The following is a 121896-nucleotide window of genomic DNA, read 5'->3' as shown; positions in this document are numbered from 1 at the left end:
ATCTTACTATGTCTATGCATTTTAAAACCACACAGTATAAACCCTTGAACTTTAAGGGCCTTATTCACCGATGTACTCAAACTGCTATGCATTGTTCTGGCATGGAAATACACTTACGGTTGTGCCTCTTTTGCATGAGCCAGTTTTGCACTTGCGCCTTATTCACCGCCACTTACCCACTGGCACATGCTGTGTGCTCTTTTCTGTTCCCTATAATCCGCCAGGGTCATGCTCCATACACACAACTCATTGTCCTTTCTTGTTCATGGTTTCCACACTCCAAGAATGTAACTAGTGAATTATAAGGTCAGCCATCTGTTACCTGACTCCCTGTGATCTGTAAAAGACATTTTGAAGATGGCCTGCAACAAAACTGCTTAAAGTATTTGAGGTCAGTGGAAAATATGACCCCTAATGCACTTACTCCCACTGACCCAGCTGAGCTGTAGGCTCTACCAGCCATAGGAATGACCTAGGCTCTGAAGCATGTGCTACAGAGTCATGGAATCATAGAACAGTTTGTTTTGGAAAGGACCTTAAAGAGAATCTAGCTCCAACTCCCTTGCCATGGGGGGTTTCTTTACCTAGGCCGAAAAGAAGAAAATAGCTCTCAGTGCTGCCACAGGGATTATTTAAAGGTGGTAAAGAGAGGCCTAAATCCGCCTGTGAAAACTGGTAATGCATCTGTCGCACAAACCCGTTTCTTCAGGGACCAGAGCAACCACCACAACCTGTCTGTCGTAGAGCATTGGCACTGTCGGTCACGGTACAGCCAGGCCCCCTCCCTGCACTTACAGGCCATGGGCCACTGCCCACCACAACCTCACGGGAGTCCTGTAACAGGTTTAGAGATTCCCGCCGGGTATCAGCGAACCAGGGGGCTCTATCCCGCAGTCTCTTCAGGGCACCGGCAGCCTCCCTCCCAGTCCCCTCGGGTTCCCTCCGGCCACCTGTAGCTTCGCGATCGCCAGCAGGCCCCACAACCCCGCCCGGGAATGGCTGCCCCAAGCTCAAAGCGGGGCGGAACGGGCCGGCGGCGCCTCAACGACCGCCCCTTCCCTATCCCTGTGGAGAAAAGAGCGGGGCTGCACCTCACCCACACCGAGCAGCCACGCCCGGCGCCCCTGGTCCCGCGTTTCCCCTTTATTTCACCCGTTTTTCGGGTTAACCCCGGGCGGCCGCGCCGGACTCCGGCGGCTGCGCTCCCCGGAAGCGGTAATGCTCAGCCGGTGATACAGGAAGCGGATGAGCTCGTCCGCCTTCCCCTCCGGAGCGGAGCGGCGCTGCGGGAACGCGGGGAAGGGGGTGGGGGGAGGCGGGGGGGGGGGCACCAGCAGGCCGCGAGGCGGAGTGGCCCGTCCCAGCCCCCCCCCAGCACAGGGGGAGCTGCGGCGGCGTTTCCATGGCGCCGGGCGGGCGTGGGAGCCGGGGCTGAGGACCCCGCCTGCTCATGGACCCCGCCGCGGCGGCGGCCGCCGAGGAGGAGGGCAGGGAGAAGCCGCCGGTGATCTACACCATGGAGAACAAGCCCATCGTTACCTGTGAGTGCGCCCCGCACCACTAGACAGGGGTTAACAGTCACAGCCTTGGGGGTGGAGGCAGCAATGGTTCTCCGGAGCAGTGCGGGGTGGCCCTGGCCGGTGCCCCTCTCTGGGCCCGGGTGGAAGGCGGCCCGGGGCGGTGTCCGGCCACGGGCGGGCCCGCAGGGGCTGTGCAGGTGGCTGGCACGGCGGGGAGGCGGCAGCTGGGCGAGGCTGGGAGCGGCCGTGTTGGAGGGGTGCCGGCACTCGGGGCTGAGGGACACGGAGCCTGCAAGGGACTCTGATGTCCGGTTTTGCCTCTTTACCGATAGTGTACCCCCCACCCCCTTTAATGGCAGTGGAGTGTACCCCCCACCCCCTTTAATGGCAGTGGATAAACTTGGTTTTCTGTCACTGTGTTTCGGGGCTATAGTAGAGAGCAAAACGGAATGACATGCTTACAGGTGCTTAAGGGAAGAGATTCAAATGTGACAATAAATCTTAAACCCCAAACTTCTTGCCAGTGAGCTTTTTGTAGTTTTGATCTGGGTTGGAGAAGTCACGAGGAGTAAGATATCCTCTGTGGTGAGGAGAAATTCCCAATGATGAATTCCTACTGACATTATAATTTAATCTTTACTGTGCTTTAGTTTCATTGCTGAGACGGTTTATTTAACAAACCGGATTGTGTGTTTCCAGTGGTGACTTATTTCTTTTAGGTGTCAGAGGCAGGCAGCTGGGATGTGTGCATGCTGGTCCTGGTGTAAAATATGAGCTCCTTACACGTATGGAGAGTTGATTGCACACAAAGTCCACTTAAGCAGGTGAACTAGCCTGGACATGAGGTAGCATTTCTTTACCAAGAGGCTGTTTAGACACTAGAACAGGATTCCTAGAGAGGTGGTCGATGCACCAAGCTTGTCAGTGTTGAAGAGGGATTTGGAGAATGCCGTTAACACCATACTTTAGCTTTCGGACAGCCCTGAATTGGACAGGCAGTTGGATGAGATGATCGCTGTAGGTTCTTTCCAACTGAAATAGTCTGTTCTATTCTAAGTACATCTATAATGTTCTCAATAAAGAAGTAAGGTGAATGAGATCAGTGTAGAGAATTCTACTTTGTTTTTTAACAAAAAGCATCCCATGACTGCTCATTCTTAGTCAGAAGTATCTCTGTCGATGACATAACAAACTGTATTTGCACTTTATCACTAAAATGCTGGGAATGCTTTATGGGCCTGTGAAATAGAAACTGTTACACAGGTGTGTGTTGTCTTACACTGAAGTCAGCAATTTTTGAGGATTAAGGTCTTAGACTGAGTTGATATTTAGAAAATATATCTAACTAACCTTGTAACTATGTAGTTATGGAACTTGATGTGTTTATGTATTTTCTCCAGGCTATTTTATAAATGTGCTTTTAAAAGTCTTCCTTAGACTTTTTCTTTTTTTTATACAGTTCACAAACTGAAGTCAGTGATATTTGTATTGAATCTTCTGTACTCACCTACTCCAAGACTTTTGAAATCCATTTCACTACAGATTAAAAGTCAGAAAAATATACATATTGGAAACATCTAGAGGATATTGTTGCCTTCCTTGTTGTTATGCTACTGTTCAGGCTGTGGTGGCCTGCTTTTTAGATTTGCTGACTCTATCCTGTGTTCAGAATTGGAGAGTCTCTGTGTGTAGGGTGGTGGTGGTGGTGCGTGTCAGTCCTTACTGTTCTGTATCATTTGAATGAGGAGCGTATGTTTCAGTCTGTTGAAGTACATGCAGTTTTACCTCAGGCTTGCTTTTTTCTTGATAAATGCAGAAAACAACTGTGGTATCTTTATGCAAGGAAATTTTGAAAATTGTGAACATTAAATTTCATCAGATTTCAGTCAAGCCCAATTATCTGATACTGAAAATAATATTTCATACAGTGAGTGTAATTCATGGTTGCAAAATGTTTCGGACTTATCACTGTACAATATGGTAGCAGCATATTTACAAATGAGATATGAGATGAACCTTGTGTACTGGTTGTATGCATTGCACCTGTACTGAAGGAATAATTTCTGGTGCTGTGAACAAGCATAACAGTAGTATATTTACTAGAATGGCTTGATCTGAGATAAACTAATTCAGGAAATAAGGCAAAAGTGCTCAGAGATGACCTCTCTGGTAAATGTAGTAAGGGCAACTTGCTACCATTTTTAAACTGTAACATTTGCTTTAATGGGGAATGCGTTTTGCTTTAGCAGTTTTAGTTTCCTTTTTTTTCTGTTCAGAGAAGTGAAGCACTTAAGAAACCCTAGTATTTCGAACAAATGCATTCAACAAAAATCACTTACTTTAAGGAAAGCTCTTCTAAGTATTACATTGCCAGTGATTTATGAGGAGGTGAAGCTTGGTCTTCCAGGGAAAGAATCGTTGGCTTGGTATTGGTCTGCTGGAATACACATTCAAAGTCATGATATTAGAAGCTGTTCAACAAATACAGTTTATCTTTCGTTTAGTGGTTCTGATTTCAGACAGTTGGAGATGTCTGGGATAACTGCCCCACCTAGCAGGTGCACATGAGGGGAAAACAGATCTGCAAGGGGGTGCCTAGTTTTTGATTATATGAAGGAAGAGTGAAGGTTAAGTGACTCTGTGTCTCGGAACATAAGGATTTCCTTTTTGCCGCAAGATTTAGATTAATTTCTGTCAGGTAAATATTTGTGTTGTGAAATACTCCTGTTAACTCTTAGGGTTTATTCTTAATGAGGGAGAACCCAAGAGAGAGTTTTGTTTGGAATAAAACTTACTTTGAACACTGTGCATACCAGAGATGTTTTGTAAACAAATGACTTGAAATAAACTTGACAGTATTCTGAAAGGAATGCTTTTCTGGTAAAGACAATTATGCTTTCAGATTTGTGAGTTAGTCTGTATTGTAGCAGTAGTTATTTTCTATTTTGGTATAACCCTGAATTCAGCACTCTCTATGTAGGTACAGACTTTGGCCTATGGAATAAAAATGGTAGATACTATGTAGCTTGTATATTTGATGCCAATTGCAAATACAGTTTTTGTCACTACTCTTCTCATGTTGGTACTGCAACTTAATTGTCCTCATGATTTTTATGTAGATGCATTAGCCTTGTATTTATGGTATTTGTATTACTGGCAAAGCCATACAGTTTTAACAGAGTTTAGGTTAATAGTTTTCTGAGCTGAATTCTATCTAACCAAAAACTTCTAGAGACATTTTCTCTAGGCAAACAGACAACTGTATGTTGTAAGTGTGGAAAAAATCATGTATTCACAGAAAGATGGTTTTCCTGTATGTTTTTTCCCTTTTCTCAAGGTGGCAGCATCCCATGTAGTATTAAATAATTTTTGTTAATTAGGACTGACCGCCATGATGATTCCTTTCCAAATTAGTTTGAATGGTGTCTTAGGCAGTTGGTCTTACATAGTCATGAGTAGCAGCAGCATATTCTTGTTAGGGTTAAACCTTTATTTTACATATTTAGTAGTGGAGCAGTAAGTAAAGATGTAAAGTTTTAGAAAAAAGATTTTCATCTGCAGGCTACCAGTGAATTAGCTAAGATTTTTATATAGCAATTAAGCTGTCTTGTGTTTTGAACTTAGACCTCTTTTGAACATGAGTCTGGATTGAGGGGGGGAAGGAGAAACATTTAAAAGAAACAAATACAATACACCCACCAGCATTCCAAAACTTCAGATAGATCCACGTATAATAGGCTAGGGAATGATGAAAAAGGTTCATAGCAGAAATTTTTACCAGTGCAAACAGAAGCGTGATTAGAAAGGTTAGAAGTTACTGGTGTTTGGGGTCACAAACAAAACAAAAACACACCAAAATGTAGTTTTAGCACTGAGCTTTTTTTAAAGGTATTTGGAGCCTTTTATCTCAGTTGACTGGGTTTGTCATTGGTATCAAAGGAAAATATTTCTCTGCTTTAGTCAGCTGGCCTCAGGAGTTTTCTTTTTCACTGCCTGCCTAGTTAGTGAGTTATAATGCAGTGACAAAGCCTGTAAGTTTTCAGGGAGTTTGGAAACTGTTCGAAAAAAAAAAAATCAGTTCTTGGGGATTTTAGCATTTTTTAGGCAGGCATCAAACAACAGCAGCAACAAGAAGTCAGTATTTTATGATTCTTTTGTATCAAACAGCTACTGCAAAGAGTACATGTTTCTCTTGGGAGTCTTTGTAAGGTGGTCATTCTGGTTCTCATATCGTTCCTGAATGAATTATCAAGTGTCCCAGACGGGTAAAGGAGGATGGCTGCATTGACTTGATCTACCAGAATGTCAGGGAGAAAGACAAAGAGGAAGGAAACATAGAATTGTTTGGGTTGGAAGGGATCTTACTAGTTCCAACCCACCTGCCATGGGCAGGGACACCTTCCACTAGACCAGGTTGCTCATAGCCCTGTCCAACCTGGCCTAGAGCACTTGCAGGGATGAAGCAGCCACAGCTTCTCTGGGCAACCTATTCCAGTGTCTCATGACCCTCACAGTGAAGAATTTCTGCCTTAGATCTAATCTAAATCTACCTTCTTTCAGTTTAAAGCCATTATCTCTTGTCCTATCATTACATACCCTTGTAAAAAGTCCCTCTCCAGATATCTTGTAGCCCTGTTTAGGTACTGGAAGGCTGCTATGAGGTCTCCCCAGAGACTTCTCCAGGCTGAACAACCCCAGCTCTTTTAGCCTGTCTTCATAGGTCCATCTGTAAAATCCATGTCTCCACAGTTTAGAGACAAAGATGTTGTGCAGGACAATGTCAAATGCTTTACACAGGTTTGGTTGTGAGGATATCAGTTGCTCTTCCCTTATCCACCAGTGCTGTCATCCTGTTGTAGAAGGCCACCAAATTTGTCAGACACAATTTGCACTTATGAAGCCATGTTGGCTGTCACCAGTCACCTCCTTAGTTTCCATGTGCCTTAGCATAATTTCCAGGAGGATCTGCTCCATGATCTTGCTGGGCACTGAGGTGAGATTGACTGGCCTGTAGTTCCCTGGGTCTTCCTTTTTTCTCTTTTTACAAATGGGGAAGTAGGGGGAAAGGGAAAATGTAGGACCAATAGCATAAATTTTTTAAAATTAGTAGTTTGAACATTTGTGTGGTCTTCTGGAGCCGTACTTTCTAGGATGCACAGTCACCTCTGCATTAATCTACAACTTAAATGAGATATGTTTTGGCATTAGATGCCAGCTTCAGTTCTTGCGTAATGTAGTTTTCAGAATTTCTCCCCAGGTTTAGGTTTAAGCCTATGAGGTGCTCTATAGAAATGCAGCCTGTCCTTGAACAAAAGAGGTGGATAGTTTTTACTTCTTTTACATGGTGGGATTTTACAGCCAGGTTCACAATCAAGACTCATTTGAGTAAGTTTTGTTTCTCTTTCACTTGACCTGGCCATCTTAGTATTTTGGATGTCAATTTGGTAGATATCAAGTCTTTGAAGGTCATAGAATTGTTTTTAACCTGGCCTGTCTGATTTAGGCTTATCATAAAACCCTCTTTAAGGTTCTATTGCATTCCTTGCATTTGATTTCTGAACAGCTACCTGTTTGTCTGAATTTGTTTGCCAAATGTTTCGATAAGTGGCAAAGGACATACCTTCTGAACTTTATAATGTGGAAAGAAAGGAAATGTGCTCTCTCATTTCTTGCTTTTCTCCAGAAGTCTTTCTTTTTAATGTATATAATTTGAACACTACCACTTTCTGTTATTTTCTGGAATAGCAGGGTGCTTGAACATTATCATTTTTTAGTTCCTCTGTATTCTGGAGTAGCCCTTTTTACTTGAAATGTTGAATTCTGAAACCTTTTTTTTGCATACATTGGAGAAGTGGTGAATGCTTCATCCCTGGCAGTGTTCAAGGCCAGGTTGGACAGAGCCCTGAGTGCCATGGTCTAGGGTGAGGCATCCCTGCCCATTAAGTTGGAAGTTAATGATCTTAAGGTCCTTTACAACCCTAACTATTCTATAATTATATGACTTTTAGGTACAGTACAGAAAGTGCACTTTGCTATGCTCCCAAGGTAAAATACAGGGTTCATTCTTTCAGTCAGGCTCCAAGCTTTATGAGTTACCATTCTATTGTGGTGCTCATGTTGCTAAATCGCTAAGCCATGTTTCACTCTCTATGGACAGTAATGAGTTTCAAATCAATAGACTGTTTTCTGTGGCCTAGCTTATAGAGAGCTTGTTATATCAAGTTATAACGTAACTTGATATAAGACAGCATTAACAGTATGGTTAACACTTGCTGCAATATTCGTTTTAGACTTTGTTTATAGTCTTAATAAGATTTGGCATGCTACACTTAGTTCACACCGCAGGATGAAAGTGAAGAGTCAAGAGCAAACTGCTTTCTGGAGACTTAAGGCTAAAGCACTAATAGTAGACTGGGGTTTTGTTTGTATTTTGTTTTTTTAACTATTCTAGAAAATTGTATCATAGAATAGTAGCTATTGTGGTCAGACATCAGAAGAGCTGGTTTTGCTTGTTCTGACAGACTATCAGACTTTTAAGGTTGGTATTTTAATGATGTGGTGGTAGAATTATGCTAGTGGCTAGTAATCAAATAACACATATCGGAAAATTGGGAAAAAGTGAGTGGACTAGAAAAGGGTTTCCAAGATAAACTAAAGCATGCTAAGCTACTGTGGAGGTAATGCCAGGCTGTGTGCCAGGAGATGAGACTGCATGGTGGAAGGGAGACGAAAGGGTGTTAGGTGCTTCTCCAGCCATAGCTCCCTGAAGATCTTTCTGTTCAGGTTGGGCTGTACAATGCCAGATTGTAAACAGAAAACAGGTGGAAAACTGTGAGGAAATAGCAGAATTGTCTATATGCCTCTTAAAGTCTTAAGTGGAAAATGATCCTGGGGAAGGGTGGGGTGGAGGGAGGAGGGGAAAGAGTAGAATCTCCACAGGAGGAAATAAAGGGCTTAGAATTAAATTGCAGTCTTCAATAGAAAGAGAGTACAGCCAGTGAATGATGTGGCAGTAAGGAAGAAGTGCAGGGAAGGGAGCAATAGCTGTAGTATGTCAGGGCAACATGTGGATGAGACATTTAATAAGTGATACCATTAAACTAGTGTGGGCTAGCTCATTCTCCCAGATTTACAGAGTGCACATGACATAACAGATTTTAGAATTATGATCAAATGCAGTGGTAAGTATGTTTTTGACCTTACTCCCTTCTCATTTGGATATGTCTGTTTGCCACATGTCAGATGCCTAGCCTTTGCCAGTACGGTTGACTGGTCCATTTGTGTTCGAGCATGTCTGACAAAGTACCTTACTCCAGAGTTTACTATCTCTTTGCTCAAAGATGCTGGTAACCATCAGAAGCTGGAAGAACTTACTTTTAAGCCTGTGTTTTCCTTGTCCTCTCTGTAGCCAAAGGAAAAGAACAGAATTTAAGAATTAATGTTAATAGGCTACTGATAATACATTTTTCCATATGGCAGACCTTACATTTTGTTCCATTTTGTATACAAGTAGCTACTACAGTGGTGTTGCATTTAATGTAGTTGTTCAAAGCCCAAGTGATGAAAGCTAAACCACAGATGTGTGATTCTGTATGGTGCCAGCTCCAGGAGACCCGCACCATGTTAGCAGACCTGATTTTTCTGAAGGCAGCAAGAACATGGTGGTCAGGGAGCTGCTTCATATTAACAGCAGCCCCATAATGATGGGAAGAGAGGAATCAAACCCAGTAAAGCACAGAACTACGCTAATGCTAATTTTCTCATGGCAGTCCCAGCTACAGAAGGGATGTGAACCACTCTAAATAGTTGTCAGGCTAAATTCTTGAGGGTTTTAATACATGTTGTTTAACCAATGACTCTGGCTAAGGAGTTGCTTGTTTAGTTAGAGTTGGACCAGCTGTTTGAATGATACTCTCTTTGGTATATGGATTATGTATCTGTGTGGAAAATTGTAATATGAAGCTGTAGCAGTCTATGTGGTATGTGCCTTGTCAAAGTGTTGTATTAGATTGTGGGAGCATGAGACTTAAGTCTAGTTCAGCGCTAGACTCCAGTTTCCATATAGCAAAGTTACATCTTTTTATTGAAACAACGAATATTAATAGTATATCTTATTAATCTCTTTTCTATAATTTGCACAGGATGATAGATTCATGTTTCTCGCTTTTAGGTGCTGGAGATCAGAATTTATTTACTTCCTTATATCCTACACTTTCACAGCAGCTTCCTAGAGAACCCATGGAATGGAGGAGGTAAATTTGCATTTTATTCTGTGATGTTATTTCATTGTGTGTTTTTAGACTTGGGTATGTATTCGCTGAGCTCTGAGAAGCTCTTAAAGCAACCGACTAGAGGAAAAGAGAACTTGGGTAAGCAAGGTAAATGTTGTGCACATCAGGATGATCATTTCCACACTTCAGCTATAGGGAACTTCACCTAAAAAAAAAAAGATAGTAATGCTGTGTTTCTCTTTTCGCTTGTGTGTTTTTTGGGTTTGTCTTGGTGTATGCTTTGATGTGCTTTGGCAGCTTTGTTCTGAGAGTGATAAGCTTTCCTCTTAATGATGATATAGGTGGAACTTACCTGAAACTAGATATGCTTTCCTGCAGAAAGTTTGGTATGGCCACTGTTTTCTGATTGGAAAAAAAAAATGGTAGATTTTCTTATTTGGAATTTTCTACTTGTAATGGTCCTGGAGATGCAGGAAGTCTTTTAGTGAAAGCTGAAAAGCTTCTAGCTCTTGTTCTTGCAGAAAGGAGCATCTTTCTCATTGCATGTGATACTAAACTTTAGTTAACTAAAACTAAACTGCAATAAGGGTAGTTTGTGCTAAAGTGTTTCAGTTTATTCCTCATTCTCAAAATACATGTTCATTTTTGTCTTCTGCTATGTACGTGTCATCTGTTAATTTCAGTTTTTAAACTTTGTAGGTCTTATGGCCGTGCTCCGAAGATGATTCATCTAGAATCTAACTTTGTTCAGTTTAAAGAGGAGCTACTACCCAAAGAGGGAAATAAGGCTCTTCTGACTTTTCCCTTTCTTCATATTTATTGGACAGAATGTTGTGTGAGTATTAAGAAAACACCATGAAAAACTGAGTACTCAGATTGAAAAATGAAATGGTTTTGATTTTCTGCTTGTGTTCTCTGGTACTTTTCATTTGATTTTTGTGCTTGTTAGAACAATTAAGTCTGCACTGCATAAACATGAATACCCAATAGTATTGGAACCAAAACTTGGTCAGCTTGAGTACTTTTTGCAGCATTTCTTTGCAATGTTCTTTGACACTAAGAGGATAGGCCTTTGAATAACCTGTTTTCAGTACTTTGTCGTGACAAAACCCAGGATCTAACTGTTACTGCAGAAGCACAGCACGCTTGTTTCTTAATACAAAAATGGCCAGGTTATTTTAGTTATGATTTATTCATGAGTTTTAATTGTAAGATAAGTATTTTTTCTTTACTGCATCTTTGATATGTGTCAGTTACTAGTATATATCAGCAGTCTAAACTGGGCAAGATTTGGAATTTCTTAATCCTGTTTATCTACAGTTCACTGATTTTGCTTGGTCTTTTGTTACAAATTAGTTATCCAGTTGACAGAGAAAGGTGACATCTGATCTGTGACCAATCAAAAGGTATCCAAAAAAAGCCTTAAACGTTGTCTGAATTGATCTGTTAAAAACCAACCCAGAAGCCAGAAAAGTACCAAATGATGCTTTTGGGGTTTTTAAAATTTTATTTTTATGAAAAAGCTTTTAAACAGATTAAGATCTGAGCAGTGTTAGAAGGCACAAATATCACACTTCTGTTACTATGTGAGAATAAAACAGTTCAGTTTCGTAGTTAGAAACATGGTTTTGTTGTAAAGTTCAAGAATGTGTAAAATAATAAATTATTATTGAAAGAATGATAGGAGACCAAATGCTAAGATGTATTTACTGTTAAACAAAATACTAGAAATAAATTAAATTCAAAGACCAAACCCTTACTATACTTTCTTATTTGATTTCTTTCAGTAAGTGAACTTAATCGCTATTAATTCTGTTTGATGTGTCTTTTTGTTTGTGCTCTGTTGGAAAAAAAAAGTCGCCTTTTGAAATTGTTGAGAATATCTGTTTGATTTGATGATTCACTATTTCTCATCCCAGGACACGGAAGTGTACAAAACTACAGTCAAGGATGACATCACCAAGTGGCAGAATGTTCTCAAAGCTCACAACTCGTTGGACTGGCTAATTGTAGTAGTTGAGAGTGATGCCAAGAAAAAGAACAAAACAAATATCCTTCCCCGAACCTCTATAGTAGATAAAATAAGAAACGACTTCTGTAACAAACAAAGTGACAGGTAAGCTTTCTTATACTTGCAAATATTTTAACCTTTTGACTGGTGTGATAATTTAAAAACTTTCTATGTAACAGGTTCCTTATTCGTTTAAGGATTTTTCTTTGATGTCCAGCATTCTAACTGCTGGTACTGTAAGACCTGTACTTTGAAGAAGACTGACACAAATGATAAAGGGAGAAGTTTTATTTTCAGTTCTTCCTGGATTTGCAGTGGCTTTGAAAGTGTTTTAAAAAACTTTCAAGTATCTCTTCATGGCTAAGAGAGGTTTAAGAGGAACAGTGTGGTAGTAATGAGGTTTTAGAACTTGAGGGGATTTTGTTTGCTTAGGTGCTTGCAAAAACATTAGCAGAATAACAGGTAACAGGAGTGAGGTGAGCGGGGAATATGAAGCCAATAAAATAATAAGGAAAAATAATAATGAATATATGAAACTGTTTCTGCTTTTAGTAAGGTCAATATAAGACACAAATGCTAATTTGAAACCAACTTTAATATATGCTCTCTTCCTTATTTTGAAACAGTTCACTGAGTCTATTATATACTACATTTTTTTATTTTAGCCTTAAGAGTTAACTTCAAACAGGATAAACATTTGAAATTGAAAAGAGTAGATGGCAGCACTCATGGTGTGAGCTGATGGTGATTGGCAGGTCAGCATGTTAAAAGATCCTGTGCATTGGCAGCACTTTCTTTGTACTTAGTGTTTGATATATTACAGGATTACTTGGGCAAATGCTTGGAACAACTCTGATTCAGTTTGGTTTTGGTTTCTAACTGATTGATTGTCTTGGTTTAATCATTTTGCCTCAAGATAAGATGACTTTTCTAAACACAAATGGTGTTTTGTTTGGATGAGAGATTTTCCTGCCTTTAGAGGTACTGGTTGCTTTTTGAATGTTACTAAAAAAATTGTGATAGAAAAAATTGAGGAAAGAAGTTGGTCTAAAAAAGGCTGATTTATTTGTGGATTAATGTGACTTGTTTATTTCTTTTCTGAGAAAAGCAGAATATAGCATATAGGATGTGTAAAACCAAATTGACATACTGTAAGAATATATTATGGAGGATTATGTCAGGTGATTTTAGAAAAACTGACGATACGTGATCTAATGGATCTTGATTTGTATCTTGCATAATCCTTGCCAGGAGTAACTATAATTACTGTTCTGCTGGTTTGTATTGCTAAGCACACTTTTTTCTTGGATAGCTACAGCATTACTTATGTTTAAGTAATCAGAATAATGTATCTGTCATTTGCTTAAAAAAACCAAACAAAAAAGTAAAGCTTGATATATTATTTTGTGGAAAACACATAACAAAATCAAAATCCCAACATACTGCCCCCAAAGAAACAAACATAACCCTCAACTTTGGTGTTTTCCTCAGTGTTGAATGAAAACCTAAATTGTGTTCAGTCTCAATCTGTTAAGTATGCACAATATTCAGCTGTGCATTTATATATGAACCTTGTTTTTATCCATCTCCTTTTCAGATGTGTGGTACTTTCTGACCCTTTGAAAGACTCTTCCCGTTCTCAGGAATCTTGGAATGCCTTCCTGACCAAACTCAGGACGTTGCTTCTCATGTCTTTTACCAAAAATTTAGGCAAGTTTGAAGATGACATGAGAACTTTGAGAGAGAAAAGGACTGAGCCAGGGTGGAGCTTCTGCGAGTATTTCATGGTCCAGGTAAGATTCTCTTTTTATTGAGAAGAGTACTTGAGTCCTAATTATAATAAAGGCTTTGTTGTTGTTGTAGTTGGTTTTCTGGTACTTTGAATGTTCTGCTCATTCTTTGCGGGTTGGGGCAGGAAATATGAAGACTTGTGCAAAAGCAGCATTCTTAGATCTTGTTCGCAGCAGGTTTGTGTTACATTGTCATACAGTGCTATTACAAAAGCAGAATCAAAGTTTTATGGACCTCCACTGAAGCAAAAAAAAATTGCATCTAGAAAGGGTTTTAGTAGTTGCTCTTGAATTTTTTATAATTGTCCCAGTACTGTGCCTGCAGTACCTATACTGATACTGCAATTGATGCATTCACAGTGTAAACAGAGGAGGAAAAAATATTATGGGAGATGAGTCTTCAGTTTCTGGGTTTTGGTTGTTTTGTTGGTTTCTTTTGTTTTTTTTTTTTGAAACATCAACTTTTTAATTGATGTATGAACAATATCTTGTAGTGGGTCTGGATTCACATCAGAATTTACTGGCAAAGCTGTATGACTTAATCTTCTTTTGTGGACCTCCCTGTGTTAAGAAGAAATGGTACATCTGCTACAATGGCAGGTTTCCCTACATGTATGAATATTGCAAGGGGAAGAATATTTGGAAAAATAATTCCCAGAGCTCTCTATATGGATGGGGGCAGGCTGTAATACCAGACATGACTAATATCAGTAATGTGATCCTTTTATTGCTTGTGTGTCAAAAGGAAGAACTGGCCTTCGTCTTTGAGATGCTGCAGCAATTTGAAGATGCACTAGTACAGTATGATGAACTGGATGCCTTGTTTTCTCAGTATGTTGTCAACTTTGGGGCTGGTGGTAAGTGTCCTCAAGTGTTAATAAATGTTAAATAAGTGTTAATAAATGTTAAGTGTATTAATTGCTTCAATATGCTTCTGCTAAACAACGCAGTGCTTTGGGTACCTTATGTGTACATGGGAGAAAAAGATGGCACATTGTAGTGAAGATGCGCGAAGCAGTTTGTGCTCTTGTTTTATGCTGTATGCAACCTCAAGTGTACATCAGTTATTCTCTCATTAAGTTTTGTTTTTCATCTGACGCGTAGAAGCAATTTTAAATGAAAAGCTGTGTTTTGCTCTTACTAGGTGATAGTTACAAAGGGAGACCTGAAACTCTGTAATTACTTAAGTATTGATCTGACTGAGATACAGTTATTCTTTTCCCAGCTCACTGTTAAATCACTCAATAAAGAGCTTCCAGAAGAAATGTGCTCAGTTTTGCCTGAAATTACATGAGACATTTGCTATTCACTGCAAAACTAAATAGAAGTATGTGTTTAATCTGCACTACAGAAGGTTTAACTTTTTTCCAAGAAAAAATACTGTGCAAAAAGTATCAAATAACTTTAAATTGTTTTAATGAGCTAAAGCACATGATGTTACGTAACAGCTTTAATCAGGTATGTGTTATGAATCTGGTAAAAATACAGTGCAGGAGTAATTGCAGTGACATGTATTTGTCCTGACTGAACCTGATGCTATACCTGAAAGTGGGGTTTCATCTGTTCATGATGGCTGAGTAAGAAATACTTAAGTAGATAAAGCTTATTTGTTTTAAACTTCAGGTAGGCTTAATTGCTATATCACAAACTGATGCCACTAGGCTAATAACAAATATGCAACGCAACATGCTATGGGATTTCAGCCTGCTGAAGTTCAGTTATCTGTTTAACTGTGGAAGTTTTGCTGGTTTTTGTTTTTTTGTTCTGTTTTTGAAGTTAAGACATTAAGTCATTTATCCATATGATAAACTTTAGAAAGAATAAGCCAGTTTACAGCCTCTGGAGGGCAGGAAGAAGAGGCTTTAGTAGAAAGCAGTGGTTGATTCTTGGACATTAACTTTATTTACTTAGATGGTGCAAACTGGCTGACATTTTTTTGCCAGCCAGTGCGGAGCTGGAATGGTTTAATACTGCGAAAACCGATAGACATGGAGAAGAGAGAACTCATTCAGAATCAAGAAGCCACTCTACTGGACTTGCGTAGTTACCTGTTTTCTCGCCAGTGCACGTTATTAATCTTCCTGCAGAGGCCGTGGGAGGTTTCCCAGCGAGCTTTGGAGCTTCTTCACAACTGTGTGCAAGAACTCAAACTATTAGAAGTGAGTCAGTGTAATATATTTCATTATATGAACGATTTTATTCAATGATGATCTAACAAGATTTTTGAAGTTTAGATATTGGCGACCAGAATATAGTAAACACTGTGAGTTATCAAAATGATGCCTTAATAAAAGATTGTAAGACTGCTACCATTGAATGCTTCATCATGAGGATGTCTTTGGAAACAAATTTGGAAACAGACCTTTGTTTAGTTAAAGTATTCTAGTCTCCACCTGGAAAGTTGATTTCTTAAGCTGGTAGGTAATTTGTCTGCTTTTTCCTGGATTATTACCAGTCTCTTGAACTATAGTTCCCATCATTTAAATCTGAAGCAGTGTTGTACTGAAGAATATAAGGCAGAGTGGTTAGTATGCTGATATACAGGCTAGAAGTCTGTAACAAAAAGCAGTTCTGAATTATAAACAGTACCCGCAGTAGGGCTTCTTACTGCCATATGAATTGGATGCTGCTTTGATCGCCTTTTTTGGTTCTTTGTGATTCTTTTATGTGCCTAGTAATGCTCTTTGGTGTTACGCATGTATCTCTGCCTATCTCATCCAGTGACAGAAGAAAGAGATAGAAACAAGTGATAGCTCTCAAAGGTTTTCATCATGTTGCATGCCTCCATGCTTTGCCCCTCTTCCTTCCATACTTTATTTTCTGCTGGTGTTTTTTAGTCCTCTGAGGAGGCTTTTATCAGGGATGTTGCACACTGATCACCCTCCATGTATGACCACAGATGTCTATGAATTGAAAGACATCTTTAAGAACAGCACAGTGTGCATAAGAATATTTCTGGATTTCACTTTGTGACTCATCCATGTCCTTAATCCTGTGGGTTCTCTGTTAGTTTTATCTCTGCTGTTATAACAGTAGCTCCTAACGTTTGCCTGTCTGGCGCTGTGGTAGTAAGTTCCATCTCTTTATCCATATTTAAAAATGGAGAATCTACTTCAGATGCATTGTTGACACCTTCATGTATTCTAAAACTAACATGTAATTCTCATATATATATATATATTATGGTTTGTGTGTGTGTTTTGTAGCTGTGGGGGTGGGTGTTTTTAGTTTCCAGACTAAATAGATGCAGCCTTCTAAATCTCTGAAGGTGCTTACTGCAGTTCCCCTTTTTGCTCCACCCCAAGTCTGTCCTGTGCCCCCAGTGCTTGGGGCTCTTTCCTGCACTGTTATTTCTGCTGTTTCTGTCTTCATGTGGTGATCCAAACTGAATGCAGGTGTTCAGGCTGTGAGACAGTGACACTTACTTGTGCACAGCATGTAGTTCTCCCTGCTGTGATCCTTTTTCTTAATACAGGCAAATCTCTGGCTTGACACCATTTAGCGGAAATCTAAACTACACTGTTCTCATGACCTTTCTCTTCCTGAAAATTATTTCAGAATCCAGATTTTTATTTTTTGTTTCAAATACATTGGGCTTGTATGTTGAACTTTCACATTAGTCAACTCCCTAGTTCATTATGGGTTTCAAGACTTCCGTAGTCTTTCTAAAAGGAATATTTTTGCTTATGAACGGGATTTTGAGACACCATTATTGTGATTGTATTCCAAATCTTTAGTTATGCTCATCTTTATCTTGATTCGTGATATTTTCTTTATCAAACTCTACTGTCTTTCTTTATCATGTCCTGACTAATAACCCCCTCTTTATAATTTTTTGTGTAGTTGTTTGGTTTTACCTTCATTCTTTAACCTATTGTCCATGACAGATGTCTTATCCTTTCATTAACAAACTTACTCTTGAAACTTAGACTAATTTTTTTTCCCCGTTTTTTTAACCTTCTTAGTGTACTTTAAACTTCAGTCTCAGTTAGATCTGATGTCTTCTTAGGAAAATAGTAGTACATTCACAGAAGTTTTTCCTAACTCTGCTTTCCTTAGGCTTTGTTTCCAAATTTGGGGAATTTTCCCAAGGACTAGTATCTATTAGTCCTCTTTTCATTCTCTTCCATCTTGGTGAATGTATCAAATCTAGTTAATGTAATCACTGGTTAGTTGCTTAGCTGTTCTTGTTTCATGAGCTAATATATATAAAGTATTCAGGAGGTAGTGAGAGTTGGACTGGTGGGGTTTTTTGTGTATTCTTAGAATAAGCTCTTCTAAGAGACTCTGCTATGTTGTATCAATAAAAATATTTTGCTGAAATGTTTTTCTCATCTGACTAATGCTTATTTCCCAGCTAATTCTTTCTGTTCATCTTCAGGTCTCTGTTCCTCCTGGAGCTTTGGACTGTTGGGTATTTTTGAGTTGTTTGGAAGTCTTACAAAGAATAGAAGGCTGCTGTGATAGGGCTCAAATAGATGCAAATGTTTCCCACACAGTTGGCTTATGGAGCTATGCCACTGAGAAGGTAAGCAAATTATGTGTTGTATTTGTGGTATTACAGTTTTGAAGTGGACCGACCATTTGTTTCTGTGGAACAGGTTTTTCACTTTCTATTACAGAATTTGATATGGGGTTCTGTTTCTTGTTCTTCCCATCCTTCTTACGTGTTTCTACGAAAGGTGCGTACCTAAGTTGGAAATGTTCCTCCCATTCATAGTACTTCTTACACAAAGTGTAAAGGACAAAGTTGTAGAATAACAAGTAGCAGTAAGGTGGAACTGAAATTTAGCAGAAAAAAACAAACTTAGCAACTAGTGACGAAATTATGAAGAATTTAACAACAACAACAAAGTTAATGGCCATCCCCATTTTATGTGGTGTAATGTGACAAGCTGAGACCTTTTTTCTTTTGTGGGCTTACGTTGGTGGTTGACTTATTCTAAGAGAATTAACCAAAAGACCAGCACAACTGAACTTCTTTAAGATAGCATCCTGTGCTGACTCTGGGTATCAAGCATACCCACTGCTGTTTAGAAGCGGTTTTACAGTAGTGTGGTATTGTTTTAGCACTGTTAGAATGATAGAATTGTTTAGGTTGGAAAAGTCCTTTAAGATCTTTGAGTCCAGCTGTTCACCCAGCACTGCCAAGTCCACCTCTAAACCGTGTCCCTAAGCGACACATCTGTATGTCTTTTAAATGCTTCTAAGGATGGTGACTCCACCACTTCAATGGGCAGCCTGTTCCAATGCTTGACAACCCTTTTGCTTAATAAATTTTTTCTAATATCCAGTCTAAACCTCCCCTGCACAACTTGGGGCCATTGCCTTTTGTTCTATCACTTGTTGCTTGGGAGAAGAGACCAGCACCCCTGTGCTACAACCACCTTTAGGCAGTTGCAGGGAGTGATAAGGTCTCCCCTGAGCCTCCTTTTCTTCAGACTAAACAGCCCCAGTTCCCTCAGCTGCTTCCCATGAAACTTGTTCTCTAGGCCCTTCACCAGCTTGGTTGCCCTTCCTTGGACATGCTCCAGCACCTCAGTGTCTTTCTTGTTGTGAGGGCCCAAAACTGAACACAGTATTCAGTGTGCAGCTTCATCAGTGCTGAGTCCTGCTGGCCACACTATTTCTGATACAAGCCAGGATGCTGTTGGCCTTCCTGGCCACCTAGGCACAATGCTGGCTCATGTTCAGCTGGCCCAGGTCTGTTTCTGAGCAGCTTTCCAACCATTCTTCCCCCAGCCTGCAGCATTACTTATGGTAATCATCTCTTTTCAACACTTTGGGTAAATTTGCAAGCTTGTCTAATTAGTGTACTGGAGGCTGCCTGCATTTCTTGAGCATATCTTTTCCAAAATATAGACACAGTTATTAGAAATTATCTTTGGTTATAATTGTCAAACATCTCGGGCATTGTCCATGTTTGTATGCAAAACCAGAAGGATTTATTCTGATTGTTATGCATGTAGGGACAAATGTGTATGTACCTGCATTCCAATGTTATTTGAGTCAGTAATTATATGCAATTTTATTCATAATAAAATTGATTTCTACTCTGAGAAACAGTTACTTTTGAAAGGTTCTCTACTTTTTTCCCATGCAACCTTAATACAGATCTTATAAGCAGTAGATTTTGACAGCAGTGGAAATGCATTGTAGGAATGATGCAACAGAATAAAAGGAGTTTTATATTGATTTTTGTAGCCTATTTAAAAGAAGCATCTGTTCTTTCTTACAGTTAAAATCCCTGGGTTACCTGTGTGGACTAGTGTCAGAGAAGGGACCCAATTCAGAAGACCTTAACAGAACTGTCGATCTGTTAGCTGGATTGGGAGCAGAACGCCCTGAAACAGGTATTACCAGGAATGTATTCATTCTTTCTAATAGCTGACATTTGTCTTAAATATCTAGTATGTAAATACATTAATAATAATAATTTCCAAATATCCATATATATTAACATTGATAGAGCTGTTATTTCTTACGAGATCTTTTCATGTGTGTCTAGTACTTTATCAATGCATCTCGTTACTGTTGCAAGTATAGGCTTTTCTATTAAGGCTCCATTTATCAGCATTTAGGTAAATAGCTTTGAACAGTACTGGTTTTGAATAAAGTTTTTCATACTTGCAGACAAGTATTAAAAATAAAATTATTTGAAAAAGAAATGAAGTATCCTTGATCTGATGCAAATAGATAACCTGCAGCTGGAGCTACAAAGTGGTATTATTTGAGTTGAACTGCTATTATTTGTGTGTCTGAACAATCAAATTTATTTACTCCTTGTGGATTTTACCACAAGGATATTTCTGAAGGTATTTCTGAAAGAAGAAGTTTTGAGAAGTTAAATATGCTAGAACAGTTATTGTCTTTGAAGCACTAGCTGATAGGCTGTTTCACTTGTTCTTGCAGGTATGACGATAATTCTTAATTCAATGCTATGGTGCCTGTTGTATTCATTTAAATGAAACTAAATGAGGTTTTTTTTTCCTTCATGTATTCCTGACATGTATTTGGTCTGGCAAAGATTTATAAATTGAGCAAACTACTTCAGAAAAAAACTTGGTCTTGCTAACCATTTTCTTCTGAATTACATTGTTTAAAGTAGTAAAATGTTTTTAAATTACAGTATACTCCTGTCATGCTGATTTATAAATCCAGCAGTGGGGAGTTGTGAGAATATCAGTCTTGGCACAACATGGTATTTAAATACAATTGTGTGTGTTTCTAAGTTGAATAAATGTTAAGAAGTTAGTACAGTTATACTGCTGCTTGCCTTTACCCTGCTACTCTGAACATTGTTCACATGTGCATGCACATACACAGAGTTGTGAAACAGCCTTTCTTGATCTTATTTTGGAGCCTGGGGAAGAAACTCATGATCTGTCTCTAAGTGGTAGTGATGTTTACCACATAAATTAGTCTCAAGTTTTCCCTCTGCTTTCTATTGAAGGAAAAAGCAGGCGGAGGGGGTGTGTGTGTGTGTTATTAAAATAGGAGTGTATTTGTAAGTGACACCTCTTGTTCTGCTTTTTCCTAAAGCCAGTGCATCCCAGAGCCCTTATAAGAAACTTAAAGAGGCCTTATCATCTGTAGAAGCTTTTGAAAAACACTACTTGGTAAGTAGGGCTTGTTTGCTTATATTAGTTTTGTGTGTTTACATTATAGGTTGAAGAGGGACAAAATTTTCAAACCTGAGAAGGTAACACTGAGAACTTAAATCTATATTTCTATGTTTTGATATCAATATTGCTTACATACTGAACACAAGAGGGTTGATTTGTTTTACAGTTGGAACCTTGTATGCTCCCCAAGTTTCAAATATTTGAATAATTTTAATGTTTACAGTTGAAACAAGGGGGCACAAAATCAGAAAATGGAATATAGAAACCTTTAGAATTAGATTTAAGTAATGTTAATTTTGATGGCTTTGTAACAGTAGCAATGGAAAATTACTGAGGTGCATGACACATAGAAAAAAAAATAGAGTACAGCGAGAGAACATACTGAGAATTCTCACAAGATAAATCGTTATAGTTGTGACATAGTTTAAGAAAAACAGTCTAGAAGAACAGGACACAGGGATAAGGAGTATCTGGGAACCGCAGGTGTCCAGGATGGGCTACAGTTAAACCAGCTCATAACTAGGAGGACAGGAGGATTATTATGTCTCTGGTGCTAACAAACCAATTAAACTGGTATGAGCATCTACTGTGCATGCTTCAAAGGCTGCCAGAAGTGATGAAGATTGTTGGAAGAAGTCAACGACCCTCAGAGACCACCACCACAATTCTGTACGCATGCGGGGAACTTTCTGGAAAATGATGTAATCCATACGTAGCCTCATGAATATGTATGTATGCCCAGTGGCTATAGAAGGACGGCTTGTGTGGCAGTGGGGAGACACACGTTAGGAGGAGCTATCCCCTGTGTCTCCCAGTGCTGCAATAAAGAATACCTGCTTGTCAGCTTGAAAACTTTGTTGGCAAGTTTGTTCCTGGAGTTTTCTCCGTATCACAGTTGAGTTGAAGGTTATTATCTGTAAGTATGTACACTTAGTTATTAAAATAGCCAGTGCCATGGCTATTGTATTCTGCCATCTCAGGTGCAGAATTGAGTCTTCCCCAGAAAGATATTGAGGTGTGAGATCAGCTTCCTCTTGAATGATTTAGACTCGCATCATGCAAGAGTGTAACATGGTTTATGTTATACTGTTGATTTATTTTATTTTTATATGTACATATATATATATATACACACACTGTGGGATGTCTCTGGATAACAGGGTTGGAGCTGGCATAGACTGAAACAATGAGAATTCTTACTGTGCTGTAATATGCATGTTTTATTCCCTGACAGCTCCCTTATTGAGTGAGTAGCTATTGTAATGATGATCTGTTGGTTTTGTTTGTTTGTTTGTTTGGTTGGTTTTTTTAATGAAAGATTGTTAAATAAAAAAACCACTGTCACAAGAGTGTGGGGGGTTTTGGGGTATTTTGTTTGGTTGGTTTTTGTTTTCCTTAGATAATCTTCCTCTGAAACTTCTTATATTTGATTACTGCTGTTGGGGAAAAGTTGGAGGAAAGCTGAGCTGTTTTTTTTAATCTGAGAACTAGGTAGTACTTGGAGTTACAAAGTTTTATTGGATGAAAAAGTCTGAAAAGATTTTGTCTGAAGATACCAGGTTTCATTTTAATGCTTCATTTCTTTGTAAGACTGGTTGGATAGCTGGATCAAAGCTAAAATCTTCAGATTTTTTAGGTGCTCTTACATCTTCAGTTCTAACTTGCACCAAAATATCTCTGCTAAATTCTGCAGTATCTGCCTAAATTTAAGAAACTAAGTGGGATCTGCAGACTTTGCCAAAGAAAGAATTTCCATTCCTGTTTGTATTTCTCTGACTGTGCTTTTATGCAACAGAAATTCAGATATCACTATAAATGATTGTTTTCTGTGTAGCTGTCACATTAATATATATGATTTATATATATCCGTATTTTATCCATATATTCGGTGCAGAAGAGCATAGAATTAGTTAAAACTTTCAGATACAGCGAAGATCATTTACTTGCATTTCAATTTTTAATTAGTCTGGAATGTAAAATGCAGCTTTTCAGACACGTTAAAAGCAGGAAGTGATGAGCTTTTATTACCAAAAAAACCCACTTTGTTCTCATTCCGTGGCTACTCTCATGCAACAACTTCAGAATCTTTTGTGAGACTGTCAGGTCTTCTATAAGCATGTTGGCATGCCCCTTAATTTGGGGGGAATATGGCTTTTTGTTTGTAGGTGTAGCTGGTCTCTAAGACCCCTCTGGATCTGTTAAGGAGTGATTGAGTGATCACTTAGTTTATTGTAGGATACTGTTGAGAGTTCTTAAAGAAAGAAGTAATTTTTCTAGGGTCTCCATAAGAAACATCGAAAATGGCCTAAGAAAGGCTTTGGGAGCTCATTTTAGGTCATTTTCCTGCTCCACAGGAATAGATGCTTTCTGACATACTCTGCAAAATATTTAGGCAATTGGAAGTGTTTTGAAGCGTAGTTCTTAGTACACAAAGTGAGGGAGAATGAGCTTCTGTGGAAGATTGCTGACAGTCAGAAGAGGCTGCGGGTTTTTAAGATGTGAAATGGTTTTATGTTGGTGGCCAAAGATTGAGAACTTGAGGAGAAACGTTTGGTGGTGGTATATAGTGTGTGTTGTAACTGCTGATGTTGTGAGAAAGATTTGTTGCTGTTACTACAGGTGTAATAAAGGGCAAAGCAAGGAAGTGTGGCTGCATTGGAAACCATCTTAAAGATGGCTGAGGAACTTCAGTGTGGGATTGCATAGCTTCCCGCGAAATTCATTTAAGGCACTCTTGCGAAAATACTCCGATTGTAACTTAGCGTTTTGTGTTTAATTGTATGTTTACATACTGCAGACTTTCACTAAAGCTGCATGTAATGCCATTAAGTGCATGAAAGAATCCTGTACCATTTTCTGTGTGTAGTTGATTTGGTTTTGAAGTACTAGTTGTGAGTCTCTGGGGCAAGCTCTAATATTGTTTTAAATATGTTACACTATGGTATGTCCTGGAATGATATACTATGCGATCCCGCAATGATAATCTAATGGTATATAGTCACTGAGAAATAGGTGTTTTCAAAAAAAGACAGGAGAATTTAAGTGTAAAAAAGTGCTTGAAACTGCATCTGATCTATTCTTTTGGTGGGTTTGGGTTGCCTTATTTAATTGTTAATAGACTTTTTCTTCTGCCGTTTGTAACGCAGATATGGGATAATGACCAACTGCTGAAAAAGTAAAAATGACCTGTTACAAACTGCTCTGTATTGTGTGCTGGGGCCAGGGGAAATCTGAAAAGTGATTCATTCTGGTCATTTTGTTGTAGTAACTTAGTTACTGGCTATGAGTTTGTGTGAAATACTGTGTAATTACTAAAAATACATAAAACTCATAATAGTTTGTTGTTTTCTTTTAAACAGGATCTGTCCCATGCCACCATTGAAATGTACACAAATATTGGAAGAATTCGCTCAGCTAAGCTTGTGGGAAAGGACTTGGCAGAGTTTTATATGTAAATGAATGTTTAAAATGTCTCAGATGCATTAGCTTTGGAAATTCTGAATATAATCCTTGAGGAAAATATGTTGTATTTAAACCAGGAATTTTAAAAAAAAATTTGAAATGTAGATATACCCAAAGTTTCAGGCTGTGTTTCAGAAAAAAGAAAAATTAAAAAGAAGGCTGGCAATCTCTTCATATCAAACCCTAATTCTTTAATAACCAAACATGAGTACTCATGTTTTAGTACTCTTGCCTTCAACTGTCTTGTGTTCTTTAACTTGGTCATTTCTTCTCCTTGGGGAAAAAAAGGGCAGTGGGGTAGGGGGAGAAAAAGACATATCTTTGCATTTACTGTAGCCTGCTTTGTAACAACTTGTTTCAAAGCTTATCTTAACTACATATGTGTCTATATATACCTAAGAAAAGCCAGAAAACATGGTATTTGGAGAGTAATGTTTCATATGGAAAGCTGTTTCCCCACTGTGAAACTCAACAGTGATTTTATTTCTAACTTCCAGATATAGAATCATAGAATAGTTTGGGTTGGAAAGGACCTTAAGATCATCTAGTTCCAACCCCCCTGCCATGGCCAGGGACACCTCACACTAAACCATGTTTAAGATCTGTCCAATTTAGCCTTGAACACCACCAGGGATGGAGCATTCACAGCTTCCCTGGGCAGCCCATTCCAGTGCCTCACCACCCTTACAGTAAAGAACTTCCTCCTTATATCCAGTCTAAACTTCCCCTGTTTTAAGTTTGAACCTGTTACCCCTTGTCCTGTCACTACAATCTCTAATGAATAGTCCCTCCTGAGCATCCCTATACGCCCCAAATATATTTTTTTGTGTTTATCCCTGCTGTTAAATTCCACTAAAGGAACTTTGTGCATTGCTTTTCTATTTCATTTCATTTTTCTTGGAAGAAATCTGGAGTCTCAAGTGGTTTATTTGGGAAAACATGTTTGGGCATGTTTCTCACCTGTGTTTGCTAAAGCAGTCTTCTAGCCGCAACACAGTCTCCTAAATTAACTTATTCACCTGAGGGATTAATGTTAGGTTTAAAGACTACCATTGAACTACTACTGTATAGAGATAAAATGGTTTACAGCATCTTGTTCTGCATTTATATGCAGTGTTCCTCTCCCATCACCCCTCTTTGAAAATGTGTAGAGTTTTCATGGCTGCAGAGGTTCTTATATCACTCTGTACTCATCTCTTTATTTTTTTTTAAAGGAGGAAGAAAGGTCCACAGAAGGCAGAAGTCTATCTGCAAGGAGCACTGAAAATTTACCTTGCTGAGGGCTGGGCATTGCTCGTCACACATACAAGAAAACAGTTAGCTGAATGTCAGAAACAGCTTGGGCAAATAGAAAAGTATCCTTTAAAAAGGCAGAGGCAAAAAAATCAAGAATGGAGAAAATGATACTTCTGATTTATTTTTCTGACATATCTCTAACTTTTACTTAACAGTTGACATTGTCAGACATCAGCTGAGTTACTTCTTGTTTCCATTGTTGCTGTTCAGTTGGGGAGGGTTGGGTTAGTTATTTTTTCATTTCTATTTTGTCATGGTTTAAGCCCAGCTGGTAACTCAGAACCACACAGCCGCTCGCTCACTCCTCCCCCTTCCTCCCCCTGCTCCCAGAGGGATGGGGAGGAGAATAGAAAGAATGTAACTCCCGTGGGTTGAGATAAAAACAGTCCACTACCTAAGGTATAACACAAAACCAATACTGCTACCACCAATGATAATAAGGGAAATAACAAGAGAAGAGAATACAACCACTCACCACCCACCAACCGATACCCGGCCCAACCCATGCAGTGATCTCGCCCTTCCGGGTAACTGCCCTGAGTTTATATATACTGGGCATGACGTGCTGTGGTATGGAATACCTCTTTGGCTAGTTTGGGTCAAGTGTCCTGTCTCTACTTCCTCCCAGCTTCCCCTCCTCCCTGGCAGAGCATGAGACTCAGAAAGTCTATGGTCAGACTAAACATTACTTAGCAACAACTAAAAACATTGGTGTTACCAGTGCTGTTCCCAGGCTGAAAGTCCAAAACACAGCACTGTACCAGCTACTAAGAAGGAGAAAAATGACTGCTACTGCTGAACCCAGGACATATTTTTTTCATTTTTATTTTTTTAACATCTGGTTCACTTAAAACTTCTTGTGTATGGTTTCTGCTGTTTTAAATATGTGTCGGCTCTAGAGAGTGGTGCAATGTAAATAGTGTGAAGTTTGTCATTAGTTCAGCAGATACCATAGAGGTTTTTTATGATTGTTTGTATTTCATTATTATGGAAGTTTTTGTGTGGTACTGGTTTTTCATTTGGTAAATATGGCAGTATAGTGACTTCTTATAATAAGGAGCTTAATTTCTGGGCTTGCTTTCTGTACTGCTGCTACCTTTATCCTGTATCTGACCTGGCAAAGACTCTTCTGGTATTTGTAATGGTGACTTTTTCTAGAAGTTACACAGAGGCTTGGAAGATGAAAATCTTGTGACTTTGGTTGCTGTTCTAATGTTTTGGGGTTTGGTTTATTTTTTGTTATTTATTTTTTATTTCTGTCTTTGGTCTCTGCTTCAGAAGCGGAGTGGGAGTTGTTTGCTTTTACCTTGAGTAAAAGCTCAGTCTACAGTGTGTGAATGAAATCTCTAAACGCTGCATGAATGCAAAGTAATACTTTGAGAGAATGATTTGGCTCAATCCTAATGTTTGACAGGCTTCAAATTCTTCACTGATACTCTCTGCATTATTTTCATGCACCAACTCTATGAGCTACAGTTGTATTTGTGATGCTGTACTCTTGCTACTTTCAAGATAAGACATGTCGGGAGGGAGCAAAGTCTGCTGACTGGCCTTGGGTGTTTTGTTGTATTCTTTTTGGCATCAGAAACAGCACAATTACATATTATAGCAAAATTGCAGATTTTCATTGTTTTTTGGTGGTTTTGGGGAAGGGTACTGCTTTCGTTGGTGCTAGAGTTATAAATAGAATTCCTGTAGGTTTTCCAAACTGGCATGGTCACAGAGTTTTCTAGCTTTTTGTAAAGTTGTTGGGTTTTGTTGTTGTCAGTTGTTTTTCCATGTCCAAGAAGCTCGTATTTTAGTCTCTAAGTGACAGAAATACTAGAAATCTACTAGAAATCTAGAAATACAGAAATTCTAGAAAATAACTACAAATCTTACTATAGCTGAAAATCACTTTTTAGCTGAAAATCAACTAAGTTTGTAGTATATTTTGGGGTTTGTTGTTCTTTGCTGCTTTTTGTTTCACTAGGTTTTTCTAGAACTAGACTTGGAGACTGTGAATGTCTGCCGCCTTTGAAAATTCTTACATCACTTTTAAACACTCTAAAATTTTTCTGCTTCAGTGCAAATGCTTTTAAAGAATCTGAGCCAGTAGTATTGCATTCGTAGCTAAATACTTAAGCAAGCATTTGTATCCCCAGCACCCAAAAGTATAAAGAATATCTTATGACTTAATGTAAGTGATGCTGTAACAACTAGCAGATTCTCAGCCAAGTAAACTGTAATATAATCAAATACTCAAGTTACTTAGTTCTAAATGTTGGGCAGTGTAATGCGACACCCTAGGTCTTTAACTTGCATGCTGCATTTATCTATTGTCAAATGAATTTTCTATGCTCACAACTCTTTTTAGATGGAGGAAGATTGCACAGATTAATAATATGGATCATATCTTAGTAGGTCTGCAAAAAATAGAGATTCTGCAATATTCTCAGATGGTAATAAATCTTCCGTTGTTTCTTTTCTAATGGAAGAGTATGGCGATGATAAAAGCAGGTCTTGTATTTAAAGATCAGAAAAGCAAGTACTTGAACTGTATTGTTCTCAGTCAAATTTCTGAATATTGTAGGTTTCTACCTCATGTTTCCTTAACTTTGTTAGTTATCTTCAAACAAGCAGTCTTTTAGCTGGTGATAATCACTTAACAGAAAATGAACGCAAAAGCTTTTGCCAAGAAATACTAGATTTTGCCAATCAGCAAGAAGAGAACCAAGGTAAGTCTTGTGCTTAAATACTTAATATGCTCTAATCTGATCTTTCCCTAGAAGTGGATTGGAAAGTTTTTTCCGATTGGTTTAATTACCTTGTGTATAACTTCAGAACCAACATGGTTCTTTTCTTGTTGTCTCCAGAATTTTTAAAAAACTTCTGCAATAATTAAGAACAGTCAAAGATAAGAGAGTAATTAACATTTATATTGAATACTGGAAAGGCTTTGTTTTCCTTCACTTTGTTTTTCTGCTTTGACAGCTCATGATTTATCTTGTGTTAGTTTTATTCCAGTTCCTAACTTCCCTTTGTCTCTGCATTACTGGCACACAGATGGCAGCTCTGTGATGATACTCCTTTGGTTTTGATGTTAGATTCTGTACCCATCCACTTGCAGCTTATTATTTTAACCATTTTACGTCTTCTCTTTATTCTTCCTGCTGCTTCAGTAATACCTTGCTCTCAGATATTAATCATTGTTTAAATCCATATAGAATACTTCCTGTAAATCTGAAGACTTCATTTTTATGCAGAAGTTTTTCCTAATGAATGGATGTAGCATAAGTAATACATTATTTTAGACTTGCCTCTTAATTCAGTTTTGGTACTGCCTCACTGTTGGTTTTTGGAATCTAAAAGGAGAATGAAAACACTTTGTTTGGTAAAGCTTATGCCTCAAGGTACTAGTCCAGTCATTAGTTCCTTACACTTGTACTTGCTCTTGATTTATGTGCTCTGGGAAGTTTGGCACTTTATGCTACTGTGTTCATCTAGGACACTTTATGTAGTAGTGAAACGAGAAACTTCGCCTTAGATGTGCTTAGTTTAGTCATCTTTAATAGCCTGAGTACTAAAATTGCAGTAGATGTAAGAAAACAAATCTCAGCATCTTTAAGCCTCAATTCTACTCAAGATAAAATATGAAAGTATTGATTTATTGTGAAAGGATTCATTGTGAAAAGTTGTTGATCAGTTTATTACTAGGTGTTAAATTTTTAAGAGAAAAGATTTGCTTATCTTCAGCAGCACTGGACAAGAATAAAATCCCTGTTTTTATCTTTCCAGGTCAGAAGGTTGTATTGCCTATGCAGTGCTTTGCGCAGTTGAAAACCCTGCATTTTGACCCTCCAAATGCTGTTGTCCATGTGGGTGGAAAGTTGTTGATTGAGTTGACTTTGCTGAGCCAAATGCCCATCCCTGTCCAAGTGGATCAGATTGCTATCCATGTTCACTTCAACATTGAAAAAAATAGTTACAGAAAAACAGCTGAGTGGCTCACTAAACACAAAACTTCCAATGGTGTTATCAGCTTTCCAAATGAAATTACAGGCATTCCTTTGTCAAGAAACAACTTGCCAGCACTGGAGCTGTACGAAATGTATGAACGGAGTCCCTCAGATAACTCTTTGAACACAGCAGGAATAATCTGCAAAAATGTGCACATGCTACTACGAAGGCAAGAGAGCAGCAGTTCACTGGATATGCCCTCAGGGGTGACTTTAGAAGATGGGGCTCATGTGTTGAAATGCAGCAACTTAATACTGGAACCAGGGGTCAATAAAATCACATTCAATACTCAGGTATGTTTTTATAGTTGAACAAATGTAAGAACAACTAAAGCACTGGCTGAGGAAGAACCTAGTGCTGGCAAGTGGCACCTGTATTGCTTCCTCTTGAAGCTTGAGTGATGCCATTACCCTTTTGGCTTTCATTTTGCTGTTCTAGACTTTAATTTCCCTTGAAAGAGGGCTGTTGTGTTTGTGCCAAAATGTACAGGTGAGTCCTATTTGCAAAGATTTGAGTTGGCCTTCCAAACCTTAAACATTGATTATTGCTGCCAAAAATGAAACTGATAAATTCACATACAAGATAATATAGCACTCATGAAGTCTGCCTTTGCTGTTGAGCTCATTCAGAATAATGTTGAAAATATTGATGGGAGTGCATTTTCTAGCACTTAGCAAGTAATTATGTGGTTAGACTTGTTTGATAGCCTGTTCTTCACTGTGGAGGGTAGTAGAATAATTTTTCACTTGGTGGATGTAGTAAACCTACCTGTAAGAAGTATGACAAAGCTCATCGTTTTAGATGTCAGAATTAAAATTGCCCCCATTATTCATCTTAATCATATAAGGAATGAGAAGACAACATAAGGATTGTGTGCTACAGGAATACTAAATATGCATGAGCAAACACCCATGAAGATAAGTTTCGCCATCTAAATGCCATCCTCAGAAAATGGCGTTAGAGCCATTACAGCCCTGCTTCTGCCATATAGTAGTGTATATGAAATTCTCTCAATTCCTGGCTTACGCATTCACTCTAAGTCAGCTTAATAATTGGAGTAATATTTTTTTCCTTCCATTCTTCCACCACCAAGCAAAGTACTCACAGTAATTGCTGAAATATTTAAGGACTGAAGTGCTTATGACTTCCGTTTATATTGCGTTACCACTAGATGCATAGTAACTAGAAATCAGCAGGCCTTGAGTACCAGACCTGTTGGTTGTGGTGTTGGTTTGTTTTAACTGCTACTCATTCTGTGGTCTTGTACTTTGCTGGTCTGTGGTTTGTTCACTTAGTTTAATGAAATGAGGAAAGGTATTTACCTGATGACAGTCCTAGGAATTGAAATGTCAGACATTTTCAAAAACAAGACTTCGCCATCTGTCTAGCGTTCCAGGAGTAGGAGCTTCTGGCCTCAATTATCATGCTGTTCTGTTCTTTGGGTTTCTTTAAATAGTTTCTATATATGTCCTCACCTCTGTAACCCTTCATAGGGAAGTATTTATCAGAGTTCAATGCTACAGTAATGAACATAAGTATAGGGAAAATTTAAGTGAGAAAATGCTGAGAAATTCAGTGTAACAGCAGAATGATTAATAAGGGATAAGGTAGCATTATGAGGACTGCAACAAATACTTCATAGCTGCTTCATTTTAGGAGCATTATCCACCCTCTCTATTGGAAAGGGTATGGTGACCAGCAGGTGGAAGGAGGTGATCCTGCCCCTCTACTCTGCTCTTCTGAGACCTCACTTGGAGTATTGTGTACAGTTCTGGTGCACTCAACATAAAAAGGACATGGAACTGTTGGAACAAGTCCAGAGAAGGGCCACGAGGATGATCAGGGGACTGGAGCACCTCCCGTATGAAGATAGGCTGAGAAAGTTGGGGCTGTTCAGCCTGGAGAAGAGAAGGCTGCGTGGAGACCTCATAGCAGCCTTCCAGTATCTGAAGGGGGACTACAGGAATGCTGGGGATGGACTATTCATTAGGGACTGTAGTGACAGTTCAAAGGGTAACGGGTTAAAACTTAAACAGGGGAAGTTTAGATGGGATATAAGGAAGAAGTTCTTTACTGTAAGGGTGGTGCACTGGAATGGGTTGCCCAAGGAAGTTGTGAATGCTCCATCCCTGGCATAACATGCTGAAAGCTTCAGTAGATTTGAGTTCCAGTATTTACAGAATCGATTATCACTGTAGTAGTACACTGTGTCACTTCTACTGGGTTGCATAACCAGCCAGAGGAGAGAAACTGCTGACAACTTGTTTTCTAATTTTTCTTACAGTAATGCTTAATTGCACTACTTCTGTAGTGAGAGCAGTGACTGCTTCTAAGATGCAGAGGGAGTTTGGTTCTCTCTGGGGATCTTAGGCTGATTATTTATGCTGATAGCAATCTTCCAATGTACTTTTTAAAGCTTTAATAGAGATCAGAAAGCATTCTCTAAATTCTTCAGACTGATTCCTATCCCATGTTGAGGTTTGAAGTATGTGTATATACAAAAGAGTTGCTTTTCTGTTTATAATGTATTCAAGGGTTCAGATTCAGTATTTAATGTAAAAATGCATAATACTGAATTTCAGTCAGGATTTGCTTTGTAAATAACTGTGAGATTTGAACGCTAAGTTGTTAGAGCTTTTCTCCACAACTTATCTTATTCTTTACATGTAGTTATATCCAGCATCAGTATGATTACACTTGGTAAAATGGCACATGGAAAAATAAAACATTTCCTATTCCCCAGCAGTAGTAGCTAAGAGCAAATAGAATCAAGAATAAATATACTAGCAGATGTTACAGATTTGCTTTTTATGTTATCAAAAACCATCCAGAATCCTGTTATTCAGGGTAAGGTAAGAATTTGAAATTCAATATGTATGTATAACTTCTCTGTAAGCATTCAGTGTGTGGGCTGGGGAGTGTGTGAAATTGTTAGCTTGAATTAAAAGCTGTGCTTCATAGAACATAGGATTTTATGAATGTTAGCCAAATGAGTACTTCTGTGCTTGCTAAATACCATTTCAGTATTTAATAAATATAATAATATTTTAATGTATATGGCATTTGGAGGGGGAGGGAAGCAATCAACAAACAAGATGAAAAGCACCCCAAAATAACAATTTGACAGCATAACTGCTCTAGGAGTTACGCTGGCTATTGGTACTTGTTACTTATTGTTTTTTTTCTTGAATTAGCCAGCACTCTAGAGCTTCTCTTTTGATGGGGTGAAAGGGGATCCTTTGTGAAAATCTTTTCACTTATTCAGAAAAGTAGTCTGTCATTTTAATTTACGAATGCAAAGCATCTGATAAAAATGAGCTGGAAACATGCTGTTGTTTAGTAGAGGGTTTGTTTCAGAGCCTTTTCCTAAATTAAAAAACCTATTCAAATTTTTTTTTTCAAAGGCCAAAGAACCTGGGACGTACACACTCAGGCAACTGTGCATTTCAGTGGGAAAAGTACAGTTTGTCCTTCTTCATATTTACCCAATTGCGCAGTATGATGTATATTCTCAGGAGCCCCAGCTAAAAGTGGAACCTATGACTGGTAGGTACAGTTGCTAAGCTGAAGTTGTTTTGATGATTTCTGTTGTATTCTCATGGGACTAAAGTGTTTTCTGTCTTGAAAATTACTCAGAATTTTTCTGCCTTACTTTTAATTTTGAGTCTTAAATTCTCACTTTTCAAATTATCCATCAAGTATGCCCTGTCAGTGATGGCTAGTTTTCAATAATTCCAGGGGTTGGTGCTGGAACATCTAGTGTCACATTTGAATATGAATTTGAACATGTATTGTCACTTAAATATCAAGTATAGTTTGAGCTGCCATACTGGTTAGAAGTGACTACTTAAATTTGCAAATGACGGAGCTTCTTATTGTTTAATTCTGCAATGCTGCAGTCTCTTTGGTATTTACAGGAAACTGGGATTGTGTATGAGAGGTGACAATACTAATTTATTAAAATTTAATACTGAATACGTGCATTGATTTCACAGAGAGGTGAGCATTACTTAGATTCATAGAATAGTTAGGGTTGGAAAGGACCTTAAGATCATCTAGTTCCAACCCCCGCTGCCATGGGCAGCGACACCTCACACTAAACCATGTCACTCAAGGCTCTGTCCAACCTGGCCTTGAACAGCACCAGGGATGGAGCATTCACAGCTTCCTTCGGCAACCCATTCTAGTGCCTCGCCACCTTCACAGTAAAGAATTTCCTCCTTATATCCAATCTAAACTTCCCCTGTTTAAGTTTTAACCCATTAACCCTTGTCCTATCACTACAGTCCCTCAACAAAAATTCAGATCATTGTGCTTCATGGATAGCATCTGCACAGTAATGACATCAAATTGTTACAGAGTTTATTAAAGTTTATAAGTAGAAGTGAGCAGTGATTTTGTTTTCAGGCTATTAACTGAAGCAGTTGAGTTAATATGCATTTTGTACTATCATTCTAGTTACAGTGGTTGCAGCATGTGGTGAAGGAAGGACAGGCATATTGGGCATTAATCAGATTAGCTACCCCTATGAAGTTGATGGTTGTGATTCAGATATTTGAGAGTCTGTGTACATACCGGCATTCTGTTGATTATATAAATACAGCATGTGGATATGACTGGCATTGTAGGTGCAAAAATATAAAGCTGTCTACAACCTGAAGAGCTTAACAAAAAGAATAGTAAGATTTGGGATTACTGTATTTGACTGGGTTCTGTGTTGCTAAAGCTACACAGGATGTGAGCCAGCTAATCCAAGCCATCCAAGGAACAGGGGGTTTGTTCACTAAATTTGAAACAACTGGTTTCTTCACACCGTTGTATCTGAGCTAGGTTTAATGTGTTGCATAGCACCAAACCCCCACACTTTCAAGTTACCCAAACATATGTGACAAATTGTCTGGGAATATTGCTAACAAGCCTTAGCAGTGCATGGTAACCATCTGCTGGTGAGTACTGGAACCTGTTAACAATATTTTCTTTCTTCTTCAGATAGCCTTTTGGCTGGCATTCCCCAGAAGGTGAAATTCACAGTGACTACTGGTCACTACACCATGAAGAATGGGGACACTTTGCAGCTCAGTAATGCAGATGCCATGCCTATTCTGTACCATCCAGAGAGCAAGGCAGTGATCTATTCCAACACCAGGGGTAAGCAAGAAAGTAAAAATTAATAATCTTTAAATGGCTGAAAATTCAGTAATCTTGAAGTAAACCTGTACTTATATTAAGGTTAAGAACACTGATGCTGTCTTTTGCAATAGTTGTTATTAAGAGCAATTCTGGTGACTTGCAGCTGAATACTTCAGTGCAGGAAAGGTCTTAAACTTTGACCCTCAAAGTAGTAGTGTGAACTTTGCAGCAAACATAACTGGACAGCTTTTACTTTCATTGGGGTAATTTGGTAGGCATGGTGAAACTGCTGCCAAGGTATCTGTCATGATTTCCAAGAGAATCATGGCTATCTTTTATTACTATGTGGGCTCTATCTTAACTAGACCATTTTAATTGTTAAGTAGTTGTAAGTAGGTTTCTTAGGTTGTGCCTTATGTAAATAAATAGAGCATTTCCTTTGGCCAGTGTTTCATTTAAACAGATGACATCCCAGTTCCCTTTTTTCTGAGCCTAAGTACTCTATAGTCTCCTTAGTTGCTCAAACGTGAGCAACTTTTACATAAATGGGAAGAACTGTCTTAAAAGAAATGAAGATTAAAATAGACTATGCAGAGGCACCCCATGTATAATACTTTAAAGATAGATGATTAATGATGTGTATGTGTGTATTTTTGGTCATGCACATGTGTGTTCAATAAGTTGTAAGTTTTTTTTTCATTATTTTTTTAACATTATGAGACTAAGGAGGTGCATGATGAAAAAACTTCAGTAGATGTCATGATGGACTAATGTAGCTCTTCAGCCTGTTTGAAGTTTGTTATCAAATTGTCCTCTTAGTTCCTTCTTGAACAATGGAAGGGTCTTCCATTACATGGAAGGGTCTTCCATTACATGGAATGTGGTGGTAACCTTCCTGTGGCTTACAAGGACAGAGTGCTGCTATTGGGAAGTTGTGAACAGTGGTATTTAAGATGCATATATTATAGCTCATTTGAAGAGATTACTGTGGAGTTATATAACATGGTTTCTTGTTGCTGGTTTTGCAAACATGGAGGTCCTGCTAGGAAATGCTTATGGCACTGCATATTTTTCTATAAATTTTTAGACTAATTTCATTGTGTAGGTACATATTAAAATGAAAATTGGGAAGGGATGAATGGGTTTTAAATCTTACTTTTCCCCATTCTACACAACTATAGAGAAGATCTCAGAATCACCATTAAGGATTCAGTCTTCTGAAAAGATCACAAGCATCAGTTTGCCAGTGGCTCCTGCATACCATGTAATTGAATTTGAGCTAGAAGTCATGTACTTACCATCAGCTACACAACCTGTAGTGGAGAAAGAAAATACTGCCAATAAAGAAGTTCACAGAAAAAGGAAAGAGAAGCAGAAACAGGACAACTGCATGGCTGCTGTTGACCAAAAAGTAAGATGTAATTTAACGGTTTTATTATGAAACGTATTTGATCACAAGGGCATACTCTTCATAAAATGGAAGTGGTGGTGATGGAGCAGGGGAGAGCTTGCACTGAACCAATTTCCCTTACAAGATGTACATGCAGAAACTGTAGCAAATGTTATAAATGTAGAGGAAAATATAAACATAAGCAGAAATATATCCTGTTTACTGCCAGCTGTTCCACTGGCCAACAATCTGAGATTTAATGTTCTAATGCTCAGAGTTTACATAGGATGAAGGACACTCATGTCTTTGTAAAAGGTGCTATAGGTGTTCTTCAAATTCTCCCTTCTAAGTCATGGGGAAGGTTATTTCTTCCACTTGCAAAGAAGCTGTATGCTGTGTTGAGGTGCTTAACACTGTAGTGCTTCAAGCTGTCACATAATTTAGTTGGAGGTAACATTTTCTCTTCATTATAATTATGATGGGTGAATAAAATAAGCAGTATGTAAAGAAGCTCTTCAGCTGGCAACAAAATGATCTTAACAAGGAGTAGCAACTTTCACAGTGTTACTCCTTGTTAAAACTGACCAAGCGTGCTGCCACGTATCCTTGTGTGTGAAGAGTCAGGTAAACAGGAATAGCTATAGATCAACATTGCTAAAATGTGATGTGACAAAAAATGTTTTGGGTTGTTTTTTTTTATTGTTCTGCATATAGAAATACGTTGTTAAATGCATATGCTTTACAGTTGAAAGAATGGCAGCATTTACTTCAGGAGGAATTCTTCAGTTAAGCGTGTTGCTTTAAGTTAAATAAATATTAAATACAATTTTCAAGTATTTGGAGCTTTTATTTAATATATACAAGTATTATCAAGACATTTCAGTAATGGATCTAATAGCAATGTCTTTGATACTGACCTTTTATCAGATCATTGTATTAAAATGCTAAGTGTTTTTAGCATCCTTTTTTCTATTCCTCTTCCTTTATTTCTAGTCTTCAGAACTGGGTATGCCAGTTTCCACGGGAAAAGTTTCATGGAGATTTTAAAATCTGCACAGAGGAAAACAAAACCCTAATATTTTGTGACATTATTTTTTGACATACTGATTTTTATTTTTTTTTCCCCTTCTTACCCTTCTGGATGCATTAGTTGTAGATACTTGCTGAGAAATGTTCTGCTTAGAAATGAGAAGCAAAATCAGTATGCCAAAGACCATTACAAATAAGAACTTTGTTCTCTCTTTCCTTTAGGTAACCATTGATTGTCCTTGGTCGATTTACTCCACTATTATTGCATTAACATTCTGCATACCTTTTAATGCCAAGCATTCCTTATTGTCAGCTGGCAAACGGTAATGTACTCATTAAGTATTTATTTAATTTTTTTTTTACTGGGCTTTTGTTATCTTGTACAGCTTCCCATTGGAAGCTTGTGTTATTTCCGCTAGTGTCCTTTCATAACAGTAAAACCAATTTGTGGTTTCAGCTTTTCCGGAAATAAGACCACAAGATAAATCAAGCTAGCCTCTTTCTGTGTAGTTCTTCATAGAATCATAGAATGGTTTGGGTTGGAAAGGACCTTAAGATTGTCTGGTTCCAACTCCCTTGCCATTGGCAGGAACACCTCGCCCTAGACCATGTCACCCAAGGCCTGTCCAAACTGTCCTTGAACACTGCCAGGGATGTAGGATTCACCACTTCTCTGGGCAGCCTGTGCCAGTGCCTCACCACTCTCACAGTAAAGAACTTCTTCCTTATATGTAACCTGAACTTCCCCTATTTATATCCATTACCCGTTGTCCTATCACTACAGTCCCTAATGAAGAGTCCTGCTCCGGCATCCTTGTGGGCTCCCTTCAGATAGTGGAAGGCTGCTATGAAGTCTCTACACAGCCATTTCCTCTCCAGGCTGAAGAACCCCAACTTTCTTAGCCTGTCTTCATACAGGCGGTGCTCTAGCCCCCTCATCATCCTTGTGGCACTCCTCTGTTCTTTGCTTTACAGCCTTGTTTCTATAGACTCAGAAGCATTGAGGAACAGATTGAAAGAAACAAATAAACCTCCCATTCTGTTCTTCCTTGAGCTGTGTACTTTGAAAACTTTATGAAAAATTTACGGACATGTACTCTTTTAGTATAACTGTCCAACTTTTGTTAAACAAACTGCATCATGTTTTTCAGGAAATACGTGCAAGTCTGTGTACAGAATTTGTCAGACCTCTCTTTCCAGCTTTCAGACAACAGACTGAAAAATTCTGCTGACTGTACAGATTTGCAGCTGATACCTCTGAACCCTGGATCTCAACAGGTAAAAGATTCACTTGGTGGTTTATGAGCTTATTGGCAGAACAGGTAGATGAAAGTTCTTGTTACAACTTACATGCATAGATTTTGTAGTAAGAAAGGCTGGATAGCTGACGTTAGCTCAGACCTTTGTACTCCTCCGATTCTTAAAGATGCTTTAGAAGGCATTTACACCTGTAGATCTTGGATTAAGTTCTAAAAGTTGCAAAGATTATTAGGTAAATTTTCAAACTTGGTCATTTCCCTCATGCAAAGTACTACATACTTGTTTGAACAACAGCTATACAAATGTAATATCACTGTTACCACTGTTAACATTTAATATGTTCATTTTACAGCTACAGTTTGTCATGAGGTTTTAGGAAAAAAAAAATAAGGTAGAGACTGTTTTCCAATTAAATACAGCTGTAAACTAGTTAAGTTGCAAAACAGTCCCCGTGATGTTTCTTTTAGCTTTTCAGTCTGAACATGATATTAAATTGGTTGTTCTTGGTGCCTAGGAAAACTATACATAAACATTATTAATCTTTTATTAAATTGGGCTTTTGAATAAAACATTTTTAACGCATACATGATTTGTGAACTAGTCCCTTTTGAAACATTCATTCTGACAGTGAAATGTATCCCTTTTAATTAGGCATGCCTTGTTAAAAAACAACAAACCATTATTTTGGTTGTATATTTTCCTTAATGATTTATTTAACACTAAACAGGTAATTTGTTTTTGTAAATGATATCAATGGCAGAACAGACAAACTTACGCATGTGCATTTCCACTCCTTTCTCAGAGGAAGGAAGGAGCTAATACTATAAACATTCTCTTTCAGGTCATATACAGTAAGCAATCGATATTCTTTGTATGGGAATTGAGGTGGACAAAAGAGCTTCCTCTCTCCTTGCAGTGCCTGTTTTCAGTCAGCTTTTGTCCAGCTACCTCTGAAGAACAGTCTATTACCCTGAAGCCGTTCACTTATGAATTCCAAGTGGAAAATTTTTTTGTAAGTACTCTCTTCTAAGTATAGCATATGTTAAGTGAATATGGTTTCTTAATATGTGGAAAGGGAAATTCAAGAGATACATTAAAACCACTTCTGTTTACCTAATGACATTGCTACTGACACTGAATCACTGCAAAGCCAATTTGTTGAACAGCAGAACTGAAGCTTGATACGCTATGGTAGAATTATATAGTTGCCACTGGACTGTGGGGAGGAAGCACAAGTACTTGTACAAGTGTACTTAATGTTGTCTCATTTTTTATTGTGTTTTTACCTTCCTGGGCTTGTGCCATGGAGACTGTCCATAGATTACTGAGCTGCTTTTCCCCTACAGGTTTAAGACTGTGCTCTCCAAAGCAAATTGCAATTTCCAAAAAATCTTTGCTATTAAAAGCATTTTAGTTGGTTTTTCAGTGCTTGAGATGAGCTCCCCTAATGAAATATTTAGTGTTCTCTAAGCCATTATCTTAAATGTTTCTTCTTTCCCTTTATGGACAAACTTATTCCTTTCATCAGCTAGGAAGATTATAGACTAGATAGAATCTCTTTAATACAAAATTATATCAACATTATTTAATCTCATCTCTTAATTCAGTCTTGTGCTACCCTTTGTGATGCTTGGGTAGAAAGTAGCAACATGATAAGATTCTCATTTGGTCAAATCCTTTTGTCTGTTTGCCTATTACAAGCTGGCATTGAGCAGTATTTTAGGTTGGTTGTGGTTTTTTTTTTACCTGCTGGCACATAAGTAGCATGTGGTGGCACCTGTATCAGCATCTTTGTGGAGTTTTTAAAGAGAACTAACTGTGCTAAACAGTGTGGGGTTCGTAGAAATTTAATTTTCATAGTAATTAAAAATTAGCTCTTTGATAACGTGGGCACCATTATTCTGGAGACAGTGATGGTAGGAGTGATGAAGCAGTTCTGTATTAATCAGAATTTGAGTATGTGTCTGGGAAGTGAGGAGCCAAGAAACATTTTTAGTACTATGTTGTTTAAATAGTAATATTATTGTCCATTTAGGAGCATTGAAAGGCTGAGTTAAAGCACAGAACTGGAGGGGAAAATTATGTGCTTGCTGCTGGTATCAGAAATAGATTGACTCAAATTCGGCTTGATCATTTTCTCAAACCAACGAAGATAATGAAGTGAGCATTACTTACGACTGAATTTGGCACTAAAAATATTTAATAGGATGTGGATGTTTAAGTTTGTCCTGTATCAATTGTCCAGTTCAGCTTAAACACAAACACCTCTTTTTTCTTGATAACAGCACTGTTTTCTTCCTGACAGACACTGTATCATGTGAAAACTGAAATTTTCCCACCATTGGAGGCAGAGTATTGTAAAACAGGCTCACTCTGCTCTTTAGAGGTGTCAATCACCCGACTTGTTGACCTCTCAGAAATTGACAGAGATGAAGCATTAACGGAATCAGATGGATATTGCACAACAAAACTGATGTATGAGGGTAAGAATATTTTTCTTTAGTATATTGACAAAATTCCCCAGTAGTCTCCTCTTGATAATGATATCTGCCAAGCTTTCTATGGCGTATATTCTTGTATTGTGAATATGGCTGCTCAGCAATATTCATTTTGCTAGACTGAGAATGTTTTATTTTTCATCATTAATCTGTCTTCAAGTCAAATATTCATCCAGTCTGAACTGCTAGAGGCCCAACTATGCTACCTTTTGGGTAGGGCTGTTTTTAATTACCTTGCACAGCTTTGCACACATAAAAGCAGATGAGCTTTTAGATATTACTAAAATACTAATTTTAAAAGTGCTCTAAAACTGTACTGAGTCTTCTTCATTTTTCAGAAAAGATCTCTATAGTGTTTGCTCTTTATTCTTGCAGTTGTTGACAACAGTAGTAACTGGGCAGTCTGTGGAAAAAGTTCTGGTGTGATATCGATGCCTGTAGCAGCTCAAGCAACTCACAAAGTCTACATGGAAGTGATGCCCCTGTTTGCTGGACACCTACCTTTTCCTGATGTCAGATTATTTAAATACCTCCCTCATCATTCTGCTCACTCCACACAACTTGATGCTGGTAAAGCTGTCTTAACTACATGGCTACTTACAGAAATGATTCTGCTTCTCTTATGTTCTGTGTAAAGAGAGAAGCAAGGCTAGGAAGTATGTTGACCAACTGCTCATAGGAGTCTTTGCTGTTTTAACTTATGCACAGTTCTAATTTGAAACTTACAAAATGTTGCTCTAACGGGAACTTTGAATTTGGGTTGCAGCCTTATTCCTCTGTGAGGAGGAATAATAATGTGTTTTCTTATAGTTTCTTAAAATATTACGATGCAGATTAGTTGCCAGTAGATTTATATTCAAGTGAAAAATATTTTATACCCCTCTAATCCTGTGGTTTTGTTGTCTGTAAACTGCACATCTACTGTGTCTTCATTAGTTTTTTAGAATTAGAATTTTTTTCCCAGTTTTTGAAAGGATTAAATGTGCAAGGCCAGGTTGGACAGAGCTTTGAGCAACCTGGTCTAGCAAGAGGGGTCCCTCCTTATGGCAGGGGGGTTGGAACTAGATGATCTTTAAGGTCCCTTCCAACCCAAACCATTCTATGGTTCTGTGAAATAGAAGACCTGTTGAAAAATTGTGGCATATAAACTATATTGGATGAAGAGGTTAAATTGCCACAGCCACCTAGTTTATTTTATCTATACTGCTGAGTAGTCCCAGAGCTGTAGTTGAGAATTCACTCCTACAAACAGCTTAGCATTTGTCAGCAGAGCTCCAGGAACTCTGTGCACCCTTCTAGCCTGTGACAAATGTGAGGTAATGCTACTTACATTCTCCTTAGAAACCAATATAATTCACTCTGTTACCTCCATTGCTGGCCAAAAATGTGCACAGACTATTAACATCAGCAGAAATTGCTAGTAACTGCTAACATGTGGCAAGCTGACTGTGCATGTGAGCTCTGATTAAAGTTGTTTAACCACTCCATGGAATAAAACTGCAGGTTTTTGTTTTAAACAGATAGCTGGATTGAAAATGATAACCTCTCTGTGGACAAGAATGTGGATGATCAAGCTGACAGCAGCAGCATCAGGAGCAGAGGTAGCTTGCATTCTGCAGCTAGTGGGGAACACAAAGGTTTGCCAATGCCCCGTCTGCAATCCTTCTCATCTGGTCAGGTATTCAACTGCAGCATGGGTATGCAAATACTTGTCATTCCCAGCAAGGACGACCATGTTCTGGAAGTCAGTGTCACGTGACAACTCTCTATGAAAACACGGAAAGCAAAACCCATTAGAAACTGGATATGAAAGCACTTTAAAGGATTATGACCCCGATTAGTCTTTGTTGTAACGCTCTTAGCTATAAGGACATCTGTGGCACTCAACATGTACTGGCCATGGAAGCACCAGACAATTGTATCAATTTAAATGTACAGTGAAGCTTGTGTCAGCTAGTTTATATTGCCACTTTAGTAGGTTTTGTGTGAGCTATTGGGTTTTCTCCCTTCAGTCACATCCTGCTTCACAACACAGGGCAACAAAAGCAAAAAATCCAAATACTTGGACCACTTCTTTATTTTTTTGACTGGCAACTGAGAGATTCGTTTCACGCTTCCTACATATTTTAGAATTTAGAGTTGGACGATGTAGTTATCCTAATCTTGGATTTTTATTTTAGTAATTTACAAGCCTTTCCACATGTGCCAGAAACACAACAAAGCGTACAACAGCACATTCCCTGGTGTAGTAATTGTTTTTCTGTTTGTTTTTTGTTTGTTTGTTTTATCACTATTAATTCCTGCCATTGCAATTTTTTATTAAACTTCCATCACTTGCATACTTAGATGCATGGAAGAGCTACTGCTATAAACAATCTTAACTGAACAAAATTCCTTCATTTTTTGAGGCTTTCTCCTTCACAGAGTAGACACTGTGATGTCACATATTATATGATGTTTTTGGGGTGGGTCATCCTCTTGCATAGTTCTTACCAAAGAAAGATACTGATAGAATTTAATAATAAAATATTTGGCTTATTGAGTTCCCGGATTAATTCCTTTTATTACCATTTCTAAGTGGCTTGGTTTGCTGCCTCAATTTTTAAATTGGGGCAAAAATTTCAGTATGATGTGAAACTTGAACAGTCAACCTTTCATCATAAAGGGGTAGTGTAATTATTACTGATTAGAAGCCAGACTTCTGCATTCGTGATGGAAGAAAGAGGTTGGTTTGATATAGGAAAGCTTGCAGATGTAGAATAATTGTGAAGCAAAGTTAAAACATGTAACTTAAAGAATTTCATTATTTATATCTGAAATGTAAATACAAAAAAATGTAAAAATAAAAAAAGGTGTAATTTTTGTGAATGTTGCAAATCCACCTGTGACTGGAAAAATTACAACTCCTGATGTCCTGCTTCTGATATTGAAACTTGTGCATTTAATGTGAGAATGACCTCTTCTACTTGCAGATCTATAATGGTGCGTTGTCAACGGACTCCACAGAGGAAAACTGTCCCATATCAAATACTTGGTAGTAAAACTAAAGTGAGGAACTGCTCATTAGAAAAGTTAATTGTCAGTGGTTTTGGGTTTGGTTTTGTTTTTTTTCCTCTAAACTCAGGTTTTGCTAAATTATAAAGGGAAAGAAAAAACTAAACGATCTTTCCCAAAAGAATAGCAATTAAGTTGAAAAATGAATAGACACCCTGCACTGGTCTAAACTTTTTTTTTAATTATTATTAATTTTTGTTTTTAAAAAAGTATGTCTAAATAGATGTATAAAGTAGACCTACTAGCTAAAACTGTCATGCATCTTCTTTCTGTGAAGGAATGCCCTATCTCTGTGGAAATCATACCATTTTATTCTGGATAAAACCCAAAGCATCATTTAGTGTGAATGACTGCTGGGATTCTTTGACTGGAAAAGGTAACAAGTTAGTGACTTTGACACTGCAGGTATTATAATTAATTCCATTTTCATGGTTTGCTATTAAATCATTTTTCACACTGTTCTGTAATATACTGTTAGATCAAACATATTGTACTAAGATTGTTTAATGAAATTGTAAGCGTTACAGTTCTAAATATACATGTTTTAAAAAGAAATCAACTTCTCTGCTGCTGTGACTTCTGTTGAACTTCTAAGGAGTGATTGCTTCGTCTGTTTTAGCCAAAGCTACTTTAACAGGAGAATGTTTTCTAAGCTTAACTGAGGGGCTGTATTTAGAACAGCACTTTAAAGCATGGACTCCAGCTGTCTGACAGGGGTTGCCACTCTGAGAAGGAGCTGCCCAGCATGCACAGGGCCGCCTTCAGCGCTGCCCCTTTAAGAAATCATGGAATTGATGAGGTTGGAAAAGACTTTTAAGATGCTAATTTCACTACTAACCCAGGTCACTAAGGGCCTCACCTGTATGGCTTCTGAACACTTCAGGGATGGTGATTCCACCACTTCCCTTGGCAGCCTGTGCCAATACCTGATTACCGTCTCAGTGAAGAAATTTTCCCCAATTTAAGCCCCCCCCCCCTTCGGCACAGCTTGAGGCCATTTCCTCTTGTCCTATCACTTGTTACCTGGGAGAAGATACCTACCCCCACCTCACTACAGCCTCCTTTCAGATAGCTGCAGAGTGATAAAGTCCCCCCCCTGAGCCTTCTCTGGAGTAACTAACCCCAGCTCCCTCAGCCGTTGCCTATCACACTTGTGCTCCAGGACCTTCACCTAGAAAGGCCGTCACTTTTACGTTCCGGGCAGCCCCGCTGCCACTGGGGAGCCTCAAACACACACACACACACACACACACGCACACACACGCACGCACAAACGCACAAACCGCCGCTCTCCGTTCGGACTCCCGCTCCGCCTCCCCTGGATTCCTTCCCGGTCGGGAGCCCCGGGCCCAACAGCTGTATCCTGAAAGAAACCGAGAGCGACTGACCTGAAACGCGACCCTGGCGGCGGAGGCCGGGTAATGGCATGGGCTGTGTCGATGCGAAGTGGGGAGACCGAGCGCTACGGAACGGGGCGAACCACGGACCCTTTGTTTCGAGCAACAGTTTCCCTCCCCTCTGCATCGGAAGGCCGGCGGGGAGCCACCGCCTCCTCCCCGTACGCATGCGTGGGACTGCCCGCGCGGCGCTGCCGTATTTCCGTGCTGGCTGTGGCGCCACGAGTTTCTGCCGCGCGGCCGCCGCTGCTATGAAGTTCGCGTACCGGGTGAGTGCTGCCCGCGCGCGACCCTGCCGCCTGCTCGCTGCCTTCTTAACGCCGTTCCCCTCTCCTTCTCCTGTCCCTTCTCCCTTCGCAGTTCTCCGGCCTGCTGGGCACCGTGTACCGCCGCGGGAACCTCAGCTTCACCCGCGATGGCAACTCCCTCATCAGCCCCGTGGGGAACAGGATCTCCGTCTTTGACCTGAAGAAGTAAGCGATGCCCAGTGTCTGTCTCTTCCCTCCATGCCTCCCGGGCTTCTCTCAGGTCGTTGGCCTAGCTCTCCGCCAGTCCCTACCCAGACCGCCCTTGGGCGGCAGGGCACGGCGGCAGGCAAGTCCGTGTTGTCCATGGGAGGTGGGCACAGTGCTCCCTGAGCCGCCTCTGCGGCTGCTGCGGGCTGGGGCTCTCCAGGATGGTTTGCTGCGTAAAGCATCTTGAATTACTGTGGCTTAGCATTGAAAGGTAGAATCCTGCCTAGCAGAGTAACCGTCGAGATGTTTCACGGTGTTGGTTTCTGTAGAGCTCCGTAAGGAGCGTAGGATAAGAAGTATGTAAAAGCGTGTGTTAGAAACAAAAAAGAAGGAAAGATGATTTGTGTTGGATTCGGTTGTATGGTTTCTTTATGTGTTTCTGTGAGGCTACTGCTACAGGTTGCCCAGAGAAGTTGTGGCTGCGCCATCCCTGGAAGTGTTCAAGGCCAGGTTGGATGGGGCCTTGAGCAACCTGGTCTAGTGGAAGGTGTCCCTGCCCATGGCAAGGGGGAGTGGAACTAAGATGACCTTAAAGGTCCCTTCCAACCCAGACCGTTCTATGTTTCCTTGTATATGTCAAGGTCTAGGCTGTCATCTGCCCTTTCCTATAGGCCAGAGTTATGACTGATGCTCATTATGCTGGTATTCTGGTCAGGAGCTCATCTCTTACATAGTTGGTGTTTATGGGATTGTGAAAGCTAAAGAAAATCACGGGGGTTTTACATCTAGGTGTATTCTATGGCTTTAAGGTATCGAACCATATTTCATTGTCACCAAAGATGACTGTTATTTCTATGTCCTCGTACCAAATTTACTGTTTTATCTTTTCTTGCAGCAATAAGTGTGAGACACTCCCATTGGCTACACGGCTTAATATTGTGTGTGTGGGACTCTCTCCAGATGGAAGTCTTGCCATTTTGATTGATGAAGGTACTTTTATAAAGGAGGCATTTATTTTGTAAAAGAATATCATAAAAATACAGCCTTAAGAGGGGAAGGTGAATACCTAGTGTATTGCTAGATATTCAGCCTTATTACAAATCAGAAGTGCTCTGCTTTAAAAATTATGTTAGAATTTCTGCAGAAGATATCTTCATTTAGAGAACTTAAAAATAACTTATTTACAGAATTTAGGTAGTGAATTGTAATTTTGATTATATTTTTCTTGTTAATAATATGAAGCACACTGTCATGAAACATTTCTGAGGAGGTACATCCCCCCAGCTTAAGGAAAGAAACTAAAGCTTGCTAAGGTTATGGTTTCTATGGGAATTTGATTATTTCCACAGTCCTTCTTTTTCTGTGCTTACAGAGGGAGCTGCCTTGCTTGTCAGTTTGATTGGGAAATGTGTGATACATCGCTTTTACTTTCACAAGCCAGTTCACAGTGTGAGCTTTTCCCCTGATGGCAAGTGAGTAAAATTGTGTGTGCTTTAGAACAAAACAACAGAAAGTACCCCATAAACTAGTTGTGATTTTGAAGACATTCTGACCAGTCTGGGATGATCCTTACTGATTAGTGTAGGGGGCATTTTATGTGTAAAGTTGAGAGGGGAAGAAAAGCAAAGCCTTGGAAACAGATACTGTCAGGAAAGTTGCCTCTAACATGTGTTGTTTGTGGTGGGACTCTTTGAAATGTAGAAGGTTTGCTGTGAGTTTTAACTGCTCTTATGTGTGGCATAAAGTGAAAGAGCCCACAGGGAGATAGTGCTGCGGGGTTGCACCATGGCACTTGTGTCAGTGCAGTTTCACTACTGACTTGGGTCAGTGTTTGGGTTAGTCTAAGACAACTGTGCTACTGAAAGAGGCAGTTCTTTGAATCCAGTGCTTCTGTTTATATCCCTTATATTTTAACTGCATGGTCACAGGTCTGAAGTGTGGGTGAAGTGTGAAGTCTGAAGTGTGGTGTTCCAAGTGTCAGAAGGGTGAGAGGAAAAACTGCAAAGCTCCCCTCTTGGTAGCATTTCTCAGTTGGATTGACTTAAAGTGATCCTGAATTAGGTTTTTGAGTTAAAGTTGTAATCACAGTTCTATGTTGGGAAATTATACTGGCAGCAGGACCAGATTAAAAGATATGTGTAACAGGGGTGCAGATGTTTTGTGTTGCTGAAAGTGACTGATATGTGGAGCTGAAGAGAGGTTGAAATAGAATATCCTGGTTTGAATGTTTGAACCTTTTTTTCCTTTGTGAGAACTGGAGAGCAAGTATTTCATTATTCAACTGAAGTGATTTTTACTGAAGGTTTTCTGTCTTACACCATGTAAATTGGGGGGTAATAACAATCTGAAAATTTTTTGTTTTTCATTCAAAATATTTATCATTTCAATAACACAGTAACTATTTTTATCATTGTTTTGTTCCATTGTATTGCAGTCTGTACTGAACAGTTGTTTGCTTTAACAGCTTTGTGTGCAATTTTTCCCCACACATGACAGGAAATTTGTGATTACAAAAGACAATGTTGCTCTTATGTACCATGCTCCTGGGAAGAAAAGAGAATTTAATGCATTTGTTCTGGACAAAACTTACTACGGTCCATATGATGAAACAACTTGTATTGACTGGACTGATGATTCCAAGTGAGTTGTTAAACTGATGCTCTGTCTCCCTGCTCATGTTGTTAATACTTGCATGCATGTTGCAGTCCTTTTTCTTTGCTTAGTATTGTACTAGCTTTAAAAACCCTTTCTGGCTCTTCTGATTCTCATTCTCTGTTGAATTAAGAAAAATGTGTTAGGCAGACTAGAAAGTATAAAATGTGCAAGGATCAGCAATGGATTTTTGCTTGAAAATGCCTAGTTATGTATAAAAGGAACATATCTTAGGAATGTGAGCAGTCCATCTATCTTTGCTAGAGTTGCCAAGCTCAGTTTAAAGCTCTGTTGTGTGTAAAATTACTTATAAATTGGTGACTGGTGTCTTCTTGCTCATGATGTTCTCCACCCCATGAAAAGTTTTGCAAACCAGTATTCTAATTCAGATTGCCTTTTCCTTTATAGATGTTTCGCAGTAGGGAGCAAGGACATGTCTACATGGGTGTTTGGAGCAGAACGATGGGCAAACTTGATCTACTACTCACTTGGAGGGCACAAGGATGTAATAGTGGCCTGCTTTTTTGAAGAGAACAGTCTAGATGTATGTATAATCACACAACATTCTTAAGATTATGCTTCAACTATTTTAATAATAAAATTTGCCTATAGATAAGGATGATGACTGTTTTGATAATATCTCAACATTTAGAAAATCTGTAAGTAATAGGTCTCAACTCCTCAGCTGTGATGGGGACCATGAGTGTTTGAAGAAGTAAAATTTAGGAGGGAGAGTAAACTACTTAAAATAGCTCCCTCCAAAAATAACAGTTTTAATACGAAAAAATAATTGGCTGTAATGGTAACTGGTAATCGGATTGCCATTGGTCTTTTCAAAAATTACCTGAGGGCAGGTAAAGTAAATCGCCACTTCTCAGGGCAAGTGATTTTTTCTGAAAGCACCTTGAGTTCTAGAGGACTAAGTAATGTATTATAATGATAGAGTGCAGATTTGCTAACTCTTCTGCTTGTCTGTATTTGTAACAGGACAGCAGAATACAAAACACAGGTATTGTACAATAATTCTGTTTGTGTTCTAGCTGTACACAATTAGCCAGGATGCAGCTCTCTGTGTGTGGCAGTGTGATACAGAGCTTGATGGCTTGAAGCCCATGCCCCCTAAAAATGCAGCTAGAGAAAAGGATGCAGAAGAAGATGATGAAGAGTTTCTTGAAGAGCCAAAGGGTGAAGAAATTCATGGAAAAGCCAATCCAAGTGAACAAGAGACTAGAGAAAAGGTTAAATATTCACGTGTTGCAAAGTAAGTGATTCAAGTCTAGAGACTTTGAGTTCTTGCAAGAAGAGATTGGTTAACTTCAAGAGGTGACAGCAGTGTTTGATAAAGGTAGTTTATCAGCCTTTTTGGAGATGCTTTCCGGGAGGATCTCCATGTCTGTCAATATCAAAGGAGGTGTGGCTTACAAAGAGAATTGTAAGATAGTCAGAGCATTTACCTTTGATTGAAGAAGGGTAATGTTCATAGGCAGTCTCTTGTCAGTGGAGTTGAAGGAGATAGAGGATGCATGTAGGGGCCATCTGGGAGCACCTGACATCAGGCTTCTGTTCTCAGTCTCTCTGACTGTCAAGGAGATATAAAGTAAGTACCCTACCCCAACCCATGGTGGCATTAGCCTTGGTGAACATCACTTCCAGACTGAAGGAATTCAGAGTATACAGCTGTTGGATAATGTTCAGATACTCTTTATTTGACTATCATGTGGTGCTTGTCTGTTTAATTCCAGTAAGGGATATAGCTACGAACTGAGAAGACCTTCTCTACGCAATAGTATTTATGACTGTTGCTTCAATTCCGTGGCTTCAATTCCATGACTTCAATTCCTCTGTAAGAGGACTTGCATATAGAAGAATAAGTAGTGAATGCATGGAGCTATCCACATTAGGGCATTAGATAATGGGAAAACACAGTGCAGTCCCTTTCACTGTGTGTGATCAGGTGTCCCTTCTTATAATCAGATTACTGTAGCAGCTGTAAACATTGAGGAAAAGAAGAGAATTGGCTTTCCCTAGCTATGTAAAGTACATACATTTAGCAATTTCTGGAACTACTGCTTTTTAGTTTTATTGTAGAATACCTTAATCAGAATTATTTGACCTGTATTGAAATGCATCTGTAATTGCATGTTTTTCTTTCACATTCAGTTTGCTTCTTTTTTGATGCCAGGTATTTTTTCAATAAGGAAGGAGATTTTAATAACCTGACATGTGCAGCCTATCACAAGAAAACACACCTTTTAGTCACTGGTTTTGCCTCTGGAATCTTTCATCTCCATGAGCTTCCAGATTTCAATCTGATCCACTCGTTGAGGTGAGGTTTCAGGTTGTTGGGTTTTGGGTTTGTTTGGTTTTGTGTCGGTGATATGTTTTTAGGGAGGTTTCTTATTTGAGAAATAACCATGTTTAATACTGAAGGGTGAATAATCGGAGCACAAAAATCTTAAAACAAGAGTGTCTGTTTAGTATTGTGATTTCTGGAATGGCAGAATCAGAGTAAGGCATACCTAATAAATACCATACAGCTGCATTCCATAGCTTGTTATGGAAGAGTTTGAGGAACTCCTGCATATTAGTTGTTGGCTATAGGTTTCTTTAATATTGTGAACTTTGTTCTCAGCTTCTTTGTAGAAAATAAAGACAATACTGGAGGAAAGGGGGAAGTTCTGCATATGTAATATCTGTAAATTGTCTCTAAGTTAAAAAAAAATGTTTTCCATTGCTCTGTGATGCTAAAGAATGCATAATGTCCCTGCTTAAAAAATATTTTTTGTCTTTTTCTTGAATGTGGGGAGTTTGTGCTGGCAAGTACATCTTTGTTTGGCGTGTGGATATTCTGTCTTCATTCCGAATAAGGCAGTATTGCCTGTTTGATGTTTTTGAATATAACAAGGCAAGAATTTGTATGAGGTTTTTGATGTTACAGTAATACAGAGTATTACAGTAATACAGTACAGTAGTACAGTAATACAGTTCAGTAATCAAAGAACTTGCTTGAACACAGGTAATAAACCCCACATTTGAAGCTTTATCACACAAGGCATGAAAGCACAAATTTGTTTATTGAGTGATTCTCTCTTCAGTATTTCAGACCAAAGGATAGCTTCTGTTTCTATCAACTGTACTGGTGACTGGATTGCCTTTGGATGTTCAGGTTTGTCAATTTTTTTGGTCTGTATTCATGGAAAAATGAGGAATGTTGTGGGCATGCAAGCCCTAATTCCTCTTACTCATCTTACCCCCAATGTTAGTTTTCTTAATAATTTATAGTCTCATCTCTGTAGTGTCTAGATATAGTAAAGCAAGTATCCCTAATCAGTTTCTCCTCACAGAATTCTTGTGATTCAGGAAAGTGTTGTGTTGTCAAAGGCAAAAAAAAACCAAAACAAAACAAAATGTGTCATGTATGAAAACTCTAGCAGAATCATGATAAAGCCCATAGCCTTTTTAATTTATAATATGCTTTTGTTCTGCACACAGTCTCTCTTCCTTTGCCACTTGTTGCACATGTCATTCTTCAAAGCTTCCTGTATGTTCCAGCATTCCTACCCAGTCCATAATGGTTTGCATGGTAATCAAGATTATACCTGTATGTGCAGCCCTACTTTTCTTTCCATCTAATTTATCATTTAGTTGATGGCATTGCTGTTGTAGAATTGAGAATGTTAATGCAAGTAACAGCTCCTGCTTTTTGAGGAAAGTTGCCTTGAACTTATGAAAGGAAAAGGGCTTTTGTTAGTATTGATAGATGCATAATGCAGCCTGTCTGTATCTAAACATTATGCTTGCATTTGCAGGGTCATTGTATTTGTAATTCTGGTTAATCCTTCTCCTGCATTTACAGGTTTGGGTCAGCTCCTGGTGTGGGAATGGCAAAGCGAGTCCTATGTGCTGAAGCAGCAGGGACATTTCAACAGCATGGTTTCATTAGCATATTCTCCAGATGGACAATACATTGTAACTGGAGGGGAGGATGGGAAAGTAAGTGAGGCAGTAGTAATGAGATACCAACTTGAATCTTAATAACATAGTAAAGACCTTGAATTTCCAATTTATCTGAAGAGCTCCTTTACTGTAAATTAATACGTGGTTTTTCTTAATATAAAGTCAAATTTTTTTCTCCTCAAGTGTTCTGATTTTTCTCTTGAACATATATATATTTTGATTTATTATTACTGGTATCCTCTACAGATTGCATCACTTACGCTATTTAGCTAATGATTTTTTAATCATTATAGATGGCAATCGCCATAAACACAAAAAGATCTAATTCATTAACTGTTAACTTATGTATGCTCATAGTGATTCCATGAGATTTTGGAATGAATGAACTTCACCCAAATTCATGTCCTTTTAATAATTGGTTTTGATGTGAAATCAATTAGAATTATTTATAAAATTGCAATCCCTAAAGAGATTTTTCTGAAATGTACCATTGCAGAAGCTTGGGGTTCTTTAAAGAAAAATTAGCTTCTTATGAATGACTTGTACTGCAATGACAGATACCTTTATTGGTTTTCTAAAGGTGTTTTGTAGTGTAATCCCACAGTCTCTTGGCAGGTAACTGGGACAAAGATAGTATCTTATTTTCTATCAAAACTTGTGAATGTCAGAAAAAGACCTGCCACTTCATGGTTTCTGCCATTTGGATACTAAATTGGCCAAATCCCAGAAGTCTCAAACTGCATGTAGTTAAAAGCGTAACATCTTTCTTCAAGGGAAAAAAAAAAAAGCTAATATCAATTGTAACTTCTGGAATGGCTTTGCAGTTGGTTTTGAATTTGACACTTGATTAGACAGTATGAAGCTTGGGAGCTGAAAGTGCTCAATAAGTGCTACAGCTTTCCAAGAAAACTAACCTTGTTTCAAAATTTTTTTTTGTGTATCTCCACTTAAATTTTTATGTTGTGTGTGTATCTTCAGGGGTTTAATGATAAGATGTGGCCTGTTTGTCTCACTTGTACAGAATTCCTTATCAATAGTTTTGAAAATCCTTTATGCTATTGCAGAGTTCTAAGATTGACTTCTTTATTCTTCTGCTACCTTACCTTTACGTTCTGTCTGAACTGGTTATGGAAATTCTGATAAAGCTTTTCTTTCATGCAGGTGAAAGTGTGGAACACTTCAAGTAGCTTCTGTTTTGTCACGTTCACAGAACATACCAGTGGTGTGACTGCTGTAACTTTTACTTCCAATGGTTATGTCATTTTGAGTGCTTCCCTAGATGGAACAGTGCGTGCTTTTGATCTACACAGGTAATTCTTCATAAAACCTTTTGTGTGTCATGTAGCCTTTAGTTGTTGCTAAGTGGTGTTTAGCCTGACCAAGGACTTTCTGAGTCTCATGCTCTGCCAGGAAGGAGGGGAAGCCAGGAGGAAGCAAAGACACAACACCTGACCCAAACTAGCCAAAGAGATATTCTATACCACAGCACGTCATGCCCAGGATGTGGAACTGGGGGCAGTTACCTGGAAGGGAGATCACTTCTGGGGTTGGGGTGGATATCGGTTGGTGGGTGGTGAGCGGTTGTATTCTCTTCCCTTGTTATTTCCCTTATCATTATTGTTATTAGTGGTAGCAATAGTGGTTTGTGTTATACCTTAGTTACTGGACTGCTCTTATCTCAACCTGTGGGAGTTAAGCTCTTTAGATTCTCCTCCCCATCCTTCTGGGAGTGGGGTGGGGGAAAGGGTGGGAGGGGAAGGGGGAGAGTGAGAGAGAGAGAGACTGTGTGGTCTGATTTACAGCTGGGCTTAAACCATGACAACGCTCTTGCTTCATATTTAGTAATTAGGAATTTTATCATTCCTACTGCTCAAAGAGGGAGAAGACAGCCAGAATAACAGAATGCTTGCTATCATTTTAGTGATGAAGCTGTTTTAATATAACTGTATACAGAACTAGATGTGTAAATGAGCCTGTGCTTCCTAAAGAATGGACGTATGTTGTGTAGTAGAAGAAAGCTCTTCTGTTTGCGTATTTCTGGCTGCTATTTCTGCAAAGTTGTTAATACCTTTTTTGAATCATAGAATTATGCTGAGGCATTGCATCTAATTTTATACAAATAATATTTTTTCCATAGATAGCTTAAAAGACTTTACAAGTAAAAGGAAATACTTTTTCAAGGAAGTTTGTAAATCACATGTTTAAATCTACCTGAAACATTTTCATAATTTTCACATTTACCACAGATACCGCAATTTCCGTACCTTTACATCTCCACGACCAAGTCAGTTCTCTTGTTTAGCCGTGGATTCCAGTGGCGAGATTGTGTCAGCTGGTTCCCAGGATTCCTTTGAAATATTCATCTGGTCAATGCAGAGTGGGAGGCTGCTAGATGTAAGGACCTACAGTGTTGGAGGGCTTGAATTTAACACGTAATATACATTGTGATGATCCTAAGTAACTTTGGGATTCATTGGAGGTTTTTAATACAACATTGTTTTGTTATATTTGAGAACTGGAGCTGCATTATGTTACTGTCGGCAATTTTTGATTGTTGCATGGAGGCTATACTGGATTTTTGTGGGGAAAATGTTTTTAGAATTTTGGAGTAATGAGCTCTTTCTAGCTGATGAAGTAACACCGGTATTGCTGAGCTAACACATGGACATGAGATCCTCCAGTAGCTCTTCAGAGATACTATTTTCTACATGTTTTTGGTTTGTTTTTTTTTGTTTGTTTGTTTGTTTTTTTTTTTCCAAGTAATGAAAAAATTTTAGCTGCTGTCCTAAGACTTTGATACAGATTCATGGACAGTTTTGCTGGAGCAAAACAGGGCACAGTTTCTTGTGTAGAAGATTTTTCTTGTGTAGGGTGAGAAATAACCCACTGTCTTGCTGCTAGTTTGAAAAGCATTGTGTTCAGAGTAGATATAATAAAGCAAGGGCATGGTACTTCTGAGCAAATCAAACTCACTTGCTGTTTTTAATTCTTAAGCATTATTGTACATCTTGTACAAGTAGATGAACTAAGCAATTTAGGTATTTAATTTGGCATAGCTATTGAATACTGATCACTGTAGCACCTCAGCATATACTTGAGTGCATCTCCAGAGCTTTTAGTTTCTTTCCTTGATTTCTTTTGAGAGGAGCAGGAGCTCCATGCTATAAAAATCTGTATTACTCTTATTCACAGTTCTTACTAGCGTTTTTTTTTTAATATTTTCAGATGCAAGACACAATGAATTATCAGAGCAATGACTTGCTTTTTCACAGCTGATCTGACTGTTCTGACGTGGGGGTGGGAGAAGCCCACTGTATTCCTAAGTCTTGGTCTCTAAAGAGCCTATGTGCATGCATAAGAATGGTTGCAGAGGTCTATGCAATGGTTGTACTTCAGTGATTTTAAAAAATCCAAAAACTTGTGAAAATTAAAAGTTGGGAATCACTGGTATGCATCATGACACACGTGCAAAAGCGAACTCAAGCATGTGTGGACAAGTCAGGCATGGTTTCATTGCTATGTTTAGAGTTTACTGAATGGCTACGTTAATTTGTTTCTTTCACCTAATTCCATGTTATCATTTTTCTTTTATTAGGTCTTATCAGGTCATGAGGGCCCCATCAGCAGTTTGTCCTTTAACCCAATGAAGTGTGTTCTAGCTAGTGCCTCTTGGGATAAAACTGTCAAGTTATGGGATATGTTAGAAAGCTGGAGAACTAAGGAGACATTTATATTGAACTCGGATGGTAACCTTTACTTCATCTTTTATCAAATATAAAAATACTATTTAAAATATTTCAAGAATGAACAAGGCAAATACAGACACTTATTCTTGGTAATGAAAACCAAAAGTTGAGATAGTTCTCTGTAGTATTTAGTTAACAGTGCAAGAAATATTTTTGATTTAATACTGGATTTAGCTTTATAACTAGCTAAACATTTGCATGTTGTCCAGAGAAAAAGTAGTCATGCTTGTTACTCTGAATCTTTTTCTAGTAGTTAAGATCCTAGAAAAATATAGTGTATTTTATTTCAAAAATATCTGACAGCATTTTGAACTATTGATTGAATTCTTTGCAGTTCTTGTTGTTGCTTTCCGTCCTGATGGCAAGGAGCTTGCAGTTGCTGCTTTGAATGGACAGATAACATTTTGGGATCATGAAAGTGCAGTGCAAACTGGCTCAATTGAGGGAAGGCATGACCTCCAGATGGGAAGGAAGGAGCTTGACAAAATAACTGCCAAACAATCAGCCAAGGGAAAGTAAGTAAATGAGACTGCAGTGAAAAGAGGTGCCTTTTGAGTTGTTTGAACATTTGAAGTACATCTGCTGTCCAAATATTTTTATTCTGATGTTGGATTTTAAACAACTGCCTGACTTGACATCTGGATGGATCCTTCTTGTCTTCTGCTTTGTCCACCTACTGAGCAGATCTGTCAGTTATAAACGTGGGTTGCCAGCATAATACTGAGCTTCTCATTCCGAGTTGTTCCCTTGCTAAATGTGGTAGGTTTTTAAGTGTGTATCTTGCTATGTAGGCACTAATATGTAATTAGTGTCTAGAAGCTGTTATTTTTTTTTTTAAAAAGTCCTATATGCTGTGGGATTTATTACACATGCTACTATGCATGTGAAGTAATGTTGAAAGGCAAGTTGTGTATTCTCAAAAAGTCTAATATAGAAGTCATGTTTCATTCTTTTTCCCTTGAACCTTTTCTTTTTTTTCTCCCTGTATTGCTCCCACTCAAAACAAAATGGAAACAATGACTTTTTTCCTGTTCTTTTTTTTTTAATGAGCTCTCAACCCTCTCTTTAAAACATATCATTTGTTTTTTCTCTAGCTTTTCTGACTGTTCATAGTATAGGGTGTAGTTGAGAGCTCATTCATTGAGCTGACACTCCGAATCAGAAGTATGGAAGTACTTCAGAAAGCTGTTGAAGTTCTGAATTATTTGCAATTCTTAGTAAAGCACCAAGTACTTGTTTGTGGTAAATGATTTTGTATGTCAAGTACATGTTGTGTGAGTGAAGATCTTCACTTTTCCTATGAAATGGTTATTCTTTTGTGTCTTCCAGCTCAAATGTGGCAGTGAAATTAACTACTTTCTCTTTTTCTACTAGATCTTTTACTACTCTGTGTTACTCAGCAGATGGTCAATCTATTCTGGCAGGTGGATTGTCAAAATTTGTCTGTATATATAATGTCAAGGAGCAGATTCTCATGAAAAAATTTGAAATTTCATGCAACTTTTCTTTAGATGCAATGGAGGTATGTGACCGCAGGAGTCAGGTTTTTTCACTCCCCCACCCCTTTGGTTTTGGTGTTAACATCTCACTGTGTGGGATTCATGAATGTTTTGATAAGCAGAGGTCTATTTTCTTAGTTTTGTGCAGGAGAGTAGTAAGGAAATATTATACAGAAAACAAAATTAATTAAAATTAATTCCTGACATTCAGCTAACTACTAAAGTCTTGTCATATTGCAGTGTTTGTACTGAATGAGCAGAACTCTTAAGCAAGTTAAGTCAGTTGGCACTTAACTTAAAATTGAAGAGAAAATTTAAATTATCAATATTTTGTAACTTTCCCTGGGTGTCAGTTGCTTGTATTAGCAAAGAAATGAAGGATTTTATTTTGGACACAGAACAGCATCACTGAGCTTTACAAACTGGGTTTCTGAATATTGCCAAAAGCAAAATTTAAGTTCCTTTAAAGTGAGTGATGAAAAGCATCAGAAAGAACAAAATTCTGGTAACCCTTTTTGACATCCCCTTGTCTGGAAGAATGAGGGTTATTCCAGTGTTCATGTCAGGCTGTATTTGACTGTGGTTCCAAGTATATATTTTTTTTTTTTAACAAGAGTGGAGCAGCGTTTGTTGCTCTGCTGCCCTCTTTTGTGGTAGTGTATCTCAACATGTGGCTTAAAAGGATATCGGAAATCAGACCGCTAGAAAAGAGTCCTGGAGGGAATGGATGTTTTAAAACGGAGAGCAGGGAGGTCCCTAACACATTTGCATAGCTGTCAGCCTTTCCATTAGCATGATGCAGTTATGGAACCTGAAGGGGAAGAAGAATAGGGCTGCATCTGAGGAAATACTGTATCTCTTAAGTAGAACAACATTATAATAATGTGAAACCACAGTCCAAACTGAGTTGTGCTGTTCTGAGGCCTTACGAGCAAAGCAGCCTGATTCTCATCTGTGGTTGGATGCTGTTGCCTGGTGGTGTGAGATAGGGCAGTTTCTCCATGAATTTGGAAGAAAGTGCAGCAAAATAATTACTAGATGACTCTTAAATGTTAGGAAGAATTTTCAGTTAATATAGGTGTTTGAGAGGAGTTTCAGTGCAGTGGATGTGGAACTTACATATTTTTCTAGGAATACTTAGATCGGAGAAAAATGACTGAATTTGGCAGCATGGCTCTGATTGATGGAGGAGCTGGAGATGAAGATGGTGTTGCCATTCCCCTTCCTGGAGTAAAAAGAGGTATGGTTTTTGGTTTTGCTGTCTTCTTACTAGTTTTTTGTGGATCAAAACCTTTGACATAGGCTTGATACCAGATAAGAATGGTTTAAATTGTTCAGCTCAGTTTTAAAGTTAAAATTACCTGAATGTTCTGTAGCTGCAGGAATCTGTTACACGAGTGTTCAGGTGATGGATGGGTGGTTCCTTTTGCATAGTAACAGCAGCAGGAAACAGGAGGTCCCCTGGGTATGGAACCTGGCAGTGTTGATTTAATTTTCAAAGAGCAGAATTCAGTCCCACCGATTCAGCTATAGGATCTCTTGGATGTGGACTTTCACTTACCTTGTCTTTAACTCTGCCAAGTTTTGGCATGTTCTGCATTATTTATCAGCATAATGATAACAGTTAGAGTTGATAGCTAGACTGGGAACTTCGGTGAATATCTTAAATCACTTTTAAACTTCTCTTTTAGGTGACATGAGTTATCGACATTTTAAACCGGAAATAAGAGTGACTTGCCTACGATTCTCTCCTACAGGTGAGTATTAACAATAAATATAAGCTTATTCTTTTCATTTGATATTAGCAAAAAAAAATAGAGTATTGGATGAGTAATAATGAAGTACAAATGGCTTGGAGATGGTGTCTAGATGTTACACAGTGCTGCTAGGTTTGTAGGCTAGTTTCCCACATAGTGGATAATTGGGAAACGGAAGCCTACATCACTTTCAGCATCATCATCAATGTACATCATTTTTTACAAGTATTGTCATTGCTGACAGGTCCATCAATGATGCATGGCTTTCAGTCTTACCCCCACTTCTTGTAAATAATGAAGAGTCACCTGTTTATCATTACTCTTTTGTTTCTTTCCTAGGAAACTCAGCTTTGTTCTTAAATATTGTTGACTTCTCTTCTAGGACGAAGTTGGGCAGCCACCACCACAGAGGGTCTCCTTGTCTATTCACTGGACTCTGGGCTAATTTTTGATCCTTTTGAGCTAGATATTGATGTCACACCCAGCAATATACGAAAAACACTGCATCAAAAGGAATACACTAAGGCTATTGTCATGGCCTTCAAGCTGAATGAAAAAAAACTAATTCAGGAGGTCATAGAGGCTGTACCTAGTGATGAAGGTGAGTAGATCTTCCGTTAAATTAAAATCTCTGTAAGCAGAGATGTGTAAGCTAAATAAGTTGAGCTGTAAAGGGCAAAGTTTAGCTCTTGGGGAGCTGGAGGGGAGAAGTATAATATTTTATTAAAAAAAAAAAAGGGCAAAAACCAACCAACCAAAAAAACCCCAGAAGAAACACCACAACTTTTTAGTGCAGTGTTTTAATTTAATTTTACCAATTTACAGCATGCTTATGTATTAGCATGTAACTGTGTAAATTTTACCAGTTTGTGTAAATTTACCAATTTTACCAATACTGTGCAAATTTTTACCAATTTGCAGCATGCTCATGTATTAGCATATAACTGTGCTGACAGATAACCAGATACTGGGCTGTAGCTCAAGGATGTAGTCAACAGTTGGAGGGAAGCGATTAGTCTTCTCTGTTGAGCATTTGTGAGGCCACATCAGGAGCCCTGTGCTTTGGACTTGACCGTACAAGAAAGACGTTGATACTCTGGAGCATCTGGTGGGGGGGCTTGGAAAATTATTAGAGGGCCAGAGTGCATGACAGGTGAGGAGAGGCTTAAGAGAGTTGAGTTTGTCCAGTCTTCAAAAGAAAAGGGCAATATTTTTACTGCCTTCAAGTGCCTAACAGGTGTTAGAAGACAGAAACAGAATTGAAGTTCCAGAATCATAGAATCACAGAAGGGTTAGGGTTGGAGAGATCCTTCAGTAGTTACCTAGTCCAACCCCCCTTTACTGACATACTCAGTAAAGTGTAGTTACACTGAAAGAGGAGGAGAGGGTAAAAGTTCTAAAGGAGAGCTGATGCGGGAAGAGTATTCTGTTAAGAGGAAGAACTTGGAGGCGAGGAAGGGCAGGGTGTTACATTCTTGCTTTTAAATACAGTAGTGATTGGAAAGCTCAAAGACAGGTACCTTGAAATGCAATCAAGACGGACTTTTTCTTTCCTTTGTTTTTGTTCGTTTTTGTTTGTTTCTTTGTTGGGGGGGGTGGTGTTTTGTTTGGTTTTTTCCCTTCCTCATGCTTTACTGTGGTCTCTTTCACGTTATTCAACTTTGGCTATGGGCTTTTTTCCTTTTTGCGCAGTTGATGTTGTCTGCTCATCACTCCCAGACCTATACGTGGAGAAGGTATTGGAGTTCCTGGCCTCTGCATTTGAGATATCTTGTCATTTAGAGTTCTATCTTATTTGGGCTCATAAGTTGCTCATGCTGCATGGACAGAAACTGAAAACAAGGTGAGATCTTGTGGAAGTTAAAACACAAGCATTTTAAAATTGGTTTACCTGTCAGCTTAGTATTTGTACTTAATGTTTGCTGACATTCTAGACAATGCATAGACAATAATTAAAACTACTTAATTTTTACAACTTCTTTACTAATGGTAAAAGTTACAGTTTGAACTTGATGATCTTAAAGGTCTTTTCCAACCTGAATGATTCTATGATTCTAACAAGTGTGTATAATAGAATTAGAATGCATAATAGGAATTTTGAGGATAAATTGCAAAAAGTGTTTTGCAGCTATTACAGGTAAAATTTAGCATAACTTGCTTAGCCTAAAAGCACATAAAGATTTCAAGAGTGATGGTAGGATTTTAGAAATTGCATTTTTAAACAATTATGCATATTAATTGTAATGAAAAGATAATGTGCAGGTATGGACTGCATTTTTATAGGCTTATGATTATAGCATGCACTCTTAGCTTGTTAGTACTCTGCTTTTCTACATAGTTTTTTATAATTATATGGGCCTTGTCTGTGAATTACATTCAGCCAACCCAAAATATAGAGTTTATAGACTTTCAGGAACAAAAAGTAGGCAAATTTACAAATTTAAAATAACTGAGAAGTAATACGAGAAGGAGTCTTGCAGGTTAAAAGAAACAGTGCATTGTTTAACGCTTTCCTTGCTTCAACATGGGTATTCATGTTTTAGTTACTTAAATGACTGGAACATCTATTCTCCTTTTGTTACTCTTGAAGTAGAAGAGGACGACAATTTAAAACAAACTGTTCCTTGTTAAGAAAGTATTGTAGTAACTGGAAGGAACTGTTATCACTACATTGAGCAGAAAGAGTTCTTCAAGCTGCAGTTTTACATTACGAAAAAAGTGGTTTCTGGCAATATTTTGTGTTGAGTATAATTATTGAAGGCTGAGTCAAAAGCAAAGAGCTTTTGTTTATTTAGTGTTGTCTTAAAATGTTCATGCTGAAAAGTTAATGTATGCTTGTTAAAGTTTTGTGAGTATAGAAAAGTTCTAGACTTCCATGTGTACATATAAATTGCACTGCAAATTGCATGTTTTCTGCATTGAAGGTCAGTGAAGCTGCTCCCTATGATCCAGTTCCTTCAGAAAAGCATCCAGCATCATTTTGAAGATGTTTCAAAACTGTATGTATTGTTAAATTTAAAAGTTTATATCAAAACCCTGCACAAAACTGTAGAGTAATTGGGGTATATTAGTCTGGTGTTAGAACTTTTGATATAATCTTCTTTTAGAGGTGTTTTTATTTTAAGAGGAAAATGGAATCTTATTTCTAACTTGTTCCTATTTATTTTTACAGGTGTGAATGGAATATCTACAATATTAAATATGCATTGGCCATGTCACAACAGCGGGGTATGAAACGTCTGGCAGAAGAACCATCAGAAGATGAAGAAAACTTGGATTCTGATAGCGATTATCTTATGCAAGAAGTTCATAAAGACAATTCAAGTTCCTAGTTATTCTGTGAGAAGGAGAAGACTCAAGACAATAATTTTATGCAGTGGTATTCACTGAGAATGAGTGGTCCTCATAGTGGCACAATTTAGCTGCTCCAGTGTGGATGGAGTTACATGTGAGTTAGTTGGAGAAATGCAGGATAGACGAAGTGCCATCCATGGCGTATTTGGTGTGCCCTTTGGCCATAACAACTCGACAGCATTGATTTCTTAATTGTTTTTTATATATATATTATTATTCCTGATTTCAATAAGAAAAAATGTTCTTCTATAGGTGAAGTTAGAAGCCTGACTGGAAAAAATGCATTCTTTATTAAAAATGCATTGTATGTAGGTGAAGTATTGTGAGTTTTGTAATGCACTCTTGTCATACTTTGGACTTTTATTTTTTTTAATCCTGTTTTAAAATCATTCTTTACTGGAGGTCTACAGACTGCTCTCAACTTAAATGTTTTACTTGGTTTTAATACCTATGTGTTACTGGAATACTGTTTTCCTAGTTCTGTAACATCCAAATCTGCTGAAGTTTCAACAATGAGGATAAAAGATATATCCATAGCAATGTATATGGGAGAAAATTTACTGGACTGTACAACTTTTGCAGAGGTTTAATTACCATGAGATACTGTAGCAAAAATTTGTTTGGAAAATACAAACTTAATGTAACTTAAACTTTAAGAGAACATGGTACAAATATTTCTTTTTCTGATTAAAGCCCTTGTTTTGTTTTTTAAAGTTTTTTTAATATATTAAAAGCTGAAGCAGTTGATTTCCTGGGGTTTTGTGAATTTGTGTGAAATTGGCAAGTAATGACAGTGAGGTCGTGAATACAAGGAACAATACCCATGCTTGTAATACTTTCAGGCCACATGTTGAAAGGGCTCTGTTTAATGAGGATACTGCAAATACTATTTTTTCTTTTTTTATCTCCAGTGTATTCTGTTCTTCTGGATTTGTTTTCTAGTCACTTTCCTCTCCTGGAATAGAGGAGAGGTATGAATAATAAAAACTGCTGAAGAAAGACATATATAGTCAGTTTCTAGAATTTCAGTATGTAAAACAAAATTACACTTGCTACTTAAATAAAACATAACAAACATAAAAACATGCTTTGGGGTTACAGTCTTCATGCTCAAAACGTTTATCAAGGCTTCTCAAAATATATTTTAGAACGTACAAGAGCCGTGAGAGGGGTAGTGTAGCACCAGTTATATATGACATAAGGGTATGTTCTAGTTGCATTAGTCATTTGGCTTAAGCTGTTACAAGCTTCTAGGTAATCAGAACATTTTATGATGCACATGAAAGTCAGTCCAACTTTCCAGTGTGCCCTACCATCTTCATAGAAAGAGTAATGATATACCAGGGTTTAAGCCTGGTCCAAAGTTTGGCTTGATCCTTGTGCTTGCTGGCGTAATTTCCGAGTCAGACAATGGCTCAGGGGGGCTGGGGTTTGGTTTTGAACCAGTGCTTGATTTGAGCTGATCATACATAGATCATAGAATGCTTTGGGTTGGAAAGGACTTTAAGATCATCTACTTCTAGCCCCCAGCCATGGTCAGGGCCAAGGTGCTCAAGGCTCTGTCCAGCCTGGCCTTGAATACTGCCAGGGATGGAGCTTTTGTACCACTCTCACAGTAAAGAACTTCCTTATATTTCACCTAAATCTCCCCTGTTTAAGTTTTAACCCATTACCCCTTGTCCTATCACTACAGTCCCTAATGAATAGTCCCTCTTCAGCATCCTTGTAGCTCCCTTCAGATACTGGAAGGCTGCTATGAGGTCTCCACGCAGCCTCCTCTTCTCCAGGCTGAACAGCCCCAACTTCCTCAGCCTGTCTTCATACAGGAAGTGCTCCAGTCCCCTGATCATCCTCGTGGCACTCCTCTGGACTTATCCCAACAGTTCCATGTCCTTTTTATGTTGAGGACACCAGAACTGTACACAGTACTCCACGTGGGGTCTCATGGGAGCAGAGTAGAGATGTCTACACGTATTTCAACCGGACTGTCTTATATGTAGGTTTGTTTCCTTAATAAAGGAGAAGAGGGGCAAAAAATTAGAGCAGCTTTCACTTTTCACAAATAAATTTATCAGTGATGAACCTTAGCACTGTTTAGCATTTCATCTTTCTCTCTAGTCTTTAAAAGCAAAACACTATTGCACAAGATCCTAGAAAGAAAGAATCTCTCCCTGTATGTTGGTTTATTTATCCTGTTTCTGTTCGCAGTTGTAGCCTCAGCAGCCCCTTGTTGCCCTTGGCCTGGTGTGCTCCCCTGGGGCAGGCTGCACGCACCTTTTGGCTACCCCCTCTCACTTGCAAAAGGGAGCAGGTGGTGCTAGGCTTGTGTTAAATACACGTGCCAAGGATTTTTTGTGTGTGTGTGCATTTTTAGTTTTTACTCTTTTTGGTTTGTCGCTACGTTATTACTACTAAATGAGGTTAGGGGAAGGACCAGGGGCCTGCAGGCCTCAGCGCGGCGCCCTCCCCGCCTGCAGGGGGCGCGGCCAAGGGCGCAGCGGCCTGCCGTTGCTCCGTGGGCAGGCGCGGCCCTACCCTGGCGGCGTCCCGGTTTCCCGCCCGCCACCCTCATCCTGCCTGCGGCCATGCTGGTCTCTCGCGGGCTGCCTCTGGGCACCGCGCTGCGGTGGGCAGCGCCCGGCCTCCGCGCCTCCTTCCACTCCTCCGCTCCGCGCCTCCGCCCCGCCCGCGTCGCTGTGGTGAGTAGGAGGAGGAGGAGGCCCCGGCGGCCTTGGCCTGGGGGAGGGGGGTGAAGCGGGGCGGCACAGCAGCTCCGAGCAGAAAGGGTTCGTTTTGGTTTTGTTTTCCTGACTGTCACCATGCGCCCTCGGCCCCGTGCCGTCGGGAGGGCCGTTCTGCCGCTGGGCTCGCTGCGGAGGTGGGATTGGTGCGGCTGGGAGGGTATGGCGGGGCGTCGGGCCGAGGAACGACTCGTCTGGTGGCAGCGACTGCTTGGAAAGCCTTGGGAGAAGCTGAAATGCTATCACAGAATGCAAGGTTGGAAAGGGATCTCAAGGATCACCTGATCCAACCTTTCTAGACAAAGCATGACCTAGACTAGATGTCCCAGTGCCCTGTCCAGCCGAATCTTAAAAGTGTCCGGTGTTGGGGAATCCACCACTTCCCTGGGAAAATTATTCCAGTGGCTGATGGCTCTCGTGAAAAATTTTCCTCTGTGCCCAGCTGGAATCTCCCAGGAGTAACCTGTGCCCATTACCCCTCCTGTTTTCCATGTGACTCCTTGTAAAAAGGGAGTAGCCACCCTTTAAGCACTGGAACATGGTGATAAGGTCTCCCCTGAGCCACCTTTTCTCAAGGCTGAGCAAACCCATAGGAGGGGATGGTGCAGCCACAGGCTGCCAAAGGAAAATTTAGGCTATAGGTAACATCCCAAGTGGAAACACAGTTTTTGAGCTCCTTGAAGCTCGAGCTTTTCATAGTCTTGACAGCATAAAATGTAAAGAAATAAGTAGGCATCACCTGCCTGAAGAAGTCTGGGACAGAGTTAGCTCGGGAATGGGCAGAAAGCCAGCCCAGATGTCTGAAAGGTAATTTACTAGGAATGCTGTCATTTTAGCAAATGACAGGATTTTAAAACAAATGTTCCTGTTGACACTAGTGACTTAAATTTCTGACTGTGGTAGAAGACAGATTTGTCACAAGCGGGTATTGAAATAACAGAGGATAGTGGTTTAGTGCTTTGGCTGCAGTGAGTTTCAAAAACATTTAAAAGGTATTGCTTACAGGAGATAACTTTAGAATAATTGCTTGTGTTTATTCAGTCTGAATTAAATGAAAGACAAAAAGTTAGAAAGTAGAAGGTGGCTCTTAAGTATTGGAGCAGTGAAATTGTAATTGGGATTAATGCAGACAGAAGAACATTAATGCATCTTACTCATTTGGCAAAGTGGTAGTAGGTGTCATGCCTGCAAGAGCACTGGGTGCTGTGATCTGAAACCCCTTTCATGTCCAGTGTTTCTAAGTCAGTTTCAGTTGCAAGTTTCTGTGCATGTGTCTGTTATTAAAAAATTTAAAGCTCTTGAAAACTTGAGATAAAACCAGGAGGGAAGAGAGTAAAGTTAATAAATGGACTCTTCTGAACTGGATTTTTTTCCTTTCAAAACAACCAACCAAACAAAAACCCTACAAGTGTTTATACTTTCAGGGACTAGATAATTCTTTGGTGTTTTTTTGTTTTGGTTTTGTTTTGTTCTTATAATTGCCTTTTTCCCATTTTTTTTAATGTTTCTTTTTCTCCTTCCTTCTACTTTGTGATAGACTCTCCACCAACACAAGGATAGCTCAATGCTTTGTGCTTTTTTATTCTCCATTATGTATAAACAATGTTACCATGGTAGTAAGGAAAAGTATGGCTAATATAGAATAATTGATTAAAAGGGATTTAGCTATTGATCTCTGATGTGAATCCTCAGGCAAAATACAGCAGCAGGTGAAATATTCTATGCCAAGTGCACTTTTATTCCATTTCTGTATGAATACCTAGGTGATAACTTATCTCACACAGATAATGGACACTTCATAAATAGATGTGCGACACTCAGAGTAGCCTGCTGTGTGCACAATAAAAACATACCTAAGGATATCATGTCAATTTATTAACTCTGAGGAATAAATGCACAAGCCAGTAAATAAATCTTAGTTATTTCTGAGACTTGTCTGTGATGAGGAGCTATAAATAGGAAATGTCAATTCTTCAGTGTGTCAAACGGTGATGCTGGTGCTAATAGCATCATGTTGACTGGCTTATTTAAGGAGCTCATTGCTAAGTAGTTTTTTGCAGGGGTTGGAGGAGGTTTGTTGTTGGGATTTTTTAGGTTGTGGCTTTTTTTTTGTTTGTTTGTAATCTCACAAAGCTTGTGAAAGATCCTATAGGAAGTTTTGTATCACCTGAATTTCTTGATTTTCTTACTGCAGGTCCTGTCTGGTTGTGGTGTCTACGATGGCACAGAAATTCATGAAGCTTCAGCGTAAGTTACTTTATAAAACTGTAGGGTCCAAAAACGTCTCCTTCGCATTACAGAAGTCTGTTGAATTTAGTTTTGCCCTCTCTGGCAATGAAAATTGCCCTGAAAGATGTATGATGAAGCTTCATGGTTTTCTCACAGCATAATTGGGACCTTAGGCCATCTTCTTGCAGTATTTGGTGATTGTCCAAAAGTGAAGCACAGCATGTGCAGTGCCAGAGGAATGAGTTTGAGAGAGACTGTCTTTCCTTCAGAAACAGAAATTCAAAGTTCCAGAATCTCTCTTAAGAGAGTTAAGTAAAGACTTCATTTCACAATCACTTCGAGTTTCTGTTCCTGCGGCTAAATCTAACACTAGAATTGTTCATGCTTAAATTGTATTATTAACTCTTAGTGTTAATTGCTAAGAGATATTTCACCTAGACCTAGATTAAGTGTACGCATAGGTATGTTAATTGTGGGACTCTTCCATAATACCTGGGGACTTGCAATGAGAAAGGAAGTTTTTATTGTTCTGGTTGCATTTTTATTATTCTGCCTCCATAAGAGCACTGAACAAAGAAACTTGTCTCTAGCTTACCTGACCCTGCCTCCAAACTGACTTTATGTTCTACTTTGCACTTTGGTGTTACATACAAGGATTTTGCTGCTGTGTGCTTAGTGTGCTTTGATAAGACGTGGTTTTCCTCTTCTTTCAAAATCATATTTGTAGTAAGATCAGGGGCCAAGTAAAGCCTTCCCTACTAGGTTTACAGCATGTTTTATCTCTGTTTTTATAGCATACTGGTACACCTTAGTCGTGGGGGAGCTAAGGTTCAGATGTATGCTCCAGATGTTCCTCAGATGCATGTCATTGACCATAGTAAAGGGCAACCTGCTGAAGCTGAGTCAAGGTAAAGTCAGTGTTTAATGTGTTTTCCGTGACTGCTATGCCCAGTGCAGTGACAGCTGCACATTCTTCAGACATAGTAGCCTGTAACTGCGCTTGTAGCACTTTGCTGACAGGCTTTAGTAGCTTCATGCTATCTGGTATTTTGACTGGAGAGAAAATACTAAATGAGCTTTCTGGGCTTGATTATATACAGTCTCCTAATGCCTGTGTTTCCCAGTAGAAGTATTTCAGAAGCATCAGTTAGCTTCAGTTACTGATTACCACTGTTCTTAGTTCCTCCCTTTCTTCTTCCTCTGTCAAAACATTCTTTATGCTCTCTTGTGCACAAATGCTTAATTCATCTCATTGATTTATTTCTTTTTCTTCAAGGAATGTTTTAGTGGAATCTGCAAGGATTGCTCGTGGTAAAATTGCAAGTCTGGCTAAACTTACTACAGCAGACCATGATGCTGTGATATTCCCTGGTGGATTTGGAGCTGCTAAAAACTTGTGCGTGCCAACTAAGCATCAGACTCCTTAACTAACTCTTCAAGATCAAGTATGACTCATACAATAAAACCAGGAAGCAATAAATATCCTTATTTACTACATACAAAACCTCTACATAATAAGGAAAACTCCTTTCAAAGTGTTGGGAGTTGTGTTGTTCACGATTGTTTCCAGTTGTAAATCTTACTGGCATTGTCACTTTTTAAATTTTCCAAACAATGTTGGTGAGAATTGGTGAGAGTGTAGGTAATGCAGAAGAAATCCTTTTCCCTGTACTCTTGTGATGATTCTTTTTTGGGCCTGACTGAGGGAAGTGAAGGGAAAACTTCAGTAGTTTCAGGTGTTCTTATTGCTATTATGCTCTTTCTTCATGTCTGACTACCAAGAAGTCCCCTCTTGCATTACTGATGATAAAGCAACAGCTAGCTCAAAAAGAGAAAAAAAGAAGTGTTAGCTGTGGGGAATACTGATTATCTGGTTATTGACCTGCTGTTTTGTTGGCTTTGAGAAACCTGAATGTTATTCCCCTTTGTATGTATTTTTTTCTGTGAAAACATTATTGTTCAACTTCTCAGTAATCCTAGAAGGCTGATTTGATAATTCTTATTCCTAGATGCTTATATCAAGTAAGGAACTTCCTGACATACCAAAGCCTTAGAAGTGGGTCATTTTGGCTAAAGCATTGATGATCAAGTGCAGGCTTTTTCAGCCACCTTTTAGAAGCTATTAAACTTGTGATGACCCTTGAGAGCCAGTCTAGGGGCAGATGGGCAGACATCACTAGTTGTAGATTTACATTGAGGTACGTATGAAGTTTCTTCTTGTGGCAGATCTACCTTTGCTGTTGATGGGAAAGATTGCAAGGTGAACAGAGAAGTTGAACGTGTCTTGAAAGACTTCCACAAAGCAGGCAAACCTATTGGGTATGTATATTAGTCGGAGGGGCATTTATTTGATAATGTGAGCATGGAGACAACATCTGTTTTGTTGAAATGTGCAGCCGTTACTGTTGGAACTAGAAAAAGCATCTTCCTTTTTGTATCAGATGTAGCTTATTTTTTTTTTAAATGTGTTTTTCAAGATGCATGTGTGAGTAGGTGTTTGTCAAAGAAGCTAGAAAATGCTGAGTGAAAATTGCCTTGTGATGTCATTCAGATTTGTGAGACCATGTCCATTTGAATATATTTACAATTATGACTGAGTTTTGAAAGAGAGTCATTGTAGAATCACTCCTATAATTCCTTTTGTTGCAGTCTTTGCTGCATTTCCCCAGTGTTGGCAGCAAAGGTTCTCTCTGGTGCTGAAGTAACTGTGGGCCATGAAGAAGAGGAAGGTGGCAAATGGCCTTATGCTGGGACTGCAGGAGCTATTAAAGAACTGGGAGGAAAGCATTATGTGAAAGAAGTAACTATATCCTTTCCTGTTAATTGCCATGTTGAGAGACAGTTTAGTAATGTGTCATTACAGTAATGGATGCATGCAGGATCTATGTGTTTCCGCTTAGAGTTTAGTGGGAATATACAGTGTATAGCAGATAGCATGCAATATAGCACGATTAGAAACATTGTCTTCTGTACACAACTGTATTGTTAGGAGTTGTTCTCAGTCATTGCCATAGAACTCCTTGAACATGAAGTAAATGCTGAGTGAATTTGCACATGAAATTGGCATGAGCTACAGCTGATCAGTTCTCTTTGAGATTTTCTTTCTTTTCCTGTAATCTAATGCTATAATCAAACTGTACTCAGAGACATTTTATTACAGTCAGTAAATTTTGTAGGTTTTCTTGTGTTTCTGAGTGTTCTCACAAGTGCTCATGCAGTGTTTGTATTTCTGGCAAAAATAGCTTCTAGTATCTTGGACTACAGGTTGCAGCTGTCTTTACAGCTGGACAGTATGATGTATTTGTACATGATTTTTTTATAGGATAGTGGAGTTGCGAGATTTTTTGTCAGTGATGGTTTATTTTGCAGACAGCTTCTGCAAGTGAGACATAGGCTGTGTTTTCCTTAACCCCCTTTTACGAAGCTCATGTGGATATGAAAAACAAGGTTGTGACTACCCCAGCATTTATGTGTGAAACAGAATTACATCATATCTTTGATGGCATTGGGGCCATGGTCAAGAATGTGCTAAAATTAACTGGCAAATAAAAAGAAAAAATTCAGAAATGTTTAAATTTAGGGTATAGTATCAAATATAATATGGACCAATGGAAACATTTTCACCTGCTTGTCCTTTTCACAGTCCAGTGAATCCTGATACAAAGCTGATTGATTCCCAGCTGCAGGGCTTTCCCTGCCATTCTGTGAGAGGAGCCTACAGAATGGCTTATGAAGTACAAGCAGTCTGGCCTGAGACCTGGAGCATTTTTCGAGTTTTTCCAGCTGAAGAGAGTTGTGCAGATGTATTCTGAAACCAGTCCTCCCAGTGCACCAGTGCCAAATCATCTCTTTGGGGACAAAAAGAGACTAAAGGCCCTTTCAGAAGCCAAGGGCAGATGTGTTATAGGGCTATAGCAAGTACAGTGTCAGTGTATCTGGTGGAAGAAGAATAGGAGTAGAGAGGAATTAGTGCATGGTTCAAGATCTGTGAGCTCAGGGCTGTATCTGTGAGCATAAAGCCTGGATCAGCTGTCAAATGAATAGACATCTCCCACATCTTAATTTAGCATGGTATTAATTAAAAGATTAATGTTTCATTTTTCCATTTCAAATAATCCTGTTTCCACAAAGGAGCCATTCTGAATATCAGTCAGCAGCAGGCTACATCTTAACTGCCACAACACTGGCACTTTGAAAAACTCATCCATTGGCCCATTGTCACTAAAAAAGTCTTGAAAGGAGGGAGAAAATATCCGCTGATGTGACGCACAATTTTTAAGGATAATAACTGTGTAAAAGTAGTTGTATGATTAGTAGTGGATGGAAAAAACAGTCTCAAGTTATCCCCGCTTTCCCTGCCTTAGGGTAATAAAGCTTTCTCCAAAGAAACATTACTGAATGTATGGAATAATGATGTATAAATAAATTAACTTCTGCATTTATTTCATCCTTGTCCCTTCACTTTTGTTTGACAGCAGTCTTTGATAACACTGGTTGATACATTCTAGCAGGTTTTCTGCTTTTTGGGTCTCTTCAGGTCTTTGGGCCACTTTTCCCATACAGAATTCAGCAGTCTGTTTCCCCTTTTCCAAGATACTTGTCACCTTTTGATTCAGCAGGAAGTAACATTTCTCAAATTAAAACAAGGAAGGAAAATGACACCCCTTACCTTGTATTAAAGTTCCTCTTGCATGACAGACATGCCAAAGCGAACCCATATTTTTAAGACAGAATTGTATGCTACATAAATGAGATCTACAAGCCTTAGGTTAGTTTGGGGTATGGTGAATACCGTATGTGGCTGAAGACTTGCTACGGACATGGAACAATGTTTTTTACTGGGGGGAGCGAAGAGGAAGAGTAAGGTTGGAGTATGGCTGGTGGGCATGTTCTGCTTGCTCTGTGTTCTCAGAATCAGCGTTTTTGCTGCTGGAGCCTCTTGGTGTGATTAAAAAAATCTAACAAAAGCATTCTGAATTTGTACTTCAAAGATGACACCATTTTCTTGCAGATTTCACAGAAATTTCTTGTGCAGATTGGCAACTCCAGCGTAGTCACACAGAAATACGCAGAAACCAAGTCATGGTAGCAGGTTCGTAAAGTGGATTTTGGACATATTCTGAAACTTTTGCTTGTGCATCAAATTTTTCATGGAATTTTTATTATCAAGTTGGTAAGAAACAGAATTTAAACATTGCCACTGTAATTCAGTGCAAATCTTTCCTCCATAAGCTTTACTTTTATGTAAGTGAATGTTTTTGATACCGGTTTTATACACAGAGGCTTAGCAGTGTATGGGAGGTCATTGTTCATATAAAATACAATGGCACTTCAAAATGTGTCATTCCAACATCTGCAGGAGTTTTAAAAGAAATTTGGTAACATAAGAAAGCATCACAGAACTGAGATGGTATTGAAATCCCTAGAGTAGGTGGAGAACAGCTCCTCCAGAGTGCCTGAAACACTTTTCAAGGTAGATACAAAAAGAAAGCTATCCCTAAGGTGTTTGTTGTCAGTATCAGAACCTTGGGTGTTTAGTGGGGACAGGACAAACGTGCACTGGGGAAATAAAGTTTATTTTCTGAAATAATCACATTTTAGTGCATCTTTTTACTCTCCTGTTTTTCCATCATTCAGGGATAATGTTTCTTAAGGGAGAAAGAATCATGCACTGGTATTGCTTTTCATTTTGTTTTATTCTCTAATTTCACAATAATGTGCTGAGTACTGACCTTTGATACATGCATTTTATTTTTTTAAGTAACAGAAGATTGTTTAGCTTTGATGGAAGATGTAAGATTGTCATCTTGGCTTCCAGCCACTGTAAATTTGGAGGGAAATTCCATGTACTCTTAGCAATTAATAGAGACATTTGTCTGCCAAGCTGGGTTTTTCCTTTCCTTCCATAGGGCTCTTTGGAGCTGCTGAGGGGTTTGCTAGTTTCAGCCACATGGATAGAAGTTTATGATTAATTTGTTTTGTTAAACACTATTACGGAAATAAGAAGTGAAAGAATGTGTATTCCCCAAGCCTCCACAAGGAGGCATGCAGTATCTTGTTTATGGATCCTGCCAGTTTTTATCTTCAGAAAGCATGTAACAACTTTGTCCTACTAAAAGGGAGTGGTAAGAATTGCCCCTCCTGCTTGTGTTGCTTTTCTAGTGCTGTGATAGGGTTAACTTCTCGGATAAATTGTTACCTGTCAGTTGTGTTTCTGCCTCCCCATTTTGCCCTCTTTAATGCGCACGCACAAAAATCATGTTCCAAAATGTTTCTCTGCCAGTTGTTGCAGTGTTCACAAAGGTGACAGCGGTACTTTTTTCTTCTACAAACAGAAATGAGAGTTAGGATTGAGATGCACTTTTCATTCTCACCCTTCAGTTTGTGGCTACAATAGAGTTTGGGTAAGATGCGAGCATAGGACACTTCCATGAACGATGCTCTGGGCACGTTTTCACTTAACCCAGGCACAGTATTCCAGCTGTTTTCTGTATTCAGGCACAATACTCCAGCTGTTGTTTTCTGTGCAACATTGTGATGTCAACATGTAGATGCGTAGAGGAAATCAAACAAATACTGCTTCTTACTCTTTCAACAAAAAATCACTAGGAAATCCAGTTCCATCACAATGAATGCATTTGTCTCACTGTCTTGTTAAGACTTCTTTAAGACAGTGACTTTTTATTTATCCCCCTGAAAATATACTATCAAATATACTTGCATTAAGCTCTAAAGCCTTCCTGTGATATAATTATCACTGAAAAATGAGGAAAAGTGTAGTATAAAGTAATAAAATTACACAATGTGGTTGGGGAAAGATGTGCAGGTTTTGGGTTTTTTTGTTGTTTTGTTTGTTTTTTTTTTGGGGGGGGGGTGTTTGCTTGTTTGTTTGTTTTAAATAATAATGCTATTACAGCCAAGGTGACCTAAACCCAAGGTTTGCAGGGAGGGACTTTTATCAGGCCAAGAAATACTTCTGTAAGGAAACACACTGTTTCTTGCAGGGTCTATGTGTCTGCAAGATAGCAGTATCTAATGTGTGTGTGAATACATATATATTTTTTTATATTTCAGAGTGGAAGTTTAGATAATCCTCCATCTGCAAATAACTGAGTAGCCTGCATTCCAGGGCTTGAGTCTTTTGTTTGAGCTGGTTTTATTTTTTCTTCCCATGGCTTGAAGTAGCTGAAGGAAGCTTGCCTGTTGTGTGGGTCAACCTTAACCCTCAGAAGAAGACTTAAGGAACTGCTATCTGGCTATCTTTTCCAAGCTGATTTCAGCGTTGGTCAGCATCTCTGCAGAAAGAGATAGAGAGGGAAAGAGAAGGGTCTAAAATTGGACAATCCCAGGAGCTGAAACAGAAATTGCAATGAGGATTGCATTACAAATAGCAACATGATTTTGTGCCACAAAAATAATCACCTTCCATGCTTATTTTCAACATGTTTCAGTAGCCTTTGTTTAACTGCTGAACATCATGCTTTGTGAATGACTTCCCTCGGGCTTAGCTGAAACAGCAGTGAAAATTCTGCATCAAAGGTATTACATTCATTTCTTGCTGATGACCTTTTTGGGCCGTTTTTCCTACGTTATATGGAACTGAAAGGAGCTCAGTGGAAAGCATTAACCAGTTAAAATGGCCTCACTTTAAGCATAGATAAAGTACAGGATAAATTCATTTTTGTCTCAGCAGTGTTACTGTCAAACATGAAAAAAATGAATTTGCTTTCACAGTCATTCTTTTGCAAGAATAATGTACAAGGATCTCTTACTAATTTCTTTAATGTAGCAGATTATCAGCCTATGCACTTGACATATGAAGTACGTAGTTGTGGGCTACCAAGATACTACAAGTGAGAGAAGTGGAGATCTCTCCTTTTTAAATGTGTGAATCGTTACTGCTCTCCTTAGTTTTCAAAATTATCCCTCCCATTCACGATGAAATTCTGGAAAACACAAGAAATATGTGCTGCTCATGTTCTGTGCATGGGGTGAACACAACAGACGTTTGTTTTGTCACCCAGGCAAGGAAGGACAAATCAAGGTCTACTAGTCATTCAAACCTTTCCTTGCTGTCCCCAAGGAAATCAGAATGGCAGTTAACTATAGCTTTGGGGAAATATAAAAACAGAGGTGTTTAAGCATCCCAAGTGCTGCTGCAAATCGGAGTAGTAAAAAAGTAGTGTTGTAAACAGCATTTAGAGGTCATTCAGTTTTCTTCCCCCACCCTTCATTCCTCCTATCTTCATCTGCTCATGTGCTTATTGTGATTCATGCCAGTTTGAACAGGCAAGGAGAATCACTTCTAAGGGTGAAAGAAGCAGATGACTGAGGGAATTGGGCATTCCTCATAACACCAGTCAGCACAGTGCCTGCTCTTAAAACATATTACTGAGCTGTATGTAAACATATGGCTCCCTCTCTGCAGTACTGAGGCTGTGTCCTAGAGCTGCATGCCTGCATGAAGATATTTAATTATTCATTACCTTGCCCAATAAATGCAGCTTTATAGTCACACAGCTTGTACTTGTGAGCGGAGGTGCTCATGTTGTTCATGTGCCTCAACACCTTTTGAAAAGTGGAGGGCTGCTTAAATGGCTGTTAGATTTTAGGACTCATGGGCCTTGAGATGAAGGCAAGCAGTTCAGAGTTTTGGGACTAACAGGCCTGTACAGATACCACCTTTTGGACTTTCTGATTGCATGGGGAGCCTAGCTAACTGTAGGAACAACTGGAATACGAATTAAGAACTCTTACAGACCAAGCGATTGCTCTCCTCAGGGTTTTGTTTGTTTAAGCTTTAATTTTAAATCAACTTTTGTTTTGAAAAATACATGGAATCTGAGACAAACATTTGGAAGGTAGGATGCAAAAAGACAATCACAGTATGTACAATTCATATATTAAAATCTTTATATGAAATGGGACGCCGACTGTTACACTAAGCTTCCGTGTATGCAGAGTAGCCTAAGTGCCAGCTGAGCATCACTGCAGCAGCAGCTCCGGCTGTGCATGGGATTCCATCCCTCTTCCCCACTGTGAGGAAAGAGCACTTTGTTAAGAAAGTCAGAGGTAACCATTTCCTTTACCTCAAAGGATACCACTTAAAGCTCTATTCTGCTCCCTTTCTTACAAAATAATCCTGTCTTTCTGTTGGAAAGAGGGTAGAATTGTTCCAAATCGACTTTATGTGCGTCCTTATGAGTCAGCCACTTCCCCTGGCTTGAGGGCCCAGCCAGAAGGAGCGCCTTGCAGTCACCCCTGTTCACCAGCCTGGGTGAATAGTTCTCTGGATGCTTCTCAGTTCTGCAATAGGGTGGGTGCAGCAACTGTGGCCTGAAACAGAACTTCTGGACTTTCTTGATACTGCTGGTATTCAGGATCCTTTCAATCTTAGGTTTACACAGGACATCTGTGCTACCTGAATCAAACATTTCCAGAAGTAAATCCATTTAATTTGCATAGGTATCAGTTACAATTATTCTGACCAGTTTTCCTTCAAAGGTGCTGCTTTTAAAGATATAACATTATCGCAGTACCAATTTCTTTTGGCACAGTTCTACCTTAAGAATCCATCTTTTGCACAATAATCACATTTACCTTGCTGTGTTTCATGACAGAAAGAGGAAATACTGAATTAAATCTTTTTTGCTTTTGGCTTATTTAGAAGTGGATTTTGTAATAACATATCGCTTCCTCTATGTTGATGTTTTATGAATTTCCATCATCATTCTCAGCCAGCTTCACCCTTCCGCTAAAGAAATACTACATTTCTTGTGGAAGAAAAAGTTGTTACTGATAGCCCATGATGCTTAGGAGTAAAAATAGAAGCTAAAGTTTCACATGCTCAAGTTGCACAAGCTTTGTGTCCTTACATGTCAGAAAACAAGAGCAGCTTCCTACTTCCAGTTTTTATCTGACACAGAGGGTGATTACCTTTCTCCTCCCTACAATTCTCTTGAAGGACAACAGATAAGATCTTAGGCAAAAGATCTCACTAGGGTCAATTATGATGTGACTTTGTAGTTTTATGAGTCTTTTATGCTGTCATTAAAGCAAAACCACAAAATCCATATGTTCATACTGCCAGTACTAAAACCGGGCTCCAAGAAACAAATGAAAACCAGACTTGCCACCTCAAGAGTCTTGCTGCCTTTGATTTTGTGGAACTTCAAAATTCAGGATATAAACACCTAGTGCTAGGTCTGTTTTCAGCTAAGGTGTTTCTTTCACGTGGCTCTGGAACAGTTGTCACACCGTTCTGTCTACACAGCTGTTCTGCCCAATGAGGTCCTCTGGTGAAGAGAACTTCCCAAAGAGAAGGTTGGCTTCCCCAGTTACAAGTGCCAAACTCCCAGTGAGACCAGGAGGTAGAAAGAGAGGGGAAGCATTGCCAGACATGGTGCATCATTGGGGCTTCTGGAGGAAATCTGCCTGCGTCCTGAAAAATTAAAAAAGAGAAAGTCCACATATAACTGGTGATTTGACAAGAAATATATTTGAAGATATAGTTCGCATTAATGCATTGATGGAAGATTGTTGTAAAACCATATGGATTTTGGCTCTTTCAGAATTCTCCTTTTCAAGTCTTCAAATGTATGCCATCCAGAAAAAAGGCGAAGACACTCAGCAACATTGAACACAACTTCCTTTTCTGGATGACCAAGAACACTTGTTTAAAATCCTGACAGAACAACAGCTAAAGAGTATAAAATACATTGTCATTCTACCTACTCAGGGCCTGAGATAGGTGTTGTGATTAAGAGTCTATAAATAATGGTAATAAGTAGTAAAAAGTCTAGGCCACAGATGCTTAGGTGATACCAGCACTGTGTACCACTATTAGTATGTAAGCCACAATGTGGACACAGGGCGCAGACTGGCTTTGGCACAGATGGTACTTGCAACCTGTGCTGAATGTGGTACACAGGTAAAGAAAGATTTTGAACCCCCAACTTAAGCAGTGGAAAAATTTCTCCTCTAAGAGTTTAGGTCCAAGTGCTCTGGGAAGATCAGGCTGCATATTGTTTTCTACACCAATTCTTAGGCTGTTCCTATTGCTGTGGTATCAGCTTTCAGTATGTTCCTGCAGTTAATTTATGGCTAGTAGGGGTGCTTCCTTCCCCTCTTCCTAGAAGGAGTATGCTGTATTAACGTGTAAAGAGCAAGTAAACATTGGGTAGTCTTCAGTAATGCTTTGAAACAAATGTAGGATTACAGCAAGTCTCTTGGCTTCTTGTGACCTTCTCCAGGCTCAGGCCCTTCCATTAAAACAAGTTTTGATTGATCCAGAAAGAGTCTCACAAGAAACTAAGAGTGACAGTAAAATTAAGCTTTTAAAAATAATTAGGAAAAACAATTCAGCAAATAAACATAAATGAAGCAGAAGTGAAACAGATCAAACCTGTTTCTGTTTTATGTAAAAATAATAAATACCTCCTGATCTGGTTACGATGACTGCAAAGTGTAAGAGTTATTTCTGCATACAGTGCCTTTGTTCTCAGCAAGTCATTTAGCTTTTCTAAGTCCCTTCCAAAATAACAACTAATACAAAACAGATTCTCTTCCTTTCTTAAGAAATTGCTGAAAGTAAAAAAAAAAGGGAGCTGTGGCTAATGATTTTCTTTAAAAGAAGTTGTCAACAGGAAACATTTTTTCCTTTTTGCAAAAAGTTGCATTTCAAAAGTTAGGCTTTTATTCTTTCCTCCATCCCCAAGCCCCTCAAAATCCAGCAGTACAGGAAACTTCAGGTGTCTTATGAATGTGGTTCAGTTTGTTCTCCTGTAGCAAAGGTGAAACACTCCCTTATCCCAAACACTTTTTTTTTTTTTTTTTTTTTGTGAAAATACCTTTTCATGATAAGAAATAGTTTCTATTGTGGAAAAGTTGTCAGAAAGTTTTTGGCTGAGTCAAACATATATACAACTATCTCCTTTAAATACAACCTACTTCTCTTCATTTTGAGAAGTTTCCACTGCTACTGCATTAACTATAAATAATTTATTTCTTGTGGAAGGTAACAGCTAGAGATATTCTAGCTCCTGTTCTATTTGCTTTTGTAATGTTGTAATATGGTGCTGTGCCACTGAAGGCACATTATATCAGCTTAAATTTAACTTTGTGGTTTTTAAAGACCTTTAAGCCAGCTAGGGGAGCTACTGCAAGTCTAAAAAGGATATTCCCTGTGATTTTTCAAGTTGTTTATTGCTCATCATGTACAGAGATGTTTTTTTTTTTCTGTGTAATAAAACACTGGAACATTTCTCTTCCTTGGTTTTTATTTGTATTTATTGCCTTTTAATCTGGCTGTAATGTCATATTGTGGCTGAACTTATTACATTAACTGTAATATAATTATTGTTATGGAGTGGATTATCTCTTTCAGCTACATTGAGTAAACACAAATTACAGCTATTGATTTTTATGAGCAAAATTTTGCAGGTTTGATACCAATTTAAAGTTTTGTAGAGCTAACAGGAAAAAATTGCTTACAAGCAAGATTTTTATGGGAGAATTTACTGACAATGGCATGTCAGAGCTGGACAGACCTTCTGCACTGCATTCCCTCAGGAAGTGTTACAAATGACCTAATGTACTTAAATCTCTGTAATGATTAAACTGAGACGGTGTCATTTGCACTATACCTCAGAATTGCCTTTGGTGAGATCTACTTTTATTTTCCCAGAAGAGCTTGTGTGGAGTCATAAATCATTTATTTTTAGAATATTTATTATCTTATTTACCCCAAAGGATACCCCCCCCCCAATCTCTTGATCTAGTAGTTTATTCATACCGAAGTAATTTACAAAGGCCTTAATTCATAGAACTGAATGGCTTCCATGTTGTTTTTTTACTGATTTTTATGATGCCTATAATGGTGAGTAGCTTTATAGACTGGTGACTGATGGCGCTTCAGTATTCTTCTTTCTGCAGTCTAGGTCTGTCTTAGTAGTGGAAATTCTTTTGCCTGAGACAGCTGTATTTTGCTAGGCTTAGTAAGAGAGAGCAAGCATCAGAAGTCAATCAGACTTTCTCTATTTTCAGCACATTTTACCAATGTGACAAATTCAAATTAAAGCACTGGATAATCATTTAAGACAGTTAGCAGGTTAAGGAGTATTGCCTTACCAGAGGGGGAAGGAGCCTCCTCAGTGATAGAAGGAGCTGGAAAAAAACCCACAAAAATCAAAGTTATGTGTTTTGAGGCTGGAACAGGAAAAGGGGGCTGATAATTGATCTAAGGGTTAGTAATTTTTTTTTCTGAGAAAGAATATATTTGTCAAACTTACTGAATGTTTAAATATGATCACATAATTAAATCAGAGTAAAAGACACCGTACTGTTGCCAAAAATCAGACGATAAAAAAGATTTTGATTCTCCATTTTCAAAACACTTTTTTCATTTTGAAAACTGCAAAATGTTTCACTTTGAAATTTTCTGAACAAAAGTATTTTACTTCACATTTTAGAAACATTTTTCTCTTGAGAACGACGTGCATTAAAACAAAGATACTGAAGGGTTTCTGTTACTTGAAATATCTTTTTCTATTTTAAGTGGAATTAAATGTTTGTAGTTGACCAAAATTGAAGTTTTCTGCTGATTTGTACAACCAAGACACCTTAAAAAACTATGATTAGTTTGATGTGCATCCCCTTTTTAAAATTTGCTTTTTCAATCTGTCAACTGGTCAAACCTAAAGCCCCATCATTCTGCTGGCCATGCTTGTGGGTAGTTCAACCATCTTAGCTCTGTTGTTTGGCACTATCTGAGCATGTGTTACAGTCTCACTCATTTTCCTAAGGAAGAAAAATGACTCTTGTTGCATGTGTCCAGTGTTGCCACCAGATCCAGATCTTCCAGGCACAAGGGAAAAGGTGAACAGCAACTGTCTGTCTGATGTCAGAAAGGGTGTATGGGCTGGACTTCGGATTTCATTACCAGAGACAAAACTAATATGGCTTCACAGACCCAAGTGCAAACAATGAAATAATCTCCTGTTCCTCTGGGACAAGATGGATCCATGACAGTACAGAGCCATAAATAACCAAATGCTTAGAAGTTGGGGAGACCTCATTATTCATTAATGTCTCCTGTGAAGGGAGGAGGAAGAGGCAGGTGGCTTGCCTTCAGGAGTCCTGCTGCTTCCATCAATATGCTGTGCTGAAGCTTAACAAAGATGCATTTATTTTCTTCCCAGTTATTCTTCCAACAAAAGCAAGGAACAGAATGAAACAGTGAAGATCTGCTTTAAAAATTGAAGTCATCCCACCTAACGGCCATACAGAGATTGTCAACAAGAAATGCTGCCCCCGAGCCCCTCCCACGGAACTATAAGAAAAATCTTACCTGATACAATGAGTTTAACATTAGATTTCTGTGTTTTGTCGGCATGATCCCCCGTCTGTTTGTAGATGCAACTATATACAGCTGTGTCCAGTAATTTAACATTGGAGAGCTTTAAGGAAAAGTTGCCATGCTTCATCTGGTCAAAAAAAAGGCTAGTTCTGCCATGGTAATTGTCATTCTGGAACTGCGGCAAATCCTGCCCATTGAGAACAAAGTGCACTACAATGGTGTGCTGAGGATCGTCAGCCTCTATCTGCCAGAACAGCATTGAATTGGAGAGGGTCAGCTTTCCAGGAGAAGTGGTGATGCAAGGCAAAACAACAGTTTCTCCAACAAATGCATGGCATGTTGTGTCTGGTCGACCTGGAATAAAAACCATACAACTTTCTCAGTGTGCAGCAGAGCTAGGGACACCAGGTTTTCTAGAATTTGGCTTCATCACACCATTATTGCCTCTCTTCCTCCCTCTTCTATGTGTGTCCTCCTGCTCCCAGCCAGGCAGAGGGCAGTAAGTGCCATGCCAGGATTGAGGGCCATGCATGCTCAATGCTCAGCGAGCTCTGCAGCAGGACAGATGTTGCTGCATGCAGTTGCTTTCACTTCATCCATGTGGGTGCTGCTTGAACTTGTCTCTTTAGCTGATGATTTTTCTCCCAGTTTCTGAGGAGATTAGTTTTGAGATCAGGTGTCTGATTTGATTCTAATTAACCAGTCAGTTCACAAGAGGAAAAGGGGATGCAGAAAAGTGAAGATGCACACACATAAATAAGCAAGTATTGCTTTTGTAGGAGGGAAGTCTGAAAAAAGAAGCATGAAAAGGGTGTTACATCAGCACGAGAAAGATCCTGGATGAATCTGGTCTCCCCCAACTCCTGTTGCTTGCCTGTCAGATCATGGCTTCCAATTTGTCAGTAATGCACTAGAGGCTCCTGCCTCCTTCCCCTGTGACACCTTGCAGAGGGTCTGGCAGAACAGGGCTTTTATCTGCAGCTCTGGCTTGCTGCACTCTTGCTAAGCCTGCCCTCTCATACTCTTTGGTATAGCTATTGTCCCAGTATGCCAGAAAGAAGGTAAATGACTTTTCCAAGGGAGACAGATACTTTGTACGGGTGGTGGGTGGCCTGGACAGATCTTACCAACCAGTTCCAGCAGAAGCAAGAACCAGGGTTCGGGTAGCCTGCTGGTGAACAAAGGTAGGCAGGCAGGGCAGGAAGACAAATGCATCTCACTTATACACACTGTTCATTTAATAACTCTGGTACTAATTATTTTTATAAATTATTCCAAGTTAGTTGAAAGTATACTAGAACTACAAATGGGGGAATCTGACACTGTCATGTAGGACAACTTTTACTAGGTTGTGGTGTTATATTTTCTGGGGGAAGACTGCATTATGGAAGAAGGAGGGTTCTGTGCGTTTATAAAGCATAGACAAATAGGTGTTTTCAGCACAGAATGTGGGCTTAAATTAACACTTTAACCAAACCTGTTTCATAAAAATATTTTATAAATTAAAATGCAGATGTATTAATTTGGATAGAAAACTCATTCGCAGCAGGGAGCAGAACAAAAGCAGCACGAGTCTGTGACTGTGCCAAGGAGCAAAACTAAAATTCACTTTGAAACAACTCAATCCCTTTTCATGGCCAAAGTTCTGTGAAGCATAAGGGGTAAGTAATCAGACTACAGTATCACAAAATCATTAAGGTTGAAAGGGACCTCTGGAGATCATCTGGTCCAACTCCTGCCAATGCAGGGCCACCTACAGCACGTGACACAGGAACGTGTCCAGGCGGGCCCTGAATGTCTCCAGAGAGGGAGACTCCATGACTGCTGTGGGCACCTGTCCCAGTGCTCTGCCACCCTCAACATAAAGAAGCTCTTCCTCGTGTTGAGGTGAAACTTCTTGTGTTTTAGTTTATGGCCATTGCTCCTTGTCTTTGTGATAAACACATAAACGCATTGGCTTTTGCAAATCATAGGTGTGGTTATGTGTATATAACTGTATGAGTTTACAATAATGGAAACAAAGCTCGTTAAAGACACAGGATTAGACAAGTTAAAGAAGGGCCGGAACTCTTGAGCAAAATGGAGTCACATAGCAGAAGAAGTTGTAAAGGTAAAAGAAAGAAGGGGGGGACTTGATACCAGAAAAGCTAGTGCCTGGAAAACATAAAGTACTTTTTAACTTAACTTAGGCTGTAGAAAGAGAACAATGTTTACGTTGTAAGTCTGTGGAATTTAGTGGCCCCACTAAACATGAGCTAATTGTTTCACACTATTCTTCTAAAGTATCTTTAGCTTTAAAGAACAATGTTTGTGTTATAAGTCTGTGGTGAGATAACAGGATTTAGTTGCCCCACTAAATATGAATGAGTTATTTCACACCATCCTTCTACTTGTCAGTTAGTTTAGAGACAGAGCCTCCCAAACATCTGCTAGCTTGAGATACTCCTTGTCTGCCCATCCTGCAATAAATATTGCAGGAAGGTCACACTGTTTTAAATCTTTTAAATCCTCAAGACCCCTGCCCACAATGACCGGAGAGCAGTGCACAGACGCCAAGAAGAGGAGACTTATGATAATAAGTTCCTGGAGCTAGTTATAATATTCCCCGCCTATACACAGGAACTATGAACATGTATGTGACTACTGCAATAGTGAAAGTATATAAACCTGTACCAATACTAATCACTTGCACCTCCGGCTACAGTCATGCACCCAGTGCTGTTGCTTTTGCTTTATTGACTTTGTCCCTCAATAAAACCTTGTTATCTTGTTTAGAAGAGCGAGCTCATATTTCACATCTTGTTGCTGGGCACCACTGAAATGAGTCTGGCACCATTCTCGTGGCACCCACCTTTGGGATATTTATATGCACTAACGAGATTCTCCTCTTAGTCTGTTCTTCTCTAGACTAAACAGGCCAGGCTCCCACAGTCTCTCCTCCCAAGAGAGATGCTCCAGACCCCTGATCATCCTTGTGGCCTCCGCTGGACCCTCCCTCTCCAGTAGCTCCAGCAGTAGGACTGAGGAGCCCAGCACTGAACACAGCTCTCCAGATGTGGCCTCACCAGGGTCACGTAAAGGGAGAGGATCACCTCCCTCGCCCTGCTGGCAACACTCCTACCGATGCACCCAAGGATACTATTGTCCCTCCTGGCTGCAGGGGCACACTGCCGGCTCATAGTCAACTTGTCACCCACCAATACTGCCAGGCCCTTCTCACCTGAGCTGACCATTAGGTCAGCCTCCAACCTATACTGGTACTTGGGGTTCTTCCTCCCCAGGTGCAGTACCTTACACTTGGGTGAGAAAAACAAATGTTCTCAGTCACAGCATAGTAATTCCTGTGTTCCAGGCCTGTGCATATGTTGGGCTAAAGATCAAAGAGAGTCTCAGTTCCCTTTTGCAGCCACTGACACCAGCCAGGGCTCAGCTTGTTACATACCAGGATCTCTGTTTCTATATTAATCAGTGTCTGTTTTGAGGCTTGTCTGGTGTCACATTGTGTCCATCCAGACAGACATAAAAGCAGAAGGAAAAGTATAATTCAGAAAGCTAAATTGTGGACCCAAATGTCTTCAATTATATCACCAAACATCTGCTTTCCTTTGGTTTTCAGATTTTTCAGCTGAAAATCACCATCTGCTTTTGCCTAACAATATAAACTTTCAGCTGAAAAATCACATCCCCATGGTGATGTATTGAAAATAGTAAACCAATTGTCCATCAGAATCAGAGAACCAAGTATTTCTGGTGGTTGGTAGAAGATTTCTCTTACTGTGTAGAGAGCTCAACTGTTTTCAGACTGTATCAGTTGCTGACCAGGTTTTGCTTCTCAAGAGGAGCCTGAATTACAACAATATCCAAACAGGGGTCTTATTTTATTTATAGTAAAGCTTGGCCTCCACTGTACTGTACCCTCACTGCCACAGCACGTATGACTGTGCTCCCCAAGGAGACTCTTCAGCCCTCCAATTAGTAGCATACCCAGGCTGTTAGCTGTAACTGGCACACCTAAAAGGGCCACCACCACCACCTGAAGGAGAGCAGGGAGCAGCCCAAGAGCCATCCCTGAGCTGTTTGGGCCTGGGGAGCTGAGGAAGGCTGAGCTCAGCAGAGTCCTTCTGAAACAATGCCATGTCTGAAAGCAGATTGCAGTTATGGCTGGCCATGGTTAGCTAGCCACAGCAGGGAGGTGAGGGAGCCTGAGGCTGCTGCAAGTGTTTTGAAAGCTCTGGAAGAAGTGATCCTCCCAAAGAGCTTTCTAGTGGGAAGAGTCCTGTTCACAGGATGCCCTCAGGAGAGAAAGTGCTTGCACTGTGTGGAGTTGCATGTGGGTGAAGAAAAGATCATCCTGAAATCCACAAAACTTGTGGCTTTATTTAGAAAAATGGACAATAAGCATTTGCCTAATGACCAAAAGAGAGAGTTTATCCTATCTCCTGATCACAGTAATTTCTAAATTTAATACTGCGTTTAGAAGTGTATCTATTTGCTTTTTGACTCTTTATTCTTTTTGCAAAGATGGAGAAGAGTGGTGCCCAACATAACCCTTCCCTTCCTGTATGATACTGTGTACAAATGTTGTAACACTTATGATGACTATTAATACCCCTGAGGTTAAACCTACACTGCCTTCAGCTGGTAAAACCAGGGCATCAGGAGGCACAAAAGGGAGCACAGCTGAAGTTGCCTGGGGCAAGAACAGGTGACTGGAATCTGGCTGTAATGAGTTATTTAACAGAGCCTACAGCTGAATGAGGTTTTTTGTTGATGGGAAGAACAGACTTCTGGGTACAAGTCAAGTAAATGTCCTTATGGAAGCCAGTTCTGGGTAGAAGTATGAAGTAACGCTGAAGGTTGCTGATGTTGTGTTAAGCTTCTTGCTGAGGCTATTGATGTGTCAGGGAGGTATGGTAGCAGAGAGTTGCTTGGCCAGGCGGCAGAAGCAGTTATACAGCAAGGATGGTGGCAGTTGCTGCTGGGGTGTATGAAGCAGGATGAGTAGTGCTCATCTGATCTACCTGGTAAGCTTTGCATGTGGAAGGTGCAGTGTTTTACCTTGGAAAAAATGTGTGTTGGCCCATGGCTTTTATTGTGGTTGTAAAAATGAAATGTGAGATGAATTTATTTTCTGGTTTTATTTTTTTTATTATGCACTTTAAATATTGTCCAAATGTTTAAGGCTCTCAAGGTGAAGTTGAGTGTGCCAACTTAATCAGCCTGTAAGATTCCTATAACAAGGAAATACTGCTGTTTGGTGTCTAAAGTGTGGTGCAAGGGAACTTGTAATGACTGGGAATGACTGGGCTTTTTTGTTTTTCCCTCCTTTCCCCCCAAGATGATCTAGGGCAATCATGTTTATTTATTAATTATATGTTGCTTGTACCAGAGGAATCTGGGATGCCAGTAGGTGATCTAGGGTTTATGCCTTGTGGAAAAAGGCCTGGAAGTGGAAAGCTCTTGGGTATGTGTCTGTAGATCACTCTGGTGATTCCAGTGCAGTTCTGACATTAGTAAAGTAATTTAGTAGTGGAAGTAATGGGTTAAGCAGGAAAATGTTCTGATGTTAGAAACAAGGTAACAGGTAATTTCTTGTATCTCTGAGTACTTAGGAGTTTAAACTGGAATATATTTACCTGACAAGGTAGTGTTCTGTGGCTTCTCGCCACCTTATGTCTCACCCACATGCAAAAGTATTTTAGGGAGGGTAGGGGGCTGTTTGCAATCCCAGTTACTTGCTCAGAAACACTGAACTTGAGCTCCCCTATTTTAGGGAGAGGGAGAAAAGGAGTCAAAGGGTAGTCACTTAAATGCTTGCAGTTGCACTTAGCTACCAAAAGGGCATGTCTTGAGTGGCAATAGACTTGTCACACTGATTTGTGGAGACACATGAATTTTTTCCCTAAAAATGTCAGTTGTGCTCCCGGAAGAGAGAGAGAGAGACTAGTTCCAGAGGAAGTGTAACCTCCTGAACCACTGCAGCGCTTGGTAAACCTGAGATGTTTATGAGCAATGAGTGTTTTAACCACACACAGAAGACTTAATATTGCTGAATGTAAGCCTGAGATAAGGAAATTACAGGGAGTTGCTCTGAGGCTTGTAGAAACTCCCTCATCTGTACATACTAGTGTACCTTTTTCTACATAATGTCAGAAACCCAGTGCAGCTAGAACTTCGTGGAGCATGTGCAAAGATTCAGGCAGAGAGGTTGCTGCTGGGATCCGGTCCTTTCACTTACCTGGTTATGCCTATAGCAAACCCAGTACTTTAACAGCTAACTGCCTTGTATCATTATAAATGATGAGATTCCAAGTCTTTCTTAACATTGTGGAAATGCTAGGGTATTTTTAAAAATGTGGGCAGGATAAACTTCATAGGTTAAGATTTGTGGACCTGGAACACCTTAACCTTGAAACCACCTCTTTCAGGTAGAGGTTTATCTGACGGTTATTACCTGTAAGCAAACCTTGGACTGTGATGAAATATGTTCAAAACAAAGCATGCATTTGTTCAACATTCTCAGTTTGTGTATTCACATATAAACACCTTCTAGATGTGTTGTTATAGTATATTTACCTCTTGGTAGAGATGCAAACAGTAAGCAGGCAACCGTCCACAGAGCAGTCTCCCTAATGAAGTGAGAGAGGGAGAAATTCCAAACGCTTTGTTAGAATGCCAAAGCAGAAACCAAAGACCTTTTCTCTGGCATAATTTATGTCCTGCTTCACAGCTCCCTCATCTGTGAAGGGAACTTGGATATGAAACTGGGATGGGTTAGAAACCCTGTCTTATTTTGTTATCTAGTCTTGGTGTGGATTGTATCTCTTGGCTGTAGATCTGAGGTTTCTCAATGGTCGTAATGAGATGGTGCTTCAGTCACAAACGCCCATACTTCCTGCTTGTGTTCTCATGTGGACAAAACTAATTGTGTATACGTAGTCATAGTTTGCTTTCAAGATTATTTTCTATTGTAATTAAATGAAATTTCCTCTGCCTCCAAACTTCAGCTGCTTTGCGGGACAAGAAAAGCACAGCTTACCATTTCATTTTCATGCCTTCCCAGCCCTTAGGAAACCCTTCTTGTCATAAGCTTCACCAGGTGCTCCAGTTGCTCTTCTGTCTCTGCAAAAGAGTGAAAGGCTCTTAATTTTTGTTGCCACAGGCATTTCTCCAGAAGGGAACAGGGTATTTACTAGTACTTTGCTGTGATTCAGTCTGTTTTCTTTCACTCTGTGTGTATAATACAAGTAATGTTATACACAGTGTATATAATATTGAGTATATACAGCAGGGTGTATATACTGTGTATTGTAAGAATGTATTCAGAGCATATTTATTTTCATGTGTAGGATGGATGTGTGTCAGAAGCTGTGTACTGACTAGCCCTGAGCTTTCAGCATAGTGAAGGGATTCTTCTCCAGAGGCAGCTGAGATCAATGAAGGTGCTGAAACCTAATGGGTATTGTATTTGTCAGGAGGTGTGGATGCCATTCCTCAGACTATCAAATACCATCCAAGCTGCACATCTACTAGCAAAATGCAGACTAATGGCTAATAAGCCTATAGGGAAAATGCTACTTAAAAGTAGAACTGCTTCTTTGAGGAGGCTGTTTAATCTTGGCAAAGTCCCATTTTCTGCTGCGGTAGCTCTGCCTGGGGAAGGCGCTGGTGCTGTTCTCCTGCCTACTGCTGCTGGTGCAATGGAATCAGATCTGAAATGCCAAACTGCATCTGAATTGCATGTGAATGTTGAGCTCTCTTGTCAGCCACGTGCTTTTGTTATTTTGCTACTGAAGTTTAAGCTTGTGCATAAAAAAGGAGCAAGGTAGGTCTTGTTTTAGGAAGCAGTATCTAGCTGCAGCAGTGTTTCAGATTTGTCTAGCTGGGGCATGTGACCTTTCATTTAGCTTACTCCAGTGCTGTTTAGTTGAAATAACTTTTTTTTTCCTCTGGATTGAGAGGATTCTGCTTGAACAGAAATGTTTACACTGAGCCTCTGGAAGGATTGTTCTTGGTACACTAAATTGGAGATCTGTTCCCATCTGTGCAATTCAGATGGAGTAAAATGTTTCAGTCACCACATGGATCAGCATTTAAAATATCTATTTGATATCACTTTTTTTCCTTTTTTTTTTTAGGTTCTGGTTTAAATAAAATGTAAGTTTAGGAAGCTAACAAATTTTTTCTTTGAACTTTTTCAAATGTAAAAATTGATCTGCCTACTGGCCATTATAATCTGACAAAGGAATTATTTAAGACTTGCTTTTCAGAGATTTAACCAATTAACTGAATAAGGCTTTGCTATGAAGAATCGCTTCCTGAAGAACTGAAATACTAATAACTCTTTAACACACTAACCTACCTGAAATAATGAAGGCTTGTGATGTAATTAAACTCCCTGATAAAATGCCAAAACTCTGAACTTCTTGGCAATGTCTCTGTCATTCAGCTTTTGTCATGCATGAGCTTATTTTCTAAGCAAGTTAGCTCAGCCTGCGATGCAAGTTAATCAAGTAGGCAAGTAACCAAATGTTCCCAGTGCCTGTAGAATAGCAGGACTTTGTGTCCCAAAGTAAATTGACTCAAGTTATTTTTTTCCAGTGCACAAGGGGCGGGGATGAGAGGGCCTAAATACTACTCTTGAAGGCTTTGTGCTCTTAGAGCACTAAAATTCTCCCTTTAAAGTGAGTTAAAAAAGTAGTATTTTTTGCAAATGCTATGTTAACCCTGGAAATAGTCTTGCTATGGTATATTAAAGATATTCCCCTGTGAACCGCTCTCCTGGTTAGGACAGCTGGGGTGGCAGGAGGGGAAAATCCTGTGGGTAGAGGTTCTTTGCATGAGCCGGGGGCCTGTGTTGTGTGCAGGTGTTTCCTTGGTGTGTTTGTGGTTTTGTGGCTTTTTTTGTTTGTTTTGTTTTTTTTTTTGTTCTTGCCATAAACCTTGCTCTGAATTCTGTGGACAGCTATTTGATCATCAGGAATGGTGCAGCTGGAGGATGATCAGGGCAGCAGTTCTGGTGGCAGAGCAGCCATGTAATAGTACTAGAAAACCCAGCTGGTTTCAGTGATCAGTTCAGCAATGGCTTGTAACCACAGTACCCCTGTATACTTTCATAGAATCCTAGAATAGTTAGGGTTGGAAAGGACCTTAAGATCATCTAGTTCCAGCCCCCCTGCAAAAGTCTGGGATTTAGGACAGAAAAGACCTGGGAACTGATTATCTAGAGAAGGATTGTGAGATGTTGTTAATGGGATGATGGGTTGAAGTAGGGTGCTAGCTGAGGCATGGAGGGAGATGCTGAGCTGGAACCTTTTGACACGAAGAAGTACTTCTGTGTGGTGGCCACAAAGTGTGGCGTTGATTTAAGTTGTGAACCAAGTGGATGTGGCAATCTGGATGTTATGCTGAAGTGATTGATAGGCTTGGCAACTCTTCTGCTTCATTTGCCAACCTCCAGCACTGGCTGAATAACATAGGTAATGTAGCCTGGTACTGACTGAACAGTGATACAAGCTGGAACAGACACAAGTTGCAGAAAATGCCAGTAATTCTGAGAGGATTAGCCAAAATCACTTAGCAGATGAATAAGGGCCACTGCCAAGAAGGAAAGTGCTTGTTTAACACCTGGCAAAGCTTTGTATCTTAGTAACTGATGTAATTTTTCCAAGTGTTGTTCCATCCTTACCTGTGCCATGCCTTTGGCTTCTGAGAACAGATGTATGAGAGCTGACTTGTTACTGGTGCTCCTAGGAGGATAGGGGAATATTTCTCCCTGACTCTGGGAAATCCTGAAAGCAGCCAAGGAGAGAAATGTTGCCTGTAACCGCACAGTCCTTTTACCTTTAGGCAAAAGCTAATTGCAAGCTAATGGGTGATCTCATAAATGGAAATTATGGTCTGGTTTCTTAGCGAAAGTTCTTATGATGCAACAGTCTGTACTGAAATTGGGTGATTGCTTCTGGTCTTCTCTGAAAGCAACCTGTAAGCAAAATGAGGGATTATTGAGAAACAAATCCTATAATTAGTTCAAGGAAAGATATTTAAGAGATCTTGGTGAGGGACATGCTGGCTTGTATCAAAAAATTACAGGGGCTTTCTCTTTTAGTGTTTTAGATTTTGAAATTAATTACCCTGATTAGAAAGCAATTTTCTGGGCATTTGCAGTTAATAGCTGTGTGATTTATCCCCTCAGCTCAAGGCCATGGACAGAAGTGCCCTTTGCCTCCTGGGGGACTGTCTGGAGCTTTAGACTGCAAAATGTGCTGTGGTGGTAGCTGAATCTTGGATTGGGATCCCATCTTTAGGTGCACTGTAGCAAACCTCATGTAGTTGTGAACATGCCTGGTCTGCTTTTCATGGTTGTTTTGGCAGAGTTTATAGCTATTTAAAACATTCTGAAGGTGTTATTTGCTGTGCACTGGGGTGTTCTGTACTCTGTCCATGTTTCCCTTTCCCCTCCCTGTGCTCCAGCCACACCACCTATGCTGTGGAGGTGGAATGGCGGGTGGGTGGAGCGCTGTTTGAGCTTGCTTGTTTCCCTATGCTGCTGTAACTTCCTGTATTTAAGGTTTATCATGGGACGCACTCATGCTCTGCGGACTGAAAGATTGTTATCAAATGCACATCTAATATGAAAAGTTATTCCTTCTCAAAGGATGAATGAGTGATGGTGTGCGACTTCTTCTCAGTAGGAGGCTGTACCTCATACATAGTACTGCAGTGGGAACTTGCACACCTTCCCTGGCTTTGAATAAATAGCTTTTGGTGAGGGGGTGTTTATCCACACATACAGAAATGAAACATGTTGGGGAAATGGAAGTTACAATTTATATTTGATCAGAGTTCCCAGGATTAAAACACTAATATCTTCCCAGTGGTTTGGAGGAAAACAGCAAAAATCTGGATGTGTGGCCAAAAAGAGAGTGGATATGAGCGAGAATGTTTGATAAACTGGAATGCTCAGGAAACTAAGGTTTATTCTTGATTTCAGAATAACCTTTCTAAATACTTCTGTCTAAACTGAAGTTGTGGCTTTGTGAAATGGGAAGGTTTGCATGGCTCAGGGGACTGATGTTAAATGTGGTATGTTTCATTTCAAGTTTCAGAAGGAAACACACTCTTGATATGCAAGTGAGGATTCAGCAATGATCAAATGATGCTATAGTCTTCTGGTTATTTAGTATTTTCATGTTATGTTTCATCTGGCTGAATTATCAGGCAGTCAAAATCCATTCCTGTTGTATTTCCAGCTGTTGGAGGAATTTCATCTCTTCCATCTGCTTGAATCCCTTTTGTGAAGGTCAGTCTAGGGACTAGAGGAATATCCGTAGGCAGATCCCAGAAGGATGTTGTATCGCTGCTCCCTGTGGGGTCTGTGTTACGCAGTTTTGCATGGCAACTGTGTATAATTTTAGTAGTGGGCTCTCATCCTATTATTTTAAAACATGCTTTTACCTCTGCAACAAGACTTTTGTATTAGATTAAGTACTTAGGCTTTCAAGAGAACACTGCTGCTGGCAGGGCAGTGCCTTTGTGTTCTTTTTGTTGGGAATTTTTCCGATTTGGGGAGCAGTTTCTGACCTTTAAATCCTTAGCAAATGTTCTCAGCCCCACCTATCCCTGTCTTGCAGATTATGAATCCTCCTGAGTTTCTGAGCACTGCACGTTTGACACTGTCTGGTGGAAGCTCAGACAGCACAGGCTAAGCAGCATATGGTGTATCCCACCCTTTGCCTGCCTCTGTGCTTACTGGCGAGACTTCACTCACTGTGGCTAGTGGTGTGTGGTGGTCTTACGCCGTTTGCAACTTCTGAAGAGAAACCAAAAGGCCACCGTTCCTTTTTGTAATGGCTTTCTGGCAGCTCCCCTAAAAGTTCCTTATTCTCAATTCCTTTTTTGCTTTCCTGAGAGTTTCCACTATTCTTCATCTGCCAGTTCTAGCAATGTTTTTTTCTCTTTTCATAAATAAATTCTTGAATAGAGAGTTGCTCTCAAGAGATTGCAGTTACTTGAACAAGGCATAGATGTGTGGGGTTGTTTTTTTTTTTTGTTTGTTTTTTAGAAAGCTTAACATAGTGGCTCACAAGTGACAGTGCAGAAAGAAACAGGTGTTCCTTCAGCTGACTCAATATTGTGTAATTTTTTTTTTTCCTGACTTTGAAGGCAGCTCCTGTCAGACTATCTGCTTCTAGTGCTCTCTGGATGATGTTTTGTTTTGTTGTTGCTTTACTTCACATTACCTTTGTCTTCAGAACTTAAATGTTAACACTGAAATAAGGACTTTAACTTTTCATTCTTCACTCTAGGTTTTGTTTTCCTCTGGCATGTGCTCAATCTGACCCTTATATTAAGGATATTACCTGATTCTGGATCACTCTATTCAACAACAAAACAGTTAAGCTGATGCTTGGATTCACTGATGTGAGGAATCCTGGAGACATTGAGTTAACTGATGTCAGTAAAAATGCTTGTTGGATTAATATAGTGTTGATAAATACTAAATTCTGAAGTGAATAGTCTGAAGGTAGTTGTGAAAATGAGACCTGTTTTTTAAGAGAGAGAATCCTATTTGGGTTACTAGTACCACTTTGGAGTAGAGAGCTCAACTTTTTATGAAAGTGACTCTAGGTGTGTGCCTAGTTATTGCCATAAACTCTAATAGGCTTAGTTATCCCTCTTTCTGCCTTTGAGTGTGTGTTAGGTCCTTGCTTGGCCATAAGCTGAGGAGAAACTTTTGTAGGCCCTATTGGGATAGGAAAGAAGATGGGTGAAATAAAGTTATCTCGCTGTCCTTCCTCTGGCCCTTTCAAGTGCCTGAATGGAAGCCACAACTTGTTTAACCAATATGTCAGGTGATAGGAATCCCTTTATACAACTCCATATAAACCAGATACTTGCAAGAGGAACCAAAATAGATTGAAATACATTAGAAGGTCTTGCATATAATGGGTGTGGCTGGCAGGTATTTCTGCTTGCCTTTCTGTGGCCCTTGTGGCCTTTCTCTCCCACTGTAGTCGGTTTGCTTTAAAGGGCTTTGTGCTGTCTGGATTAGTCATTTACTATGTGAAATGAATCCTTCTCATTGAAGGACTGGATAATCTAATGCTGTTAACTGTTACTTGCAGAAACATCCCTACACTGAAATGACTCCACCTGGAATTTTGTTTTTTTGCATCTCCATCATTCAGAGGGCTAAGCTCCTCAATTTGCATCTGCACTGGAAATCTCATGAGTATTTGAACTCTTCCCTTGCTACTAAGCTGCAGAGGGACAAGAGCTCCCTGGTACATGTACAGCTGCAAATATACAGGGCTGGTTCAGGCTTCCTGGAAAAGCAGGCTAAGGAGAATATTGCCTGCTATAAATCATGGAAAGGATGGAGCAGGGCTAGTGGTGAGCAAAGGGAGAGGTGACATGGGGCACATCCTCCTGCTATGGAGCCATGGACACTGCAGGAACAGCAGCTGCCTTGTGCTTCCTAGCTCCAGCCAGCCCCTAGCCATCTGATTCAGGAGGCCGCACAGCAATTTAAGCAAGAGTGTGTTTTGCCTGTTCTGTGCTGCAAATGCTGAAGTAGGTGTGTGGTCTGACCTCTGCTCTTTACCTAGCACCAAGGTTATCTCAGCAGTCTTTGATTTCTTCCCCTGCTAACTGCTGATAAGGCTCAAAAAGCTCATGAGCGTGATTTGTTTGATCTCCATCCCATCTGTACAGTGTTTTGGCAGAGTGCAGCCAAAGGGCCTTAAAACTCGGGGAGGATATAACTCAAGACTAACCGAGTTACTTAACACCAAGTTCTTAGAGTATTGAGCTATTTATATTGTAAAGCTTCAGTGCAGAAAGAGATCTTGTTTAAACTGACAGGCTGTCAGCATTTAATATAATAACTGCATAAATGTTTGTAGTGATGGCTTTGTATGTGTCTTGCTCAATATATTATCTATTCTACAAATGTGGGGTGGTTTTTTTGTTTTTTTTTCTCTTTAGTCAGCAGTTATTTTTCTCACCGAGCCAGAATTATAAAACCCCCTCAGTAAATGTCATCAGTCCAAAGAAGGAAAGGGGAAAACTCCTTCCCTTTGAACTTTCAAATTTATATAGTGGATAAAGCCTGGTAACAAGAGAGGGAGAAAGGGAAATTCTGGGGTCTTTCCTAGGAAGCAGAAGGGAAACTATTTCAGGCTCAAGAGATTACTTTGAGCTGATGAGATAATATATAAAGTGTCTTTATTACCTTTGTCCAATGCCTTGCCTAGGAAGAAGTCTAATATACTAATACCAGAGAATTCCCATTCTCCAAAATTACTTTCCAGTTCAGTACTGAGAGAGCAGGGAAAATCCTAGCCTGCAGATGCTTATTCTTGCTGGAAAGAGTTGGCAGCAACAGGTTCAAGGACTTTCTGGATCGTGAGTCCTCTCTCATCTTAGCTATTTTTCATTTGTGGATTTTAGAAACCACCGTTCTTCAAGACAAGATGATGTTGTTATTGATGCATATGCACAGTTCCACTAACACGCAGTAGTCAATTTGGTTTTTCTTATTAAACCTGTTACTAGACATCTAATCCCTGACTTCTAACCCTACAGTCAGTTGGATCTGTATTTCTTAGTAGGTGAGAAAACCAAGAAAGCTGGATGAAAGGTGAAGTTCAGAAAAGACTTATTATTGTCCTCTAGGAAGGTGTTATGTATTCATTAACAAAGTGGTGAACTTCACAGGTGGGGCTAATCAGTAGTCAATGCTGTTGTGGTTGCTCTATGGGAAATAGAAACACTGGGAATGTGTGTCTGAGAATAAAAGCTCAGGCTGCCAGGGTGAGAGGAGAAAAAGAAAGGGGGTTAACTGAAGCTGTTGTAACTTGTCTTGGCTCTTTCCCCAGAGAATGATGTTAACCTGTGACTGAAATTACTGAGCCGCATGCTGGGTGCCTTGCTGAGGATTTGTACACCCAGAAGACAAGCTGTATGGCAGTGTCTCCTCTGAGTAAGAGGAATGACCTGAATTGCATCCTGGTTTGGGTTGCTTTGTTTTGTTTTTCCCCTACTAGCTGCAAAATGCACTTTGTTTGAACATGATTACAAGTAACTGCTCATCCTAAAGTCTTTACAATCCTGGAACAAACCTTGGGGCTGATTAATAGTATTAATTAATTCATGTTGGAGCTACCAAACTGAAAGGAGCTAGTCTGTGTCTGAGCTGGTTAGTCTAGGAGCATTGTTCTCTTAAAGTAAATGTGAAAGCATCTGGTTTTTATTTATGTGTTGTTGTTTGAGGGTTGTGTTTGGTTTTTTCTTTAATTGCTGTGAACAAACTGCAGTTTGTGAGAGCTTTTTGAAGTGAGAGGAATTGTTTATAGTGAACTTTCCCCCAAGAGTGATTCACAGCATATACCCATTGCCACCTGTGTCCTAACAAAGCATTTCTGGTATTCCTGCAAGTTCTGGTGGCACCTTTTCTTATGCAAGAAAAAACAGGTAAATGCAACAAATGTAAGTAACTAAGGAAAGGAAGAGCTATTATCTTCTCCAGGAGCCCATGTATGAAGACAGGCTGAGGAAGTTGGAGCTGTTCAGCCTGGAGAAGAGAAGGCTGCGTGGAGACCTCATAGCAGCCTTCCAGTATCTGAAGGGGGCCTATAGGGATGCTGGGGATGGACTCTTCATTAGAGACTGTAGTGACAGGACAAGGGGTAATGGGTTAAAACTTAAGCAGGGGAAGTTTAGCTTGGATATAAGGAGGAAATTCTTTCCTGTTAGGGTGGTGAGGCACTGGAATAGGTTGCCCAGGGAGGTTGTGAATGCTCCATCCCTGGCAGTGTTCAAGGCCAGGTTGGACGAGGCCTTGGGTGATATGATTTAGCATAAGGTGTCCCTGCCCATGGCAGGGGGTTGGAACTAGATGATCTTAAGGTCCTTTCCAACCCTAACGATTCTATGATTCTATGTTGGCCTTTTTTCCATAGTTATCCAGTGAAAAGCACAAAGTACTCATGGAATGCTTTATACTAGTAAAAATATTAAGTCCTAGTAGTTCAAGGACTCTTGAACCTGTAGCAAAAATAAGGCTGACAGTTGCCAAATACTGCAGGCTTAAAGCCACACCTTTCCTCCCAATGGGATTGCTTTCCTACCCTCTGCTTTTTGAAAATATTTGCAAAGCTGAAGCTTACAGTCTTCTAAGCCTAGCTGTTCTAGTATTGGAGCAGAAAGTTTCTAGTTGTCTGAGAATGCTAATGCCCAATTAGCTTCTGTGCATCATAAATACAAACAGAATCCTAAACGGGCTCCTTAAAGTATCTGTAAGCACTTCATGCTTTTTTTTTTTTTTGCTAAGCTATAATTGTTCCAAGTGGAGAACAGTCATCCATAGAGTTAGTGGGATGTACATACAATATACAACACGCAGTAGTGCTGAGATGCTAGAGTTATTTTGCCCATATGTTGGAGGACTCTAGAATCTTGGCTTGATAACTGAGGTAGATATATGTATTGTCTGAAGAAAGTGTCTTGAACACTCAGTTTGTGTAAGGAAAAAAAGTGGGGATTTGTAAGTACTTCCTGAAGGCCCTATATACTCTGGAATGTTCCTCTAGCTTCTTAAAGCTTTCAGATTTTGTTGTTACTGTTTGGTTGAGACCTAGTTCAACCAAATGACTTTATAATCTGAAGTGCCCGTCTCTCAAACATTGCAAGTGTGACCAGGTCTTGTCTCCATATAGTCCCACCAACAGAAATGCTTTTTGTTATGGGTGCAATTGCATTGCATTTCCTATTTTTTCTTTTTTTTTTTTTTTTAACTTCAGTCTGTAGTCATGACCACACAAGGAGGTGATGGCTTCTTTACAAAGTAGCAAGCTCAGGGTTTGGAAGCAAAGGAAGCAACTCCTTTCTTTCAAAGCACTCTGAAAGCTCACTTGTGCCTTCTTCCTATAGATGTATTTCTATTCAGAACTGTGGCACAAGAAAGAGGTGGCATCTTCCCCCTTATCCTTTTTGGACAATGGTACTCTATTCTTATAGCTCTGTGTGTAGATAATTTTCATACACTGCCTGTGCTCACCTTTAGATCTATGTGGGGAAGGTACTGCAAGATGTTTCATTATAGTTAACTGTGCACGTGTCTTGTAGGGAGGTAAGAGGATGTGTGTTCCTTTTTCTGTGGTGGCTCAGAGTCTTGACTTTTCTGACTCCTGGAAACTGTAGGACTTGACGGAGTTTGTGTGGAAGGTTTTTAGGTGAGAGCTGTTCATGGCTGAAGTGCTGCTCTTCCAGAACTGAAAGATGGCTCTCAGCTCTTATTTTTTTTTCTTTTAATCCAAACCTGTTTCCTCCCATTCCTTCTCTTCCCTGTTTCTCCAGTGGACTTCTTTACAGTAGAAGGAACTCTTCCCCCAAAAGAAAGCAGGGGAATGGGGTAAGATCAAGACAATTTCTTATGCTTGTCAATGGGCTACAAAGGGTGCTGGGGAGAAGAGGGAGGAAATAGGCAGGTGCTTTCCTTGATCACATAAGCCTTTTCTGAGAAAAATGGGTTGTGAACTGTTAATTGCATCTTCATACAATTCAGTGATACAGAAAAAGTAAGCCAGTCTTCAGACTGGGCTAAAATAAAGATGACAACCCAATATGCAAACGGATTATAACTTCCCAGAGCTACATGGAGAATACAAGTCTTAAAAGTTGCTGATTTTCAGGTGGTCTTTAATTTGCTTTTCTAAGGTGATACAGTTCAGTGATAATAGGTTGCCCAGGGAGGCTGTGAATGCTCCATCCCTGGCAGTACTCAAGACCAGGTTGGATGATGCCTTGGGTGATATGGTTTAGTGGAAGGTGTCCCTGCCCATGGCAGGGGGGTTGGAACTTGATGATCTTAAGGTCCTTTCCAACCCTAACTATTCTATGATTCTATGATAATGAAGCTCTAGCAGTGAGTTGTCTCATTTCCTCAAAGTGGGCTAACTTCAGTTGTAGCCACTGGTTACTGTGTTTAACAATTTTTACTTTAAAAGTAGGATGTAGCTGAAAGTAAACTGAACTATAATCTGAAAGCAACCAGATGGTGTTGAGCTTACAGAAGCTACCCAGATATCTTGCGTTGTAATAGCATCTGATGGTGCTTGGTAGTGGACAATAGGGTCATTTTGAGGGCTGTTGAGGTATGGCCCTGTGCCCAAACGATGTAGCTTAAAAATGGGTCACTGGATCAACTTTGTACCACTCTGCTACAAAGGCAAATTGCTGGCTAGGTAGGCAGGCTACATCTACACTGAGAAAGCAGTGCATGGGTAGCTGCTGTCATCTCTTTTGTAATCAGGAGGCCACCAAACTTAACCTTTTTCAATGTCAGGGATACTGAACAGAGCTCTTATGCGTCTGTGCTGTTTTAAGTGTATTGGTAAGTAATGACTTGAAAAGAAAGAGGAGCAGCTTGTGCAAAACCACAAGCTTGCACACTGTGAAAGATCAACCTGATCTCTCTGCGGTTTTACACTTTCAAAATAGGAAATCCCCTGTGAAAGTTTAGGTAAACTTAGTTTTACAGTACAGTTTCAACTAGCTTCAAAACTGGAAGTTGAGGGTGTGAAAGGTACATCCCAAATAAGGCTTGCAAAGTCAACATTGCATTGCACTGCCCTACAGTTTTGTTTCTAGGTTTCACCTTTCCCCACTGAGGAGGTAAGCTTTGTGTATGGATGAGGTTAACAGCCTTAAGAATGATAGATGCAGTCAGTCTAAAGCAAAATCATCTGAAATTTGTAGGGATGACAGGGCTCTGCACTGAGCCCCTGCTTCTGCAAATAGCAATCTCCTTCAGGCACAGGATGCAGCTGCCTATGGCACTAGTCTGCAAGGAGCACCTGTAGTCTAAGGAAGCAGCAGCCACCAAGGTGGAAGGATTGGCAGCTGCTGTTAAGAAAGTGGTAGAAGATAGGAACAGCTTGTCGTGGTTTAAACCCAGTCGGGTAACTTGTTCACTCACTCCCAGTGAGTGGTGCCGAGCTGACAACAATCAAGGTCCGTGTCCGTCTTCCCCCCCCCTGCACCGGGGCTCTCCCCTTCCCCGCTCCCGGAGGAACGGGGAGAAGGATCGAGAGAGTGCAACTCCTACGGGTTGAGACAAGAACAGTCCAGCAACAAATCACCACCGCTACTATCAGCTAAAACAATGATAAGGGAAAATAACAAGAGAAGAGAATATGATACCACCGGCCAAGAAAGCGAGTTCCACCCGGAAGCCCCTGTCCTTCCGGGTAACTCCCAGTTACCCCCCACCCCGGGCATGACGTGCTGTGGTATGGAATACCTCCCCGGCTAGCCCGGGTCAGGCGCCCCGTCTCTGCTTCCTCACAGCCTCCCCTCCTCCCTGGCAGAGCATGAGCCTCACAGAGTCCTTGGTCAGGGTAAACATCACTTAGCAACAACCGAAAACATCGGCTTCACCAACACTGTTCTCAAACTAGAAGTCAAAACACAGCACTGCACCAGTTAACACAAAGGAAAAAACATGACTGCTACTGCTGAACCCAGAACACAGCTTCTCTGAAATCTTACTTTACCCCTTCCCATCTCTTTGTCCTCTGCTTTGCTCTGTAGTGGAAGGGGTGACTGAGCTCTTTCCAAAACGGCAACATTCAGCTTCACTAGGTTTGTTAAGAAGTCTTGACAGCACTCTATTTGAAGCACACGTTATGTGATGTCTCCCTACTTCCACCATGTACACTTGTCTCCCTTGAATGCCTGCTTTTCCCCTTCAATTGACTAACACCCTATGAAATACTTTCTGGTGGTGTGTTGTATCAGGGTTTTCTCCCTAGGATGATCCTGGCCCAGCAGCTTCTTCTGCAAGGGCTGAACAGGCTGCAGCTCCACTAGTTGTGGTCTAGTAGGAGCTGGTCTCTACAGTGCTATAAAAAATGAACAAGCTTTTCTGTACAGTAGCAGGTGCCAATGGCACATCTGTTTTGACCCCCTTCAAGCTCCTGGAGTTGTGCACAAGCAATGAGGCTTTGCATCACTTGGGTAATAACTGTTCTTTGGAAATCCAGCAATATGTGGGTTGGAGCATTAGTGATTAGGTCTGTGTACATACGTAACAGCATGTGCTGTGCCTTGGAGTATAAAGCGCACAAAGAGGCACTATTTTGTCCCAGCAATATCAAAAAGCAAGGTGTGTGTGAATGGAAATATCTGATAATATCACCTCAGATCCTTGGGTATCTTCTCCAAGAGTACTAGAGAGCCAATATAATTTGGGAGCCACCCATAACTGAGTAGATGATTACAACTATGTAGTTGCAGGGCCAGTTTCCTCAAATATTTCTCTGCTCACATATCCTAGAAGCATGACATAAACTTTGGGCATCTTAGTTGTGATAATTCCTACAAAATGTTTACTCTCAAGCTCTTCTGATGATCTCTGCTTTATTGATCTTTTTGGGTGTATCTTTACCCAAGTAAGAGGCAGAGGTGAGATCTTAGCTTTCTGCCACGTCATACACATTGAGAACTGTAAACACCAGTGAATAGACCTAGTTTCTGTAGGTAAGAAAGAAGTATAAAATAGCAACTGAAGGATTTGTGTTTTTGTATACGTGAGATCATTGTTTATCTTTGGGTTTATCTAACTAAAAGCTGCTGTTACACTTCTTTAAGAAAAGACTATTTTCCTTTACTCAGTTATTGTGGAACATCCATTTAAAATCATAGACCAAATACTTTAAAGTACTATTTATCTGCATGCAGAAGACAGAGGCAGGACTGTATCTGTTCAGGTTCTCTGGCACCTTCTAGTATGCTGTGGATACTTTAGAATTGAAGGTTGAATTGAAGGGTTATCTGGTCTCGTGCATCTCAAAGTACTTATGAGAGTTTTCTAACAAAGTCAAACCCTCCTTAAGCACAATATTATCCAATACACAGCTGTTACTGCTAATGATTGAATTTCTGCTTTGCCATTAGATTCTAGGGATGTAGACACTCCTAGGGAGATATCTAACAAATTTGTAGCCAGGAAGATTTTTTTGTCATGGTAATATACCTCTTTGTTTTGTCTTGACAGAGATAGAAACTGAATAAGTCTCCCTACTACTGCTGCTGGGAAGATATGTACTGCCTGTGTTGCCCCTGTTTCCCACAGCTGGGTTGCCTGAATCCACATTCTCTTTTGCATTAACCTTTCATGAAAGGAGGTGGTCAAAGCCTGATTTCTGAGTCCTTCTGATAATGTATGACAAGACTTGGGGCCTTGGAATCGCTAAGCTTGGTGTCAAAGTTGTACAGAAACCTTGATTTGGAAAGACAGTCTTCCTTCTCCCATTTGTATTTGCTTACTAGTAAAAAGAGCTGATGCATTCAATGAGAACTTCAATTGATTGGTCTTTGATAATGAGAATGTGGAGATTACCTATCTGCTTACCCAAGCTGCATCTTGTAATTTTAATTGGAGAAGTGGGGAGAAGCATTTAAGAGGACTTGCTGTGTAACCTACTACATACCCAGGTCTTACAGGAAAAGGAATGTGATGTCCTGGGATAGGAAAGTGCAAAGTCCTAATGGATTAGATATGGCATTGTACTTAGTTTACTGGCAGCTGCCAAACATCTTGAGGACTCGTTATAATGCAGACAAACAGAATATTTTATTTGGATCTTTAGAGCATTATGAATTGGCATTAAATATTACTGCTGCCCATTCTATAGACACAAATGTCTGTGAGAATATGCAATGGAACATGCCCCCCCCCGATATATTTGTGGACTGTTAACTTGTAATTACTAGATGTGATTGGTGCTGTGCCTTAACTAGTAACTGTTAAAGTAGAAGAGTATGGGTTGAACGCAAGGAAGAAGTCACTTGTAGAAAGCACTCCAACTATGTAAACTTTAAATGGCCTAGTTTTGAAGCACGTCCTCTGAGTACTCATGGGAATCTTCTCTGGATGTTTACATGCTTATCTTATGCCAGGAGTTCAAAGCCCTTACATCCCTGTCCTACTACCAGATGGGGTTTGAAGAGCCTCATTAGTTGCATATCTTACAGTGCCTCACATTTTGAGGACTTCAAAGCTGACCTTGGCACTTCTAGGACTGTTTATTTAGAGGATTGAAATAGGAGTGCTACATGTTGGTCTTTCACAATCTTTCATTCCAGCTCTAAACAGTCATTTGGGAGATGAGGTGGCAGCTGGGGAAGCCCAGTGAACTCCTTAGAGCAGCTCTGAAGCACAACACAGAGGTTTTAAGAACTGAAGCAACCATATTTTTGAGCAGTTCAGGGAGCCAAAATATCTGAGGATTAGCCTTGCAGCCCCCCATGCTCTGGAGCCACTCAACATGAACTACTTCCCTGGCCTAAATAGGGTAAGTAAAGGGATACTGTTGCTGATCTGCACTTTGCTGGTAGCAGGCTGATGGTGATCTTAGCCATGACTTGTGGTACCTCAGCTGTGCCCTATTTCTTACAGCTGCTCCCCCCCCCCCCCAAATCTCCTATACCATGGGCTGCAAATGCAAGGAAGGTTGGAGCTGAAGTAACATTTATACACTGCCTGGAGATGACCCTTGACACAAGGAATATTTCTGGTTAGGAAGTTGTTTATGCCTGCCTCAACATGGAAGTAAGGGAAAATGGGAACCAAGACAATAAAACTTGAATCTTAATCAAGGCTATCCTAACTCAGATCCTTCTCTCCCTTCTGAGGTGTGGAACAGATCTGTAGTTGGGTAATGACATACTGCCAACCGTGTCAAGCCAGGAGAGCTGCACTGACTTGGATCAGCCTGTGTGTGTCGCTTGATGTCTGAAGGAAGATGTTCAACTTGGAGCTGTGAAAGCAGTATTCAGGAGACACCTGTAAATCGATACAGTGGTCTCATACCATGACCACCATGAAACTTGCAGCTGTGGTGAGGTACTCAAAGGGTCAAATTGTGTAGCAGATGATATTTGAGGACAGGAGTTTCCCATGAGGAAATTCAAAGATCCTCCAGCCAGATCTGCCATACAGCCCTGCTAGGTCTTCAAGTATTTTGCTTTAGGTTTGAGAAAATTAACGTTTCATCCAGACTGAAGTGCAGCCGCATCCTTGGTGCCATAAAAGGAGTCAGAGCTCAGCTAGGTGCTGTTGCTCTCCTTTGCATTAATGGACCCTAACTGCGGGCCCTAAACCTGTTTATGGAGTTAAATTTCCCCAGAGTAAACTTGCTGGGTGGATGACAATGCTCTAGCACAAATGAGCACACTCTGTTCTGCTTCATTCCTCTGTGAGGAGGAGGTAGTAGAATGAGTGTTATAGTGGAGGAACACACGAGTTTTAGTCGCAGGTGAAATGCTGGCTATTTCCCTTTTTTCAATTTTTCCTAAATAAAAGCTGCAGCACAACACAGGCACAGCTCTCATCTCTCATTCCCATCCTTTCAACTGTATGTTGTTGCAATTGTTCTTGTCAGGAAACATTCCTTTCTCATATCAAACAGAAAAAATCTAGAAAAAAATACAAGTTTTGCTGTAGGAGACAGTAGAAGCTCTAGTAGCTTCTACTCTATAGATCCTAGCACACGGGGGCTTCAAATTCCTACTGGGTTATGCTTTGCTTTCAGGAATCTCATGGAGAAGTAACTCCAGTGCAGTTGCAGATGTTGGAGCCAGTTTTTAAGCCACCACTGTGCAGTTTGCTGCCAGCTGAGCAATGTGTGGCGGTGCAGGGAATTGGAATAGGCAGCAGTTAAAGTGTGGTTAGCCTATGTCAAACACCGTGCTGCCTGAGGCACTGCTAACTATCTGTAACTGCCAGCTGCAAGGAAACTTAGCTTGCAGCCAGAGTAGTCTGAGCCATTGCTGTGTGTGATTGAGGAGCGCATGGGAGTGAATTAACCATGGAATGGCCCTTGCTGGGTAGGTGGTGGAGCCGGAAAAGTGGTGACACTCCCTGTCATCCTCTCTTCTTATTTCTTGGGTTTCACAAATCATATAATCGGCAAGGTTGGGAATGATCTTTGAGGTCATCAAGTCCAACCTTTACTAAGGACTGCCAAGTCCATCACTAAGGGCCTCATCTCCATGGTTTTTGAACATGTCTAGGGATGGTAATACCACTTCCTTGGGCAGCCTGTTCCAATACCTGATCACCTTTTTGGTGAAGAATTTTTTTTCTAATACCCAAATGCTTCTAGGAATCTTTTATTTTATATTTTATTGTATTTCCCCTCCTTTGGAAGTCCTAAATGTGTACTTCTGGGGGGTAGAGTGGAAGAATGTGACTATTAGGCAGATTCCTTCATCACAGGTATTTAAGAGGTATGCACTTCTCTGCATGATGAATTTGAGCAAAAGAAAATTATCTTTCAGGAAGCAAGAGTTCATGGTAACTACAAGAAATACTAACTGCAAGATAAGTGTTTTCGTGCAGTTCAGTGGTTTTTGTACTGTTCACACTAATAGGGAAGAAAGAGGCAATGCCAGCTCCTCTAAAGCTGGGCAGCTGTAACATGCAGAGTTTGCAGATGTACACAGTCAGTTTGCATGTATACAGAATGGCAGAAAGCAAAGTACAGCAACTCCCTATAGCCTTGTAAATTTACATTTTAAAAAGAACACCCAAGTTTTAAGCTGGGCTGCCTCAGCAAGGGAAATATAGGGAGTTCTGGATGCTCTTCCTTTTCCTGATGTCAGGATAAAGTAGTCCTCTTTTCAGGCATGTTGATGATCTGCTTGGCTGTAGTTTAGATAGCTCTTTAACTGGTGACAGCTGATGTTACTCTGGGGGAAAGGAGCTTGAGAGCAAGTTTGCTTTAACAAAAACTTCTGATTCAGTACTTAAGCATGTGGAAATATAGAGCACAGGGGAACTCGGATGTTAGGAAATGACATCTGGAAAGCCAAATTTTACTTCAAATGCGCTTAGCTGAGAAATACATTTGGACTCTACACCTAACTAACTTTGTGAATAAACTAAGGGGGGAAAAATAGCAGTCTCCATCTTATTGTGCCTAGTCTTTCCAGCAGTGCTGAGAGGAATTTGTAAGCGAAATGAAAAAACATGTAAAACTGCACAATAATTATATGCATAAGGAGGTGTGAGAAATACCTGCATACAAAATGCAGTTGTAAAAATTTTCTTTGTAAAAATAATTCCAAGAAAAATCTTGGTGTTCTCTAGATGAATGACTTGCCTGTTTTCGCCATCCTCCCCACTCTTTGTTAAAGGTCTACTCATTGAAGTTGTACCTTGTAGCGCACCAAACAAAAGTTAAATTACACCAGTAATTTATACAAGAAAAGTGAACTCGGAATGAAACTTCAGTAAATTGCAGCAACTGAAATGAAAATACTTGACACAAATCCTTGCAAAAGACATGATCGTGTGGTTTCATCCACAGGTGCAGGTGCTCTCTTTCTTAGGATGCCACTGAGTGCTTTTCCTGTTACACTGCCCTAATGCCTGCTGCTCAGTAGGAGGGATGGGTACCTTGAATAATTTTGCTTTCCAGATTTTGATTGTTTTATGGACCCTGTAGCCATAGGTTTTGGTGTTAGCTCTTGATGCCATTTGTAGAGCTGTACAAATGGCATTTTACTTTTTTTTTTTTGAAGCTTGCTTATGCATTTTCCTCTCTGCTAACAGCACAACTCCTGCTGACAGGGCACAGTTGACCTGTTTCTGCTTACGCTAAGAATAAAGGGCCCTGAGGATGTGGTAGAGCAAACTGTATATATTCTATCTATGGTTTGCTGGAGTTTAAGCACAAAGCCTGACAACAGGGGTTCAAGACCTTTCCTCCCACCCATACCTGCAAGGAGGTGGGTGCTCTGAGACAGCAGCTAAACTGAAGCAGTATCTGTTGCCAAAGGTACTGTCATGTCGTAACTAGAAAAGCTATGGTGGGTTGAGCTTTTCTGCCCTGCACAAGGGAATTTTTTTCCTGTGGTTGCTTTGAGAGCAAAACCAAAAAAGCGGTATCCCACAGATGGGGGATTAAAAACCCCTATGGCTTTAAGACAGTTGGCACTTGGATGTTATGAAATCTTAACTGAAGTTTGTGTGGTCACATCCCTTGTAAGATATTGTGTAATTTCACATGCACAAACTCAAAGCATGTGCTTGGAAATAATTAGTTCGGAATCCTTGAGCTAGCTATGCATTTATTATTCTTAAACTGTTTCTGTTGGTGAGGCAGAGTTGTTTGGAGCAATTTAGGTTCCTAGGGGCTGATAGGCACACGGAGACCACTGCAGTTTAGGATATGTATGTTGTAGTCCCTCTAGAATAGATAACATTTTCTCCAATTTGTGATTTTTTTTCTTTTAACTTTCTTTATCCCTCCTCTCTTACTTACTCATCAAGCATCTTGAAACAGATAATGACTGAGGAATACATGCTTTCTTCCTTCAGTCTTATTGGGCACCTCCTAGAAGATACTGCTCTAGTACCAGCAGTTTATTTTATTCTGTTACAGATGACTTTAGCAATAGGGAAGGACTGATAGAGAAGTCTGGTGGTTGGAATCGGTTTAGGAAAAAAGAAAATAAGATACAGTAGGGGGAAAGTCAGCTGAGAGAACAGACAGATCAGGACTTAGCTACAGCCATAAAATGGAGATTCCTTTCAGTGATGCTGAAGGTGACTCTAGTTTTGTCTGGTACTCTGTGAGCAGGAAGGGAAACTTAGAGGAAAAATATGCAGACAAAAAAAACCCCAAACCCACCACCATTAAAACCAACCTCTCTCCCCCCAGCAATGAACCCAATTAAAAGTCCAAGCCAGTGTGAGTTCTGGTATGCTTCTGCTATATACCAGAGGTCGTACAGATGCCTTGCACCAGGGCTGAGCAGTCAAGGCTGCATGAACCCATGCATCCCTGTGCTGTGCTGATTTGAGCTACTTTTCCCGGCTAGGAGCACCAGAGTCCTGCAAAATGTGGTGGGGAGCTGCAATTAGTAACTTCGTATCAGACAGGGAATTTATGCTGGTGCAGTACTGTGCCAAGAAAGCAGCACTTCTCCAGACCTGGTTAGCACAGGCACCTCTGCACCATGGCTAGCTGCAGTTAAGATGTGCCTGAAGGTGCTGAGGTGTTGTTTTAAAGACGAATGGGGAGGCATGAACAGAAAATCAGTACCTGGAAGTCTTTGAGACTCAGGCTGCTTTGGAAAATCTGCAGTGTATATGCATCCTCACATATCACCGCAAATTGTCTGTGTTCAGTAGGATTTCACTGAGTATATATTCACATACATTTCTGACACAGTCCATTAAACACACACACACACATTGTATCCCATTGTTCAGAGGATAGTTCATATTCAATTTTTCCTCTCCTCCCTCCTTTCTCTCACCTGTTGAAACAAAGCCCTGTCCATCCACATGCACCTGCAGTGTCCTGTTGCCTGGACTGCCACCTTCTGTGTATATTTAGGAATGCTTAGCTTCCATAGGGAGTGGTTGGCACTACAGGCTCCTTGTCCTGAGTAGGAGGGAAGGCTGTCACACAGTTCAGAAAAGGAATGTAACTAGGGGTGTGAGACAAACCAGCTCAACTTTTTGAAAGGATTCTTAAATACTAATCACAGAAGCATAGTTGGGTTGGAAAGGACTCTTGTCAATCATCTAGTTCTAGCCCCCCTGCATGGGCAGGGACACCTTCTCCTAGACCAGGTTGCTCAAAACCCCATCCAGTCTGACCTTGAACGCTTCCAGCATTGGGGCAGCCACAGTTTCTCTGGACAACCTGTTCCAGTGCCTCACCACCCTCATGATAAAGAATATCTTTATGTCTAATCTAAATCCACCCTCTTTCAGTTTAAAACCATTGCCCCTTTTTCTAATGCTACAGGCCCTGGTAAAATGCCTATCTCTGTATTTCTTATAAGCTCCTTTTAGGTACTGAAAGGCTATGAGGTTCCCCTAGAACCTTCTCTTCTCCATGCTGACCAACCCCAACTCTCTCAGCCTGGCTTCAGAGGAGAGGTGCTCCAGAGCTTACCATTTTTGTTGATCTCCTTGGGATCTGCTCCAACGGATTTATGTCTGTCTCACATAGCACTAAACTGTGGATGCCATTTGCAATGACATGGCACAAAGAGGCCAACAAGCCCCCTAAAAAAAGTTACGGCACTGTTGTGCATGTGGTTGTTTTTTCTTCTCCCTTTTTTACTGTGTTTTTTTTTCTTTTTGATTACATGAGTTGTTTGGTTTGGAATTTACTTTTTACTTTACAGAAGTAAAAGAAGTACATCCCATCCTGTCTCAGGTTGTGTTCTCCCTGCTCTCCCCAGTGACTTCTCTGGCAGACAAAATGTCCAAAAGTGGCGACTGCCACTAAAAGATCAGTCTCTTGAAGGTAGTATATACATCCATCCAATCTCATTTTAGGACTTTCATAACTGGCAACAGCATACTGGAGGTTTTATTTGTAGTGCTCATCTTGGTAAATATTTCAGTAGCCTTGCATTACAACAGGGTTTGGAGATGAGTTTCCTACTGCCTCTTCTTCCTTTCTGCAAATAACTAGTTTATCTAGAAAGAAAAATCTGTGCTGATAATCTGCCTTTTGTATTATTTACATTTGTGTTATCAAGTTAAACTCAAAACAGTGGGAAGTTTTTTTGATTTCATGAGAACTGAAATCTGTAGTTGTGTTGTTTCACTGCTTGCTCCGGATTCAGTTTTAGTCAACTGGTGAAATGTTTCTGTCAATTTAGCCTTCAAAAAGGCAAAGTTGTCTGTTATGAGTTGACTCTTGAGGTTCCAAGGTCACACAGAGGTATGAGAAACTGGGTTTTGTGACATAAATTGTTTTGTACTTTTGCAAAGTGTCTCTCTTCTACCTTCCTCTCTGCCTACATTACCTTGATGGGTACAGTTCCTTCTGAAGAAGGGGTAAGAATAAAAATAGATTTAAAAATTGAAAAGTTGTTTTAAGTGCCCTGCTGTAGGGACTAGGTTGTACATCTGTGGCTGTAATATTTTTAATTCACCCGATATAAACCTTCCATCGAAACTTAATGGCAAGAGGTTTTTCTGAAACCCACTTGTGCAGCAATATCTTATCTTGTTTTTCAAAGTTGATAAACTGTAATAGAAACCATGGTGACTTAAGGCTTGGGAAAATACTCCTTTGCAGTTGCTTGACCTCTTTCTTGTCTTTTCACTCTCGCACTTGATTTCTTCACTAGCTGCTAACTGACCACAACCTCAGGTTGTGTCCAGCACTGACTTTGTGACTGTTGCTGCTGCTCAGTACAACAGGACACTTCATCTTTCTCACATGGGTTTTTTTAGCTGCTGTAACACGCTGTCAGTTTGTAAACAGTGACCATTCAGTACCTGAAATGTTACACAGGGTTTTGGTGTGGCTGGTTTGCTATGTATCTCATCTGAGATTTTTCTCTTACTCAGCTGCTGTTTTGAGGCAATGTGTGATAAATTATTTTCAGCCTAGTGCTCATTCTCTGAAATTCACTAAACTGAAACTCCCTGTTCAGTCACTTTGTCAGTTTAATGACTGAAGTCATTAATGTTTAGTGTCAGTTTAATGACTAAAGAAAAGCAAAAAAGATAAAAACAGAAATAAAGGTAAAACTGTACTTGGGAAATAAATTAGTTGGAGATGCCTTTTGGGATGTCAGATGAAAGCTGCCTTTTGTTTTACCAGTAGGCTTAGTCACACTTCTCATTTTGCAGTCTAAGTGCACCCTAGCTGGCCAACAGAGAAGGGGAGTGGAGTTAAAGATAAAACATTTTAACTGGGAAACCTTTCAATACCTTTTTTTCCTCTCCAGCAAGCTGCAACTTATGGCAAAGAAAACAAGCCAAACCTTGATTGTTTCAGTTTCATTTTTCCTATGTCTGCATTAGCTGAAACAATTGTAAAATATCTTAGCTGAAAAGCTGTAGCACATATAATGCAGTTTCAGCACCTCCTAGTACAAGACAGAAAACTTGATCTTCTACTTACTTATGTGGAGTCTTTCAGTATCCCGTCTGAATGTGCTGAGACTCAAACATGCTGCTGCGCGGAGATTCTGCCTTGAATGAGGAAATGCTGAAGCAGGGTAGGATGTGGAGCAATGACTCAGATACCAAGTGCTGTGTTTCTTGACTGAGGAATAAAAGGAATTACTGACTGTGCTCACTGTAGCATCCTTGGGTGACGTAAGATCATGCTAACTACCACTGTACCAGTAGTAAAAGCTCACGAATATTTAATATTTCACCTTTCATATTTTCCCAAACTTTAGCTGCTTATTATAATGCAACATTCTGGTTTTGCAGTCCTTCCTAGGAGGACTATCTACCTTTTGTCTGATAAAGCATATGTCCCTGTTAAGAGTGTGCCATTTGATGTTCAGAATAGGGACTTTGGTAATGCTTCTGAAACAACTCTTGCCTCTTAGCTCAATCAAGCACTTGAGACTGTGCTTAGTTCTTTCTCCAAGGAAAAGAAAATGTTGCTTCTTACATGAATGTTAAACTAATTGTGTTCAGTGTCTTGTACACCTGAACACAGAAGCTACTGCCTGCAGTTTCTAAGCATGCATTTCCAAACTCTACGTTATTTAAAAAAACACACTCTTGTATGCCCTGCAGTCAAGCACTGTTGTTTCACTGCCCCCCTGCTTTTGATGTGCAGGTATTGAGCAATATTTGCCTCTTAAGTTTTCAGCCAGCCACAATAGAAGGCTTTCTCTTTATGAGAGCTATTATTTGCGTTTTGTTGCACTGTTGACTTGGTATGCTGCTGTATCATTTCATAAAGGAATCGAAGTTTTCTTTCTACGTGTATTCGCTAGCATGGAAACTTCTTCACTGGGGTTTTGTGGCACATAGTTGCACAATTGCAGAATTCAGCACTTGAGTATCAGAAATGGAAATGTATTAGTTGGATTCTGTTCAGCTTTTGCCTTTGAACTGCCAGTTTCTGGGTACTCTCCCTTGCATTGAATTGACTCCTTCTGGCATATAGGTGTATACGCCTATAAACAGGCCAAAAAAGGCATGCCAATCGATTTAAAATAATTAGTATTCCAAACACTGTTCTCATTCATCTCAACTACTCCTGTGCTTGGGTTAAGCTGGCTGTTCAATCATGCTGGATGAATTTAAATACTGGTATATAACACTAAATTACCAGGGGATGACCCACACCCTGAAAAAAAGCACACAAAAAAAACCCATCTGAAGAGTAAGTCTGAATTTTTTAGTACTAAGCCAGAAGTAATTGAAGAAACTCTAGGAAATCATGTTTCATTATGCTAGAAAACAACCCCACCCTCCCCCTCCCCCCCAGACTCTATGTAGTGGTTTGAGAAGTAACATCTGATAAATTAGTCAGCTTCATGGTAGTATTTCAGCAATGCACAGTTTCTCACTCAAATGATGCTGTAATAGAATTGCTCATTCTTTCCTGTGACAGTGATGATCTTGAGTATTTTCTGGGCCATTTAGTTTTTGGTAAGCTTTGAATGCCTGATGCAACTCTCATTAGATGAGAGGTAAGACAGCACAGAGGAAAATATTTCTGAATTCATAGAAGTTATTCTTTGTCTGGTACGGAATCACAAAAGTAGAAGGCTTCTGAGGCAAAAAATTCTTTAAGTGCCAAAACCATTTATCAATGCACTAATGTCATGAGAGATTTATTGCTTTTTTTGAGAGATGGCTTGGTTTTGGGTTTTTTGTTTTTTTGTTTTGGTTTTTTTTTTGTGGTGGTGGTTGTTTGTTGCTTGTTTTTTTTTGGTTTTTTTTGTGTTTTTTTGGTGTTTTTTGTTTTTCTCCACCCCCCACCCCCCTGCTCTTCTGAAAGCTCATTTCCTGATCAGATATTACTTGGAGAGCTCCTTCTAAATCAAAGCAGTACCATCCAAGTTAATAATGGATGACCCGGGGAATTACAGACCAGTCAGTCTCACCTCTGTGCCTGGCAAAATCTTGGAGCAGATTCTCCTGGAAGGCATGCTAAGGCACATGAAAAACAACAAGGTGCTTGGTGACAGCCAGCATGGCTTCACTAAGGGGAAATCCTGCCTGACCAATCTGGTGGCCTTCTATGATGGGGCTACGGAACTGATGGACAGGGGTAGAGCAGTTGATGTCATCTACCTGGACTTGTGTAAAGCATTCGACACTGTCCCGCATGACATCCTTGTCTCCAAATTGGAGCGACATCAATTTGATGGATGGACCACTCAGTGGATAAAGAACTGGCTGGATGGCTGCACACAAAGAGTTGTGGTCAATGGCTCAATGTCCTACTGGAGACCAGTAACGAGTGGTGTCCCTCAGGGATCGGTGTTGGGACCGGTCCCACATGGACAGTGGGATGGAGTGTGCCCTCAGCAGGTTTGCCGATGACACCAAGCTGTGTGGTTCTGTTGATACGCTGGAGGGAAGGAATGCCATCCAGAGGGACCTTGGTATGTTGCTCTGTTGTGCTCACCTCTGTTCAGTTACACTGACTGCTTGCATGGAGTTTCCAGACAGCAGAGGTATGTTATACAATTATTTATCTCCAGGGTGAGTGCTCCATACCATCTGGGCACCTGCAGTGATTAAGATTACAGCATGCTTTGTGAAACAGTGAGTGGTGTACAGGGATGCTGGGCTGTACTGCTAGACCTTCAAAGGGGAGGGGGTTAGGGTCCATTTCTAGCTTCACAGCAAACTTCTTGCTTGGCTTCTGCCTAGGTGCAATAGTTTAGCGGCTTCCTCCTTGCTGCCTGGAGCAGTATTGGTGTCACGGTTTAAGCCCAGCCAGCAAACCAGCACCACACAGACACTTGCTCACTCCCCTCCCGTCTTCCCCAGCTCTTGGAGAGATGGGGAGGAGAATCAAAAGAATGTAACTCGCATGGGCTGAGATAAGAACAGTCCAGTAACTAAGGTATAACACAAATCACTACTGCTACCACCAGTAATAATAATGATAAGGGAAATAACAAGGGAAGAGAATACAACCCCTCACCACCTGCTGACCGATACCTAGCCTGACCCAAGCAGCAATCTAGCCATTCTGGGTAACTGCCCCCAGTTTATATACTGGGCATGACGTGCTGTGGTATGGAATACTTCTTTGGTTAGTTTGGGTCAGGTGTCCTGTCTCTGCTTCCTCCCAGCTTCCCCTTCTCCCTGGCAGAGCATGAGACTCAGAAAGTCCTTGGTCAGAGTAAATATTAGTAAGCAGGAACTGGAAACATTGGTGTTGTCAGTGCTGTTCCAAGTCTGAAAGTCAAAAACACTGCACTGCACCAGCTACTAAGAAGGAGAAAAATGGCTGCTACTGCTGAACCCAGGACAATTGCCTAGAGACTAAAAATGTAACTCCTCTCCTGCTCTCCAGCCCCACCCCAAAGACTTCTGAAGAGTATGTGGACAGGGCACACCTCTGTGCCTGGAATCCCATGTGGCTGTGGGTTGCTCAAGCCTGAGCACCTGTGAGCTGGGGACACTGAAACCAGTGTTAATGCAAAAACTGGCTCTTACTGACATGCAGAGTACCTACTACTGTTTCCCAAGGCTTAAAGACCTACTGGCGCAGTAAATGTGGCCATGGAAATTGATAGATTTCTTCTGCTAAGTTTCCTGTTTCTGAGGAGCTTGTTTATTTGACTTTGCTTAGAAATAGTTTTCTATCCAGATATGCTGTGATGCAATAGGAGTTGCTTAAAAGTGAAGCTAGGACACATATGAAGCCTGTTAGTAGTGGCTGTGTTGCCAAAAACACTACCAAAAAGGCACTGGCTCACTGTGTGCATGCCGGATATGTTTTGTGTTTAATAATTCCAGCCCACCAGAGCATATAGTTTTTAATAGAAACTCTTCTTGAGGGTTACTTTTTATTTTTATTTAAAAAAGTAAAAGAAGAAAATATTTCCCACACAGAGCTTCATCTCCAAAGGACTGGTGAACTGAAACTGAGATGGAACAGATTAGAAGATTCTGGAACAGATTAAAAGATTCCCTTCACTACTGTATTGTTCCCACTTTCAGCTTGCTCAAATTGTTCTATGAGAAATACCTTGACAGGCAGCTGTCTGCTTCATGGTAGTAATGAAAAATTCAACTTAAAATACATAAAAAGGAACAAATGTGTAGAGTTGTGTGTGGGTTTTGTGGTTTTAATTTTTAGTTTATTTATTCTTTTCCTTTTTCCTGCTTGACAGCACTTCTCAGCCCTAAGCTGTGCCCTGTTGTGTCAGGACTCCTGATGAGGTGCCTGCCTGCTGAGCAGAGGCCTGGTACTGCAGCTCACCATAGCTGGGAATCCCTGGAGCCTTGCCTGCATCCAAAGCCTCGTCTACCTGCCCAGCCCTTCAGTTTCTGGGCGCATTTCACGTGAGCTGGTGCCAGGAGTTCAGGAGACCTTTCTGTGGTGCTGGCTCCCTGTCCCACCCTATGTAGAAACAGTCAGTGAATTTCCTTGGAAAAGAGGGTCATTATCTGGTCAGCCCTCTTGCCTTGTTGTCAGTAGATCAGAACCTAACACAGGGCTGGGTTCTTATCATGATTCTGATAAGAGAATTCAATAATGTATCTCAAATAAGAAAGCAACCCTCTGTGCTGCAGGTAGTATCATATGGAATTATGAGCATACAGATGGAAAACCAAAGGAAGGGCTTTAAAAGACTAGGTTTGTGATGGCACTCCCAGTACTTTGCTGACAGAATTTAAAGTCACTGGCAGTTTATCAAACTGATTTGAGCTGGTTAATAAGATTTCCACCAAGGTGATAAAAATACTTTGTGTTTGCCTTGCTACAAAAGCAACTAAAGTGCTTTGGCAACACTTCAGTCTTTTTATGCCTTTAACCCTTGGCCTCTTTTTAGCTACAGTGACTGCAGTCGTGGTGTATTTTAGAAGTTGGGTAAAACAATAGTGGTAAGTCTGACTGATGAAGAGGTGGAGAGGAATAGAATTGGTTCTAGTCCAGCATGATGCTGTGGAATTTTTTCCAAGCAAACCTGATTTTTGTTTTGAAAGTACACTCTCAGTCTTGTTAAGACTGATGTGACAACGTGTCCTGGGTTCAGCAGTAGCAGTCATGTTTTTCCTTTGTGTTAGCTGGTGCAGTGCTGTGTTTTGACTTCCAGCCTGGGAACAGTGCTGGTGATACCGATGTTTTCGGTTGCTGCTAAGTGATGTTTACCCTGACCAAGGACTTTGTGAGGCTCATGCTCTGCCAGGGAGGAGGGGAAGCCGGGAGGAAGCAGAGACGGGGCGCCTGACCCAGGCTAGCCAAAGAGGTATTCCATACCACAGCACGTCATGCCCGAGGTGGGGGGTAACTGGGAGTTACCCAGAAGGACACGGGCTTCCGGGTGGGACTCGTTTCTTGGCCAGTGGTATCGTATTCTCTTCCCTTGTTATTTTCTCTTATCATTGTTGTCGTTGGTGGTAGCGGTGGTGATTTGTGTTGTACATTGGTTGCTGGACTGTTCTTGTCTCAACCTGTGGGAGTTGCACTCTTTCGATCCTCCTCCCTGTTCCTTCCGGAGCGGGGAAGGGGAGAGCCCTGGGGGGGGGGGGGGGGGGGGGGGCTCGATTGCTCTCAGCCTGGCACCACTCACTGGGAGTGAGTGAGCAAGCTGTCTGGCTAGGGTTTAAACCACAACACAGCGCAAATCTTCTGGCAGAAGAAATTAAGAAGGTAATGTTAGCACTTACCCTCTGTCTGCACTAGGGCTGTGTTAGTGTTGCATCTTGCTGATCATTCTTAGAAGCTTTCCAGTCTGGACTAAAATATTATTTTTCCTCTTTACAATCTTTTTGAAGGGCAGATGTTTTTGTGCAACAGATATGAAAGTGTAATCTGGCAGTTTATATGCAATCCTATCCAAAACCAGCAAATGGCTTCTCTTGACTTATGACGTCTACCGGGGTGGATGTTGCAAAGAGCAGACTTTCCAATCCGGCATGTGAAAGGAGAGAAGGTCTCTGCATCCTGGAGATGTTTTGTTCAAGCACCAAGTCAGCTGCAGCCTTGTGTGACCCTAAGCATGCAACTTCTGTGTCCAAGTTTTCCAATTATAAAACAGCCCTAAGCAGCACTTCCTGGAATCATAGGAAAACAAATTAGGGTTTTTATTACTAAACTGTTGGGACTTATTTGGGGAGAGTTGGAAGGTCAGCCTTCTCTTGATACAAAAGCATCTAGTTCTACACAGCCATTTTCTCTTCCAGACTAAAATGGAGACAGGCTTTTCACTAACAAAGTGCTTGAGTTTGTGAGTAGTTCCCAGTGACTTGTGTTTTGCAGCATGGGGCATTGGTTTGTGTACACTTATGCTTATGAGCAGTGCTGATAATGCCTGAAGTGTTAGAAGTGTTCTTTTGTGTTGGAAGGTAATTGTATGAACTGACACACTGACACATTGTCACGTAAGTGTGTCTTGACAGATGGATGAGACAGAGGCTACTAGTGTGTGGCCTGCAGTGCCCCGGACTGCCAGAGATCACCTCGAGGAACATGTGGGGTGCCATTTTATACATCTCTAATAGGGGCCAGTTGACCATGATTTTAACCTGTACTGATACAATGAAAGTGGTGAAGGTCCTAATGCCACACGATACATTGAGACAAAAAGTCCCAAAGAGCCAAACTAACTTCTGTAGGGATTGGCAGGGGTTCTCTCCCTGTGGAGTTGGTCTGTACTCACAAATATTCTTTAGAGCAGTTTCTCTGCCCTTGAAGAGAGAGGTTAGAGAGAGCACGCTCATGAGTAATGTGAACTCTGCAAAATTGCTACAAATATGAGAAGACTTCATTCTGCAGTTTGGAAAAGCAGCTAGTAATGTTTCTTTGATAGAAGCATAAAAGGCTATTGAGAAGTTTTGGTGGTTTTTTTGTCAGCATTGTTGAAGTGGAAAAAGGGAATGCTTTTTTGAGCAAAACAGGCATTTCAGCTCTTGCAGGTGACAAGATTTAAATAATGAATTTGACTATGGGATGGATGGATTCAGACCACTAAATAGCAACACATGTTCTCTCCCTCGGGGCTTTCCTTCTGTGGTTTACCAACTGTGCCACAACAAAAGCCTTTCGCTTTGCTGTGAAAGTGAGTTGTTTCTTGGAGTCTTCCCACAAAGCTGCATCAAGTGGCACTTTGCTGTGCACGTGCTTAAGTTGCTTGGGATATGCAGTTCATGTGAGCTGCTATTCTTAACTTAAGGAAATGGGGGGATGCTGGGACCCAAGTCCAGCACTGCCCTGGGACCGTGCAATGAGCTGGTTTCAGTTCTGGAAATGGGGAGGGTGTGTTATACCTCTGCTCTGCTAGGGGCTGGGCAAGAAAAGGATTTATCAACCTAGGCTTAGTGCTGCACTCAGGCTACTGTGTGGCTTTCATCCAGTTCATTCAAGGTGTGAGCGAAAACAGAGCACAGATTGTCAAGTCCCCATATTGTGTCGCTCTCTTTTCATCTGTGGGCTTTGGAAAGGTGTGCTTGTACGCCCAGAAAACTATGTCTGAAAGTAAACCTGCCCCATTGGTTGGGAGCAATGATTTGGAGCGATGACTAGTCTTTATGTGCTGATAGATTTAGTTAAACATTCAGAAGAATGAATGGATTTTATTCAAATATAAACACATACATGACAAAAACTGTTACTACAAAACTCCCAAGTACTTTGAATTGTAACAAACAACTGTTACCTAGGATTTACTTGCCTCCAAAACCAGCTGGAAATCTAAATCAATTGAAAGTATGGATTTTGCAACAGCAGGCTGCTGCATTTAGATGTCTTCACTACGTACCATGAAATAACAGAGAAGTAAGAAAAATCCAACCAGCCTAATTAGTTTAACAACATATCATAAAGTGACTGCTAGGCTGTTTCTTGCATCTCTAAACCATTACAGCTTCTGGCAGTTGCAGAATCTGCAGGTGAAAAAGTGGTTTTAGTAAAGGCTTCTGTCAGTTACAGCAGTATGAAAAAGGCTGCACAAAACTTCATGTGATAGATAGCAAGGAAATGTCTGCAGGACTTCTTACTGAACCACTAGGAAATAGTTCACATCCACACAGATGACGCTTCACTTTTTTGAAGCATCTGCAAGCCTGTATGCCTTACTTAAGCAAATTCCTTTCAGGGTTCAGTGAAGACTAGATATGGACTCAGAAAACATCTGACATATAGATTAATGGGTGTGAGAGAAGACAAGGAAAGACTGACATTTAAAGTAACTTAAGGCACCTTAGTAATCTTATCTGATAAATGTTGTCAGCTAAATGTCTTACAGAACAGGGTATGGTACAGATGTAGATTGGAAGACAACAAAGGACAAAAGTGAAATTAATAAATAAAACAGTATTTTTCAGACATTGATGATTGGCGATATCCTCTTTATGTTAACAGATAAAATGTCTTAAAAACTCCACAGTTGTACACAGCTATTTGGAACCTAGGCAGGAGCTTAATTCTTTAGTTGAAGCTTGGCTTGTTTCTTTTTCTAAACAACTTCCCTTCCCTGTTCAAATTGATAAGCCTTGATTGCACCAAGTGAGAGCTGAACTGCCCTTTCTCTTAAATGCCATGGAAGCTGAGCCTGTGCAGCCCTCCCACAAAATACTAGCACAGTGGCGGTGCACAGCTACCCAGCTCAGAGCTTCCTCAGGGGTACTGCTTCAACAAAAGCTAATGGAGCTATTGCCAAGTGTTTCTGGATTCCACATGATGGGAGAACAGGAAACCAAAATTTATTTCCACTTGTCCGGGATTTGAAAGCTGATCTTTATACAAAAAAAAAATCAGTCTTATCTCACAGTTGACACTAGAGTGCCTCTTATACATTGAGCTTGGACAAACAAGGCTGTGACTTATTCACAAAAGTGGTAGAATTTTAGTCTAGCAACTGGTGCAGGAAAAGCCAAGTGTTTTCAGGGCTCAGTTTAAAGTCATCATTGCCATACCCACCATGACAAGATGGAGAAACTGCCCCATCTGAGCAAAAGAACTAGTATAGATTCCTCCTTCTTCAAAACCTTATACTATGAGCAAAGTTGCTATTTTCAACTAGTTTCTCTTGGTTGACTGAGATGAAATAGGAAGGCACATGGAAACTGTAGTTCCATGCAGAATGCATGAATGTCCAGAAACTGCTTTCTGGACATTCATGGAAAACAGAGTCACGTACTCTGTACTTTGTGTGTGTCCTGAGTTCAGCAGTAGCAGTCATTTTTCTCCTTCTTAGTAGCTGGTGCAGCGCTGTGGTTTTGACTTTCAGCCTGGGAACAGCACTGATACCACCAGTGTTTTTAGTTACTGCTCAAATATTTAGGCTGACCAAGGACTTTCTGAGCCTCATGCTCTGCCAGGGAGGGGAGGAAGTAGAGATAGGGCACCTGACCCAAACTGACCAAAGAAGTATTCCATACCACAGCATGTCATGCCCAGGATGTAACTGAGAGTTACCTAGAAGGGCTAGGTCACTGCAGGGTTGGACTAGGTATCAGTTGCTAC

At 40.0% G+C, this 121896-nt stretch overlaps 4 protein-coding genes across 7 annotated transcripts; 3 read left to right on the top strand and 1 right to left on the bottom strand.

Moving 5' to 3' along the window:
- The first annotated feature begins 1310 nt into the window (after window positions 1-1310).
- On the top strand, window positions 1311-44854 carry TRAPPC10 (trafficking protein particle complex subunit 10). Its single transcript, XM_061453455.1, has 23 exons — window positions 1311-1541; window positions 9691-9772; window positions 10451-10586; window positions 11671-11867; window positions 13360-13555; window positions 14298-14409; window positions 15464-15711; window positions 17934-18080; window positions 19791-19905; window positions 21095-21171; window positions 24537-24628; window positions 25854-25994; window positions 28540-28652; window positions 29713-30227; window positions 33339-33480; window positions 34924-35082; window positions 36246-36475; window positions 37706-37806; window positions 38635-38761; window positions 39585-39755; window positions 41049-41226; window positions 41617-41811; window positions 42762-44854. The coding sequence occupies exons 1-23, from the start codon at window positions 1451-1453 to the stop codon at window positions 42998-43000; spliced, it is 3804 nt and encodes a 1267-aa protein (XP_061309439.1). The 5' UTR covers window positions 1311-1450; the 3' UTR covers window positions 43001-44854.
- Window positions 44855-45900: 1046 nt separating this feature from the next.
- PWP2 (PWP2 small subunit processome component) lies at window positions 45901-63825 on the top strand. Of its 2 annotated transcripts, XM_061453453.1 has the most exons (21): window positions 45901-45961; window positions 46053-46165; window positions 47043-47137; window positions 47520-47619; window positions 48644-48787; window positions 49208-49343; window positions 49840-50060; window positions 50982-51125; window positions 51895-51965; window positions 52656-52792; window positions 53918-54066; window positions 55003-55150; window positions 56352-56502; window positions 56837-57017; window positions 57877-58024; window positions 59133-59241; window positions 59693-59758; window positions 60141-60359; window positions 61451-61601; window positions 62683-62757; window positions 62931-63825. In XM_061453453.1, the coding sequence occupies exons 1-21, from the start codon at window positions 45944-45946 to the stop codon at window positions 63088-63090; spliced, it is 2736 nt and encodes a 911-aa protein (XP_061309437.1). In that variant the 5' UTR covers window positions 45901-45943; the 3' UTR covers window positions 63091-63825. The 2 variants fall into 2 exon arrangements, with proteins under 2 accessions (XP_061309437.1, XP_061309438.1); XM_061453454.1 differs by lacking the exon at window positions 51895-51965 and having other exon boundaries at window positions 53967-54066.
- Window positions 63826-65637: 1812 nt separating this feature from the next.
- On the top strand, window positions 65638-73186 carry GATD3 (glutamine amidotransferase class 1 domain containing 3). 2 transcript variants are annotated; one of them, XM_061453448.1, is made up of 7 exons: window positions 65638-65811; window positions 68048-68100; window positions 68877-68990; window positions 69359-69478; window positions 70309-70401; window positions 70732-70882; window positions 73094-73186. In XM_061453448.1, exons 1-7 carry the CDS (start codon window positions 65698-65700, stop codon window positions 73169-73171), a joined length of 723 nt encoding a protein of 240 aa, XP_061309432.1. In that variant the 5' UTR covers window positions 65638-65697; the 3' UTR covers window positions 73172-73186. The 2 variants fall into 2 exon arrangements, with proteins under 2 accessions (XP_061309432.1, XP_061309433.1); XM_061453449.1 differs by lacking the exon at window positions 73094-73186 and adding an exon at window positions 71503-72524 and having other exon boundaries at window positions 70732-70888.
- A 3536-nt stretch (window positions 73187-76722) lies between these two features.
- On the bottom strand, window positions 76723-89635 carry LOC133269320 (ICOS ligand-like). Of its 2 annotated transcripts, none has more exons than XM_061453450.1 (5): window positions 89478-89635; window positions 89015-89067; window positions 82430-82792; window positions 81211-81246; window positions 76723-78523 (listed from the first exon to the last, which is right to left on the bottom strand). In XM_061453450.1, exons 1-5 carry the CDS (start codon window positions 89489-89491, stop codon window positions 78420-78422), a joined length of 570 nt encoding a protein of 189 aa, XP_061309434.1. In that variant the 5' UTR covers window positions 89492-89635; the 3' UTR covers window positions 76723-78419. The 2 variants fall into 2 exon arrangements, with proteins under 2 accessions (XP_061309434.1, XP_061309436.1); XM_061453452.1 differs by lacking the exon at window positions 76723-78523 and adding an exon at window positions 79547-81073.
- Window positions 89636-121896: the final 32261 nt, after the last annotated feature.

Source organism: Pezoporus flaviventris, unplaced genomic scaffold, assembly GCF_033815535.1.
Source record: "Pezoporus flaviventris isolate CSIRO_AGI_PZ_B2104156 unplaced genomic scaffold, CSIRO_AGI_Pfla_v1 ptg000015l, whole genome shotgun sequence".
In the NCBI taxonomy this organism is placed as follows: Eukaryota; Metazoa; Chordata; class Aves; order Psittaciformes; family Psittacidae; genus Pezoporus; species Pezoporus flaviventris.
This window is presented reverse-complemented; position numbering and strand designations above follow the sequence as displayed.

Bases quoted from the DNA above. Each gene is read 5' to 3' on its own strand.
- PWP2 (XM_061453453.1), top strand. The intron at 58,025-59,132 runs GTATGTGACCGC...ATATTTTTCTAG, and splicing joins TTTCTTTAGATGCAATGGAG to GAATACTTAGATCGGAGAAA. The intron at 59,759-60,140 runs GTGAGTATTAAC...CTTCTCTTCTAG, and splicing joins CCTACGATTCTCTCCTACAG to GACGAAGTTGGGCAGCCACC.
- LOC133269320 (XM_061453450.1), bottom strand. The intron at 82,793-89,014 runs GTAAATATACTA...TTTTTATTCCAG, and splicing joins GTTTGCATCTCTACCAAGAG to GTCGACCAGACACAACATGC. The intron at 81,247-82,429 runs GTAAGATTTTTC...GTTTTTTTCCAG, and splicing joins TGTTAAACTCATTGTATCAG to CTCCTTCTATCACTGAGGAG.
- GATD3 (XM_061453449.1), top strand. From the start codon at position 65,698: ATGCTGGTCTCTCGCGGGCTGCCTCTGGGCACCGCGCTGCGGTGGGCA. The intron at 65,812-68,047 runs GTGAGTAGGAGG...TTCTTACTGCAG, and splicing joins GCCCCGCCCGCGTCGCTGTG to GTCCTGTCTGGTTGTGGTGT. The intron at 68,991-69,358 runs GTAAAGTCAGTG...TTTTTCTTCAAG, and splicing joins CCTGCTGAAGCTGAGTCAAG to GAATGTTTTAGTGGAATCTG.
- TRAPPC10 (XM_061453455.1), top strand. From the start codon at position 1,451: ATGGACCCCGCCGCGGCGGCGGCCGCCGAGGAGGAGGGCAGGGAGAAG. The intron at 14,410-15,463 runs GTAAGTGTCCTC...TTATTTACTTAG, and splicing joins TGTCAACTTTGGGGCTGGTG to ATGGTGCAAACTGGCTGACA. The intron at 35,083-36,245 runs GTAAGCAAGAAA...ACACAACTATAG, and splicing joins GATCTATTCCAACACCAGGG to AGAAGATCTCAGAATCACCA.